The sequence below is a fragment of the Mustela lutreola genome, chromosome 4 (assembly GCF_030435805.1).
Source record: "Mustela lutreola isolate mMusLut2 chromosome 4, mMusLut2.pri, whole genome shotgun sequence".
In the NCBI taxonomy this organism is placed as follows: domain Eukaryota; kingdom Metazoa; phylum Chordata; class Mammalia; order Carnivora; family Mustelidae; genus Mustela; species Mustela lutreola.
The window spans coordinates 109,269,394-109,409,401 of NC_081293.1; the positions used below are offsets into that span (position 1 = coordinate 109,269,394).

The window sequence follows — 140,008 nt, forward strand, 5'->3', positions numbered from 1 at the left end:
AAGTCTGAGGCTGAGGTTGGGCATCTGGTATCTGCACGTGGATGTCCAGGGCTCTGGCACCATCTGGCGACAAGACCATCTTTTCCCTCCCAGATTGCCTTCAAGCCCTTCCTGAGACGTCCGTTGGCTGTTTTTGTGCGGGGCCATTGCTGGGTTCTCTTCTGTTACTCCCTCGCTGTGCCTGTCACCTCGAAAGTACCATCCCGACTCGACCGCCCGGAACTGGGGAGCTGGCGAGAGTCCCCCGACTCTGTTCTCCCCACATTGTTCGGCTTCCTCCTCTCCTGACTCCGCAGCGATTTTAGAGTCCGCTTGTCTGTCTACGAAACACTACTTCGGGACTCGCGAACACAGGTTGTCTCTGCTCCTGTCTGCTTGACTGCGACCCTTCCGTCCGGGTTGTACGGTTTCCAACAGAGACCCTGACGCACTCTGTTGGGTTTGCGCCTGACACCCCCCTGCTTGCTGCTGTGGCAGATGCTCTCGGTTTCCAGTTGGTCACTGCGAGCACTTGCAAACCCGCCGACCCTGGTGCGTCGCTGTTGGCCCCGATACCAGACAGAATCACCTTTAGTGTAGATTTCTGGCCATTCCATCTGTCCACGCCAACAGCCCTGCCGTGTGTGACTGGGAGCGATTTCAGGTCCCCTGCTACTTGCTTGTGTGGCCTTGCTGGCCTGGCCAGAGCCTCCCGGATGCCGCAGGCGGGTTTGGGCCCCTTTGTCCAGCACCCAGTTGTGGGCTTGGCGTTTCCCCACTAAGATGACGTTAGGGGTCTGGCCTCTGTAGGTGCCCTTTGTCTAGTGGAGGAAGTTCAGCTTTATTCCTAGTTTTCTGAGTGTTTTTGTCAGGAAGGGGTGTTGGATTTTGTCAAACACTTTTTTTTTCCATTCAATGAGATGATCGTGAGTCATTTCTATCAAAAAACGTAACGTTCTCCTGATACGGTATATTAACCGGATTTCAGAGTTAACCTCCCAGCATAAATGTTGTGGTGTACAAAGTCCATTTTATTTGCTACTGGAGTCTGTGCTGAAGTTTGTACACAACAGGTCCTGTCTGCAGCTGTCTCTGATGTCTTTGATGAGTGATGGTATCAGGGTCTTTGATACTGTTCACTTTGACCAACGTGCCTTATATTTATGGTGAGTTCCTTGAAGCCAGGAAGGGATTGGGTGATTTTTAAAAGTCCAGAGTATAACGTGTCTTTAATTCACCGTGTTTGCCTGTGATATTGTGATGCACAGGGCACCTGGCTGGCTCAGTCGGTTGGGCGTCCGACTCTTGATTTCAGTTCAGGTCCTGATCTCAGGGTCCAACAAACCGGCCCCGTGTCGGGTGCCTACCTGCTCAGTGTGAAGCCTGCTTCTCCTTCTCCCCACTCCTGCTCTCTCTCTTTCTCTCTCAAACAAATAAAAATCTTTTAAAAAATATATTTATAATATTTATGTTTATATATTTATATCTGCATGTAATATTTATAGAAAAATATTTAAATAGAATAAAAAATATTTATAAAATATACTTGGTCTTCCCATCCACCTCCTGGCCAGAGTCCTGAATCCCATGCAATGTCTCAGGTGAAAAGAGTGTCTTTTTTCCAGTGAGGTGCTCAGGATGTGGCCAAGATTAGAAGCCCAGCCCCAAGCTCAAGGGAGGGGAGAGGTGCTGGAGATGGCCATAATCAGCCACGCCACGGAAGTCCCTGAAGTGCAGGTCCAGAGAGCTGCTTGAGTGGGGACACGTCCTGTGCCAGAGGCTGGAGCACCCCAGTTCTTCAAGGTTGAGGAGCAGGTGCTGATGCAGTCGGGACCCTTCAAGACCTCACCCTACGCACACCGTCATCTTTTTGAACAGGTCTGTTACCATGTTCTTTATTGTATAATAAACTGGTAAATGAAAGAGTTGTCCTGAGTTCTGGGAGTTGCTGAGCAAAGTATCAACCCAGAGAGGGGCTTGTGGGAAGCCCGATCCGTGGCTGACCTGGCAGAGGTATGGGAGAGCAGCTGGGGCTTGCCGTTGGCATCTAAAGCAGGGGGAGTTTTGGGGGACTGAGCCCTTCCCTGTGGGGTTGAAGCAGTCACTAGGGACATGGTGTTAGAGCCAAGAGAGATGGTGGGACCCCCAGTTCTCCTTGGTGGAGAGCTGCCTGGTACGGTGTGGGCAGTCAGCGGTGTGAGGGGTAGAGTCCGAGAGTAGAAACAGCCTCGTTTCCGTTAGCTGCTGTGCAGACAGTGCCCATGTCTAAGGCCAGACCCTTCCCATTTAATGAAACTATTGCATGGTTTGGGGTTAGGTGAGCAGTTGTTCTCTGTTTCTTCTTTCCTGCCCTGCTGCTCTCTCCCTGACTGCATTTCTTTGTAGATACCATTTTTATGGGGCTGCCCACATGGCTGTCAGTGAAATGTCAGCCTTCAGCTCAGGTCTTGATCCCGGGGTCCCAAGATCGAGTCCTGCATCAGACTCCTTACTCAGTGGGGAGCCTGCTTCTCCCTCATTCTTGTGTGCTCTTGCCTGCTCATTCATTCTCTCAAATAAATAAAATCTTCAAAGAAAAGTATTTAGTGGCTCTAGGAATTATAGACACACTTTTCGTAGCCTGTTTAGGATTGACATCTCACCACTTCATGTGGGATGGAGTGCCCGCAGTGCCATGCAGGTCTCCTCTCCCTTCCTGTTGTAGTTCGAGTCCCTCTACATACACTGGAACCCCCAGCAGTGTTAGAATGACAAATTCTAAATTTATAATTTATATATATATGCAGTTATAAATTAAGTTTATATTATACATAAAACTCAAGTGTAGGGGATGCCTGGGTGGCTCAGTTTAAGCATCTGCCTTCAGCTCAGGTCATGATCCCAGGGTCCTGGGATCGAGCCCCATATCGGGCTCCCTGCTCAGCAGGAAGCCTGCTTCTCCCTCTCCCTCTCCCTCTGCTTGTGCTCTCTCTCTCTCACTGTGTCTCTCTCTGTCAAATAAATAAATAAAAATCTTTAAAAAAAAATAAACAAGTGTAGCTATGTGTACATACATATATAGCTAAACTTCACAATGAAAACTGCCAGTTATTTCACCAGGAACAGATGGGCTTATTCAGGAGTAAGAGAATTTCAATCCCAGACAAACACACTGGGCAAAACCCTAAGCAAGTCTGGGAACGAGGAGAAACGGGGTGACTCTGGAGGGGCTGTTATGAGCCCAAAGTGCTTGCGACGAAGGAAGCTGGGAGTGGGAAGTAAGTTGTGGCCCTGGGACGAGGGATGTCTCTCTCCCTCCTGCAGGTGTCGCAGCCTTGGGCATGGTCCAGTCCAGGTGAGGGCCCTGCGGGCTCTTCCTGTCAGGTCAGCGGTGGGCCCAGGGGAAGGCTGTGAGCGCCCTCTGCTGGAGCTCCCCATCTCTGGGGGGTTTCCCGGTACTGATTTTCACTATATATGTGGTTTCTCCCCATTTTTAAAAAGATTTATTTGAGAGAGAATACAAGCAGAAGGGGCAGAGGGAGAAGGAGAGAGAATCCCAAGCCCGATTCGGGGCTCGCTCTCATGACGCTGAGATCACGACCTGAGCTGAAACCAAGAGTGGGCGCCCCCCAGGCGCCCCCGTATGTGTATCTTAACAATTTATGTTGCTCCTTCTGTATTCTTGATGTTCTCAGTTTCCCTACGACCCCGTTTCTCTTCTGTCTGGAGAACTTTGTTACTATTTTCTTCTAGAGCAGCTGCTCTAGGTGTGAATTCTCTTACTTTTTCTTCATCTGGGGATGTCTTTGTTCCACCTTCGTGCTCCAGGGCATTTCTGTTGGGTATAGAATTCTCAGGCTACAATTTTTGCGTTTTGACAGTTTAAAAATATTGTTCTGCTTCCTTCTAGGCGTGCATGGTTTTTGGTCTGGCAAAGAATGGCTCCCGACATGAAGTGAATCATTTTCCTCTGGCTGATTTTGGAATTTTTTCCTGGTCTTTAGCCTTCATACGTCTCATGGTGATGCGTCCGCATGAGTTTCAGTTCTACGACACAGTATTATCAGCCATAATCACCATGCTTTGCACTGGGTCTAGACTTTCTTTATTTTCCAGACTCTCCCTATTTCCCCCACCCCCAGTCCCTGAAAATCACTTTTGTGCTCCGTTGCCTTCTGGATCAGACCTTCTTTTTTTAAAGTTCCCCATGTAAGTCGTACCACACAGTATTTACCTTCATCGGGCTAATGTCCATGAGATAACACACTCGAAGTCCATCCGTGTTGAGGCAGACGGCAGGATTTCCCTTCTCCTGACTGAATAGTATTTAATTGTGTATCACACATACGATACGTGTGTATATGTACGATGATAAGTGTGCATCACACCTTTATCCACTCCTCCATTGATGGACACTCAATTTCCATCTCTCCCTCTTGGCTGTCACAAATGCCACAGTGAACATGGACTGCCGATGTCTCTTTGCAATTCTGTTCTCATTTTCTTCAGCTACATACTCCGAAGTGAGATTTCCAGATCATGGGTATTTTTCATGTTTCGAGGAAACTCTGTACTGTCTTCCAGAGTGGCTGTACCTGCTAGCATTCCCAGCACGGTGCACGGGGGTGTGGATGATTTCAGCAACACTTGTCATCTTTTGTCTTCTCGGTGATGGCCATTTGAACAAGTACAAGGGGATCTCCATTATGGTCTTGATTCACATTTGCCTGGTGATGACTGGCGAGGAGAGTCTCTTCAGCACCTGCCAGGACTTGCTTCCCTGGGGTCAGGATGGGGCCTTGGCTTCCATGTACATGTGGCTGCATGACTTTGCAACTTCTAGGCCCTTCTGTGATGCCCCTGGCATTTCCCAGGCCCACGTTCAGGTCTAAAATCATGATCTAGGAGGCTCCTGAACTCACTTCCTTCTCTAGATACACTAAATCCACAGGCACAGAGAAGCAGTGCCCTCTAAAAAGAAATCCAGAAACCAGTTGAACAATTACTACGAATTGGGCACATGTGAAAGTACACACAGCAATCTGTGTCACCAGTGTCTGCCTGGAAGGAGCTTGTGTGCGTGTTGCCACCCTGGCTCTGACAGCTGCCTTCCAGAGGCCACGTCCCTTGATCACCCATTTCTGGTGGCCCCATGAGGCTCGCATGCACAGGTCCCACAGGACCATTCAAAGAAGACACTGTTCTTAAACAGCTCTCTGTCCAGGGCTCAGCACAGAGTATGCAGACTGAAATCCTATCTCCCAGGTTTTCCATGAAAGAGGACTTTGCTTACTTTAAAAGCTACTGTCTGAGGCTCAGCCTTCTAATTTAGCACACATCCAAGGCTGAGCCTCCCCTTTGGGACACTGGCAGGACCTGGCACACTTTCAACCACTGGGAGCCACTGAGAAGAAAGAAGGTGGCTTGGGCCATTGCGAAGGTTTGAGAGAACCACAAGTTTGGAGTTTGGGCTGGGTTGACTATGACAAGCTTCACCCCCTCATGAGAGCCCTCTGTCAGGGTTCAGAGAGACAGTTGTTGTATCAAAGACACAGAAGCCAACACAGAGAGTCCAGGAAAATGGACAGAAGAATAGGTTCCAAACAAAAGAACAAAACTCCAGAAACAGACCTTCATGAAATGGAGATTAGTGACTTAGCCTGATAAAAAGTTCAAAATAGTGTCATAAAGATGCCCACTGAGCTCAGGAGTATTAGGCATGAACAAATGAGAATTTCATCAAAGACATGGAAACTCTTAAGGAAGTACCACACATAAACCACAGAGATGAAGGCTACAGAAATGGAAACGTATTCAACGGAGGGTTCAGCAACAGACGACGCAGAGCAGACTTGACAGTACAATGGAGCTCATCTGCTCAGAGGAGGAGAAAGTAAAATTGAAAAAGAATAGCTTAAGGGGTTTGTGGGGGCACTCCAAAGAACCAGAATGGGCGTTACAGAGTCCCAGAAAGAGGAAAGAGAGTGAAGCTTCTTCGAAGAGATAGTGGCTGAAAACCCAACTACTCTGGGACAAGAACTGCGTGTCCAATCCAGGAAGCCCACAGAGTCCAAATAAGATGAGTTCAAAAAACCGACACTGAGACCCATTTTTTTTTTAAAGATTTTATTTGACAGAGAGAGATCACAAGTAGGCAGAGAGGCAGGCAGAGAGAGAGGAAGGGAAGCAGGCTCCCTGCTGAGCAGAGAGCCCGATGTGGGACTCGATCCCAGGACCCTGAGATCATGACCTGAGCTGAAGGCAGCGGCTTAACCCACTGAGCCACCCAGGCGCCCCCACTGAGACCCATTTTAATTAAGTTGTCAAGAGTTAAAAATAAGGAGTAGCTTGAAGTGTCTTAGAGTATATTACTATTAAAAGCAGTGAGAGAAAAACAACTTTTTACATGGGAGTGTCATAATACTTTCAAAGTGCTGAAGGAAAAAACAAAAACAAAAAACTGCCAGCCAAGAACACTCCACCTGGCAAAGCTGTCCTTCAGGACTGAAGGAGGGAGAAAGAATTTTCCAGAAAAGCAGAAGTTGATGGAGTTCATCATCACCAGACCAGCCTTATAAGAAATATTGAAAAGGGGCGCCTGAGGGGCGCCTGGGTGGCTCAGTGGGTTAAAGCTTCTGCCTTTGGCTCAGGCCATGATCTCAGGGTCCTGGGATGGAGCCCTGTGTCGGGTTCGGCAGGGAACCTGCTTTCCTCTCTCCCTCTGCCTCTTTCTCTACTTGTGATCTGTTAAAAAAAAAAAAAAAAAAAAGGATAAAGTTCTTGAAGCCATGCCTCAAGCTTCTCCAGAAATCCGAGTCAGGACGCAGGGCCCACCTGCTTGTGTCCCTCTGCCACACTCTCCTGTGGGGACTGGTTCTTCGCTGCCCCTCTGCCTGTAGTGCTGTCCCCCAGAGCTCGTCCTCCAAGGTGCCATCTCTACCCCCTCCCACTGCCCTCCCGGGACACAGGAAGAAACTTGTTGAGTAGCTTGAATCTTCCTCATCCCCCACTGAACAGGAGCTTCCTGCCTGGCTCTCTGCTGGGCCCCCAGGGCATGACTTGCGTAGAGGGGACAAAAAGCAGACCACATAGTGGTGTGGCTCTAACAAGGGTAGAGCCGCAAGGCCTGCCTACATGTGGTGCTGCAAGGAGGAGGGTGGCCTCCACCCTCCCAAATCTGAATGTAGAGGTCCGGTCCCCAACACCCACCCTCGGCCCATGCTCCTGTTGGACATGAACCCGACAGCCCGTGGCTCTGTGGGGCATGCCTCTCAGATTTCTTTCTTTGAAAGGTGGTTTCGGTGGGGAGGGGCAAGCCTGAGCCTGGGTGACAGGCGGGTCGGGTGGGAGAGTGTGGCAGCAGCATCCTTAGCTCCCTTCTGGCCCAACCCCTCCATCTCCCCTGGCTGTCCTGGGAATAGTGCTGGCCGGCTCAGCTCAGCCCCCTGCCCGCACTATGGCCTCGTGCCCCTCCTGCAGGGCCCAACTGCTGGCCCCCACCCACTCCCCTGGCTCTGCCCACAGGGACCTGACCTTTCACTCCCTTCTGTTCCTCGAGAGGACTAGTGGAGGTGAGGTCACCAGGCCCACCCCTCGGCCTGGCCATCGGCCACAGGCCCCCTCGGTACTCATCCTGCGGGCAGGACAGAGGGAGCTGGGGAGGGGGGCCAGAACTCCTGGGGAAAGCAGACCCCATGCCCAGCTGAGCAGAGCAGAGCCACCAGGGGAAGCTCCTGGCCACTCACAGGCTTGCACGTGCACACACATGCAACAAGTGACATGGACACGCATGTGTACACATCACACCCAGGCACACTTGTGCCCACGCACGTGTGCACAGACGTGTACATGGGCAGACACAGACTCCTCTTTACACAAGCCAGCTGCCTTGGCGGAATGCAGGCTCGCTTGATCCCAGTTATGGTGATGAGGACCAGCCACTGGGCTTGTGGCCCCCTCCTGCCTGCAGGGAGGAGCGAGTGCTCAGAAACCAGCTGGGTTCCCACCAGCAGCACCTTCCGGGCGTGTGGGGGACTCTGCCCCTCATGCCCTATCCTGCACGCAGCCCCACCCAGCCCCGGCTGCTAGGGTGGCTGCTGGGGCTATTTTAAGGCTGGCTCTCGGCCTGCCCTCCCCCTAGGCTTTGCTACTGGCCACCTGCTGCCGCCCGTCCAGCCTGGAATGCTGACTGGCAGTTGGTGTGGGGGCGGGGGCTGCGGACAGACTGTTATAAAACCGGGTGCACCGGGGAGGCCGCCGTCCCTGCCTGCGGCCCCGGCGCCACCATGTCCACCCACCACCTTGTGATGGTCCGGCACGGCGAGAGCACCTGGAACCAGGAGAACCGCTTCTGTGGCTGGTTCGATGCGGAGCTGAGCGAGAAGGGGGCCCAGGAGGCCAAGAGGGGTGCCCAGGCCATCAAGGACGCCAAGATGGAGTTTGATGTCTGCTACACGTCAGTGCTGAAGCGGGCCATCCGCACCCTCTGGACCATCCTGGACGGCACAGACCAGATGTGGCTGCCCGTGGTGCGCACCTGGCGCCTCAACGAGAGACACTACGGGGGCCTCACGGGGCTCAACAAGGCTGAGACGGCCGCCAAGCACGGGGAGGAGCAGGTGAAGATCTGGAGACGCTCCTTCGACATCCCACCGCCCCCCATGGATGAGAAGCACCCCTACTACAACTCCATCAGCAAGGTGCGCTGCCTGGGATACCAGGGAAGGGTCTAGGGTGGGCAGGGCCTCAGGGATGGCTCGGGTGGGGATGGGGTGCTGGCCTTCTGAGGAGAGAACAGCAGTGTGGATGACCCCAGGAGCGGCGGTATGCAGGCCTAAAGCCCGGGGAGCTGCCCACTTGCGAGAGCCTCAAGGACACCATTGCCCGGGCCCTACCCTTCTGGAACGAGGAGATCACCCCCCAGATCAAGGCTGGCAAGAGAGTGCTCATCGCGGCCCACGGTAACAGCCTGCGGGGCATCGTCAAGCACCTGGAAGGTGAGGCCCATCCTTGCATGGGGTGTGGGCAGAGGCAGGTTGGGGGGGCCGACGGGGCACATGCCCTTGAATCACTTGGCTCTCAAGTTCTCATCTCAGCTACGTGCCCCCTGCCAGACAGCTCTGCACACGAGCACTCAGGGTCAGGAGTCAAACTGTGAACTAGGAGGACTAAAAAACCACTTAAAAAGACTACTTAGCAAAATGTTTGTTTTACTCATTTGTGTACTGGGACACTATATACAATGACTTTCCTTCTGGAGATTGAGGGTGGAAACGTCTGCTGCTCCAACCCGGGCCCAGAGGCCTGGGGCTGGCTGGGCTTCCTGGACATGAGCCTGGGAAAGATGATAAGGCCATGCCCAAGGACGCCCAGGCCCTACGGCCAAAGCAGGGCTGTCTGGCCCCAGCTCTACTGCTGTGTGGCCCTGGGCAAGTCACTTCACTTGCTGGATCTCCACCACCTTCTCTGGAGTTGGGGGGGAGCTCATTAGGCTCAGGGCAGGGGAACCCAGGCCCTCAGCTCACACCCACGCAGGGAAAAGGTAAGACTAGTCAAGAAGGTGCAGGGGTGCAGCCGTCCTCGAGCCCAGCCTGTAGCTGGGTTCCCAGCAGGGGGCCCGGTGCGCTCCTCCACTGGGCTCTCTCGGACACTCACAGATCTTTGGCCTTTAGGCTTAAGTGTGGAAAGGGAAGAAGGCCAGTAGGGTGGGGAGCCCCAAGCCCCCTGCTCTGGAGGTCAACAGGGAGCTGGCCAGAGCACAGACAGGCACGCCTCTGAGGCCTGGCCAGCCCCAGTCCACCCTCAAGACCACCTCGTGTCCCTGCTCTCCAGGGACTGGGTCTGGGAGAGGAGTACGGAGGCCAGCCTCACTGCAGTCTCCTACTGCCTGGAGAACGGGGAAGTGGGAGCTGGGGTGCCAGAGCCGCAAAGGTCGAGCTGCTATTCCAGGCCAGGGGCTGCAGAGGCCGGCAGGGTCAGGTTTCCCTGGAAAACCTCGCCCTTTCCACCCACAGCCTCCCCTCCGCCCTGGTCACAGGCAGCCCTGCTCGCTGTCCCTCCACCCCTGGTTGTCAGGAGCACCCCTGCTCCTGATGGCTGGAATTTAGAATGTTCTAGAAACCAAACAGAAGAGACCAACAGCACAGCCCCAGGTCTCAGTGGCTTCTGGTTTGGGGCACAAGGTCCTGGTTTACCATGCTATTTCTGCAGGCCACTCAGTCTCGCCGTCTCCAGGGGCATCTGTGTGGGGGGCTTGCTGCGGGGGATGGGAGGGCTGCTGCCTGGCTGACTGGCCAAGAGGATTAAGGACCTGTTCCCCTGGTCCAGGGATGTCGGACCAGGCCATCATGGAGCTGAACCTGCCGACGGGGATCCCCATCGTGTACGAGCTGGACCAGACGCTGAAGCCCACCAAGCCCATGCGGTTCCTGGGGGACGAGGAAACCGTGCGGAAGGCCATGGAGGCTGTGGCCGCCCAGGGCAAGGCCAAATGAAGGGTGGGTTTCTGGCAATAAAGGCACCTGCTCCAACCACCTTGAGTCTGGTGTGGCCCCAGCATGCCCAGCTCCAAGGCCCTGAGCAAAGGGCTCCACAATCCCTGCCCCAGTGCCCTCAGGCCCTGCCGCCCACCCGATTAGGTGGGAGGGGCCCAGAAACCAAGGGCAAGAGTCTCATCCCCGAGCCAGGCTATCAAGTACCTTATAGCAAGCCCTGTATGGTGACGGCCACCTGGTAACCTTGCCCAAGCATTGGGGTGCCTGGGGTAACCCAGCTGTCCCCAGTGAGTGAGTACTGAAGTGAGGACACCACCTCATGGCTAGCTTTCCTCGGGTGGGCTGTCCCTGCCGTCCCTGTAGCCCCAGGCTGGGCAGGGTGAGGTGGTACTGAGCCCCACCCCCTGGGTGTCCCCATAGCTGGGGACATGCCCACCACTGGCCTCTGAGCTGACAACACGGGACTCCTGGTGCCTCCGTAGCTGGGGGCGGAGAATCAGGGCTGGTGAGGCCTGCCTTTGCAGCCTAGGGGACAAGGGGGCCATCTGCCAGCACCCGGGGCCATGGGTCCCACTGCAGCCATCACCCCGGCTGCTCCTCCCTGGCAGCTGCCAGAGCACAAGGGGAACGGCAGCTCCAGACACCTCACTCGACACTTGTGCACGCACTCCGTACGGGCAGGGAGGGCGGCCGCCAGCCCCTTCCAGAACATGGAAATGCAACAGGCTGACGTGAGTCACATCTTGACATTTATGCCTCTCCTAGTGGCCACAGTCGGCACACACACCCGCACACACCCCCACGCACCCCGGAAGGGGTTGATTTTCACACGACGGCATTCAGGCCACAGTAGGGCAGTGCTCACTCTGGAAGCAGACACAGGTGACCTGGGATGGATAGTGTGTGACAGCAGGCATCGGCCCTCTGGTCACTCCCCCGGAACCAGAATCCAGTGACAGCACACACCGGGGAAGGACTTGGGTTTGCTGATCACACAGTCAGATGGGGGTTCGGTCATCCCTGCGCCACTTCGCACAGTCTGCAGCCCCGGGTGGAGGAACGGGGAACGGGGACATAGGGCAGGACCGAGAAAGATGACCTGCTGCCCAAACCGTCACGACCCCCCCAGACTTTGGTCCTAAACGCTAAGGTCACTGTTCCCGAAGATTGCTACCAGCCAAAGCCACCATCCCTTAGGGCCAGGAGGAGAGGAACCACAAGGCAAAGGCCCCTGCTCAGACCGCCCGGCAAGGCCACACCACGGCTTCCTGTCCTCCGCGGGGGTCAAAGGCCAAGCTGCCTGGGAGGGCCCACAGCAGCCAGAGCACGTTTGGGGATCACAGGGTATTGCTGCATCTAGAGTGATAGGCTGAGCACCCTAGTCTGAGAGATCCCAAGGGCTTGTCTTCTTTGCAGGGGGGTCCCATGCCCAGAGGAGTGCCGTGTGGCTCTCGCAGCACGCACGTCACATCCCCGGCAGTAAAAGAAGCACGCGTGGGGGGGAAAGGTAGGATGACCTCGGCGCGGCCAGCAGCAGAGGACCCTCACTCGATGAGCTCCACGTAGTTGGCAGGAAACATGCCAAAGTGGCCGTCCGGACCATAGCCACGCCACCAGCCCTCGTCGATCACCTCGATGCCCGTGATGAGATTCTCGGGGTCGAAGGAGATCTCCGTGTCATCAGCTGCGGAATGGGGAGTTGGAGGGTGCACTGGAGGCTGGGGGCCCTTCCTGATGGCCACTTTCCCCCAACACACCTTCTAGCAGGACCTGACTCCAGGCCCCCTGCCTCCGCACAGCAGCCTGCTTCCTGAGCCTCCAGGCAGGTCCCCGGATTCTGGTGCGCAGGGTCCATCCACCCTCTGTTCACACTCCCGGACTCTAGCACAACGCCGGCAACTGATATTCACGGGCAGCTGCCCAGCATAATGGGAAGGCCCAGGCCGTGCAGGGCATCCACCCCATCCTTCCCCCACCTTCCTTGAGTCCCAAGGGAGCGTCAGAAGCCTGCCTCCTGATGCGGGGCCCTGCAGGATGAGTGGCTGGGCCACTGCACATTACCTGCCTGGTAGTCGTACAGGGCCCGCGCACAGAGCCCTTTGCCACTCAGCCCCGGGTAGTGGTCCACGTGCTCAGAGCCGGCATCTTGCTGTGGCACCTGTTCCTGCACGGGAAGAAGAGAAATCTGGGCCCCACGTTACAGGCCTACAACGGGCCTGGGGGAAGGGCACAGCACACAAAGGGCAAGGATTGCTGCCATCCTACTGCCCCCAAGATGTCCCCCTGCCCCAGGACCTTCCTGGCCAGCAGATGAGTGCTAGACCATGTACTCCCTGGGGCCACTCCAACATTGAACAAGAGAATCCCCATGCAGCGGCCGCCGGAAAGTCAGGCACCCCGTGCCTGGCATGGGTGAAGAGAGTGTTTCTGGGCAGGTGGCCCCTTCACAGCCGTGCCCCGCTGCAGGGAACCCACCATCGGGGGCTCCTCATAGACGGTCTCTTGCTCTGGAGGCTCCTCGTACACAGCCTCCTCTTCTGCCTGCACTGCACACTGCGGAGGGCTAGGCGCCAGGTCCTCAGGGACATCTGCATGGGAGGTTGCGGCCCACGCTGAGCCCGGGGAGGGGTGCAGACGCCTTCCTCCCTCCCACACCCCTACCCCCAGGCCCCCACGGGGTAGCCAAGCGCCTTGCCTGCCCTGGGCCTCGAGGAGGCCTGAGTGGGCTCCGGGCTGCGGAGGGTCTCTGGCTGGGTGAACTGTTTCTGCAGGAAAGGGCTCCTGAGCTTGCCTGCAAACAAAGGTAAACATGCAAGTGCTGGACGCGGGAGAGATGAGCTGGGTATACTGCTTCTGTCCCCTGTGCTGCTTGGAGTAGGGACCTGTCCCGGGACATAGCTGTCACAGGGAGGGGAGAGAGGGTAGGGGAACACACAGCCGCTGTAGAAACACATCACACACACAGTATGCTTCAAGCAGCCCCCCAGTGTGGGAGAGCTGATGGCAGTGCCCATCCCGTGTCCTTGGGGGCAAAGAGGGGAGTGACAGAGGCTCTGGGGCCCGGCCACCATGTGCAAGCTATTCCAAGAGTTAATGGAGTGGGGCTGGCTGGAAAGTCTCCCTCTGAAGCCATACATGGCCCTTCCTTTCTAGGTGGCTGCAGGACGAGGCCATGGGCAGGAAAGGAACACCCAAGGCCCAGCCTCCCCTCCCAGAAGCTACCCTTAGAGAAGTCCAGGCTCTCCTTGCTTCCTTGCCTCTGTCGCTACTTCTGGGGACCCTGCACTGGGACCCCAGCCTCTGCCTCGGCCTGCTCCTGCCTTGTGCCTAGACCCAGAGGAAAGACTCACCTGGCTGGGGGCTTGTGATGGATGTGGTGGACATGGCCCTCTCCTTCTGCCTGAAAATCTCACGTGGGTGTGCTGGCTGGCTGACCGGCTCCTGCAGGGGGGCACATGGGCCCAGCAGTGAAGAGAGGCTCGAGGGCCTCGTCCAGGACCAGGTGGAGGACCATGCTGCCCACATCTTGCCCTTTACTGCCCTCTCCACCACCACCTCTGGTGCACCCACGTGTCCCAGGTTCCACTGTGCCCCAGCTGGCCGCAGGACCATACCCCCTGGCACATCAGGGACAGCCCCGGCATTACTGCCACAGACCCTCGGGGGGTGGGGGGCACGCAAGTCTCACCTGCTCCTCTCGGCTCCTTGAAACCACTTCCTGCTGCTCACTCTTCCTGCTGGGAGGGGCGGAGGCAGGAGCTGCAGCCCAGCCATGGCCCACTCGGGACCCTCCCTCCCTCTTAACTCTGGGGCCTCACCTCTGGGGCCCGGCCTCGCTGCCCTGCTCCTCCCGATAGCGCTGCTCCCGGAGGGCGGCCTCGCGCAGCTCCCGCTCCCGATGCTCCTGCTCCAGCCGCTGCCGCTCCTCTTCCGCCCGCCGCTTCTCCTCCAGCCTGCGGTTCTCCTCCTCCTTCTGCAGGGACAGCGGCCGACCTGCCCCACTGGGCACCTGCACCCTCCCATTCCTGGGCTACCCGGGCATCCGTGCGGCGCCGCCTAGAAGGGCCGCCCACCGGCCCAGCAACCAGAGCCCGCTCGGCCTTCGCCTGGCCACAGGCACAACCAAGGGCGCGTGTACCGCGAGCTTATTGTGAGAGAACCTGAGGAACAGTGAGGATGGCGCTGCAGCACCATCTCTGAGGGGCAGCTGTGCTCCATGCGCCCCACGGCACTCACCTCTGCTTTGGCCCAGAAGCTGTCTTTGCCAACTCTTTTGATCTCAGATATGGCGTTGGTCTTCTGGTACACAGAGCCCTGCACACGACAGAGGGTCCTCTGTGGGGCTGCCCTCAGGAGCCCAGGGCTCAAGCAACAGCTGTGGGGACTGCACCGGGCCTGGTGCCCCCTCCAGAGACCAGCCAACACAAGATGGCCTGAGGGCCCTGAGAGCCACCAGACAACGTCAACGAGGGTCTCTGGCTGCACCAGGCCCCTGTGGATGGAAGCCACAGATATCTTGTTCCCTCAGATAGCCAACCACCGTGGCAGTGGCCAGGGAATCTCCACGGACCCCAGCTGTGCCCCAGGAACTGGGCTCCCCACAGCCACGGTACCTGGCGTCTGCCCCCGATGGGGAGGGGCCTGCCTGCCTACCTCACATCCCTCCATGGAGCCCACCACCCAGGACTGTGCAGGACATGTTGGTGCTGTGGCCTTGTGACTGGACTGTCCCTGGGGTATGAGAGGCTCCAGACCAGCCAGTGGAACCAGCAGGCAGCACAGAGGGCTGCTCCTCATGCCCACTAGCGCCTGCCCCACCAGGGGCAGCTCCAGCTTCCGGCTGGCACGGGGTCACCGTCGGCACCGGAATGGGGCCCAGGGACCAAAAGCCAGGCAGGCAGGAGCCCAGATACATGAGGGAGAAACCAGCCCATCTGCTGGCTCCTGCCTGCCACACTTGGGCCCAGGGAGCACTCACCACCGGGGCCTGAGGGCCCATATCCTGGAAACGGCCGCTCTCCTTGTGGAAGGCATAGTTGGCACCCGAGGCTCTGGCCACCTTCTGCATGATACACTCGGGCTCCACATCCTCCTCGGCCCTCGCGTTGATGGTCACGTGGGCCCCCTGTGGCAGGACAGCACGCAGGCGTTGCAAGTCCAGGAGAGGACAAGATGCACAGCTCAGGGAGCACAGCGAGGACAACTGTCGTCCCGGGCTCTGGGCTGAGGACCTCAGGGCCGACAAAGCTCCTGAGACAAACACACTGCACTTGTCCCAGCACAGGCACGCAGTCTCTGCCCTCCGTGGCCCTGCTGCAGCTTGTTCCCAGGTGCCGGGCACCCCTGCTGCAGGCCCAGGCATGAGAGAGATCCCTTCTAATTCACAAAAGCGAACTTCAAAAAGAATCTGGAAACGCATTTTCCACAAAACGCAATTTCTTCTTCTTTCTACCCATTTCTTTCTTTTCTGAAGTTCTTTAGGTTTTATTTATTCAAGTATCTCTACACCCAACCGGAGGCTTGAACTCTCAGCCCCGAGACTGCGTGTCACGTGCTCCCCTCACTGAGCCAGCCAGCCCCCGCCACCAATTTCTTTTTGACAAGTCAGATCCATGGCGTCACTTGCTGTTAGTAAACACCCAGCAAGCCTGGGATCCTCTCCTGGCTCCTAGATGGATAAACTGAGGCCTATCTGAAGAAGAGTTGGCAGGCCAGAAATCAAAGTCCTGAGCCTCTCAGACAGGAGCCACAGACACGCGAGGTAACCTGCCAAGCAAACGACAAGCGGTTTTGAAACTGAATGATGTGCGCTGGAAAGGAACGCAGCAGGGCCAGGGAAGGGCAACTTCCCGTCTCCTCCAGCTCTTGACAACACGGCTGAACAAACCCTCACAAAACCAGCGGAAGCCAAGGCCTCGCGCCCCAGGACTAGCCGCACATGATGCTCTCTGTGCTCAAGAAGGACACAGTCATCCATCCTTCCTCCCCGGTGGAGGAAGCTCAGCTCACTGGGGGCTCCAGCCGCAGCGCAGCCTCCTGGGCACTCGCCAAGCATGAGTGCAGCAGCCTCTGGTAGCACCTGAGTCTGGAGGAAGCATCAGGTGTGGACCCGCTTCCAGCTCTGGCTGCAACCGCACTCACACCCGCCCAGGCGCCGTGGGAGGCCCCGGTGGGGGGGGGGGCGTCCTCACCTTCAGGAAGCTGGCCATGGTGCTGACGTGGTTGGCGCACGCTCCCTTCCGCACGTCGTTCACACCCTCACCCGTCTGCAACACAACACACCCGGTGTGACTCGCCAGCTCCCTCAGAGCCACCACCCTCCCTGGGGTGCAGCAGAGGATAAGGTGAACCCCACAGCTCCAGGTCAAGGAGGTTCTTGAGGCAGGATGACTGCCTGCTTCCGCTGGGCACGGGCGGCTCCGAGCTTCCCAGTCCTATCCAGGGGTCCCGTTCTCTCTGAGCCTTCTCCAGGCCCAGGCCCCCTGCTCCCTCAGGACGACTCCTCTGATTGGGACAAAGGCAAGGGTGTCATGCGACTGCACTGTGTGCTCTGTTCCGTGGGAATGATTCTGGGCTTGGGGGCAGAGCAGGGGATTCTGCGCTGGTAACACCCTCGCAGTCCTTCAGGCCACACACACTCCAGCCACTCCCGTTCGTTCACTGCCTGTGAGCTGCCCTGAAGGCAAATCCTCCTCTGCTCCCATCACAGAAGGCAGAGGAGGAAAGAAGGCAAAGTTCTCCCAGGTCACACCCAGATGAGAACTTGGGGTCCCCCAGTTCCACATACCCAGTTGATGAGGACAAACTTGGGCAGACCGGAGTTGGGGTCCTTCACCCTGCAGAAGCCGTACATCACCTTCCCGCTGTTGAGCTCCTCCACCATCTCCTCCAGGCCCCCCTCTGCAGCAGGCATAGGGGGTGTCAACGGGCCCTGCGCCCGTGGCTGGCCCTGCACAACGCCCACTGGGAAGGGAAACCCAACCTGCCCCCGAGCCAGGGTTCTCAGGGCCGCCTGCATCAGAATCAGACTCCTGGTCCTTCCCCACTACACGGACTTACAGGAGCTGGCGGGGTGTGGGATCTGCATCTGTGACAAGGACCTCAGGCAATGGTGTACACCCCCCAGTTTTAAAACGATTCCTAGGGGCACCTGGGTGGCTCAGTGGGTTAAGCCTCTGCCTTCAGCTCAGGTCATGATCTCAGGGTCCTGGGATCAAGTCCCTCATCAGGCTCTCTGCTCAGCGGGGAGCCTCCTTCCCCCTCTCTCTCTGCCTGCCTCTCTGCCTACTTGTGATCTCTCTTTCTCTTTCAAATAAATAAATAAAATCTTAAAAAAAAAAAAAAAAAGAAAGAAAAAAAAAACCCATTCCTATAAAACCCACAGGGAGTTCCGGGAAAAAAGGGATGTCATTTCTGCTACAAATTAGGTACCAGGCTTTCTTTTTTCAAAAAATTTTTTAAAGGATTTTATTTATTTATTTGACAAAGATTACAAGTAGGCAGAGAGGCAGAGAGAGAGAGAGAGAGAGAGAGAGAGGAGGAAGCAGGCTCCCTGTGGAGCAGAGAGCAGGATATGGGGCTGGATCCCAGGACTCTGGGATCATGACCTGAGCTGAAGGCAGAGGTTTTAACCCACTGAGCCACCCAGGCGCCCCTAGGCACCAGGCTTTCAAAGGGACAGTCCCTGCAACAGCCTGCCCGCTGTTTGGGGCCCCACGAAGGGCCCTGAGCAGATGGGAATGTCCTGTAGTAACGCTCGGGCTCAGCTCTTAGACCCTCCCCATAAAGAGAGCGGTGAGTGGCTCCCCAGCACTGAGGCTACTGTGGGGACGGTCATGGTAGGCTTGCTACTTGTAGGGGACACCTGCTTGCCTGCGGCTCCCTCCACGCACAGTGAGGGCTGAAATGCCAGCCGCTGGGGACACTGCTGGCTGCGACTCTCTCCCTTCCCCCACACCTGCCTCCTGGGGCATCCAGCCCCCGTCAGCCCACTGGCGTCCTCACTGGGCCATACTCACCCCCAGTGCCGGCCACACGGATGTCATTGCTGTTACCCTCATAGGTGAAGAGAGCCCTGAAACACAACACAAACTAAGCTCTGTGACCGGCGTTCCCGCAGCACCCACCACGAGCGGAGCACGGTGGCCACCGGCCCCACTGGCCCACAAGGCAGGAGCTCGAAAGGCCTCCCAGAGCTGGGGCCTCTCAGGCCTTGGCGCGGCAGCTTCTCCTGAGGGACAAACTTACGCAGGGAGCCCCTGTCTGCCATGAGAAACACCGAGCTGTGAAGGTTGTTTGATCTGAAAGATGCTCCATGTCCAACGTGGGGCTGGAACTCGCCTCTCCAAGATCAAGAGCCGCACGCTTGACTGACTGGCCCGGCACCCAGGGCTGGCGAGCTGTATTGAGGCAACCTTCCACACCTTCCTCAACCCGAGGCACCCAGGGAGAAGTGGGAGCCGGGTGGGCGAATCAGGCACTGGGAAGGTGCCCCATGCCCTTGTGCAGGTCTGCTCTGTCTTCTGAAACCTGAAGATTTTGCACACCAGGTTGCTCTGGGCTTGGGACTCTTCTAGAAAACCCAGAAGCCACATGGGCCATGACTCAGCATGAAGTCAGGCTCCTTACAGGACAGACTCCTTGGCTGGGCAAAATCCTCTTTCTGGGAGCCTTAACTTTCCACAGGTGACCCTAGGCTGCCCCTGCCTTTTCCTGTGAGGCTAACTGTTCCTAAGAACTCTGGGAAAGATGCTTATGAATGTGACCCCCAGAGAAGTTAAGGAAATATGGCAATTTTTTTTACATCTGGGGCATGGAAAGCCCCTTGACCAGAGCAGAGGTTACCCATGGAGAACATTCTGGAAGAGCTGGCTTATCCACAGCCCACATGGAGCCCAAACATCAATACCAGCTCTGCTGCCATTCAGTTCCAGGCAGAGGGGCAGACCATGGGGTACCGGTGCTGACCCAGCAGACAAGTCAAAGGCAGAACCTGGACCAGCAGGCCATCCCCACGCTCTGTGCCCAGACAGGCTTGCCGAAGAGGGCCAGATAGGGGCTGTGGGGTGACAGTGTGACAGGAACCGGGATGCCCTGATGGCTCAGTTGGTGTGTGACTCTTGATCTTGGGGTTGGGGTTTGAGCCCTACAATGGGTGTAGAGCTCACTTAAAAATAAAATCTTGGGGGGAGAAAAAAAAGAATCTGACAGGAACCAAAACAGCCTTCATTCAGCTTCCCCAGGGCCTTGGTATGGCCACCAGGCAGAGCTGCCTAGACTGAGAAGTCGGAAGAAAGGAGACCCAGGCCCTGAAGGTCTAGCTGGCACAGAGGACGCACCTCCGAGGAGAGATACCAAAAGGAACACGCAGACAAACAGCAAAAAGATGTGGGAGTTCGTGGACGTCCAGACGTCCGCCTGGAGGAAAGAAGCCCATACATCTCAAAGCCACCAAGCTCTGAGTGCAGAAGATGGGGACAACAGACAGGCAGCAGGCAGCACAGACTGCTTCCAAGAAGGGACCCAGCAGCTCGTAGGAGCCAAGATCCATGCCTGGCGCCTGCCCTCCCCTCCACCCCGGGCTCTGGCCCACGCCACCTTCTTGAATGTTTGCAGCTCAGAGACTCAATCCCACATTCAACGGACTCCCATCCCTCTTTCAAATCACCATGGAAGAGGCGCGTGCTGGCCCGGCACAGCACACAAGAGTGTGGCGCACAGAGCGCCTGGGAACTCAAGCATCCCTTCCAAACACACATACTGAGGACCTGCTCCTTCCTGCTCCCGTCATGAAGCGTCCAGTAAATCCCCAGAGGCCCTGACCATGGACCTGACCACGGAGCTTCCTTTCTAACGGGAGACCAAAAAGAAACACACCAACACTAATGTCCTGTCAGGTAGTGAAGAGGGAGCAGGAGGGAAACAAACATGCCTCAATCTAGAACAATCAGGGGAACCACAACCGAGGCCGGTGATGGAGAGCTGATGGGCCTGCTCTCCGGCCCACCTGGCTTCAGGGCCCAGCCGGAAGCTGCCCACTCTGCTGGGAAACCTTTCATGACCCACCAAACTGGAGACCACTTCCTCCCACTGGTATCCTCTGCCACATCTTCTGTCCCCTTCTCAGGTCGCTGTGCATGCGGGCACTGACCGCACCGGGGACAGAGACAGGGCCCACTGAAGGTGTCTGGTGCGTGTCTGGGCAAAGTCACACAAGGAGCCAGCAGTTGAGCAAGGCCTCTCCAAGAAAGCGGTGTCAGCACTGAGACGTCTGGGGAGCCCTGGGACCATGGGGAAGGTGCTCTAGAATGGGGAAGCAGCCAGAGCAAGGGCTCTGAGGAGGAAGCAGCTTGCACATCTGAGGAAGAGAAAGAAGGCCACCGTGGTGACAAAGAGGTGTGGCCCCAGTGTGGTAAGTGGGAGGAGTAGAAGGAGGGGGTCAGGAGCTGGCCCCACAGGGCCTCACAGCTGAGGTGAGATGACTGGGCTCTACTTACTGTGAAAGAGGAAGCTGCCGAGTTTAAGCACCGAAGGAGCACGATCTAGATACCTGCTCAGCTCATGAGTGGCGGCCCGCCACACATTATCTGCTGAGGTGCTTAATGGCCGTGACAGGGAGATCAAAAGCCGGGGCTCGCACCACTGGGTGTGGACCTGGAGTGCTGCCAGACTGGTCGGCTCGGGCGGGGGTGGGGGGCAGAGGCTCAGCACCCTCGGGGAGGGGGGGGGGACAGAGAGAAGCTGGGTGGGTGAGTTTCAGACCAAGGTGGTAGCAGACAACTCCGAGAAGCCAAGAAAGAGCCAGAAACTGCCAGCCTGAGCTGCCAGCCTGAGCTGCCAGCAGGACTGTGGGACATCATCCCCAGAGCAGTGGTGATCCCTGAGAATGAAGAGATCGGAAAGAAGGCAGCAGGGGGCCCAGGAGTCTCGCAGGTACATCAGGAAGGGCCAGGCCAGCTACTCAGGAGCACATAAAACAGCAACACCCCAGCCAAGCAGGACCGGAGGGGGCCGACATGCTGCCGGCCCAAAGGCACAAGGCCGCAGGTGGATGTGAAATGGCACGCGCCGCGTGTGAGCCGGTCAGCAGGGTTTGGAGTAACAGCAGAGGTATGACGGCCCTCGGAGAGCAGGAGACAGGTAGGGACGGGGGTGGACATTTAGAAACTCCTGGTAAAGTAAGTGCCTAAAGTGTGGGAGACCCTCCTAAGCATTGAGATGGAGAAGGCAGAGAAATCCCACTGCTCCCAGACGCACTCCCTAACTACATGCATGTGTTCCGGACAGAGGAACCACCTGGCTCCCCAGCAACGCAGCACCCAAGTCCCATCAGGGTCAGCGGTGTCCCAGGCAGGAGAGGCGTCTGCACACCCCAGCAGCAGGTGCTCTGAAGCTCTTCCCCAACAGGCCCAGTGCACGACAGCACAGGGTATGAAGCCGGCAGGGAAAGCCACAAGCCAGGAGCACCAGGGCGTGGCGATCCACCCCGCACAGCATGCCGTCACCCCGAGAGGGCCCTGCCCCTGCCCCGGGAAGAGGCTCCTCACAGCGGGTCACCTTAGTTCACCAAACCCAGTGTATTTCTTGGGGCTGCAAGTGCTCAGAACTGGTCAGTGCAAACAACTGAAGCGAGCGGGAGAGTGACCAGCCGCTGACCCTGCGCGGGGGCTGCCCAGGGCCATCCCAGAGACTTCGGACCCGCTTCCAGAGTTAGAAAGCCGCATCCGGGGCCCGACGGCAGAGTGGAGGGTGTCCCGGGCAGGTGCAGGGATGGTGGGGGCTTCCTCCACACAGCCAGCACCGTTGTGTCACTGGTGTCCGCGCGGCTCGCACAGGAAAGGGAATTCTTGGAGAGAATCCACATTCCCAGAAAACCAGAGACCCAAACCCAGACCTCCTGGCCGTGGGGCAGGGCGCCCGTTGCCGGGCGAGGTCCGGGGCGCCCGCTCAAAGGCCTCTCCCTGAACGCGGCGCTCGGAAGACCCCGGGCCCGGTTCGCGCTCCGTCGGGGAGGGCCGCGGGGAGCCCCGGTGCGCGGGGAAGTCCCGGGGTTGGGAAGGAGAAGCTGGCGGAGCCACCGAGCGACCCCCGCCGCACAATCCGACATGGAGACCAGCCGAGGGGCGGAGCCGCGGCGGTGGTGGGGCCAGCAGCTCGCGGGGCGCCGCTGTGGGGGGAGCGGGGAGCCCCCAGGACCCCCTTCCGCCCTGGCCCGCCCCCCATCCCACCCGGCCCGGCCGGCCCGGCGCCCACCAGTCAGTCGGGGACTTCTCGGTGACCACTCGCACGTAGGCCTCCTGCAGCGCCGGCCCATTCCGGCTCAGGTTCGCAGCCATGACCGGCCCCGCAATCCCCGCTCCGCCACCGCCGCCGCCGCCGCCGCCGCTTCCGGGCCCCGCCCACCCTGCGACCGGAAGCCCCGTCCCTGCAGCCGGAAGCGGAAGCGCGGCGGGCAGGCCCGCGGGGAGAGGGTGCGGCTGGCGGAGAGTGGGCGGGGCCGTCGCGGCTGGCCGCACGGGGGCGTGGAGTGGCGGACGAAGCCGGAGCCGGGCGCTGGGAGCTGAGCTCACGGAGGAGCGCGCGTTTCTCTTTTCTGTCGCCGCAGTCAGCGCACTGGTTCGAGCGTCTGGGGCTCGTGACAGCCTCTGCGCGAACCTTCCACACGCGTCTGAGCGGCGACCGGAGCCTGCACTGAACACGAGCGCTGCGTGCGGGCCGCGCCCGCCCGGGCCAAGGTGCTACCGAGCCTTCTCGCCCGCACCTGCGTTCCCCGCTCTGTTCGTGGAGGACCGGGTGGCGCGGGGAGCCCCGCTCCTTGCCCTGCACGCACGTCCCAGCACAGGTGCATGAGTCCCTGGGATGTCAGAGAGGCGGCCCCGTGCTGACCCTGTGCGCTCCGGGAGCCCTCCCTCAGGGGCCCATCCCTCAGTAGCCCATCCCGCAGGGGCCGTCCCGCAAGGCCCCATCCCGCAGGGCCCGGTCCCGCAGGGCCCCGTCCCGCAGGGGCCCATGTCGCAGTCCGGTGCGCCCACATTTCTGCAGCGACGTCAGTGAGAAATCACCAGGGCGGGCTATGGAAAGACCACAGGGCCTCGGGGCAGGTGGTCAGGGCTTCCCTCCAGATGAGAATGTTGGGTCTGATTGTGCAGATACAGGCTTGGCGGCTCCGTCTGGGCACAGACGTGGCTTACAGGTTATGTGCACGTGTGTGTCATTGCTGTAGGTCTCCGGCAGAAGCCCCGACATCCTCTGGCCAGAGCAGCCACCTCCCCGAACCCGGGAAGTCTAGGGCCTGAACAAAACACTCCTTCCCTTCAGCAGCTTCCGCCTGCGGCCCGTCCCTTCCCCAGTCCTTCCCGGGCCTCTGTGCAAGGTGCAGGTATGTTCTCCGCTCTAATGTCGCTGCTGTGTTTGCATCAGAAAAGTGAGCTCCAGCAACTGCAGGCCTCCTCAGGGCTCTCCCAATCTCTTATCTTTTATTTTCTAATTTAAATTCGCTTAGCCAACATACAGTAGTACATCATCAGTTTCGGATGCAGCACTCAACGATCCATCACTCGACACACAAGGGCCCACATCAGGCGCCCTTCTTAACACTCACCATGCCCTCTTTTTTTCTTCAGTGACTTCTCCTCTGTCCTTGTTTTCCCTCAGACGCCCTCAGACTTTCCTCTCCAGAGTCGGGGAGATTCAGCCTGCCCTCTTACTGTTCTTCAGCCTTCTTTTTGGCCACAGTGCATCTTTGTTTTTTCTCTTTCTCTGGTAATGCCCTCTCTTTGAACACCTCCTGGTCCCCAGTTTCTTCCTTGACCTGGCTGCCACGCGCCAGCTTCTGGTCCCTGGACCCCGAGGAGGTCTGGGAGCACTTTTCCACATTTCAGTCAACTTGGGGAGAAACCACCTTACCTGAATTGGGCTATGCTGCTCTCTCTGTTCTGGAAAAAGATCAACTCTGCGTGGTAGCCAGGTGCATCACACGGATGAGGGAAAGCAGGGAGATCTGGGAGAAGGCTCTTAAGTGGGGGTCCCTGGTGTGGGAAGGTGGGGAGCAGGATTCTGCTTTCTGCTCTAGGGTGTGGGAGTCTGTTTCCACTTGACAGGCTGGGAAAGGCGTCTCCGCAGAGGTAACACTGGAGCAGAGACTGGATGTGGGGTGGGGAGCACGGCTGTGGAAGGTCTGGGCAGACGTGCTCTTGGTGGAGGGAACAAGACGTGTTGGGGTTCTGAAGTGGGGGAGGCAGTCTAGTGACAGACTGACGATTGAGCACAGGGAGAAGGGGAGGGAGGGGAGCTGGATTCTGGAGGACCCTGTAGGTCAGGGAAGGACTTCACACTTTGTTCTAGGTGTAGCCAAATCCCCGAGGGGCTTTAACCAGAGCAGTGTGATCTGCTGATGTTTTCAAATGGTCCTGCTGGTTGCTCTCCAGACGCCTCCATGCCTGTTCCTCCAGCCGCCGCTTGTCTGCTTTCTTGTTTCCTCAAAGCCATCACCCTTTTTGGTCAGCTGCTCCTCCGCTTAAAAGCATGAGATGTGGGGCACCTGGGTGGCTCAGTAGGTTAAAGCCTCTGCCTTTGGCTCAGGTCATGATTTCAGGGTTCTGGGATCAAGCCCCACATTAGACTCTCTGCTCAGCAGGGAGCCTGCTTCTGCCCCCTCTGCCTGCCTCTCTGCCTCCTTGTGATCTTTGTCTAACAAATAAATAAAAATCTTTTAAAAGCATGAGATGTAAAAAACAAACAAACAAACAAACAAAAAACAACAACCCTAAAATAAATAAATAAGTAGGGGCGCCTGGCTGGCTTAGTGGGTTAAGCTGCTGCCTTCCGCTTAGGTCATGATCTCAGAGTCCTGGATCAAGCCCCACATCGGGCTCTCTGCTCGGCAGGGCGCCTGCTTCCTCCTCTCTCTCTGCCTGCCTCTCTGCCTACTTGTGATCTCTCTCTGTCAAATAAATAAATACAATCTTTGAAAACAAATAAATTAATTAAAGCCTGAGATGTCCCCAGAGGTGATGCTAGGACTCCACTGTCTTCTTAACTGACTGACTTCTGTGGCCTTCTTGCAGGAGGGTAAGCACAGAGCTGCTTTTCTCCTGGTGGGTTCAGATTACAGATCTAGGGCACAAAACCAGAGCCAGAGCCAATGTCCTCCACCCCCTGTGGGCAGCTAACCCTGTGCTAAAGGCACCCAAGCCCAAGTGTGGGGGGAGGAGCTTGCCAGCTGACTCCCTCTGGCATGGCCATGCAGGAAGAACTAACAGCATTGAGAAAAATGCCATGACTGCTCAGTTGTGCAAAGGAAGGAAGTCCTGCCATTTGCAAGCACACAGATAGACCTGGAGGGTGCAGGGGTGAGAGGCTGGCTGAGGGGGACAGCCCTATCATTCCCCTCCTGAAGCAGAACCTGGTCCAGCCACCATGTCTGAAAGCAGCTGGGTGGTGGATAGCCTGTGGGCCTCTCTGAAAGGCATCAAGTGAGGGTCTGGGAGAAGTGGGGAGGGCGGGGAAGGAAGGAGACATTTTTTAGGGAACTCAAGAAGTTGTTCTCTGGTCTGAGGGTTTTTACAGATTCTCTATAGCCATTTGATTTTTGTTACTCATCAACTCCGCCAGCAGGGAGAAGCTGCTGTCATGGGCATGATGAGGCTGGCAGAACAGCCAGGGAGAGCGCTAGCTACTTCCTCCCCTCCGCAGCAGATAGCACCACACAGTACTGGGCCACCTTTGTGGGAACAGCAGCCACAGCCTCCACGGTTCAGAGGACCAGCCCTCACCCAGCGCTGCTGGGGTGGAAGAGTGTGTCACAGTGAGAAGGGCCAGCGGTGGAGCAGCAGCACAGGAAGGGGTGGGGGTGAGGGCCCATACTGACCTAGAGGCCCTTTCTCACCACCAGGGACAGACCTCAGGCCCAGAGATCTGCAGAGGAGTCCCCCAAGCACCACTGTGGTCCTTAAAGAGGCTTGCTCCTGGATTGCCGAGACAGAAACCTGCCTGTCCTTGAGCATTTGCAGGGCGGTATGTGGAATCCCACGGCAGGGACATAACACGCAGTAGTGAGCTGCTAGGTCTGCTGGATGTCTACATCCCAGCATTTTAATCCCTTGTCAGGAGATTTTGACCCTGTGCCATATTCCTGGAACTCCTGGGTCTTCCTGGAACCTGACAAAGGACCAAGATCTCAACACCATCCAGCAAACCCAGACACTTCCGGTCAGAGTTAATAGTCATCTGTCCATGGTGGATCAGTTGCTTAAGGTCACGCATCTTCCCAAGCTCTCCGGTCCACAGAGAAGAGTAACACATCACCCCTGCAGTTGGGTTTTTGGATCTGCTCTCCACTTGCTGACCTGGGACTTGCCTTGGAACACGACATCTGAACATAAGTGATACAGGAGTGGCTGGCACCCCGGTGCATCTTGAAAGAAGGTTCTGACCTAAGAAGCCTGTTTTGGGGGCTGACCTGCACCCTGAAAGGCATGTGAGTTCCCTGAGGGAGAGAGTCCGGGGGATGTGTAGAGACAGGCCTGTGGAGCAGCACCGCCGGGACCTGTCCGCGGGGTGTGGCAGGTACAGAGTGGAACTCAGGCTTGCACAGGGTGAGTGATAACGCACAGTGTAGACTCTAAGGGCTGGGTTCACTCTCTCTGCTCCATCTCTCCAGCACAGAGCACAGGCTTGGGGAAATTCTCCCTGGACTCGGGAAGGTCACCAGCTTCCCGGGTCTCAAAGACCCTCCTGATCCCACCTAACGTCTCTGGGTGTGCTGACCATGCAAGTTACCCCCACCTCTCCGGCTGTCCTGTGCTTCTCTCACGCTTCCCTGCAAATATAGTTGGTTACGGTGAGTATTTGCACCACAGAAACTAGCAAGCATGAAAGTCAGGGCTGCATCTCACCCCCGAGGCTGGTTTTCAGACACCCATCACGACACCACCATTGGTTCTCAGTATCTCCTGTGTCTACATGGATCACACGTGGTCAGCACTCAGGAAGCAGAGCAGTGGTCGTGGCAGCGGTGAATTTGGGGAACTAAGGTCATGTGAGGGTACTGGGGACACATGCAGTGAGGTTCCAGACACTTCCGCAGAGCAATTTCTTTCCTGCTCACTCGGGCTCCCAGGGTCGGAAATGCGTCCTCTGCAATGCTGCATGAATGAGTGAGTTCCTTGTTGCAAGTTCCGTTGGGGCAAGTCCTGGAGAGGCAGTGGGAACCATGGGGGAAGGAGAAGCTGGCCGTTCTGCGGGTTTCTTGATGCCCGCGGCCCACCGGGCTTCTCCCCTGCTCCGGTGGTTTCCTGCCCTGAGGACGCGCGTCTCTCTTCAGGGTGGGGAGGTGGTGAATAGACACTAAGAAGGGACATTGCCTGAGAGGCCAGAAGTGGTCTCTGCCGGGACACTCCAACAAACACCAAGGAGTTTCGAAGGTTGACTGGCGTTTCAAGGGAGCACAGAGTGATTTGCCAGAAACGAATCCGCTCATGTATCGCGTTTCTGTGCCGATTGATCGAAGGCGGTTGGAAGACCCAGGTCTGAGCCGCAGCTCTACGACCAGAAACATCGCCGGGACCTCTCTGGGCCTTCACATAATTATCTGGTGCGTCGTGAGGAGGACACTTGCCTGCCGCCTGGCCAGCACCGTCATGTGGCGGCACATTCTGGGGCGTGGGTGACGTACACAGGTGTGTCCAGCACGGAGCCAAGGATGCTGGCATCAGTGCTGCGAAGGGCGGTCTGGGGAGTGTGGCCTGGAGGAGGGAGCCCCGAGCGCGGGTCACCCTCAAGGGCAACTGGGGGACAGGCGTGGATGCCAGACTCTCCCCGGAGACCCCTTTGTACCTTCTGAATTTTGAACCCATGGGAATTTATTACTTACTCAGTATATATGTAAGTATTTATACGATGACTATTGTCATGGACCCCGCCCCAGGCTCCGCCCCACGGCACATCTGACCCCGCCCACCAGGAGCGCAGTAAAGCTGTCCATCAGGCCCCGCCCCGCCCCGTCGGTCCTCTCCCTCAGGCCCTCCACCCTTCAGAGCACTGCCCATTGGACCCCGCCCCCGCCCCATATGGTCCCGCCCCCCGCTCATCGGACCCCGCCCTCAGGCCCCGCCCCGTGCTACGCAAGCCCCACGTGACTCCGGGACTTGGCCCTGCCCTTTTAAGGCCACGCGGCGGCTGTCCCGCCTGGGTTCCTCGCGGCGGTCAGTCTCCGGGTTCGGCGCCTCGCGGAGCGGCCGTCTGCGCGTGCGCGCCGCGGGGTACTGTGGGGCCGGCGCCCACCGGCCGGGCGCTCCCTGTGAGGCGGAGCGGTCGCCCGGTCCAGCGCGTCCGGCCCGTCCCGGCCCTGCGCCCCGGTGTGTGCCCGTCCGCCGGGCTCGCTCCCAGGCCATGGTCCGTGCCCGTCCGCTGGGCTCGCTCCCAGGCCGCGGGGCAGTCCCGAGGGCCGTGGTTCTGTAAGTACCGCCGCCCGCGCGTGTTCTGTGTGGGCGGAGGCGCGCGCGCGGGCGGCCGTGGGCCTCGGAGCCGCTCTCGGGACCCCGCGGGCCCAGCCTCGGTCCTGCCTCCTGCCCGAGCTCGGGCGCGGCGGGGGCGGCGGCGCGGCGCGAGGGCTGCAGCCCACGGCGAGGACCGAGGGAACGCGCCGTGGCAGGACGGACGCGTGGAGGGCGGAGCCGCGCGGAGTCCGGCTCCCCTCCGCACTGGGCGCTTCGCGGGCGCCGCTGGGGTTCAGTCCTGTCCACACCCGCGGCGCGCTCGGACTTGCGCCCGGCCTCCGGAGTTGCGTGCTCGACCACGGCGCCCGCCCGCGCCCTAAACCGAGTTTCGGGTTTAGGACGTGCGGAGCGCTCACCCCGGGACGGGCGTCTCCCTGGTCCCGCAGGACGGGCTCACCCTGCTGGTGTGCGGCGTCAGAACACGGCGTGCCGCAGACCTCGCCCGGCCCCCCAGCTGTGGCTTCCGTTCCTGAACGCGCTCTCCGGTACCGCGCCCGTCTCTCTAAGGCGTGCCTTGCCCGGCCCGCTGCGGGGACCCCGCGAGGCGCACGCCCACTGGCCTCTCAGGTTCTCCAAAATCCGGCATGGTCCCTCTTGGCTCACAGTCGCCAGTTTCCGTCACCGGCCCCGTGCCCTTCCCTACTCCCGGCTGCCCCTATTATTATTCCCATGACCTTTCCTACTCCCGGCCACTTTCTGCTCAGAGAGCTCGCTGCCTCCCCTGAGCAGAGCCATCGCTGACCTTCCAAAGCCCGCTCAGGCTTCACCGCCTGAGCAGCCCTGCTTGAGCCCCTGTCCTTGCTGTCTCTACGTAAAGACTTCGTAGTCCGTAAGTTGTTACGTGGCTCTCCTCCTATAAAACAGATGATCCCAAGTGTTCCGTAAATCGTTTCGTATAGCCATGACAACAGTGACTATCTGAATGGTGATTTCACTAATGATCTCAATTACGAAATTTCCTTAGAGGATTTGTATCAATTGTATAATTGGGAAAAAACTATAGTGTTGCATAGCAGTGAGAACAGTACATTTCTGCTGCGTGTTGGTAGTTAAGTGCATAGTGGTTTAGACCTCCTACATAAACTTTCGTACAGCTTATTTTGATTACTATTTTGTGCATTTCTTATTTTTTATTTTTTAATTTTATTTAAAGATTTTATTTATTTACTTGACAGAGATCACAAGTAGGCAGATAGGCAGGGGTGGGGAAGCAGACTCCCCGCTGAGCAGGGAGCCCGATGCGGGGCTAGATCCCAGGACTCTGGGATCATAACCTGAGCTGAAGGCAGAGGCTTTAACCCCCTGAGCCACCCAGGCGCCCCGTATTTTGTACATCTTTTTATCTTAATCGTTGTTTATTTTGTACCCAGTCTTCCGTATAATTTTCGATGTACAGAAGTGTTGCAAACATAGTAAAAGATTTAAAAATTGATAAATTGGACTGCAGAAAAATTTAAAACTTTGGGGTTGCAAATAGCACCATCAGGAAGCAAAAAGACAACCGACAGAATGAGAGAAAATATTTGCAAATCGTATATTTGATAAGGGTCTGCTGTTCAGAATATATAAGAACTCTTACAACCCAGTAAAAAAGACTAATGAAAAACTGAGCAAAAGCCTTGAATACACGTTTCCTCAAAGGGGATAAAGATATGGCCAATAAGCACATAGAGCACAAAGGCTCAGTGTCCTTAGTCATGAGAGAAATGCAGAGTTGCAGACAGTGCGATGGCCCTTCACACCCTCTGGATGGCTCCAGTCAAAAGGACAAATGGCGACAAATATCAGAGAGGATGTGGAGAAGTTGGAAGCCTCATACAATCCTGGCGGGAATGTAACTGCTTTGGAAAACAGTTTGGCAGTTACTTAAGAAGTTGAACACGGAACTGTATGACCTAGCATTCCATTCTTATGTGTGTACTCAGGAGGAATGAAAAGAAATAGAATGAATGCCCATGCAGAAACTTGTACACAGATGGTTATAGTAGCATTATTTGTACTAGCCAAAAGGTCAAACAGCCCACATGTTGAAGGGATAAAGGCGGTGTGACACATCCACTCCGAGGGATACTTCTGCCGGTAACAAGGACGAAGCACTGATGAATGGTGCCACATGGGTAGATGAGATGCTGAGGTCGCCGTGACAAAGGACCACAAACTGGGTGGCTGGGTAGAGTATATTGGCTCACAGTTTTGGAGCCTAGAAGTCTAAAATCAAGGTATTGGCAGGGTTGTTTCCTTGTCAGGGCTGTGAGGGTTGTGCCTCTCATCCAGCTTCTGATAGCCCCGGGCACTCTTAGCGTGCAGATGGTGTTTTCCTGTGTCTTGATTTTGCTTTAACCTCTCCATGTGTCTGTGTGTCCAAATTGCTCCTTTTTATAAGGAGTCCCCGAGTTTGGGGCCCTCCCGAATGACCTCATCATACCTTGACATTGCAGACACCCAGTTTTCAGAGAAGTCACATTCACAGGCACAGGGGATTAGGACTTCCATCTTTTGGAGGGACACAGTTCAAGACACAACAATGGGTGAGGCTTGGAAATATGGTAAATGAGAGACCATTTACAGAGGCTGCATATCATACGATGCCACTTACCAGTTGTTCAGAATGGGCAGCTCCATAGAGACAGAGCGTCGATCAGTGGTGGCCTCGGGCTGAGGGAGGGCGGAACAGAGAGTGACTGCTAAAATGCATGTGAATTTTCAGTGTAACGTTGATAAGCTGTTTAAAATAGAGTAACAACAACAGTTTGTACTTGTTTACTCATCCAGCCTGCCCTGTTTGCACGTCACAGAAGTGATACAATGAGCTAACCCAGAAAAGTAACATCTGCACAGAACTGTTAGCTGATTGACATACATACAGACTTCAGTCAGATTTTGTCAATTGTCCAATTATTGTCTGATGCTTGTCCTATCTCTTAGCCTTCTGCAGAAATTCTAGTCTTTTTTTTTCATCTCTGATGACCTTGTCATTGTTGGGCAAGTATGGGAAAGTCATTTTGTAGAATGTCCTTCAGTTTAGATTTTCTGATTCATGAGACTCAGGTTATGCATTTTTGGCAAGACAGTTACGGAAGTGCTGCTGTGTCCCCAGTGCGTCATATTGGAGGGTACATGACATTAGTAAGTTTTATTACTAATTAAATTTGATCAGTTAGGTTGATTTTTTTTTTCTTAAATTTCTTAATTTATTTTTAAGAAGTAAAAAATCACTCAGTGGTACCATACAAAATCAAATAATTTTTTTTGAAGGTTTTTTATTTATTTATTTGACAGAGATCACAAGTAGGCAGAGAGGCAGACAGAGAGAGGAGGAAGCAGGCTCCCCACTGAGCAGAGAGCCCGATGCGGGGCTTGATCCCAGGACCCTGAGATCATGACCCGAGCCGAAGGCAGAGGCCTTAACCCACTGAGCCACTCAGGCGCCCCATCATTCAAAATCAAATAATTTTTGCACCTAGTATTTTCACCAAAAGTGATCTCATGGTACAGAAATAAAACATAATGAAAAAAAAAACCGTCATTAACTTCACACCTGGCTTTCAAGCTTAGTAGAACTGAACAGAGAGTTAGGTTGATTTTTTAATTGTAAAGTTAACTTTTTTCTTTTTAAAGTAACAAATAGCTTCTGTGGGGGACTGCTGAGACCATGCACATGCATATTCACTACACTTTCATCCCCAAATTATAGGTTGCAGTCTTGCCTACGGCACTTATTCCTGTGGTGTTTCCCTATGCTTTTATTTCTAGTTCTCTATGCTTATTTTTATTTTCATTTATGTATTTTTTTAAGATTTTATTTATTTATTAGAGAGCATGTGTGAGAGAGCACAAGTGGGGTGCAGGTCAGAAGGAGAAGCAGACTCCCCTTTGAGCAGGGAGCCTGATGCAGGACTCCATCCCAGGACTCCAGGATCATGACCTGAGCCGAAGGCAGATGCCCGACTGAGCCACCCTTGAGGCACCCCTCTTTCAAAATTTGTTAAATGGAATTATGCAGTAAGGAAGAGCTGTCTTTTCTCCCCCACTTTTATTATTTGTTTATGTATTTATTTATTATTTTTTATGTTTTATTTTTTAAAGTAATCTCTGCGCCCAGCTTGGGCCTCAAACTCATGAACCCGGGGGTCATATGCTCCACTGACTGAGCCAGACGGGCACCCTCTTTTTTTTCCTCCAGTTTTTAAATTCATTTTTTCAATTCTTTTGTTTATATTAGTATGGACTCATGGATTTTTATTCTGTTGATTTTAGTCCATTAGTGTTATTATTTATTATGTTGCTCAAATTGTCCCTGATTTGGCCATTGAGAGCTTATTGTAGGGAGCCTCTAAGATGGCGCCCAACAATTCCTACCTCCTAGTATTCAGGCCCTTGTGTAATCTCCTCTCCTTGAGTGTGGGCTAGATTAAGCGATGTTTCTGATGAATAGAAAAGGTGATGGGAAGTCATTTCCGAGATTAGGGTAAGAAAAAGACTGGCTTCCGTCTTGGGCAACTTCTTTTGCTGTCTTCTTCTCTTGCTTCCTTACTCCCTCACTCCCTTGTTCTGATGGAAGCCAGCTACCATACTGTGAGCTGTCCTATGGACAGGCCCCTGTGCCAAGGAACTGAGAGAGGCCTTTTGCCAACAGCTAGTGAAAAACTCAGTCTAGTACCCCTGAAGATCACCCTAAAACCTCACTACTATCCAGTGTTGTACTGGATGTTCTAGCCATTTCTATAAAGAAAGGAAAAGAAGTAAAATCCAGGCAGTGGAAAGAAAAACATTTTTACTCGCAGACAGCATGCTTGTCTGTCCAGAAAATTGGAGATTACAGAAAGCTTCTGGAACTATTAATGCTTTAACTGTTAACAGGTGCAAAATCATCTACAGACATTAATTTTATTTCTGTGTGCTAGCAACAATCAGAAATTGAAAAAAAAATGCCATATATGGTACAATGAAAATATTAAATGCTTCTGAATAAACTTAAGATATGGAAGACCTTCACATTGAAAACTACCAAACATTGCTCAGAGAAATTGAAGATCAAAGTAATTGCAAGATAGCCTGTGTTCATGGGTTGGAATACTCAGTGTTGTTAAGATATCAGTTCTTCCTGAATTAATCAGTATATTCAATGTAATCAAAATAAAAATCCCAGCTGGGGCACCTGGGTGGCTCAGTCAGTTAAACATCTGACTTCAGCTCAGATCATGATCTCAGGATCCTGGGATCCAGCCACACCTCACGCTCCCTGCTCAGTGGTGAGTCTGCCTCCTCAACTCCCCCTCCCCTTGCTTATGCTCTCTCAAATAAATAAATAAAATATTTAAGAAAAAAAAATCCCAGCAAGTTTTTTTGGTAGAAATTTGCAAATTAATTCTAGCCTTTATATGGATATGGTGAGGACTCAGAATGGACAGACTAACTTTGAAGAGAAACAAAGTGGGAGGACTCAAGCCATATGATTACAAAATATAAAGCTATGCAATGAAGAAGATGTGTTGGCATAAAGATAGCCAAGTTATCTTGAAAAAATGAAAGAATAGAAAATGAAATGTGAAAATGAAAAAAGAAGAGAGAATACATAAATAAACCCACATGTTGATTTTAAAAAAGGTGCTGCCATAGACTGAATGTGTCCACCTAAATGTCATATGTTAAATCCTAATCTCTAAGGCATTAGGATGTGGGGCACTTTTCAATTAATTAGGTCATGAGAGCAGAGCCCTCATGAATGTGATTGGTGTCCTTATAAAAAAGAAACCCTAGGGAGTTCCTTTGTCCCTCCTATCATGTCAGTACATAGCAAAAAACAGTCATCTATAAATTAAGAAGAGGACCCTACCAGATACCAAATCTGCTTGTGCCTTGATTTGGGACTTCCCAGCCTCTGGAATTGTGAGAAATAAAATCTCTGTTGTTTATAAGGTCCCCAGTCTATGGTTTTCTGTTATAGCAACCCAGATGGACTACAATGGACGTCAGAGCCATTCAATGGAGAACAGCTCTGGAACAATCAGATGTATAAAAAATAACAGCTTTACACACATAAAAAAGGATCATAGACTTAACTGTTAAGTTAGTTTAGAACTATAAAACTTCTAGAAAAAAAAACCAAAATCTTTGTGACCTTGGGTTGAACAAAGATACTCTAACTATAACTTTGGCATGCGCCATACAAAAATAAAATAAAATAAAATAAATTGGGCTTTATCAAACCATGAGGAAACTCAAGTATGAAAAGATGGCAGACATGGGAAGGGATCATGGGATCTGAAAATGACATGACAGTGAGTTCTCTTTTTGCTCAGTATATCCTGGGTTTGATGCTGGAGAAGCCAACAACCTGGAAATATCAAGGGGAGTTGTGGGGTGGGGAGGAGCCCCAACAGAAGCCTGTTCTTTTTCACCCAGGGACCAGGAAAGGGGCAGTTCAGCAAGACAGAGAACTTACAGGAAATAACTGCTTTACTATAGCCAAACACCATGGAACAAAATAAGGCCCCATCTGCATTATTGAAGGTTCAGTGAGGAGTCTAGACTTTGATGATAGCTGTGTTGTAAAGAGGTCATCCTCCTTCCTTGCTGGGCTGCTGTCAGAGAAGGCCCAGAGGAGATGGGATTGTCATGCCCCCCCCCCCCCCAGTGATGGTACTTTTTCTCTCTCACAGGGAAGGCCACATGGGGAGCAGTTACAAGGTGTTCTTCACCCTCTGTATTGGTGTTCTCTAGAGAAACTAGGGGTGGGAGTGGGGAAAGGGAGATATGTTTATTATAAGATACTGGGTTATGGGAATCCCATAACTGGCTCTGTACAAACGAGACCCAGGAGAGCTCGTGGTGTGGTTTGAAGCCCGAGCGCTGGGGAACTGATGGTGTATCTGCCAGTCTGTATCTGAAAGCCTGAGAACCAGGAGCCCTGAGTACAGAAGATTGATGTCTTAGTTCAAGCATTGAGGCAGAGAGCCAGTTTAACTTTCCTCCACTTTTTTGTTCTGTTCAGGCCCTCAACAGGTTGGGTATTACCATCCACATTGGGGAGGTTCTCTGTTTTATTCAGTCTATCAATTCAAAGAGTAATTTCTGAAAACACCGTTAAGAGATGCATTCAGAAATAATCTTTAACCAGCTACCTGGGCATTTTGTGGCCCAGTCAAGTTGATGTAAAAGTTGACCATCACATTCTTGTAGCCTGGTTGGTGAACTCTCATCTTCACTTGGCAGTAAAAGGTGCTTTTTTGTGCTTGTGTGATGTCAGAGGAGGCCAACAACCTGGAACTGTGAGAAATAAATCTCTGTTGTTTATAAGTTATCCAGTCTATGGTAACCAAATAGGATATACTTCAAAAAAGACCATGCCAAGATGCTTCATAATCAAAATTCTGAAAACCAAAGACAAGATACCTTGAAAAAAGAAACAATACGTGGAAAACAACCCAAATTATAGCAGAATTTTTACTAGAAACCAAGAAGCACAGAAGAAAGTGGCATGGCATTTTCAAGTGTGAAGACAAAGAACTGTAACTCAGAGTTCTCTATCCAGTGAAAATATTTTTTTGGAATAAAGTGAGAATCAAGACATTGTCTGATGAAGGAAAACTAAGAAGATTTGTCAGCAGAAGATCTGTCCATTCAAAAAAAAAAAAAGGCTAAAGGAGTTTCTTCATTTTCAAAGGAAATGATAAAAGAAGGAATCTTGAAACATCAGGAAGGGATATAAAACAGTAGAAAGAGTAAATATGTAAGTTAACACGATGGGTTTTTTTTTTTCTCTTGTTGAGTTTTTTAAATTAAATTTGGTGATTGAGACAAAAATTGTAACATTGTCTGATACGGATCTCAAAGCATGCAGGAGGAATCTTTAGGACAACTGTATTATAAACAACAGAGACATTGTGCACGCCTACAGAAAGTCTCCGGAAGACATTACATTTACACCTCAGGTGATTTCTGGCACAGAGACACTCTACAACAATAAAACAAAGGCACAAACAAAAACAAAACCCAAAAGAAAATCCTAGGGAAAGAGGAGAATCTGATCTCCAGGCTTACTGTATTATTAGATTCAAACATCCAAGTTTCCAAGAAAAAAAAAAATCACAAGACACTTAAGGAAACAGGAAAGTATGACAGTCAAAGAAAAAGACAACATAAAATGTCCAGTGACAAAGGCCAGATGGCAAGGCTACTAGAGAATGACTTTGAAAAAACTGTGTTAAAGATGCTCGAAAAACTAAAGGACACATAGAAAGTCAAGAAAATGATGTATGAGCAAAGTGGAAATATCAACATATCACAAAGAAATTCTGGAGCTGAGAAATAAAAGAACTTAAGTGAGAAACTCACTAGAGAGATTCAAAGGTAGATTGGAGCATGCAGAAGAAAGAATCAGTGAACTGGGAAAGATAATTGAAATGACCGAGTCTGAAAAAAGGAAAGAATGAAGATTGAGGAATAATGAACAAAGCCAAAGGAAACTGTAGGACACCTTCTAGAAGATGATTGTACATTGTGGAAGTCCCAGAAGAAGAGTGAGCGAGAGAGAGAAATTGTTTGAAGAAATAGTGCCTGAAGACTTACCAAATTTGATGAAAGACTTGAATATAAGCATCCAACAACCTTAAACTCAAAATAAGATGAATTCAAGGAGACCCACATGGAGGCACATAAATTGTTGAAAACAAAAACAGAATCTTGGAAGCAGCAAGACAGAAGTGACTTATTACATAAAAAGGATGTTCAGCAAGACTCCCACCAGATTCCTCAGATGAAACTTTGTAGGCCAGAAGTGAGTGGGCTAGCATATTCAAAGTAGCGAAAGGAAAAAAACAAAAACAACCCCCCCCCCAAAAAAAAAACTGTCAGCCAAGAATCCTGTATCCACCAAAACTGTCCTTCAGAAGTGGAGAAATTAAACTAAAGCCAGTAGAGGGAAAGAAATAGTAAAGATGAGAGATGAACAAAATATAGAATAGAAAAGCAAGGTTTTGAAATCATTTCTTATTTTTTTTAAGATTTTACTTATTTATTTGACAGAGAGAAATCACAAGTAGATGGAGAGGTAGGCAGAGAGAAAGAGAGGGAAGCAGGCTCCCTGCTGAGCAGAGAGCCCGATGCTGGACTCGATCCCAGGACTCTGAGATCACGACCTGAGCCGAAGGCAGCGACTTAACCCACTGAGCCACCCAGGCGCCCCTTGAAATCATTTCTTGAAAAGACCACCACCACTAACAACAAAAGACTAATGAGGATTCTATGAATATGGTGGAATCAAAAGCACCAGGAATTTGTTTCTCTGCCTGGACAACAATTGTACTGGCAAAATCATCTGATGTAACTACTTTGGAACTCTGGAAACTGTTGAAGGCTTGCAACTTTCAGGGGAAGGTTTGGATAGGAAATTTCACTTGATTTCAGTTCTAGGATGGCAATAGCTACACATGCCAACCCCTAGCCACTTGGCAGGCAGCCATGTTCCTGGACCAACTTGCACACTGCTTGTGGGAGCCAAGCAAGCAAGAAGATTCTGCCCTCCAAATATCAGGGATCTTTCATCTGATCACTGATTGCTGCTTCTAAACATAGAGATGCAAAAAGGCAGGGAGCCATTATCATTGCACCTTCCCCATCTGGCTCAAGTGTCTTACAGGATATTTAAAGGGCAAGTGTACCCCCTCCTCCAATCATTCATCCCTTCATTTTTTGCTATGTTGTTGTGTGTGTGTGTGTGTATGTGTGTGTGTGGTGGGGAACTAGGCATTAAACACTAACATATTCAGGGGCACCTGGGTGGTTCAGTGGGTTAAGCCTCTGCTTTTGGCTCAGGTCATGATCCCAGCGTCCTGGGATAGAGCCCCACATCGGGCTCTCTGCTCTCCAATGAGCCTGCTTCCCCCTCTCTCCCTGCCTGCCTCTCTCCCTACTTGTGATCTCTCCCTGTCAAGTAAATAAATAAAATCTTAAAAAAAAACAAACAATGAACATATTCAAAAACACCTGCATACACAGGGAAAATTAGAAAGTGATTGTGTATGCATAAGGAAAAAAAGAAAATGTTGTATCTATACCTTGGGCTGATCCTGAGCACAGAATGAATATAATAAAAAATAAAAATAACAAAAAGCATCCAACCATGGAGGGGGGGAGAATCTGATTTTCAGAGTTATCACATTATTAGAAACAAATGTCCAGTGTTCAACAAAATATCACAAGGCAAAATGACAGGAAAGTACTACTCACTCAAAGGAAAAAAAAATACAACAGAATCTGTTCCTGAAAAAGACTTGTTGGAAGATATATTAGGCGAAGACCTTAAAATAATGTTCTTAAAGATGCTAAAAGAACTAAAGGAAGGGGCACCTGTGTGGCTCAGTGGGTTAAAGTCTCTGCTTTCGGCTCAGGTCATGATCTCAGGGTCCTGGGATTGAGCCCTGCATCAGGATCTCTGCTCAGCGAGGAGCCTGCTTCCTCCTCTCTCTCTGCCTGCCTCTCTGCCTACTTGTGATCTCTGTCAAATAAATAAGTAAAAATCTTTCAAAAAATTTAAAAAATACTTTTAAAAAAGAACTAAAGGGAGATGTAGAGAAAGTCAAGAAAACGATGTGAGAAAAAAATGCAATATCAATTAAGAAATGGAAAATCTAAAATGAAACCAAAATGAAATTCTGTAGCTTAAAGTTACAGTAACTGAAATTTTTAAAAAAATCGCAAGGAGTCAAAGGCAGAATTTGAGCTGGCAGAACATAAGTCAGTACTTTAAGAAAAGACAATGGAAATTATTGAGGTTCAGGAATAGATAAAGTTGAAAAATAGCAAACACAACCTGGATGTTTATGGGAAATCACCCAAAGCACCAACATATGCATTATGGGAGTTTCAAAGAAGAAGAAGAAAGAGGCAGAGGGAATATTTAATGAAATGATTGCTGAAAGCTTCCCAGACTTGAAGAAAGACATGAATATGAACATCCAAGAAGCTCAACCATCTCCAACCAAGATGAACTCCAAAAGACCCACTCTAAGACACATTATAATAAGACTTTCAAAAGCTAAATAAAAAGGGCAAACCTTGAAAGCAGCAAGAAAGAAGACAATTGTAAAAAACAAGTGATCATCAGGGATCATCTGCACATTTTTAAAAATCAGAATGTTGGAAGCTAGAAGACAATGGATATCCATTCTAAGTGCTCAAAGGAAAAAAAGAACTCTCAAACAAGAATCCTATATACAGCACTATATCTGGGCACTGTAAAACACATCTTTCAGAAGTGAGGGAGAAATCAAACAAAAATTGAGGGGGTTTGTACCACTAGATGTGCCCTGCAAGAAATGTTTAAGGGAGTCCTGGAAAATGAAAGACACTGGATATTAACCTGAAGCCATGAGGAGAAATAAGATTTCAGTAAAAATAAATACATGGAAAATTATAAATGTAGGACTATTGTAATAGCTTGTAGTTGTACGTTTTCTTTTTCTAGGGGATTTATGGTACTAATGCATTTAAATGGAAAAAAAACCTAGTTACTAGTATAATTATTACTGTAATTTTGACTTACAACTCCGGATTGTATTTTCTACATGATTTAAGAGACTAATGCATTTAAAGCAGTAATTTATATTTTGGAGCATACAGTGTATAAAGATGTGATTTGGTGACACCAACTAAAAGGGTTTGAGACAGTTTAAATTACTGAAGTTAAGCTGCTATAAATTCAATTTAGAATAAATGGGGTGCCTGAGTGGCTCAGTGGGTTAAGCCTCTGCCTTCTGCTCAGGTCATGATCTCAGGGTCCTGGGATCGAGCCCCGCTCTGCTTAGCGGGGCACCTGCTTCCCCCCTCTGCTTGCTGCTCTGCCTACTTATGATTTCTCTCTCTGTCAAATAAATAAATAAAATCTTAAAAAAAAAAGAATGTTACCACTTTAGGATATTAAGTGTCGATCACCATGGCAGCCACAAGAAAATGACTGTAGAGGGTGCCTGGGTGGCTCAGTGGGTTAAGCCATTGCCTTCGGCTCAGGTCATGATCTCAGGGTCCTGGGATTGAGTCCCACATTGGGCTCTCTGCTCAGCAGGGAGCCTGCTTCCCTCTCTCTGCCTGCCTCTCTGTCTACTTGTGATCTCTCTCTCTGTAAAATAAATAAATAAAATCTTAAAAAAAAAAGAAATAATGACTAGAATATACACAAAAGGAAAGTAAGAAGGAACTTAAACATTTTGCTACAAAAAAATCAAATACAAAAAAAGACAGGGATGCAGGAAAAGGGAGAGAAAAGCAATAGGGCATATAGAAAATAAACAGCACAATGACAGTAATATGTCCCTTCATATCAATAATTACTTTAAATGTAAATGGATTAAACTCTCCAGCTAAAAAACAGAGATTGGCAGATCAAACTCTGTGTACAAGAGACTCACTTGAGATTTCAAGATACAGACCACTTGAAAGTGAAAAGAGAGAAAGATATTCCATGCAAATAAGTAGCCAAAAGAGAGCACAAAGGACTATACTAACTTCAGAAAAAAATAGACTTAAAATAGAAAAAAGCTTACAAGAGGAAAAAAAAAAAGACATTACGTGTTAATAAACACTTTAACAGCAGGAAGGTAATTATAAATATTTACGCACCTAATCACAGACAATCAAAATATGTAAAACAAAAAGTGATAGAATTGAACTGAGAAACAGTTTTTTTTTTTTTTAAAGATTTTTATTTATTTGTCACAGAGAGAGTCAGCACAGGCAGACAGAATGGCAGGCAGAGGCAGAGGGAGAAGCAGGCTCGCTGCTGAGCAAGGAGCCCGATGTGGGACTCGATCCCAGGATGCTGGGATCATGACCTGAGCTGAAGGCAGCCGCTTAACCAGCTGAGCCACCCAGGCGTCCCAAACTGAGAAACAGTTTTACAACAACATTTGGAAACTTAAGAAACCCACTCAAAGTAATAGAACAAGACAGAAGATAAAGAAATATGGACTTAAGCAATACAACAAACCAGGTATTTCTAACAGACACAGAGCACTCCACCTAACCACACATCATACACATTCTTCTCAAGTGTATGTGGGAGATTTTCCAAGATTGACCATATGGAGGGCCACAAATTAACTCAATAGATTTTTTTTTTAAGATTTTATTTATTTATTTGACAGAGAGAAATCACAAGTAGATGGATAGGCAGGCAGAGAGAAAGAGAGGGAAGCAGGCTCCCTGCCCCGCTGAGCAGAGAGCCCAATGTGGGACTCGATCCCAGGACCCTGAGATCATGACCTGAGCCGAAGGCAGCGGCTTAACCCACTGAGCCACCCAGGCGCCCAACTCAATAGATTTTAAGAGTTAGTTGTATTCCAAGGCGTATTCTCTAACCACAATGGATAAAGTTAGAAGCCAATAACGAACTAAAATGCACAAAATTTTGGGCACTATAAAACCCACTTAAAAAAAAAAAGTTTTATTTATTTATTTGAGAGAGAGACAGTGAAAGGGAGCCATGAGAGTGGAGAAGCAGACTCCCCATGGAGCTGGGAGCCCTATGCAGGACTCGATCCTGGTACTCTAGGATCATGACCTGAGCCGAAGGCAGTTGTCCAACCAACTGAGCCCCCCAGGCACCCTATAAAACACACTTTTAGGGATGCATGGGTGAATCAGTCCATTGAGCACCTGCCTTTGGCTCAGGTGATGAGCCAAAGGGATTAAGTCGTGCATTAGGTTCCTTCAGTGGAGAAGCCTCAGTGGCGAGCCTGCTTCTCCCTCTCCTTGCCACTTGCCCTGTTTGTGCTTACTTTCTCTCAAATACATAAACAAAATCTTAAAAACAAACAAAAAGAACCCCACACTTATAAACAACCATCAGATTGAAGAAGAAATCACAAGGGAACTTTGAAAATACTTAGACAAATGAAAACAAAAACAATATGTAAAACTCATGAGATGCATTGAAAGTAGTGCTAACAGGGAAATTTTATAGCTATAAATGTCTACATTAGAAACAAGAAAGATCTCAAAACAACAACTTGAGGAACTAGAAAAAGAAGAATATACTAAAGCCACAGCTAGCAAAAGGAAAGAAACAATAAAGATTAGAGCAGAGATCAATGAAATAGTGTAGAAAAATAGTAGAGAAAGTCAACGAAACCAAAAGTTGGTTTTTTAAAAACCTTTAGCTAGATGAAGTAAGAGAAAAGGAAGTCTCAAATTACTAAAATCACAAATAAAAGTGGGGACATTACTATTGATTGTACAGAAATTTAAAAAGATTATAAGAGAGTACATGAACAATTGTATGCTGAAAAGTGAATAATATAGTTGAAACGGACAAATTTATAAGATTTATTTATTTTTATTTATTTGATAGGTAGAGATCACAAGTAGGCAGAGAGGCAGGCAGAGAGAGAAAGGGGGAAGCGGCTCCCTGCTGAGCAGAGAGCCCGATGTGGGGCTCGATCCCAGGACCCTGGGAACATGACCCGAGCCGAAGGCAGAGGCTTTAACCCACTGAGCCATCCAGGCGCCCCAAATCGACAAATTTCTAGATGCACAAAATCTACCAAGACTAAATCGTGAAGAAATAGGCAATCTGATTAGACCTCTTATTAGTAAGGAGATTGAGTAAGTAATAAAAAAAATCTCCCAACGAAGAAAGGTGCTGGTCCTGATGGTTTCACTGGTGAATTCTACCAGACATTTAAAGAAGAATACCTTTTCAAACATGTCTGAAAAATTGAAGTGTATACTTTGTAAATCATTCTATGAGGCTGACTTACTCTGTTGGCCAGACAAAGCTAGACAAAAACTATAAGAACAGAAAACTACAGACCAGTGTTCCTTATGAACATTGATGTAGAAATCCTCGACAAAATGCTAGTAAACAATTTAGCAGCATTTTAAGAGGATTTTGTAATCACAACCAAGTGGGATTTATCCCTGGTACGCACAGATGGTTCAAATTATGCAAATCAATCAATGTGATGCAACACATAAATAAAATGAAGGCAAAACACACATGATCATCTCATTTGATACAGAGAAAACATTTGTCAAATTCAACATCATTTTATGATACGACAAGAAGAGTAGGAAACTATGCAAAAATCTAAAAAATGCCATGTAATAAAAGCCATACATGAAAAACACAACAAACTTAACATTCAATGGTGAAAGACTGAAAACTTCTCTAAGATCAGGAATAAGACAAGGATGCCCACTTTCACTCCTTCTATACAACATAGTAATAGAAGTTCTAATTAGAGCTGTTAGGCAAGACAAAAGGCATCCAAAATGGAAAGGAAAAAGTAAAATCTCTGTTTGCAGATGATATGATCTTATATGAAGATCCTAAAGAGGCTGCAAAACTACTTAAGTGAATTCAGCAAAGCAGCAGGATAAAAAGTTAATACAGAAACCAGCTGCAATTCCTTACACTAACAATGAGCAAACTGAAAAGGAAATTATGAGAGCAATTATTGAGGTGCCTGAATGGCTCAGTCAGTTAAGCATCCAACTCTTGATTTGGGTTCAGGTCATGATCTCAGGGGTCATGAGATGGAACCCCATGTTGGACTTTGTGCTGGGCTTGGATCCTGCTTGGGATTCTTTCTCTCCCTCTCCCTCTGTCCCTCCCCAATACTCCCACACTCTCTATAAATAAATAAATAAATCATACCAAAATAAAAGCAATTCTATTTATAATAGCATAAAAAAGAATGAAATACTTAAGAACTAACTTAACCAAGGAGATGGAAGACTTACACCATGAGAATTTCAGAACGCTGCTGAAAGAAATAAGACATAAATAAATGGAAACCTATCCCCTGTTTGTGGACTGGAAGATGATATCGTTGAGATGTATTACTTACAGTGATCTACGTATTCAGTGTAATCCCTAACAAAATCCCAGTGACTTTTTTTTTTTCCAGTCCATTCTAAAATTTACGTGGAATCTCAAGGGACAGTGAATAGCCGAGACAATCTTGAAAAATACCAAATCTGGAGGACTCAGTGTCTGATTTCAAAACTTACTACAAAGCTACAGTAGTCAAAATGGTGTGGTGTTGGTATATGATAGACATATAGACCAATGGAATAGAATAGCTCAGAAATAAACCTGTATATCTTTGTTGATAAGTGATGATGAGCATCATTTCATGTGTCTGTTGGCCATCTGTCTATGTTCTTTGAAGAAATGTCTGTTTGTGTCTTTTGCTCATTTTGAAAAATTGGATTATTTGTTTTTTGGGTGTTGAGCTGTGTAATTTCTTTATATGTTTTGGATACTAACCCTTTATTGAAATAAGTCAGTGAGGTAAAGACAAATACCAAATGATTTCACTCATATGTTGAATTTAAGAAATAAACAAGGGGAAAATAAGAAAGAGAAAAAACCAAGAAACAGGTTTTTATATAGAGAACAACCTGATGGTTACCAGAGGGGAAGGGGATTAGGGGATGGGTGTTACATGAGCACTTGAAAGAATGTGTATTCTATAGATATGGAGTGTAATATTCTGTATATGTATGTTAGGTCAAGTTCTTTTTTTTTTCATGTATTTATGCTTATGAGTTTTGTTTTTTCTTTTGGTGTTTGTTTCTCAAGTATTGGATGATGGCAAAGAAAAATTAAGGTTGAAGATGGAATTAAGGTTGGTAATTGGTTGACTTTATTATTTTTTTAATAATGGTTGTGATTTTAAAGATTTATTTATTTATTTGACAGAGAGATCACAAGTTGGCAGAGAGGCAGGCAGAGAGAGAGGGGGGATGCAGGCTCCCCGCTGAGCAGAGAGCCCAATGTGGGGCTCGATCCCAGGACCCTGGGACCATGACCCGAACAGAAGGCATTGGCTTAACCCACTGAGCCACCCAGGCACCCCAACTGGCTGACTTTAATATGAAACAATAATCTGCATTAGGGGAAGGGGCATTGTCATTGCCAGAGTTCATGAAGGTAGACAGGAGGCAGAAGAAAATATGAGGAGATGCAAGGTTGCTGAGTTTGAAGAATGAGGAGTGGGTTATGAAATGAGATCAACAGGCCACCTCTAGAAACTGGGAAAGGTCAGGGAATAGAATTTTCCCCAGGGGTCTTTGGCAAGAAACACAGCCTTTCCAACACCTTCTAACCTACAGAACTGGAAGATGATGATTTTTGCTCTTTTGCCATGTTACATGATGTATTCATAGGTGACAGGAATGAGGATGTGGGCATCTTTGGGAGACCATTACTTTCCCTATAATTCTTGCTTTAAAATTTTTAAAAATTTAACCCACAATACACTATTATTGTTTCTAAAGCCAGTGTTTGTTTAGATTTCTATTTTCTAGGGTGCCTGGGTGGCTCAGTGGGTTGAGCCTCTGCCTTCTGCTCGGGTCATAATCTTAGGGTCCTGAGATCGAGCCCTGTGTCGGGCTCTCTGCTTAGCAGGGAGCCTGCTTCACCTCTCTCTCTGCCTGCCTCTCTGCTGCTTGTGATCTGTGTCTGTCAAATAAAAAATAAACAAACAAATAAATAAATTTCTATTTTCTAAGCCTTTATTTCTTCATGCAGCCCAGATCTTCCATCTGCCAATTTCCTCTTGTCTAGAGTACACTCTCTTAGTTTTATGCATTTCTCTCTTATGTAACCAGGAGTTACATAACTAATTTATTTAGGGCTAATTTGTTGCTTCTCCATTTTCCCTATTATCCCATCTGGGTCCATAATTACATATATATTAGACCTTCTGACTTTATCTGCTGATTTTCTTAACCCTTCATATTTTCCTTCTCTTTGAATTTTTGCTCCATTACTGATAATCTTTTCAGTTCTATTTTCCATTTCACTAGTTTCAGGGTGTCTAATTTGCTATGAGACCCATCCATTACACTTGTAATTTCAATTATATTTTATTTAAATTTTGATTGTTTTTAAAATCTCATCCTTTTTTGTATGTATTTCAAGGTTATCTTTATCTGTTTTAAAGTATTAAATATAGTTACTCTAAAACCTGTGTCTAATAATTCCATTTATCTGAAATTCTTTTTTTTTTTTTTTTAAAGATTTTATTTATTTATCGGGGGGCGGGGAGAGCGAGCACAGGCAGACAGAATGGCAGGCAGAGGCAGAGGGAGAAGCAGGCTCCCCGCCGAGCAAGGAGCCCGATGCGGGACTTGATCCCAAGACGCTGGGATCATGACCCGAGCTGAAGGCAGCTGCTTAACCAACTGAGCCACCCAGGCGTCCCAATTTATCTGAAATTCTTAAAGGTCTGTTCTGATTTCTTTTTTTTCTCATCCATGGTGCCTTGTTTCTGTTTGTGTTATTTTTGACTTTCAAAATTTATTTGGAATTATTATTTGGAATTTTATTTTCCTTGGAATTTTATTTCATAAATTCTCTGATGCCCAGGATAATTGTGGATCCTTCCACGATTTGAGGAAATTTGTGTTTGTGTCTGCCAGACTTTAGAAGGACTCCCAACCCAGGATCACTCTAAAGCTGCTTCTCAATTTTCAGGTCACCCAGGTGGTGTGAATTCATGCTGCCCAGCCATGAAAGGGCCACTAGTGGTTCCCATATTCTCGGAGGTAATAATCTCCTAAGCCGAACTGGAGACACTCAACTCTTCTCTGGGGTGGAGGCCAGTAATTTCTATTTCACGGTCAAAACCATGGGTATGACCCTCTGGAATCCCAGCCCAAGGGAGGGAGGCTGCTTTTTTATAGCACCTGCCTTGTTTGAGTCCTGAAGGTTATTTTCTGTTTCTTAAACACCTGTGGCTGTGAAATCCCAAATGCAGGTTCTCTGGTCTGGTGAAGGCCCCCCAAGAGAAAGAAACGACTGTCGTCTCTAAGTTCACCTCTTTGCTCCTGTCACCTGACGAAGATTCCCAGCTTTCTTACCTACTGATTAGACAATTTAATTTTAAAGTAATTATCCAGAGTTTTAAATTGTTTTTAGGATTAGGGTCCATTAGGTATATAGCCTGCATTTTCTGATAATTAAAATGTAGTGAAAAGAAGGGCCATCTGTACCCCAATGTTTATAGCAGCAATGGCCAAAGTCACTAAAGTGTGGAAAGAACCAAGATGCTCTTCAACGGACGAATGGATAAGGAAGATGTGGTCCATATACACTATGGAGTATTATGCCTCCATCAGAAAGGATGAATACCCAACTTTTGTAGCAACATAGACGGGACTGGAAGAGATTATGCTGAGTGAAATAAGTCAAGCAGAGAGAGTCAATTATCATATGGTTTACTTATTTGTGGAGCATAACAAATAACATGGAGGACATAGGGAGATGGAGAGAGGAAGGGAGTTGAGGGAAATTGGAAGAGGAGATGAACTATGAGAGACTATGGACTCTGAAAAACAATCTAAGGTTTTGAAGGGGCGGGGGCTGGAAGGTTGGAGGATCCTTGTGGTGGGTATTATGGAGGGCACGTATTGCATGGAGCACTGGGTGTGGTGCATAAACAATGAATTGTTACGCTGAAAATAAATAAAAAAATTTAAAAAGTTCACTCTTTCAGACCTTTTATTTTGACAATATATTTTTAAAATTTCTGAGATTTCAAAATAGTTTCTTTTTTTTTTTTTAAGATTTTATTTATTTATTTGACAGAGAGAAATCACAAGCAGACGGAGAGGCAGGTAGAGAGAGAGGAAGGGAAGCAGGCTCCCTGCTGAGCAGAAAGCCCAATGCGGGACTCGATCCCAGGACCCTGAGATCATGACCTGAGCCGAAGGCAGCGGCTTAACTCACTGAGCCACCCAGGCGCCCCTCTAAATAGTTTCTTTTCAAATTTTTTTTGTCTTGGCAAATTATTCAAAATAAAACTTACCATTGTAATCATTTTAAGTGTACAATTCTGTGGCATTCATTACATTCCCATGTTGTCCAACCATGACGTCACTATATCTAAAACTTTATCATTCCAGAGACTCTATAACTACTAGGCAGTAACTCCCCACTTCCCCATCTCTGGCCCCTGGTAACCCCTAATTCTCTTTCTGTATCTGTTGGTTTGCCTTCTCTATCTTCCTCATTTAAGTTGAGTCCCAGAATATCCCTTTGTATCTGGGTGATTTCACGTAGTGTGTTTTCTAGGCTTATCTGTGTTGTGGTGTGCGTCAGGACTCCACTTCTTATGAACAAATAATGTTCCATCTTATGTTTATGCATATTTCATTTATCTGTTCAGTTGTTGATGGTCATTTGGGTGGTTTCTGCCTGTTCACTGTTATGAATACCTACTACTGTGAGCCTTGGTGCACAAGTATCTGTATGAGTTCCCGCCTTCACTTCTTTGGGATCTGTATACCCAGAAGCAGAACAGCTGGCTCATATGGTATTTCTAATGTTTAGCATTTCTAGCAACTGTGGAACTGTTTTCCACAGTGGTTGAACCATCCTACATTCCACTAATGATATACAAGGGTCCCAGTTTCTCCACATCATCATCATCAATACTTGATATTTTCTTTTGTTTGGTGATTGCCACTTCAGTATGTGGGAAGAGGTATCTCACTGTGCTTTTTGTTTGCATCTCTTTAATGACTAAGGATGTTGAGCATATTTTCATTTACTACAAGTATATCTTCCTTGGAGAAATGTCTGTTCAAGCCCTTTGCCCATTTTTAAATTGTGTTGTTTGGGGTTTTTTTTGTGTGTGGCTGAGTTGTATGGGTTCCTTATTTTAATCTCCTTATCAGGTATATGATTTGCAAATATCTTCTTCCATTCTGTGGGTTGCCTTTTCACTCTTCTGATAATGGCCTTTGATACAATTAAAAAAAATTTTTTTTGATGAAGTCCAATTGATCAAGTTTTTTCTTTTGTTGCCAGAGCTTTTGGTATCATATCCAAAAGAATCATGGCCAAATACAATGTCATGAAGCTTTTCCCCTGTTTGTTTGTTTGTTTCACAAGAGTTTTATTGTTTTAATGTTTAGGTCTTTGATAATTTTAAGTAATTTTTAAAAAAAGATTTATATATTTATTTTAGAGAGAGAGAGAGAATGCACATGCAGGGAAGAGGGGCAGATGGAGCAGGGAGAGTGTCTCAAACAGATTCCATGCTGAGCACAAAGCCTGAGGCAGGGCTCGATCCTACAACCCTGAGATCATGACATGAGCTGAAACCAAGAGTTGGACACTTAACTGACTGTGCCACCCAGGCACCCCAAGTAATTTTTTTTTAAGATTTTATTTATTTGACACAGAGAGAGGGAGAGCACAAGTAGGCAGAGTGGCAGGCAGAGGGAGAAGGAGAAGCAGGCTCCCTGCCAAACAGAGAATCTCATGTTGGACTCGATTCCAGGACCCTGGGATCATGACCTGAGCCGAAGGCAGACGCTTCACCGACTGAGCCACCAATGTGCCCCCCAAGTAATTTTTGCCTGTGATGCAAGGTATGAGTCCAACCTCACTCTTCTATCCAGTTTTCTCAGCACCGTTTGTTGAAAAGACTATCCTTTTCACATTAACTGGTCTTAGCAATTAAGTAAAAAATATATTGGACCACATATGTGAGAATTTATTTCTGGGACCAATATTCTATTCCATTGGTCTATATGTCTGTCTTTATGTACTACACTATTTTGATTACTATAGTTTTATAGTTAGTTTTGAAATTGAGATGTATGAGTACTCCAACTCTGTTCTTTTTTTTTTTTTTAAGACTTTATTATTTATTTGACAGAGAGACACAGTGAGAGAGGGAACACAAGCAGGGGGCGTGGGAGAGGGAGAAGAAGGCTTCCTACTGAGCAGGGAGCCCGACATGGGGCTCAATCCCAGGACCCCAGGATCATGATCTGAACTGAAGGCAGATGCTTAACAAATGAGCCAGCCAGGTGCCCCTATTCTTTATTTTTAGGAGTATTCTGGTTATTCAGTGTTCTTGAGATTCCATATGAATTTTAGGATGAATTCTTCTATCCTTTAAAAAAATGTCTTGAGATTTTGATCATGATTCCATTGAATTTGTAAATCGCTTTGGGTTGCATTGACATCCTAACAATATTAAGATTTTGAATCTGTGAATATGGAATATCTTTTCACTTATTTCTATCTTCATTAATTTTTTCAACATTGTTTTGTAGTTTTCCATTACATCTTCTGTCCATTTGTATAAATTCTTTTAAAGGATTTATTTATTCATTTTAGAGAGCACACGAACAGGGGAGGGGCAGGAAGAGAGGGAGAGAGGATGTCAAGCAGACTCCTCACTGAGTGTGGGGCCTGATGTGAGGCTCAGTCTCACCACCCTGAGATCATGACCTAAGCCAAGATTAAGAGTGGGCTGCTTCACGGGATGCCTGGGTGGCTCAGTTGATTAAGCGGCTGCCTTTGGCTCAGGTCATGATCCCAGCATCCTGGGATCGAGTCCCACATCCCTCGGCAGGGAGCCTGCTTCTCCCTCTGCCTCTGCCTGTCATTCTGTCTGCTTATGCTCGCTCTCTCTCCCTCTCTCTGACAAATAAATAAATAAAATCTTAAAAAAAAAAAAAAAAAGAGTGGGCTGCTTCAGTGACTGAGCTACCCAGGAGGCCATTATTTCTACATATTTTTTTCTTTCTGGTGCTAATGTCAATAGAACTGGTTCCTCAATTTCTTTTTTTTAATATTTCTTATTGTTAGTGAATGGAAATGCAACTGACTTTTCTTACTCTCTTTCTTATTCTTTTACTCTCTTAATTGAGTATGACTGATATTCAAAAAGCTCTACATATCTAATGTAGACAATTTGATGAGCTTGAAGATCAGAATATCCCTGTGAAGACATTACTACAATGAAGGTCATAAACCCTCTATCACCTGAAAAGTTTCTTCTCACTCTCTTTATGTATTTTATTATTTTTGTTTGTTTAGTTATTATAGGTAGTTTTTCTTTTGTGTTTAAGAGCACTTAACATAAGATCTACCTTCTTGGCATATTTTAAAAAGATTTTATTTATTTATTTGACAGACAGCAATCACAGGTAGGCAGAGAGAGAAAGAAAGGGAAGCAGGCTCCCTGCTGAGCAGAGAGCCCGATGCGGGGCTCTATCCCAGGACCCCGGGATCATGACTTGAGCCGAACGCAGAGGCTTAACCCACTGAGCACCCAGGCACCCCCCTTCTTGGCATATTTTTAAGTGTGCTGTACAGTGTTGTTAACTGTGGGCCCTATGCTGTCCATTAGATCTCTGGAACTTACTCATTTTGCATAACTGGAACTTCGTACCCTTTGACTAGCCAATACCTCTATTCTTCCCTCCTCCCAGCCTCCACAGCCCATGCTGTGGTTCTCAATTTTCCTATTTTAGATTCCTCTTAAAAATGGGGTCACGCAGAATTTGTCCTTTGTCTGGTTTATTTCACTTAGCATGAGTACATTCATGTTGTTGCAAACGTCAGGATTTTCTGCTTTTGAAAGGCTGACCAATATTCTACTGTATTTATACACCACGTTTTTCTCTATCCATTCATGCCTTGATGGACAATTAGTTTGTTTCCATATCTTGATTATTGTGAATAATGCTGCAAGGAACATCAGAGTACAGGTATCTCTTTGAGATACCGGCTTCAGTACTTTGGGGTATATGCTCAGATGTGTGACTTTGGATCATATGGTATTTCTATGTTTAGCTTTTTGAGGAACCTCCATGTTGTTTTCCACAGGAGCTGCCCCAGTTTGCATTCCCAGCATCAGGGTACAAGGCTTTCTGTTTCTCAGCCTTCTCACCAACTTGATAATGGCCGTACTAACCGCTGTGAGCAGGTATCTTATCGTGGTTTCATTCACATTTCCCGGATGATTAGTTATGCTGAGCACCATTCCATATACCTGTTGGCCAATTTATGTCTTCTTTTGAGAAATGTCTCTTGAGGTCTTTTGCCCATTTTTATTTATTTGTTTTTTATTTATTTATTTTTAATTATATATATATATATTTAAAGATTTATTTATTTATTTATTTGACAGACAGAGATCACAAGTAGGCAAAGAGGCAGACGGAGTGGGGGTGGAAAGCAGGCTCCCTGCCGAGCAGGGAGCCCGATGCGGGGCTCGATTCCAGGACCCTGGGACCATGACCTGAGCTGAAGGCAGAGGCTTTAACCCACTGAGCCACCCAGGCGCCCTCTTTGCCCATTTTACAATCAGTTTTTCTAAAATAAATTACTGTTGAGTTGAAGGAGTTCCTTCTGTATTTCGAATATTCACCTCATCAGATTTGTGGTTTGCAAATAACGTCTCCCATTCTGTAGTTTGTCTTTTCATTCAGTTGATTGTTCCTTTGCTGGGGATAGTCCCACTCGTCTGTTTTTTGTTTTTGTTGCCTGTGCTTTTGATGTCTTACCCAAGAATTCATTGCCAAGTGCAATATTTAGCTTTCCCCTATGTTTTCTCCTAAGAGTTTTATAGTTTCAGGTTATAAGATTATGTCTTCTATCCATTTTGAGTCGATGTGTGTAGATGATGTGAGGAAAGTGTCCAGTGTCATCCTTTTGTACGTGGATGTCCAGTTTCCCATAACCATTTGTTGAAGAGACCATCCTTTCCTCATTTAGTGTTCTTGGCACCCTTCTCTGAGATCAGGTGACTGCAGATGCATGGACTGACTTCTGGTCTCTCCAGTCTGTTCCACTGCTGGTCCCCCCTTATCAGTGGGGGATGTGTCCCCCTAGTGGATACCTGAAACGGGAATAATACAGAACTCTATATACACTCTTGTTTCCTGTATGTGCATACCTGTGATAAGGTTTAATTTTTTGAAAAGATTTTATTTGCTTATTTGACAGAGAGATAGAGAAAGAGCACAAGTAGGCAGAGCAGCAGGCAGAGGTAGAGGGAGAAGCAGGCTCTCCAATGAGCAGGGAGCCCAACGCAGGGCTCAATCCCAGGACCGCGGGATCATTGTCCTGAGTGGAAGGCAGACGCTTAATCTACTGAGTCACCCAGGTGCCCTGTATATTTGTTTTCATGCCAGTATCTTGCTGTTTTGATTATTGTAGCTCTATAATATATTTTTAAATCAGGAAGTGTGATGCCTCCAGCTTTTTTCTTGCTCAAAATTTGCTTTGGCCACTCAAGGTCTTTTGTGGTTCCAAATGAATTCTAGGATTGGTTTTTCTACTTCAATAAAGAATGCCATTTGTATTTTTTTGGGGTTGAATTGAAATTGTAGATCACTTTGAGTAATTAACTTTAACAATATTAATTCTTTTGTTCAATGAACATGAAATGTCGTTCCACTTATTCGTGTCTAATTTCTGTCATCACTATTTTATACATTTCTATGTACAAGTCTCTTAACACTTTAGTTTATTCCTAAGTGTTTTATTGTTTTTGACGCTATTGTAAATGAGACTATTTTCTTAAATTCCTGTTTGGAAATATTGTTTGTGTATAGAAATGCAACTGATTTTTGTATGTGGATTTTTACTGCATCCATTTATTTTAATAGGGGTGTATGTGTGTGTGTGTGTGTGTGGTCTTTAGTCTTTCTACGTAGAAGATCATGTCTTCTGTAAACAGAGATAATTTTACTTCTTTCTGATTTGAATATCTTTTATTTATTTATTTTTTCTTACTTAATTATCCTGTCTTGGACTTACAGTACTATGTTGAATAGGAGAAGCAAGAGTGGGCCTTCTTGCCTTGTTTCACACGCTAGAGGCCAAGCTTTTTCATCACTGAGCACAGTGTTACTGTGGGCTTCTTGTCGACAGCTTCTCTAGTGTTGAGGTGACTTCCTTCTGTACTTATTTTGTTGAGAGTTTTTACCATGAAAGGGTGTTGAGTTTTGTAAACTGCTTTTCAGAAGCTATTTCAGTGATCCTGTGATTTTTATCCTCCTGTCTGCTAATAGGGTGAATCACATGGATTGATTTGCACAATTTGAACCATCCTTGCACCCAGGGATGAGTCTTCCCTAGTCATGGTGTACTTTTAATGTGCTGTTTAAACCAGCTCGCTGGAGTTTTGTTGAGGATTTATCATTCAAGTTCATCAGGGATAATTATTTTTGTTCTCTCACTTAGCTTCTTTAAGAAAATTATTTTGAGTTCTTCATTAAGTAGTTCATGGGTTTCTGCTTCCTCAGCTTTATTAGGCTTCTCTGTGGTGAAGCATAATTATTATATCTTCTCATTATTCATGATCTTTCTAGCTTAGTGTTGGTGTCTGCACATTTGAAGCCGTTACCCCTTCCTGTTCTTATTGGCTGCCTCGAGGAGGGAACACCTGTCCGAGAGTGTGGCTGGAGATTCGGAGTGTGCTGGCCGATGGGTCTCTGGACCCACCTACTGCTCAGGTCTTCGGACATGCCAGCTGCAGGCATCTGCAGGAGCATGGCCTGCTGTCGCCGTCCCAACGGGTTTTGCATGGTGACTTTTCACATGCAACTTTTCTGAATTTGCCTATCAGGTATTATAGGGGTTTTATTGTTGGTGCTCTTTTTTTTGGGTGTGGAATTTTGGGGACTTTGTACATATATGATCATGTTACCTACAGAGATAATTTTACTTTTTCTTTTCGTTTGGGAGCCCTTTATTTCTTTTCCTAGCCTAATTGATCTGACTAGGACTTTCGGTACTGTGTTGAACAGAAGTGGCAAAAGTGAGCCTTTTCTTGTTTCTAATTTTTGGGAACAACTTACAGGCTTTCACCATCGAGTATGGTGTTAACTCTGGGGTGTTAAATGTGGTCTTTATTGTGTTGAAGAGTTTTCCAGCTGCTCCTGGTTTGAGTGTTTTTGTCATGAAGGTTGTTGAATTTTGTCAAATGCCTTTTCTACATATAATGAGATAATTATGTACTTTTTCTAAACCCTTCATTGTGTTAATGTAATATATTACACTGATCACATCGTATGTGTGGCATCATCCTTGCATCCCAGGAATAAATCCCGCTCGGTCATTGTATATAGTCCTTTTTCTGGATTCCTTTTGCTAGTATTTTGTTGAGGAATTTCGTATTGGGGGGAACTAAGGGAGACTGGTCTGTCGCCTTCTCGTAGGGTCTTTGGCTTTAGTATCAGGAGTGATGTTGATCTCATGCTCTTTAATGTTTTCGAAGAGTTAGAGAATTAATGTTATTATTTAAATGTTTTGTAGAATTCACCACTGAGGCCGTCTGGTCCATGCTTTTCCTTGCTGGAAGGTTTTTTGTTTACTATGTCAATGTCTAGTTATCAACCTCTTCAGATTTTGCTATTTCTTCATTCTGTAGTTGACTGTGTTTCCAGGAAATCAGTTTTTTCACTTAGGTGATGCAGTTTGTTGGTGTACAATCATCTGTAGTATTCTCTTATAGTTATTTTTATTTCGGTAAAATCAGTAGTAATGTCCCTAATTTCATTTCTGTTTTAGTGATTTAGGTCTTCTGTTCTTTTCTGTGAGTTTAGCTGAAAGTTTGTTAAGTTTGATCTTTTCAAAGAAGCAGCTTTTATTCCATTGTTTTTTTTCTGTTTTGCTCTTCTTCATTTTATTTTTCTCTTTTCTAGTCTTTATTATTTCCTTGCTGTTGCTAGCTTTCGGATGGTGTTCTCTGCATTTTCTCCCCCCTTGGCGCATACTGTTACGTTATTGATTTGAGATTTTTCTTCTTTTATGACAGAGATTTACACGTATACAATTCCCTCTTAGCTCTGTTTTCATTGTATCACATGTTCTACTCTTCCTATTTTTGTTGAAGTATTTCCTAGTTTCCCTTGATTTATTCTTTAATTTGTCAGTTGTTTATGGTGTGTTGCTTAATTTCCACATACTTGTGAATTTTCCTGTTTTATATTTTTGACGTCAGTTTCATTCTGTTGTGATAAGAAAAGATATTTTGAATAATTAATCTAGCATTGTTTAAATTATTTAAGACTTGTTTTGTGGCCTCACACGTGGTCTCTCGGGGAGGATGTTCCGTGCGCACTTGAGAAGGATGTGTGTCCTGCCGCTGCGGAGCGCGGTGTTCTGTGCGTCTGCGGGCATCCGGTCTGCGGGATGGCTCAGGTTCTCTGTTTGCTTCCTGATCTTTTGCCGGCTGTCCTGTCTCCTGCAGGAGGTGACTAGTGAAGTATCCGAGTATTATTACAGAACTAGTTTTCCCCTCAGTTCTGTGAATATCTGCTTCCTATATTTTGGGGCTCTTTATTTGGTGCATGTATGTTTATAATTGCTGTCTTGGTGAATTGACTATTTTAAAAAATATCACGTTTTCATCTCTTGTAACAGTTTAACAAAGTCTGTTTTGTCTTGGTAGCTTGCCCAGCTTTCTTGGTTACTGTGTACACGGAATACCTTTTACCATCCTTCCACTGCCAGTCCTTTTCTGTCTGTAGACTCAAGGTGAGTCTCTTATAAACAGTGTGTATTTGGGTTATTTTAAAAAACCTGTTCTGCCAATCTCTGCCTTTTAATTGGACAACTTAATCCATTCACATTTAAAATAGTTACTGATAAGGAGGAATTTACTACTGCCATTTTGCCTTTGTAAAAAAAATTATTATTTCTTTTTCTTAAAGCATTGTCTCTCTTCTCTTACTGCCTTATTTATGGTTAGCTGACTTTTTGTAATGACATGTTTTGATTCCCTTCAAATATAGACTCTTCTATATATTGTATAGAGATTTTCTTTGTGGATACCAGGGGGGTTACAGATAACACCCTAAAGTTACAACAGTCCAATTTTATAATATTTTAAAAAGCTTTTATTTATTTATTTGTCAGCGAGAGAGAGAGCACGCACAAGCAGGCAGAGGCGGAGAGAGCAGCAGGCTCCCTGAGGAGCAACAAGCCCGATGTGGGACTCGGTCCCAGAACCCTGGGATCATGGCCTGAGCCAAAGGCAGTGGCTTAAGCAACTGAGCCACCCAGGCATCCCACGACAGTCCAATTTTAATGATTTGAACACCTCAACTACATACCAAAACTCTACAGTCATTTCTCCTTCAAGTTATTAATATCACAAATTAAATTTTTATACCTTGGCCCAATAATGTACTTTTTAAAAAAAAATATTTTATTTATTTGTCAGAGAGAGAGAGCACACACAATCAGGCAGAGTGGCAGGCAGAGGTAGAGAGAGAAGCAGGCTCCCTAAGGAGCAATGAGCCCAATGTGGAACTCGATCCCAGGACCCTGGGATCATAACCTGAGCCAAAGGCAGACGATTCACTGACTAAGCCACCCAGGTGCCCCCCAGTAATATATATTTATAACATAATTATTTGTATGCATTTGTCTTTTAAGCCCCATTAAAAATAAAAAGTGGAGTTACTACTAAAATTAAAATTTTGGTTTTTGTATTCACCCATATCTTTATATTTATGATGGATCTTTACACCGTCATCCTGCTGTGAGTTATGGTCTAGAATTACGTCGTTTCAATCTGATGGACTCCCTTATACAGCCTGTCCAAGGCAATAAGTCTGTGTGGCCTGGGAAACAGGGTCCTATCTGCTGAAGGCCAAGACTACCGCTGTCCTGGGGAAGGGGAAGGGCAATGCACATAAAAACGCCAGAAACTTTCCTGCAATCTTGGATACGTCTGTTTCCTGCTGGAGCGTTTTTGGTGTTCAGAGCAGCTACAGAATTAGTTCAGGCAGGTTCAGGCTGTTTTCTTCACTTTTCTGTGGGGAAATGAGAGCTTGGAACTTCCTAGTTTGCCATTTTGCCAAAATACTGGTTTTTAACCTATCAAATTGGCAACAAAAGAAACTGTTAAATTTATAGAACAAGTTTTGGGAAACTGGTACTATCAGTGTTGGAGAGTGTGCTGGGAGAGTAATCTGTGTGTATGAATGTGCGGATACGTGCATGTAGCATTTGCAAGTGTGTGTGTGTGTATGTATGTGTGTATTATATACTATCTGAAAAGACTTAAAATGCTGATGTCATCTGACCTAGAAATTCAACTCCTACAAACGGCCTAAAGAAATAATCATAGATGAATACTGGATGACATCATCACGGATGGGGGTATTTGCTGTCCGCATTTCGTATAATTATGGCTACTGGCAGCAATATTTGTGTCCAACAGTTGGGGCTGGTTAAAACATGATCATCCACCGGGCACAGAATGGCATATATGCACTAAAATTCATGTTGAGGAAGAATATTTCAGTGAACTTACATTTCGTTATTTTTTAGAAATATATTTTAAAATCAATTAAGTTGATTAAAAAAAAATTATCACTCCAGTAGCAATCATTACTGCCTTGAAGCAGGCCATTTAGCAGTTTCCCTTCCCCAAATTTTACCTAACCCTGGTTTCTTGGATTTATTCCCAATTTGGGTCTCACAGCCCTGTGGCTTTACTTAGCAGACTTTACAGAGCTGAGCTTAATGCAGCAATTTCTTTTTTTTTTTCTCAAGCATTTTTTATTTTTATTTATATTTATTTATTTATTTTTTTCAGTGTTCCAAGGTTCATTGTTTATGCACCACACCCAGTGCTCCATGCAATCCCTGTCCTCCTTAACACCCACCACCAGGCTCACCCATCCCCCCACCTCCCTCCCCTCGGAAACCCTCCGTTTGTTTCTCAGAGTCCACAGTCTTCTCATGCTTCATCTCCCTCTGATTTTCCCCAACTCACTTATCCTCTCCATCTCCCCATGTCCTCCGTGTTATTCCTTATACTCCACAAGTAAGTGAAACCCCCTAGGAGCCCCGACTCCTGACTACTGCTGAATAACACAACGTAAGGGGGATCCAAGTGCCACACAGTGCTTGGGGCTGAACAGTATTAATTTTATCTACATTTTACAAGAGGGTGACTGGCTCAGAGAGGCCAGCGACTCGTGCAAGACAGCACAGCAATAGCACGGTTACCGCCGGCTGCGGAGCAGTGACCACGCCTCGCTCTCCTGGACTAAAGGAAAGGCTTTTCTCAGGGAAATCAAACTCCTTCGGTAGGGAGTGTCGACTTCACCCGGTCCCGCCGCGGATCCGTGGCCCCGGGGCAGGTTTTCGGCCGGTTTGGCCCCGTGGCTCCTCTCCCGGAGTCCTGGCCTGCGGGCACCTGGGCAGGTGGGCCGGCGGGCGGGTCCGGGCAGCAGCCCGCCGCGGCCGCCCCCGCTCCCAGGGCCAACGCTGCCCGGCCTGCGCCCCGCCTCCCCTCACTTCGGCCGCTCCGGGCAACGCCGGTTCTTCTCCGCGCCCCAGCCGCCCCGGGCCCCTCCCCGGGCGCCCCCAAGTCCGCGTCCCCGCCCCGCCGGCCCGGGTCCCTCTCCGAGCAAGGCCCCCGCCCCGCGCCCCCGCCGCCCGTAGCGGCCCGGGCGGGTGGCCGTGGCCGGCGCGAGGCCCCTCCCCGGCGGAGGCGCTCGGCGCGGAGGAAGCGGAGGCGGCGGTAGCGCCGAGACCTCGCCGCGCTGATGGCGTCGCCCGGGTGAGTGCGGCTCTCGGGCCGCGCGGGAGAGGGGGCTGCGGGCCGCGCGGCGGGGGCCTTCGGATGCAGGTGCGGCCGCCGTCCCCCGACCCCCGCCGCAGGCCCCCGTCCGGACCCCCGCCCGCCGGGCCCCGCGGCCCTCCCGCCGACCTTGGGCGGGCGCGGCCGGGCGGGGGACGCGGGGGGCGCGGGCCGAGGCGGCGGGGCCGGGGGCGGTTGCGGGGAGCGCGGGCGCGACCCGGGGGCCTGGGAGCCGCTGGGCCGCGAGCGCCCGGTGCCCGGCCGGCGCCCCCGCCCTGCACTGCGCAGCTGTTTTCCACTTGCTCGCAGGGGAGCGGACTCTGGGCTCTCCCCCGGGGGCACAGCCCGAGGGTCCCCGAAGGTCTCGCGCGAGGGCAGGGGGAGGCCGCGCGCCCACCAGGCCGGGGCTGCGGGTCGGGACACGGGCCGGCCCGGCCGCGGGCCGCTAGGGGGGCAGCCCCGGTCTGACATCACCGTCTTCCACAGCCTCGGCCTGGGCGCTAAAATGTGCTTTCTTCAGGAAAACATGCTGACACGCGCCGAGCTTGTCACTTTTGAAAAAATCCTTTCTTGCAAAATAAAACCTCAGCCATTAATTATAATTAGTTTTTGCTTCCATAATCTAACTAGTCATGCGAGCTGGAAACACAGAGGAGGGAAATGCGTCTCAAGGTCATTGCTTCAGCCGGTGAGATTCTTGTGGCACCACTGCCTGTCCGGAGGGTCCCGCAGGTGGTGGCTGTGGGAGCAGGCCCTCTGGGGTGGAGAGGGCCGCAGCCAGGCCTCTGGCTGGGGAGACTCGGCTGGGCCCCCCCCCACCCCCCCACCCCCCAGCTGGCGCTGCCTACGGCCTTCATGACCCCGGCCAAGTCATGGGCATTCCCACCTGCCTGCAGGCTTTCCAGTCTGGGGAGCTCTGGTCACTAAGTACCCAGTACTTTGAGCTCATAAATAGAATAAACACCTGGCCCATCCCTCAGAAGGCTAGACTGACTGAACAGGAGTTCAAGGTCCCACCCTGTCCCTGCCCCTCTTGTCAGGAAAGGGGGAGGGGGGTGGCCCTGCAGCCGCCAGATGTCTGAGCCCGTGTGGGGCTGCCCTGAGGCCTGTCCGATGCGATGGTGCCTTTTGTCCAGACACACGACTTAGTAGACCTGGCTCAGAGGTGGCCTTATGGTGGACTGCTATGAGCCCGCAGGCCTACGCCGCGTCCCCGTAGTAGGTGGCATCCGTGGCAATTTGGTATCGTTCTGTTGTGAGTGACCCCATGTGTCTGCAGGTGGTGGTCAGCTGTGACGCTGTGATGCGTGCTCACAGGAAAGCTGAGGTCACAGAACTTTCAGTGTCCTCTGCTCTGTTTTACAGAGAGAACTGTGCACTGTGGCATATGACCAAGGCACGTATGCATTTGGGGACAGTCCATAGGTCCACGTGTAACCCTGACCTGTCTACACTGCAGGTTTCACCGGTAGGGCAGAGTCCAGCCAGGAAGACCCAACTTCCTGCGACTTTCTGGCCTGTCTCCGATGACCCGCAGATGCTTGGCCTCCCGGACTTGCACTGCGGGAGCAAGGCTGAGCTTCGGGGCGGGGATCGGGTGGGTTCTGTGATTTCTGCGGGGCCGGAGGAGCACGGAGGAGCCTCTAACTCTGGTTTTCTTTCCCCTGTGAATTACTGTGGGGGAGCTGGGACAGGGGAGGCCCTGACTGATTATGCTGGCCATTAGGCACACGGGCCTGGTAAGGAGCGAGGCCTCAAAGGGAAAGATACGGTGCAGGTGACCCACAGTCCAGTGGAGTTTGGGGCTACATAGAGACAAGGCTGCTGGGCCAGACTGTGGACCTGGCCCGCTGTGTGGGCTCCCTGCCCGCCACTCCTGGAGGGGTAGTCCCTATGAGAGCAGCCTGGAGGGGCAGGAGAGACAGAGCTGGGGGACCTGCTTTTGTCAGCCACGTCCTGTGAGTCTCCAGGCTTGTCTCCTGTGCTCTGTGCCTCCATGTTAGGGCTGCGCGGCTTCTGCGGCACGTGTGTGCTCATCCCAGCCCCTGTTCCCTGCCCTATGGCTTTTCCATGGCTTGAAATGTTGTTTGAGTCAGAGGTTCTTAACCCTGAGGGCCATGGCTCACTGGTGGGCTTCTGGGGTTCCTATGTCCCCTGAAATGGTGCACGGTATAGGGGGTTGGCGTGTGTGTTGCTGGGATCGGATCCGCAGCCCATCTGGAGGGGCTCAACCTCAGCGTCCTCACCGCCTCCATCCACACCCTCTTGGAGTATGGGTCGCAAGCCTGGAGTACCTGGGCTCAATAAGTACATTTTTCAGATCGTTTTTTAAGATTTATTTATTTATTTATTTGAGAGAGAGAGAGAGAGAGAGTGCGCGCGCGCGCGTGCGCGCACGTGTGTGCCCATGAACTGGGGTGGGGGGCAGCAGAGGGACAGGGACGAGCAGGCCCCCTGCCCAGCAGGGAACCTGAACGAGGACTCGACCCCGGACACTGGGATCCTGACCTGAGCCGAAGGCAGACACCTGACTGACCAGCTGAGCCACCCAGGTGCCCCCATTTTTCAGATTGTTAATGGTAGGTAATTTAAAAAACAAAAAACCGTAAAACAAAATAAAAACCAAATGTAATCTGATTTCCCACAGATCCCACTTCTGCAGTCGTGGTATATTTCTAGTTGGGCTGTACTCTGACAGAGGGAGCCTTCCAGACACAGCTGGGGTGTCCCCCCCCACCGCCCGTCTCAGCCAGGCAAGCAGTCTGACATTTTCCTTTGCATTTACAGGTTCTGTTTGTTCTTTGCTCTGTCCCGCACCCCAGTTTTTTTCTTTGTTCTGGTCAGATAGACATCGTGAGGTCTGCCATCCGCACAACGTTGTTCGGGTTTTACTGGAATGCTGTCATGCAGCTCCTCAGCTTGCTTGCTTCATGCGGTGGGGCGGTTTCCGTTCTCCCCGTGGCAGAACGAGGACCAGCTCTCCCTAACTTTTGACATTTATGGACTATTGTGTAGCACGGCCCCATTACGTAGCCACAGCGTTTCTAGTTTTCTCTGTGAGATAATGCAGCACGTTGCGCTCTCCCTTTGGACGTGCGCAAGAATTGGATGTTGGGGCTAGGGGCCTGTCTCTTTTAGTTGATCCTACTGAAGTGTCCTCACGGGGGGGTTAGGGGGGTGTCGCACTGCCTCCCCCCCACCAGACTTGAAGGGGTCTCTGTGCCTCCCAACACCCGACGTTAGACTTGAAAAGACTCGCTCGTCTGATGGAATTATTGAGGTAAGAACTAGGAATCCTCACTCCCCTCATCTTTAAAGATGGGCACTTCCTGCCTGACCTCTTGTGTTCCCTCAGCCAAGTCTGTCCTAGGGTCTTTGATCCCTTGGTTGCCGTCAGGGCCTCACCATTGCCATCCCCTCAGGTTTTTGTTTCTGGAAGGAACCCAGTGAGGCCTGCCCTCCAACAAGCCGGGGCTGCCCCCGCCATGCACCAGACATTTACGAGTACTGAGGACCGTCTTTTTTTTTTTTTTTTTAAAGATTTTGTTTATTTATTTGACAGAGAGAGAGATCACAAGCAGGCAGAGGGACAGGCAGAGAGAGAGGAAGGGAAACAGGCTTCCCGCTGAGCAGAGAGCCTGATGCGGGGCTCGATCCCAGGACCTTGAGATCATGACCTGAGCCGAAGGCAGAGGCTTTAACCACTGAGCCACCCAGGCGACCCCCGAGGACAGTCTTAACCGTGTTTGACCTTCCTGCCCATGAGGACGCTCTCCTGACCCTGTCATTTGGTGGCGAAGGAAGGGATCTTGGCCTTTGCCTCCTGGGAAGGGATAGGCTCTCCTGCCAGAGCCTGGCCTGGTCCGAGTGGGCTCCTCACACTGGCTGGAGGCCCAGAGGACGGGAGGGGATGGCTGGGGTGGAGACGCTGGGGTTCTCAGACCAGGGAACCACCCCATCAGCCATGACTGCAGTTGTGTTAAATGTGGTTACTGAGACAGAAATCTTGGTTCTCTGTGTGTGCTGTCATGTGTCCGGGGCGCGCTCCGAGTGGAGCCCACATCAGGACGAGCTCACACGGTTTGCTGGAGGAGGAAGCTGGATTCTCAGGTTGTCTGAGGCTCCGATTAGTGTTTCACAGGGACGCCTGGAGATGGAGCATCGCGGGGCTCCCACCTGGGGTTCCCAGACCTGCTTGCCTGGTTCACTGGGCTCGTTCTGTCAGGATCTCCGCGTTGTGACGTTTTGTGAAATTGTTAGTTGCTGTATTTATTTTTATTTCTTAAAAGGTTGTATTTATTTGAGACATTGAGTGAGAGAGAGAGAGAGCACGAGCAGGCAGAGAGAGAGAGGGGGAAGCAGGCTCGCCGTGGAGCGGAGAGGCCGGTGCAGGGCTTGATCCCAGGACCCTGAGATCGTGACCTGAGCTGAAGGCAGAGGCTTAACCTACTGAGCCACCTAGGTGTCCCCAGTTGCCTATTTTTAAAAACGAGTTATATGCACATGGTACAGATTTCAAAAGGCAGAAAAGGGACTTAGGTGGAGATGCGGGCCGGTCACAGTCTGGGCACGGCAGGGCGCTGTGTCTCCTCGTTTGTTTTAAGCCCAGGAAGTGTTTTGGAGAGGCCTTTTCTTGGCGTTTTCTCATGGATTTGTAGTTCCTTGTATGTGGAAGAAATGAGCCCTTGTCATTTGTGTTATGAATACTTTTCCTCAGCCTTGCGCTTGCCTTGTGATTCTGAAGCCTTCCTGACTCTGAGTTTTAGGCTTTGACAGCTCCTTTCAGGGCATGTTTCCTTTTCCAGTCTGCACTATAAGCCCAGTCGGTACTCATTTTGGAGAAGCGAGTGGCCAGGATCTGCCTTTATTTTCCAGGTTCTTTTTTTTTTTTTTTTTTTTTTTAAGGGTTTTATTTATTTATTTGAGATAGAGAGTGTATAAGTGCGGGGGGGTGGGTGGCAGGCAGAGGGAGAGGGAGAAGCAGGCTCCCCTCTGAGCAGGGAGCCCGATGTGGACTCCATCTGAGGAGACTGAGACCATGACCTGAGCCGAAGGCAGACGCTTCACTGACGGAGGCCCCCAGACGACCCCGTTTTCCCAGGTTCTTATGCCTGAATGACCCTAGACACTGAGCCCCTGGGCTGGAGACGAGGTTCCTGGCTGACAGGGGAGCATGTCTGACTGTGACAGAGCTTCATCTCGTGAGCCAGGCCCATAGCCTTGATTTCTGGCCACCCGTCCTGTGTTCTCTTCTCCACAGGCTTTGTCCTCTTTCTGTTCTGTTTCAGTATTTTCCTGATTGTTGTTATACACATATTTCTCCACAGAGTCATCTTACCTGTTTTTCAGCGTGGATGCATCTGTAAGAGCCTTCCCCGGCCTCTCTAACCTTCTGCTAGTCTACGGGGTGGCAGCAGGGTTTTGATAGTTTTATTTGCAAATAGACCTGGAAAACCACCTGCCATAATGAGGAGAATTTGGGGAGCCGGGGACACACAAGTAGTCCCTTTACGTCGGCTCCCAGCCCAGCCGCGCCAGCCGCGGGGTCGCCCGCCTGCAGCCTTCCTACCTCTCGCTTTCTCACACCTGCCCGCGGCTTCCACACCACGCTGTGTGGGTGCCTCAGGGCTGCCACCCTTCACCCCGGCCCCCCAGGCTGCCATCCCCTGGGGTTGACCCTGCCACCTTCGCTGTCCCAGTGCCAGACAAGCCTGTCATCTGCACTCAGCTCACCCTCAGAGCGGAAGTGAGTCTTGCCTGAGGCCGGGAAGGCTCCATCTTACCCGTCCTGTCTGCTGCCTGGGCCCTGCCTCCCACCGGTGTGGACCCTTGGCCCCCAGCTGTGCCCGTGCTCTCCAGTGGTGTCCCCTGCTCCGGGAGCCCCCCGCCTCATACCCGCAGCAGTCCGTTCCCCTGCGCCCCGGCCCAGGCTCTGGTTAAAACTTGGGTGGTGGTGTGCTTCTCGGAGCTCTCCTGGACTCCTAGGGAGTTTCCTAGCAGGGAGTAACGTGCACGTAAAACCGCGAACACTGGCTGCCTTGTATGAACCCGCTTACCCTGCTCATCATTCCAAACGCTTACGGTGACCCAAGGAGGTGTGCGGGGTGGGGTGGGGAGGGTGGGGGGTGGGGACAGCCAGTCTTGGCCCAGAGATCGTCTGGGTGTGCTCCACGGGTGTGACCAGCTCTAGTGGAGGCTCCCGGAGATCAGGCAGAGTTTTAGGCCGCCTCCCCTTGCTCAGTGGCCCACACAGTGGGAGCCCATGCCCACACAGTGGGCACATGCCATTCCTGTCCTGGGAAGACGCTCAGCTTGCCGTGCTGGGCTGAGGTTGCCCCGGGCCCACAGCGGAGACAGCAGTGTCTGATGCCAGGGGCTGTCCTGGGGGATGTGTGTCTTTCTCAGGGTGCAGGCTCCCCTGTGCTGCGGTGGGGTTCCACTGCAGAAGAGCAGGAGGGCAGCAGGAGGCGCTCTGGCCAGTGATCTCCCTGCATGCTCCAGCACGTGTGTGGGGGCGACACTGCCAGGCTGCAGGGTCCTTGTGTCCTACCTGTGCTGTATCATCTGACCTTCTCTTGTGTCCGCCACCGCTGCCCCGGTGCCTTGTGGGGCAGCCTTGTCGCCGACATGTTTTCTCAGCCAGGCCTGCCACTGTGAAGTCACCCTGCCGCCGCCGTGGGACAGTTTGGGCTTGGCTGTTGTTCCCGGTTGACTCCTGTCCCCTCCCAAACGAATGTTGAAGTCCTAACCCCGGTACCTGTGAATGTGACCATTTCTGGAAGTAGGCCCTTTGCAGATGTGATGAGGTAAAATGAGGCCAAACTGGGTTGGGTGGGCCCTCCCCTTCCCCAGTGCCCGGTGTCCATACCAGAAGCAGAGAAGAGACGCAGACAGAGGCAGGGGCGAATCCCCCTGCCTGGAGCCCACACGCCGTGTCCGTGGCTGGAGATGCGGCTGGACGGTGTGAGGACCCCCTCAGTTCCGGGTACTGGGAGTCGGAGGTGTGGGCCAGTGGTGCCTCCCGGAGCCTCTGAGAGCCAGTGTGCTCCTGCCTCTCTGCTGGCTTCTGGTGGCTGCCGGAGATCCTGGGCGATCCCGGGACTGGAGAGGCCGTGACTCTGCTGTCCTGTGTTTTTCTCCCTGCACATCTGCCCACACTTGCCTCTGCCTGTGATACCAGCAGTTGGATCAGGGGCCCAGCCTGCCCACCATCATCTGATCTTAATTTAACTAATCACATCTACAAAGACCCTATTTCCAAACGAGACTGTGTTCGCTGTACTGGGGTTAGGACTTGGACATATCTTTTCAGGGGTCACGTTTCAACCCGCAGCACACACCAGGCCTGTTTAAAAAGGTCAGTACCGTCTGGTAGGCTTTCTGGGCAGAGCACTTGGCTGCAGGCCTTGTTTTGTTTCGGGGTGGTAATGGGACGGGGGTCCCGCCAGTGCTGAAGGAGGGGTCCCCAGGCTCTCTCGTCGGCTGGCATAGGCGCGGGGCAGGAGGGTAAGTGGTGGGTCTTTGAAGCTGTCGGCATCAAACAGCAAACATCCGGTCAGACCTTTTATTACCCAGAGCAATTCCTCGTCTGTCCCCGGCTGCATGACGGTCAGGGCCAGTGCCCTGTTTGTCCCGCATCCTCCTGTCTGGGGTGCTTTTCTCTGTGTCCTCAGCACCAGCTGCTGAAGGAGCTAGGTCTGTCGCCGGGCATCAGCCCCGCTCACGAGGGTCGGATGGTTTGTTCTGGTCCGGCGGCCCTGAGCTCTGCGGGGGCCGGTGTCTCTGTGGTCCGAGCCTGGAACATCGAGGTCCCTGGAATCGGAATCCCCAGGTGTAGGTGGAAAAGTCCCGCAGGCCGACCTGCTGGGCGAACAGATGAGGACAGGATGCCCGGCCACGCACCCTGGGAGACATGGCCAGTGAGGCCGCCAAGTTGCCCGGGCCCCCCTTGCCCCTGCAGGCCTGAAGGGAGCCTTCGAAGGGTGCAGGCCGTAACGTGCGCTCACTGACTTAGTGAGGAAGAGCTGTTAGACGCTCGGGGCACTTGGGGCTGTGGGCAGGTCACCCCTTGTCCGTGCGCGGAGACCCCCAGGTCTGGTCAGCATCATGGTGGGTCTCTGTGACCCCAGAGTCTGGCAGGACTGAGCTGGGCTCCATGTCTGGCTCCGCACCGTGCTCGCATCGCACGAGAAGACTGACCCCTCCACAGGGCTCCCTTCAGCCTAGGGGATGGAGGGCCTTAGGGAAGCCGGAGGCTAGAGTCAGTGGCCAGAAGGAGTGACAGCAACGTGACTGGACGAGATGGGGAGAGGATTGATTAACATTGTGAGTCATTTTCAAAATGGCAAAGGCATTTTCTTGCTACTTTTCTGTATTTTGTATTTGTCTTATTTGGGGATCAGAAAAGATACTAATGATAGTAGTGGTTCTGCAGGCCTGCTTTGCGGAAAGTCCCCGGGGCTGCGTCCGGGGCTCCGGCGATTGATCGCACTTGGCCCCCCCAGGCTTGGCTGCAGGCTGGGAGCTGGGCTGGGAGCTGGTGGACAGTCTGATTGTCAGGAGTTTTGTGATTACTGGCTACAAGTGCAAGTCCCCTAAAATCTCTCTGAATCTTAGAAGTAACGGGCCTGGAGGGAACCAGAAGACTCACGTGTGGGTCTGGCGGGGCGGTGTCGGACAAAGACTGTTTGGGTTTCACCTTCATCTGCTCAGGGCGCCATCAACAGGCCCGCTGGCCAGTTGTCACTTCAGTGACAGGAGGTGGTTTCCCACTGTTCTGGAGCCTGGATACCCCCATGGCTGTGTGGGCAGCTTTGGGTTCTCCTGAGGCCTCTGTCAGTCCTGTAGGACCCTCTCCCACTGACTCCCACCCCCACTATACATGCTGCCGTGCTGTGGCTGCCGGCGACAGATGGGGGTGGGGGTCCCGTGAGCAGCTCCAGCCTAGCATTCCAGTGGCAAGAGTCTGGGTCACCACCTGCCTGTGGGGCCAACTGGCTGTAAATCACAGGTTCCCGTGACCCCTCCTTGGGTTCCATGAATTTGCTGGCGTGACCCACAGAACTCAGGGAAATATTTTCATTACCAGATGACCCTTCTAACAGGATGTGGTTTGGGAATGGCCCAAGGGGAGCTGTGCATGGGGCCAGTCTGTCGGAAGGGGCAGGGGGCTTCCGAGCCCTCTCAGAGCCCGCTACTCACCGGCTCTCGCGTGCTCCGACCGGAAGCTTCAGAGGCCTGTCCCCCTGGGATCTGATGGGGGCTTCGTGACACGGGCATGCTTTCTTGACTCATTGGCCACCAGTGACTGGTGATTGATGCCCGGACATGGGGGGAGGTGGGACTGAAAATGCCAAGCGCACAGTTGGCTCCCCGGGCAGTGTGCCCCGTCCTTCGGTACTTGCACAACTCACGTTTAAGAGCTGTGTGCCAGAAAGGGGGATGAGGACCCGATGTCACAGGCCCCCTCTCCAGATCCGAGATATCGGGGGCCAGGGTTTCCACACTGGGGTCTGGGCACAGTTCCGGCCGTGCGAGCGTAGCAGGTGGAGTCATCATCAAGCAGACAGCACAGGACAAAGCTGGGCCTCTGCTGTCCACTGCCAGGCTGGGCCCTGCCCGGGGCTCACAGCTCAGGGACGCGATTATGCCTGGCCTTTGCTGCTGCCGGGCAGAATTCTGTGTGCATGTCGATGAGCTCGCGCAAGTTCAGCCCGTCCCTGTGACACTGTCACCTGCGTGCTCTCCTGCGTGGGAAACAGTGGGTTGGGTTTCAGCTCCCGTCCAGGGAGCCCATGTGCTGGGGTGTGGGTGGCTAGTGATGTGTGTGCGGCTGCCAGGCCGGGCAGCTTCTGCTCTGGGGCTAGTTTTAACCTTTTGTCCTGTTGTCTCTTTTTAAGGGTTTTTTTCTTACTACAAAAGCGATGAGTATTTCTCATTTTTTAATCAGCGTCAGGGTCTGAGTGCTGCTTAGTGTTGTGCACTGGACAGGGGCTGAAAGCCCGAGCACAGGGACCGCGGCAGGCGGAGGACGAGGCACCCAGAGAACATGCTGGAAGAGCCAGCGGGGGTTCTGGGGTTTCCCCCCGGGAGGGTGGATTTCTTATGTTTTGCTGCAGAATTAAAGGGGAGCTGGGTCGCTGTGTCCATGTGGGTCCTTGCATGAGGTTCGGAGTCTGCGCGGTGCAAGAGGCCGTGGAGAACCTGGTGTTCTCGGGGCACCTGCATGTTTCTCTCTGACCCAGACCCTGCTCCCTGCATCCTTCTTGTTGCTCTTTGGGTCTTAATCAGTCAACGCTTCCTTCTGCATGAAGAAACGCAAATAGGATAGAATAAGCGCATGTGCCTGCCGCCCACTGTTACACTTCTACAATTTTTATGAAAATAATTGGCACCTAGAGCTGAATTATAAAAACAACAGGCTTCCTATGCAGAGTGCATCTTGCTGGTGCTGTCACTCACAGTCTCACTTCCCGTCCCCCACCTCGCAGTGTTTGTGTTTCTGTGGTGCACGCTCGTGCGTCACGATTCTCTAAACCAGTAGAGGGTATGTGTGCGCGTGAGTGGCCCACACCTATCCGTGTCCTCCTGCCCCGACGGCGGCGCCCATAGCACCTGTGCCTCAGTTCTATCCCTGGACCCCCCTTGCGTTGGGGGACCCAGTGTGGGCTTGGGGACGGCAGCATCCTCAGACGCGGAGTCCGGAGCATCTCCCCCATCCTTGGCTGCTCCTTGGTGACATTTGTCCTTGGGGATCATGTGTAACTTTCCATGTTGAATTTGCCCCCGTGGTCAGAGCAGGGCCGGGGGACGCTGTGTCCGCTCTCCAGGCGGGGCAGCTGGGTCATACAGTGGCCGTCTGCGTCACCCGTCCCTGATCCGGCTCCCCAAGGGCCTGCGTTACCATTGCTAGGGCTCTTCTCCCAGCACCAGAGGAGCTTCCACGAGGGGCCGTGTTGGAACCGGGCAGCACCTTGCTTCCGGTCCACACGGTCTTCTCAGAGTTGGCGTTTGTTGGCGTTTCTGGCTTGAGCCAACCTCCACTGAGGTTGGAAGGGTTGCAGAATGACGCAGTCCTACGGCGGCGCTGCCACACGTCACATGGTCATAAGCCCCCTGCCCCTGCCCCCAGCTTGCCTATTTATCACCCGTGTGGACTCCCTTGTTCCTGTCTCTCGGCGGGTTCTCACTAACTGCTGTATTTATTGTGTCTGACCCGATGGCCCTGGACTTGCCAGCTCCTGTGTTCCTAGGCATGCCCTAGCTTTTTTTTTGGAGCACTTCCTTCTTTTCTTTATTTTTCTTTAAAGATTTTATTTATTTATTTGACAGAGAAGGAAAGATCACAAGTAGGCAGAGAGGCAGAGGGAGAGGGAGAAGCAGGCTCCCCGCTGAGCAGAGAGCCCAATGCTGGGCTTGATCCCAGGACCCTGAGATCATGACCTGAGCCAAAGGCAGAAGCTTTACTTGCTGAGCCCCCAGGTGCCCCGAGCACTTCCTTCTGTTCTAAAATCAGATGCTCAGACCCCTCTTACTCTCTCCCTGCCCCAGGTCTGGCACCTGCCATTTCTCCAAGGAGACCTGGTGTCTCTTAGTGTGCAAGGGGTTAAAGGGCACTTGGTGTGCTCATCGCTCCTCTGTAGTGTCTTTGGTTTTTGGCCCATTCAGTGGGCGGAGCTGGAAGGCATGCGTGTAGACGCCAGTGTGCACACGCATGGGCTTGTACACTAGCACGTGTGTGGAAGTCGTGTGTTCACGCTGCGCCTCTGGTTCCAGCTTGGCCCTGGGAGTCCCCTCTTACTTCTTTCCATATTTGTTTTGCTCTTTTTAAAGATTTTAAAAGATTTTATTTATTTATTTGACAGAGAGACAGACAGAGCGCAAGCAGTGGAGGGGAGTGGGAGAGGGAGAAGCAGGCTTCCCGTTCAGCAGGGAGCCCTATGCTGCAGGACTCTCTCCCAGGACCCTGGGATCGTGACTTGAGCTAAAGTCCGATGCTTCACCGCGTGAGCCCCTGGGTGCCCCACCTTCTCCCACATTCGTAGGTCCTTCTTCAACAGTGATGTGTGGCTCCTGATAAAATCAACACGTTTACTCATTCCTATAATAAACCTAAAATAGTTTATTCTTAAATGGACTACATTTACCAAATCTGCTTAAAAGAATTCAGGATCGCCCCTCCCTGCCCACACTATTAACTTTTGATGAGCCGTCCTTTTAGATCTCCTTAAAAACCTATAGACAAATACATAAATACACGCAATTTCATTAAAACGTCATCATACTGTACATTTTCTCACTGTAAATACTCATGTACTTCTTCCCACTCATATACATGCCATTAACAGCATTCCATAACGTCATCCAGCATCTTTCTGTCCACAAAATGAATCGATATGCTGTTTTCTAATGGCTGCAGGCCGAGACTAGGCCGTACTTCTCCGTAATTGGGCTTTGATTTTAAAAGGCACCCAGTTTTTCGCTATTATGTGTAAAGCTGACATCAACACCTTTGTAACTAAATCTTAATTATTTCCTTAGGGTAGAAGTGGAATTACTGGTCAAAGGGTATGTATATTTTTATATCTCTTTGAATGGCGAGTTGTGCCCAGGCCTGCAGGGGTGGCGGGTGCCGGTCTGTCCAGATTGGCGCTTCTCAGTGGCGGCTGCACATAGGAATGCTTGGGGTGCTCCTCGGAGCCGTTTTTTATGCCCAGGCCTGCCCCCCCCCCCCCCCCGCCGGTGTGGTTTCGGTGGTCTGGGGTGTAGCCAGGATTTGTAGTTTTTAAAGCTCTCCAAGAGATTCTGATATGCAGCTAACTTAATAGGTAGATTCAACTTGTAGCATTACTTCATTATTTTAATTACAACTTTCTTTTGCAATTGTTTCAGACGTGCAGATTTGGGAGAAGTGGCCCCAGAAATAAAAGCATCTGAGAGACGAACAGCAGTGGCCATCGCAGGTAGCGTGGGGCTGCCGCCCATCCTGCAGCTCTAGGGTGGGTTCTGGGTTCTGGAACGCCCGGGGTAGGGGAGCACACGCCACAGACATACAGGACTGAAGGCTGTGGTTTTTCCTAAGAGGATTCATTTCACACCGGTGATTATCCCACAGTTTACCAGGGACATATCGTCCCAATCCGAGCACGTCACAACTGCCACCTCGGGTCTGGCTTAGGGTGACCGTCTAGTTTCTGACCTGGGCACTCCTGAGTGTTGGCTTGGGACAAAGGCTGTGAACTGGGCCTGTCCCGGGCAGGCTGGGGCGTGTGCTCTTCCTGCCTGTGGTTCGTGGGGGCTCAGTGTCCGTGCACCTGGGGGCCGGGTCTGTGGCTGCTCCTCATGACTTCAGCTTTAACGTGTTCTGGGCACACTTCACACATCTTTCCTCTTAGAAACTCGTTTTGGATTTATCATTAATTCGGCACTTTGGAAAATAAGTAAGTCCTATTGGATTTAATAGTGTCTTGCAAAACACAGTCTACAAAAATAGGCAAAGGTGTTTGGATTAACCAAATTTTGTTTTATTTTATTCACTTAAACAAATATTTACTGAACAGTTAATAAGCAGGCGTTGTAGTAGGTGCTATGAGTATAGTAAACAATGGTGAGCAAAGTGGCCCCGATGCCTCATCATCCTGGAACTTAACGTTCTAGAATGTGGGCGCTGGGGGGATTAATGGCTAGGGCAAGCCTCACAGCAAAATTGGGGTCCAGTGGCAGTAATTGGCTAAAGCCCTGCAGTGTCTCAGGATGTGTAGTATAGTAGCCACTGGGCATACGGTGCAAATTTGAGCAGTGCTAACCATTGCACTGCCGAGCCACAATCGCAGTATTTCTGCTGCTGAGGAACAAGGCACACTGTGCTCATTGGCCAGCGCATCAGAGAATGTGTCCTTTCTTACAGGCAGTTCTGTGGGAGTGAGAGTGTTGCTCTAGGGAGACTGGGGGGGACAGCTCGTGTGGCCTTAGGGGACACGGTTGCCTCCCTGGATGCTGCTGTGGGGTTAGTTATTGGGGTCCTTCATTCTACTTGGGGAAACTGAGGCTCAGACACACTCTGGTGCTTCCCCAGGTTCGTCTTCATTATGTCTCCAGTGAAGAAGCCTCCCATAATTGTTATTATTTTTTTAAGAGTTTATTTATTTATTAGACACATAGAGAGAGATCACAAGTAGGCAGAGAGGCAGGCAGAGAGAGAGGGGGAAGCACGCTCCCCGCTGAGCGGAGAGCCCGACGTGGGCTTGATCCCAGGACCCTGGGATCATGACCTGAGCCAAAGGCAGATGCTTAACCCATTGAGCCACCCAGGCGCCCACCCATAATTATTTTTTAAAAATTTTCTTCTTGAGGTAGGTGACTTCCTCTGCGGCGTGTTTTGTTAGTAAGACTGAAAGCAAACCTTTCAAAAAGAAAAGTTATACTGACGCTTGATATGCAAGCGGAAAAGTGCCCATCTTACCAGTGCGTAGCTTGATGCATTTCACAAGCAGGAATGGACCTGTTTGGAGAGCACCTGGACAAGGAAGCCGAGCATGTCATCCCCCAGGCGGCCTCTCTTCACCTGCCTCTGCCGAGGAGAAGCTCGCGTTTCCGGAAAGCATAGATGAGTGGTGCTGTGTATAGTCGTCCTACAGAGTGTATTATCTTCTCTCAAGTCTGAGAATGCCAGTTACCTCATAGCTCATTCTTTCTTTCTTTCTTTCTTTCTTTTTTTTTTTTTTTTAAATATCCTATTAATTTATTTGACAGAGATCCCAAATAGGCAGAGAGACAGGCAGAGACAGAGATGGGGGGAAGCAGGGTCCCTGCTGAGCAGAGAGCCCGAAGTGAGGCTCGATCCCAGGATCCTGAGATCATAACCCGAGCTGAAGGCAGAAGCTTAACCCACTGAGCCACCCAGGCATCCCATAGCTCATTCTTGAAAGGAGGTTTTAGAAAGTTACGATGAGGATTCTGGAGAGATGACAGAATGGGAAGCACCAGGACCCTGGCTCCCAAGCTAGACAGTTGCTCCGGCCGGAAGGTTCTATGAACTGTGCTGTGCCTTTGGAATCGGTTGGAGCTCTGCAGCTTGCAGGGGAAACCGTGGAGAATAAGTTTCCAGCTAATTCAGTCGACTTTATCTTTCAGCATGGTATCAGCGCCCGGTATCCCATTCCTGGATGAGCAGCAGGCAGCCTTGCACACACGGCGGGTGGGAATGAGCCAGAGTGGGCAGAGAGAACCCTGTCCAGGTACCAGGAGCTCTGCTGTGCTGCTTCTGGTCACGGAGGTGCAGACGCAGAGGGCCTCATGGTTGCTAGCCCCTCCCTCTCCAGCTGAAGTGACTTCCAGGGCATTTCCAGGCCAGCATCCTGCCTTCCATGAACTTTTTGCTCTGTGACTGTGTGTTCCCAAAGAAAGTCTCAGAAAAGACCTCGGAGGACCTAACTTGTACACCTCCGTTTGATCCCGGGCACAGAGATAGCCTCCGATGATCCCGCAGACAAAGACAGTAACAAAAAGCAGTAAGCCCTGGGAGAGGTGGGAGGAACCTGGTTTCCAGAGTTACCACACTATTAGATTCAGATGTCCAGTGTGCAGCAGCAGAATCCCAGGAGAAGCACGGGATAGGGAAGTCCAGCCCACTCAGGGAGGGAGCGTAACTGATCCATGGCTGTCTCTGAAGAGATGCAGCGGCAGACGTATCAGACGAAGACTTTACAACAGTCCTGAAGATGTGGCACATCTAGAGGAAGGTGTGCAGGAAGGTAAGAACGCAACGTGTGAACAAAACCGTAGCATCGGTAAAGAGCTGGAAAGCCCAAGAGACCGAAGGAAAGGTACAGTAGCCAGAATGAAAACCTCAGTCGTGGGGTTCGGAGGCAGAAAGAGGCGGTGGGAGAAGGAATCAGTGACCTTAAAGACAGGAAAATGGGGCGTCTGGAGGCTGAGGACCAGAGAGAGGAAAGATTGAAGAAAAGCGAACAGAGCCTCGAGCCCGTTGGATGCCATCAGTAGGTGCTTGTTGTGGGCGTCCCAGAGGGAGAAGAGAGAGACAGGAAGGGGCAAGAGAAAATTGAAGAAATATTATCTGAGAACAACAACTTTTTTAAAAAAAAGATTTTATTTATCTGACAGACATAGAGAGGGAGCACAAGCAGGGGGCGTGGCAGAGGGTGAAGCGGGGAGCCCGATGCGGGGCTGGATCCCAGGACCCTGGGACCATGACCTGAACCGAAGACAGATGCTTAACACTGAACCATCTGGGCGCCCCGCCCCCCGGCTGAGAACTTACACAGAGATGAGTACAAAGTGCAGGAAGCTCAGCAGACCCCAAGTAGGATGAATTTGAAGAGACCTGCACGGAGACGCATCGAAGCTCATCTTCAGAGGACAAAGCATGAGTCTAGAAAGCAGCGGAGCAGCAGGTCATCCACACCCACGGTCCTCTGAGATCATCTCTCGATTTCTCAGTCAGAAACTTTGGAGGCCGCAGACAGCCAGATATATTTAAAGTGCTAAACCAAAGAAGAAATTGTGAGTTAAGAATCCTATATCCAGCAAATATGTCCTTCCAGAATGAGGGAGAAACAAACATTCCCAGGGGAACAAAAGCTGAGGGAGACCCATGTACCCGCTCCAGCAAGACCTGAGGGAGACCCGTGCACCTGCAGGAGGTGCTCCAGTGAGACCCGAGGGCAGAAGGAAAGGGTCCTAGAGAAGGACTTGAAGCCGTTTCAAGAAGCAAAGATCTCAGTAAGGGGAAATTCCTGGCAGTTTTAATAGTTAATTTAACAATTTTAATGATGGCTCATAACTGTGCTTCCTGATTTCTTAATGATTGAAAAGATGAATTCATTTAAAGAAAAATTAAAAAATGTAGATCTAGTATCACTGCAACTTTGGTTTGTAACTCTAGATCTTGTTTTCTCTAACTTCTGAGACTAATGCCTTTGACAGAATTGTTAGCTTATGTTCTGGGCAGTCAGTGTATGAAGCTGTGATTTGTGATGTCAGCACCCAAAGAGGTGGCGACAGAATGTCAGGGGACAGAGTTTTGCATGTAAACAGGGCATAGGAAAACCAATAGCTCAATGACAGAGCAATGCCTCCTTATCAGCGATTACTTCAAATGGAAAGGGATTGCTGTCTCCAGGGCAAAGACAGAGATGGGCAGAACAGATCTCACTATGTGCTGTCTATGGAGACTCACTCGAGAGCTGAAGATACAAATGGGTTAAGAGTGGGAGGATGGAGAAAGGTCCCTCCATGCAGATAGTAACCCTTGGGTAGTAGAGAGCGGCTGTACTAATACCAGACAGAACGGAGTGCACATAAAGACGTTTTCAAGACAGCCAAGGATTTTGTGTATTAATAGAGGTCTCAGTACAGCATGAAGATATAATTAAACATTTGCACATCCAGTGACAGACCATCAAAATATTTGAAGCAAAAAGTGATAGAATTGAAGGGAGTAATAGCTCTACAGCTTTAGTTGGGAACCTTAATACCTACTCACAATAATGGCAGAACAACCAGTTGGAAGACGAGAAAGGAACAGAGGATTGAAACAACACAGTAACCCACCCTCATTGAACAGACACAGCGCTTCACCCTGGCACGCACGTTCTTCTCAAGTGTATACAGGACACTTTCCAGCGTGGATCCACCAGGTCCACAGATGAAGTCTGCATAGATGTCAGGAGACAGATGTCAGACAAAGTGAGCACAGTGGGAAGTAATTAGAAATCAATAGCATAAAACAAAAAATGTTTTTAAATTGTGGACACTAAACACAGATTTCTAACTAGTATATCAAAGAGGAAATCTCAAGAGAGTTAGAAAATAATTAGAGACAAATGAGAACAACAACACAATTTTACAACTTAAGGAACTAGAAGAAGAACAAATGAAACCCACAGCTGGCAAACAGAGGAAATAATAAAGTTTAGAGCAGAGATCAATGAGACAGAGTAGAAAAGCAGTACAGAACATCAACAAAACCAGAAGTGGGTTATTGGACAAGATCAACAACACTGACACACTTTTAGCTATGTTGACAAAAAAGGAGAGAGTACTCAAATCACTAAAATTGGATGTGGACATGGGACATTACTACCAATTCTACAGAAGTAAGAGGGATCATAATAGAGTACTATGAGTAATTGTATGCCAAAATATTGCTTAGCCGGATGGAAAGGACAAATCCCCAGGAACATAAAACCTACTAAGACTCAATCACATAGAAATGAGCAGTCTGAGTAAATCTGTAACTAGTAAGGAGACTGAATCTGTGATAAAGCATTTCCTGACAAGGAGGAACCCTGGTCCTGAAGACTTCACTGGTGACAAATGTTTCTGCTTCTCACACTTCTTCAACAACTGAAGGGAGGGAAAACTTCCTAACTCACTCTTGACGCTAGTACAACCCCGATAACCAAAGTTGGATGAAGGAAAGGAAACTATAGACCAACATCCTTTAGGACCATTGATGCAAAACTCCTCAGTGGTGTCAACGAGATGAAGGGGAAGATAAATGATGATCTCAGTTGACACAGAAAAAGCATTTGATCAAATTCCCTACCCCCTTATTTTGATTAAAAAAAAAAATGCTCTACCAAGTAGGTACCAACTAGGAGTAGATGGAAACCACCTCCACATGATAAAACCACACATGGACAACCCCCAGCAGTGTGAGACTGAGCTTTTCCTCTAAGATCAGGAATGAGAGAGGGAGGCCGCCATCACTGCTCCCATCCAGCCTCATACAGGAAGCCCCAGGCAGAGCAGCTGGGGAAGAAGAATCAATAAAAGTCATCTGAACTAGAAAGGAAGAGTTGAAATGATCTCTGTTGGCAGGTGATGTCATCTTGTGTAGAAAGTCCCAAAGATTTCACAAAAATCTGTTAAAGCTAATAATTAAATTCAGCCAAGGGAGGATACAAAGCCAACACACAAAAATCAGTTACATTTCTATAGACACTGAAGAGGAAATCACAAAAAACGTCCCACTTCCAGTAGCATCAAAAAGAATAAAACACTTAGGAATTAATCAAGGAGCAGAAAGACTCATACGATGAAAGTACAGAAGGTTGCTGCCAGAAATTAAAATAAACAAAAGCAAATGGAAACACATCCCATGTTCATGGATGGGACACCCAACTGTCCCATGTCAGTGACACCCAACGTGATGTGCAGACTGATTGCAGTGCCTGTCAACAAGCCAGTGACATTTTGCAGAAAAGGAAAAGCCCATCCTTCACATGGAATCTTAAGGGCTGGCGAAGAGCCAAGACAGTCTTAAGGAAGGAGAAACGAAACGGAACTCATGCTTGCTTCGGCAGCATGTACTGAACCAGAGGACTTACTGCTCCTGCCATCAAAGCCTACTGCAGAGCGACAGTGGTCAAAACAGTGTGGTGCTGGCATCCAGACACGCATCCAGACCTGTGAAATAGTCCAGAAACTGACCCTCAGGTGTGTGGTCAAGTGATTTTGGACCAGAGCGCCAAGAACACTCACCAGGTACAGGACGGTTTTTTCAGCACATAGTGTTGGGAAAGCTGGATGTTCACATGTGAAATATTGAAGTCAAACCCTTACCCAACACTATGGACAAGAGTTAAGGCAAAAATGGATCAGAGTCATCGTAAATATAAGCCCTAAAACAACAAAACACTTGGAAGAACACACCGGACAGAAGCTCCACGCATTTGGACATGCGGCGACTTCCGGGAGGTGATGCTTCAGAGAAGTCCACAAGAACAGAATGGGACAAACGGGACCATGTGGAAGGTAAACATTTTGGCCACAGAGGGCACTCTCCATGGCACAGAAAGGGCACCTGCAGAATGGGACACAGTGTTTGCCAACCATGTGTCTGACGAGGGATTAATATCCAGAGTATCCAGAGAGCTCCTGAAAGCCTGCCACGAAACCAATGTGATTTACAAATGGGCAAAGTACCTGAATGAACATTTCTCTGGAGGTGGTGTTTGCATGGGCAGTGAGCACCTGCAAGCCACAGTCCCCCCACGGTCCCCCCACCACTCACCCCGCTGCATGGCCACTGTCACGTGGAGTGAGACCAAGAGCATGTACTGGTTGAGGACGCTTCTACTGTGTCCCCACCTGAAATCCTGCTGTGTCCTCTGCTGCCCACCGGTGCCAACCCAGGCTCCCAGCCGTCTCTGCCCATGGACCACGATGCTCTCCTGCCCCTAGGTGATTCCTGCAGTTCAAGAGGCGGAACCTCTGGCCACGGGCCTCCTTGCCATTATCTGTAATCTGTCCGGTCCCATCAGGGCTGTGTCCCATCCCTAACGAGGCCAGGCCTCGACCTCCGTGGGTCTGAGGTTTACTCCCTGACCCCTGCTCACAGCTGCTCTCAGGGTTCCCTGCAGCCCGTTTTGGGCTTTTCTCCCTGTCTTGTCCCCTCCTTTAACTGCTGTATTTTCTTGGAGGGCATTTTGAATTCCTTGAAAAAATTCTTCTGATGTCTTTTCTCCACTTTAGATAAAATAATCTTTTATTGCTCGATGTTGCAGTTTGATGTGTGTGAATCATCTCTTGTGATTTCCTGTTTCTCTCCCTTGTTCCTCCTGTTGGTCTCCAGAGACCCCGTCAAAGGAGACTGTTTGAAACATCTGTTTATCTGCCTGACTATATGGAAATCATGAGAGGAATTAATCTGAAAATATCAGAATCTTTTCTCGATTCATAAGCTTTAAAAATGTAATTTTCATTTTGGATTAGATGATAGTTTTACTTGGATCAGAAGTCAGAACAATATAAAAGTGCACAATGGGGCAGCTGGGTGGCTTGGTCAGCCGAGCATCCAACTCTTTGTGTCAGCTCAGGTCATGATCTCAGGGTCCTGGAATCGAAACCCATGTTGGGCCCCACGCTCAGCACAGAGTCTTGCTTGTCCCCCTCCCTCTGTGCCTCTCTGTGCTCGCTAGCTCTCTGCCCTCAAATAAATAAATAAGTAATTTTTTAAAAAAGTAAAAATTATGTTTTAATTTTGAAACTGAACCAAGGAATTTACATTGACTTATGTTTTAAATAGTTTCTAAAAATCCAAGATTAATCAACATAAGTGTCATGAACTTATTTATATCTTATTTTCAGAAACTTCAGTAAATTCTTACAGGAGTATATTCTGGAGAAAATTGCTGTCCTGCATGTAGCTGTCGCTACTCTGTATTGTGTTTGGGTTTGGAAAACAGAAATTTTTGTAGGAAGAACTGAAGCCAGTCCCCACACTAAAAGTAAACTTGAGACTTTAGGAAGAGAGGTCTTAGCTTGTTGACAAAATCAATGTGTGTGTGCTTTCTTGCAGATTTGGAATGGAGAGACATGGACGCAGATGACTGTGAGTCCTGTGGAGGCAGCAGGACGGGGACCAGCTGGGTCGGGGGCAGGAAGGGGGGCGTGACTGGGGGGGGTGCATATTGTGAGCCGTTGGGAGAAGTTCCTGCCTTAGAAGAAGGAGCTGTGAGTTTAGCCTTCATTGTGTTGACCTCGGGCGCTGACTTGGTTGACTCGTCATATTCCTTTGCTTTTTTCAGATGGTGCAAATGAGGCTCAGGACAGTGACTTCCCAGCAGGTACGCATTTTCTCCGCTCCTGCTCCCTGTCCTGTCACAGGAGGACCAGCCCTGTGAGATTCCCTCTCGTCCCTGGCCCCATGCGCCACCCCGACCCCCCAGGGAGGAGATGGAGACTATCGTCTTTGCAGGGGCACATGCAGGACTCTGATTTTTGACGCATTCCCAGAGCGGGTGGGTTTCGGCAGCCCTGGCCTGTTCCCCGCGGGTCACTCACTGGGTGGGAGCACACGACAGGTTCCTTGGTCTGGCTCTTCCCCTTGTGTGTCACTGCCGCTGCTGAAAGGACGAAACCAGCTGTTCCTGTGTAGGTGGAGGAACCCATCATTCAGGCCACGCCCGTCATCCTGGCCACACCCGGAACTGGAGCAGTGGCGGGAAGGGTTTCCTTCTGCCCCCGGTGTCCCCGCACCGCTCCCATCTCTGCAGCAGGTTCCGCAGCCCTGCGCCGGGTGGCACGCGCTGCCCGCAGGGCCCTTGGGGAGGAGACTCCTGTGCCCAGCACTGGCTCCTGCTCGGGGGCTGTGCCCCACTGCTCATGCACCTGTGCCCCAGGGCCGGGTCCTGCTGTGGGGGGGAGGGCGTCCCGCGACTCCTCTCTGGTTTATGGGAGTGTGCACGCAGCTTCATAATGGAGACGATCCTGAACCTCCATGGGATTTGAATTTTAAACCACTCGTGTAGGTGACAGGGAGAGTGTACTAACTGTGCAGTGTGACCATGGCCAGAACGGGGATCCTGGGCGAAACCTAGTGCCCGTAGGAACTTGTACTGTGTGGACGATGCTGGAAGGCCTCCGATCACGGCTGCCACAACCGTTGCCACAGCAACACTGAAAACCACATGATGGGCTTCCGATTTGTTAAAGGGTTGTGTAGCTATGATTTCTCTGACTGGATTTAATAATAACTTACAGTTCCCTTTTAAAATCCTCCCAACTTATTTATAAAAAAGAAGAGAAGATTATCTAGAAAATCCAAGTGACTCAGGGACCGTGTCCCCTGTGGGACATTCCTGGTGACAGCGTGGGGAAACCCGCTGCCGGGTCTAGGATGTAGGGACAGGCCACGGGGTCACGGGAGGGGCGGGCATCCCACATGAGGGTGAACAGTTGCACACTGCATACGGTTACAATGAGCCTGGTGGAGCTGGTCTCACAGGCTCCAAGAGAACCCAGGCATGTAGACCTTTTCACAGCATCTCCCAATCCTTAAACACAGCCCCTAGGTGTCCTCTGCTCTCTCTTTTCTAACGTCTCCCGGGTCTGGCTGCTTTTGCCTCTGTTGGCCTCAGGCAGGCCCGGGGCACCCACACCCTGCTTTCTGAAGGATGCTGTCTCCTTCCCCACCTCCAGCCGGGGCGCGACGCACAGGGTGAGTGCTGACATCTTCTGTTCTTCCCACAGTGGAGAGGAGCAGGCTGCGGGAGATGTTGTCCCTTCTGGGCCTGGACACCTACCAGGCCCACAAGCTCAGCCTCCAGGACTTCTTGCAGATCAGCAGCGACAGCATGAAGAACCGGGCCCCTCAGGCCCCCAGGGACTTGCCCTGGAATTTCCTCAGGAAGCTGCAGGCTCTCAGCTCCGAAGCCCGGAGCACCACCATGGTGCTGGACGCGCCCCCGGATGCCAGGCCCGCAGAGAAGGAGAGCCAGATGGAGGAGGAGATCATCTACTGGGACGCGGCCGACGACCTCGCCGCCGACATCTACTCCTTCTCTGAGCTGCCAACGCCCGACACGCCTGTGAACCCCTTGGACCTTCTCTGTGCCCTTCTGCTGTCCTCAGACAGTTTCCTGCAACAAGAAATCGTGCACAAGATGTCCCTCTGTCAGTTTGCCCTCCCCCTTGTCCTGCCTGACTCGGAGAACCACTACCACACGTTTCTGCTGTGGGCCCTGAGGGGTGTCGTGCGGACATGGTGGGCGCAGCCCCCACGGGGGGTGGGCAGCCTTCCCGAAGACAGCGCAGTCCTGTCGCGGGCACCTGCTGTCGCCTTCGTGCGCATGGAGGTCAGCAGCAACTCCAAGTCCCAGCTCCTCAACGCTGTGCTGGGCCCAGGCCACAGGCCACGGGACTGCTTCTGGCACCGTGATCTGAACGTGGGCACCAACCCTCGGGAGATCGCAGACGGGCTGGTGGAGGTCTCCTGGTTTCTTCCCAGCGGCCGGGAGGACCTGGACGTTTTCCCGGAGCCCGTGGCCTTCCTGAACCTGCGGGGCGACATCGGGTCTCACTGGCTGCAGTTCAAGCTGTTGACTGAAGTGTCCTCCGCTGTGTTCATCTTGACGGACAACATCAGCAAGAAGGAGTACAAGCTGCTGTACTCCATGAAGGGGTCGGCCACGAAGTACTACTTCATCCTGAGCCCGTACCGCGGGAAGCGCAACGCCAATCTGCGGTTCCTCAACAGGCTCATCCCGGTGCTCAGGATGGACCACTCACACGTGCTGGTGAAGGTCAGCAGCACCGATGGCGCTGGCTTCGTGCGCAGGGTGCGCGCCATCGTGGCTCATGTGGCGCGGGCCCCCTGCCGGAGGCTGTCCGTGGAGGAGATGGCGCACGCGGCGCGCAAGCTTGGCTTGCGCGTGGATGAGGACTGCGAGGAGTGCCAGCGGGCGCGCGGCCGGGCGGAACGCATCACCCGGAGGGTCAAGGACGCGGACGCCTACCGCAGGGATGAGCTACGGCTGCAGGGCGACGCCTGGAGGAAGGCGGCCCAGGTGGAGAAGGAGCTGTGCCGGGCCCAGTGGGCCGGGGACCCCCCGGACAAGGAGCTGAGGCAGCGGCTGCTGGAGCTGCGGGCGCAGCAGCTCGGGCACGAGCCCGCCGGGGGCCTGCAGGAGTTCATCTCGGGCATCAGTGGCCCAGCCCCAGGCGAGAAGCTGTACTTCCTGAGGTGGATGGAGTGGGGGCTGGCCCGGGTGGCCCCGCCGAGGCCGCGGCAGCCACCGGAGACCATCCTTGCGCTGAGACCGAAGCACTGTGGGGCTACGGAGTCCAGCGAGCCCCTGGGCGTGGAGCACTTCCTGCGGGAGATGGGGCAGTTTTACGAGGCGGAGAGCTGCCTGGTGGAGGCGGGGAAGCTGCTGGCCGCGCAGAGGCGCTTCGCCCACTTCCCGGGCTTGGCCTCGGAGCTGCTGCTGAAGGGGCTGCCGGTGGAGCTGATCGATGGGAGCGCGCGGAGCACCCCGCTGCGCTGGGTCTCTGGGCTCCTCCGGGAGCTGCACGCGCGCCTGGAGCGGAGGCCGCGGCTGGTGGTCCTGTCGGCGCTGGGCCTGCCGGGCACGGGCAAGTCCACACTGCTCAACACCATGTTCGGGCTGCGCTTTGCCACGGGGCGGGGCCGGGGGCCTCGAGGGGCCTTCATGCAGCTCGTCTCGGTGGCCGAGAGCTTCAGCCAGGACCTGGGCTGCGACCACATCCTGGTGATAGACTCCGGGGGCCTGATTGGCGGGGCCCTGGCCTCGGCTGGGGAGCGGTTCGAGCAGGAGGCCTCCCTGGCCACGCAGCTCCTGGGGCTGAGCAATGTCACCGTGGTCAGCTTAGCCGAGACTAGGGACATACCGCCAGCCATTGTGCATGCATTTCTGAGGTTGGAGAAGACGGGGCGCGTGCCCAACTGTCAGTTCGTGTGCCAGAACCTTCATGATGCGTGTGCCCCAGGGCCCAGGCTGCGAGAGAGGAGGCCGCTCCTGGATCCGCCCGGTGAGGCGGGCAGGGCCTCGGTGCACATGGAGAGACCGGGTGGCAGCATGCGGACTCTGGCGGGCCTGGCCTTCTGTGACCCCGGAAAGCAGCATATTTGGCACATCCCAGGCCTGTGGCACGGGGTGCCTCCTATGGCCGCAGTAAGCCTGGCATACAGTGAGGCCATTTTTGAGTTAAAGCGATGCCTTCTGGAGAACATCCGGAACGGCCTGTCCAACCCCAACAAAAACATCCAGCAGCTCATTGAGCTTGTCAGGCGGCTCTGAGTGTCCGGGGGGAGGCCTGTTCCAGGGCCGGGGTCCTCATGGGGCCGTGCCCGGAGCCTGAACGGGGCTGGTGGCCCACCTGTGCGAGAAGGGAGAGAAGCAGAAGCTGGGAGCCTGGAGTTTCCTACACAGTGTTGAGGAAAGAGGTGACCTCACAGCCTGGGTCGGAGGTGCTCTCAGGAGCAGAGTGGCCCTTGGCGGGGGGGTGGGGGGGATGACGCAGCAGTGCTCTGTGTCCAGGCTCCCTCTCTGTGCCCCTGGAGCGCAGCCTAGACGTTGTCCCGAGGAAGCGGGGGCAGGCCTTTGGCGACTCCGTCCTGCCAGTTCGACTGCCCTGTCCCCCACGGCCATCTGTTTACACTGTCCCCCTGCAGCCATCTGTTTACACCTCCACCACACACCACACTCAGCCCAGCACTCCCTCCTGCCCAGCTCCTGAGTCTGCACCCCCCAGGCTGTGAGCTCCTTGAGGGGAGGGCTGTGTGTGACTCCACTCTGTCCCCTGGGGCCTGGCAAGGGGCCTGGCACACTGTAGGCACTTAATAAATGTTTGTTAAAAGAATGGAATGAATGAATGTGTAAATGATGGTGACGGGCAGGTTCCTCTCTCTGTTGATTTTCCTGTTTCCTCCAAGAGGATCACAGTGTCCAAGGAGGGGTGCAGGACGGAAGGTTGGGAATGGCAGACGCCTGGGGCTAAGGTCTCACAAATGCCCCACCCCCACCCCACTTCAAGCAGAGCACCGCCCTGCAGGTGTTCCTGGGAGCAGGACTCCGCATCTTCACAGTAATACTGGGCATGGCCTTGGCCATCCCACCGTGCAGACCAGAAGGGAGGCCTAGAGCAGTGAAGCCCCCACCCATATGCCTCTGGGGGCCGGGGGGGCTGATGGGCAGGCTGTGGCCATCAGCCTTGCCTTTGTCTGGCCCATGGCTCACCCCCAGACCCCTACAACTGCCGGGCCAAACCCAGCTGGCCCATGGCGTGCCCTTCAGGGCCAGGCTATCTTCCTGATGGCGTCCATGGCCTCTGGCCACATACGAGCTCCTCCCTGGATGCTGTGACTGAATACTGGCCGGTGCTGGCCTCACAGAGCCTGGGGGGCACCCCGCGGTCCCTGGAGCCCAACCCCAACTCTGCGAGGTCTGGAAACCTGGGGGCTCCTTCCATCTGTATGTTGTGGCTTTGGGGAAACCGGCCCTCCATGGTGATCAGGACCCTCTCCATAGTCCTGTCCCCTCTTTGCCAGACTCGGCGAGGCAGCCCTCTGGATGGGAGCCCTTTCTTGAGCCGTGAGCCCCTGGGCCGCTTTCCTGGAGCCCTGGGTCGCCACAGCTGCTGCTTCCCTGATGTTCAGAGTGTTGTTCCTGAGTCCTGGGAGCCTGGCTCAGGACGGACAAGATGCATGCTGAATGCAGTACGGGGCTCAGAAAACCTGACCTTCCACTGATGAAGCTGGGAAAACCTTCCTTCTGAGACACAGAAAGAATCTCTAACCCTTGGGCACCAGAAACTCCTCTCTTTGGGATCATTAAATCACACAGATTTTAAGATGTTGGTTCACCTGGAAATACCAAAGCCTCTCCTGCCTTCCCCCCTTCCCGCAGAGCCGGGGCTACCCAGTTGCTTCTCCAGCACCATGGGAGCATCGCCTGGGACTCTCACGGGCCCAAGGTTTGGGGAAAGCTCCCTTACGCTTGTTGAATGTCAATTCGCTTACAAACTGATGCAAGCTCTTCTTGAACCTGAACCAGGCAAGTCCTCCCTAGTGGCTCTGTCCGTCACCTGGAGACGAGGGTCAATCACCGAACTCCAGAGAATTATGTGTGGCCTCTTCCCTCCCTCTGTGGAAAAAGTCTGACGCTTTCAGAAGGACGCAGGACCCGGATGGGACTAACTGCCTCACCATCAGGAAAATCACTGTATGCGAAGTTGCATCCAGCATTTGCCGAAAGTGTTTAAACTTTTGGAAACAAACCCATCTAAAGACTGGGTGTAACAGAATCTGACCACGAGGGTGCTCTGGCAGGACAGAGTGGGGGTGGCAGTGGGGGACTTGCCGTCTGACTGAGTGGGAGCAGACCACCGCCGCTCGGGTGCAGGGACTGGAGAGGCTGCCCTGGTGCCTTGGAGAGCGTCCCTCGCGGAGTTCCCCTCACCCTGTTTTAGGCGATGGTCAGTCCCAGGAGGGCTCCTTCAGACCCTGAAGTCAGCGTTGCTCTGTGATTCCAATTTCCAGAAACCCAGGTCTTGCCTGAAGCAGACCCTGAGGTTCCAAACGCTCGGCATGAATTTGCCCTGCCCGTCCCCTCCCTATGGCCTGAGGGCCCTGCCTTGGGCCTGAAGACCTCAGGGGTTGATGATGCTTCTCGGGGGCACTGAGGGAAGAGGCCCAGGCCACCGATAGTGGAGCTGACCCGGGCTTGGACCTGCTGAAACTCCCCCTTCTTGCTGTGCCTCAGCAGAAGGAGAGCAGGGGCGGGGGAATGCAGGAATGGCATCCCTCTGGCTGCCTGTGCAAAAATGAGGGATAATTCAAGACTCAGTTCTAACTGGACTTCTTGGTGGTTTGGCTTAGTTCCCTGAATAGAGCTGATAGCCTCTGGGATTTTTTGGTGAATGGCTGTGGTCATCAGGAGAGAATGAATCACCAGGAGTACGAAGCATCAGATTTAGCAGAGGTTCACGAAATGCAAAACGTCAGCAGTTCTGAGTTAGGAGAATAAGGTTGTCTTGGCTAATCCTGCCTCCAACAGGAAGGCAGCCCTCTCTGGCTAAGGGATCCCTCCCTGAGGCTAGATTCTGGTGAGTTCCAAGGAAATACAGCACAGTCCAGGCTGGACTGCTTTCCGCAAATTCGGCTGGGCCCACAGTGTCCGACTCACGCAGGGTCGCACCCGCAGCCTGGCCAGCACTCCTTCATCTGAGACCGGTGCGCCCTGGAGCCGCGCTGGAACCTACTGGACTGTCTCCAAGAAGTCCAGACGAGCCCATACGTGCCCGCGGGCCCCTCCTCTGCCTTGTGGCCCAAGAGCAGCAGTAATGGACTAAGGCCAGGCCTCTTGGAGGTGGAGCTGCCGCAGTCTTATAGGACCAGTGGTAGAAAAGAGGCGTGAGGAGCAGCCAACAGCCCTCTCCCCAAGAAGGATCGCTACAAGTCAGGTTCTGGGAGTTGCCCACGTAAACCCATCAGTCCTGTCCTTGTGGTGGGGGCCCTCTGACTCTAAATGAGCAGAAGCCAGCATCGTGCAAGCATGAAGGCAACTCCAGCTCCTCCTGGTTATCATGGAGGGCAAAGAGGCTCACGTCAGTGAAGAAACAGGTGTGCTCCTCATCTTCCCACCATTCTGGCGTGGGAACCCCGTGGGCCCTTCATGTGGGTCTCTTGTTCCAACCTGTGGTCGCTCCGTCGCTAAGCCAGTCCTTAGCTTTTTGCATCCACCTCCAGAAACCCAGGCTATTCCCCCATCCCACAAGGTTCTAAATGCTCACCCTGAGACACAGGGGGTCCCCGGACAAGGAACATGCTTTGGAACAAGGAGGCTTGCTACCACTGGCTAGTTCTGTGACTCCAGGTGACTTGCTGAGCCTCCATTTTTTGTTCTGCAAAACTGCCTCCTTTACAGAGTTGAGGGGAGAAGCAAAGTGCATCATACACTAACAGGGCTGCCTGGGGGCTCAGTCGGTGAAGCGTCTGCCCTGGGCTCAGGTCCTGATCTCAGGATCCTGGGATGGGGCCCTGCATCCCGGTTCCTTGCTCAGCAGGGAGCCTGCTTCTCCCTCTGCCTCTGCTGCTCCCTCCCCCATTCTTGCTTTCTCTGTCTCCTTCTCTGGCCAAGCAAACAAAACCATGAACAAATGGAAATGACAGAAAAATGAAACATCCCATTAAACTGTTTCCACTGTGGTTTAAAACAACCTAACAATCCATACTAATGTTTAAGAAACGATTTTTCCTTTATTTTAATCACCGCAAACACACTTACATGCAACCTCCGCTCCCCCACCCCTCATCACAAAGGCACCAGCTGGAACCCCTTTTGCAACAAGGCAGGGCAGAAAGAGAGTTAGGTTAGCAGGCTGTTAGCCACTCGAAAGACCTAGGGCTGTCTGGATTTCCCTGGAGACACCTCAGACCTAAGGGAGAGAGACAGGAATGAAGACAAACCCAAATCTGCTGGTGGCATTTACCAAAGCGTTGAGGGTAGATCTGCTCGCGAGGCCATGCCTCCTGGGGCTCCAACAGAAGTTGAGTCACCTTTGCTGGAATGAGAGGTTCTTCCTTGCTCTCTTGAGGGGTCCTGTGAGTTCTTATATCTCTCCAAGAGGAGGTGCATGTCAGGCATGACAGGCAGGTTTGTTTTGTTTTGTTTTTTTAAACTCTAAACCCAACTTGGGACTCAAGCTCACCATCCTGAGATCAAGAGTCTGACTGGGCAGCCGGGCGCTCCTGGCTTTATTCTTTTTAAAGACACATTTATTAGCTGCTCACTCTGCTCTGCATTTTACAATGTAATTTTCACAACAACTGTCATTGTTCCCATTTTACAGATTAGAAAAACAAGCCTGGGAAGGTCCAGTCACTTGGCCGGAAGCTGTAATTCATATACCAGCTCCCATATTCCTCACCACTTATCTTAGAAAACTTATCAAATTATGAAATTATCAAACTTTAGGGAACCTTTAAAAAGAGAAAATACTATCAGTTTTAAAGGGTCCTTTGGGAAAAGTTGAGAGTTCTTACATTTGGAAACTGTTGTGATCTCACACTCCTTCTGCCCCCTTATCTGATATGCAGAACAGTTGGAGACCGTAAACATTTGGAAGTAAAACATTCTTAGTATTAGGAATATGTCTTACGGCATGAAGGATGCTGTCCCTTTATTAAGGATTTTCTGAGGACCTAGCTTCCAGTGGTCAGAGGAATCTTGACCATGGAAAATACAGTGGCCTGCAGTCAGGATCCGTGTCTTGGTCCCTCTCTGCACCCGCCTCCTGCTCCCTGGGACCTTGGGCAACTCACCAGCACCCCCCCACTTCCCCTCCACATAGATGACAATCCAGTCCTCCCTACCACCGGCAGCACAGACTTTGCAAGCAGTGTTAGGGTAGATGATGTAGGTCAAAACCAGCCCAGCCTTGGCAATTCCGTATCATTCAGCTGAACACAGCGATGAGAGCTATTTATCTGAACAGCCCTAGAGCTAGCAGAACTAATAAACCCATCTTATCGATTATGGAGCTGAGGCTCAGTTGTCCAAAGACTGTGACACCTGGGGCCGACTCCAGAGTCCATGCTTTTTCTGTTTCTGTGATGAGCTGTGAAGTAAGATACCCAGGGCTGGTACTTTTCCCTCCGACAATAATTACTGGATACCGATGACCACGACAAGCTTGGTTTGAGTATGAATTTCCCTATCATCCAGCCCTTTCTCTTACTTAAAAATTTCCTTCCCTAATGACCAGACACTAGGGTATGGTCCCATGGGAAATGAACTATTTCTCTGCCTAAGGCATCCTCAAAGAACTGGATGAAATTTTAACCAAACGAATTTCTTCTTTGTGGATAAAAGCCAGGTTCTGGGGCGCCTGGGGGTTTCAGTGGGTTAAGCCTCTGCCTTGGCTCAGGTCACGATCTCAGGGTCCTGGGATCCAGCCCCGCATTGGCTTCTCTGCTCAGCAGGGAGCCTGCTTCCCCGCCCCCCCCCCGCCCTCCCCCGCGTCTCTCTCTGCCTGCTTCTCTGCCTACTTGTGATCTCTGTCAAATAAACAAATAAAATTAAAAACAAAAAAACCAGGTTCGTTTGTTTTCTTTCCTTCTTAAAGACTTATTTTGAGGCAGAACTCAGCAGCCCGCTTTCTAGATGGTGGGAACGCGGTCCGCTCGCAGCTGAGCACCGAGGGTCCGGGTCCGGGATGGAGCTCAGCGGGCGCACGGAACCCACGCTGATCCGCTGTCTCCGTCGCTGCGAGCTCCCAGACAGCGAGACCTCATCTCTGCACCACCTGCATCCCGGACGTGAACCACCACACACCCCAACCGTGGCAGGTGGAGACGTGCACAGCTGGGGGCCCCGCTGCGCTGCGGGGGGGCGGGAAGGACCCGCTGCCTGCACCGCCTGGACGTGCACTGCACTACCTCTACCCACTGAGCCCACGGACCCACCCCAGCAGGCAAGCCCCGCCCACCCACCGGAGACCCCCGCCCACCCACTCGAGACTCCCGCCCACTGCGGACCCGCCCCGACTGACACTCCGCCCGCCGATGCCTCGCGGGGTTGAGTGGCCTCCTCCCGACAGAGGCTCTGCCCCGGCCTGGAGGCCCCACCCCTCCTCGGCCCCACCCCCGTAAGCGCCCAGCGCACCTGCGCCGGTTCTGATTTCGTCTAATCAGCCGCCGGGGTATCCTGGGGGTTGACCTTTGCCCCGAGGCCGCCCCGCCTCGTTTCCCCTCGCGGCGCCGCGGTACTTACTTCCGGCGCGCGGCGCCGGGCCCAAGATGGCGGCGGCCGTGTCCTGCCGGGTCCTCGGGCCCCGGGTGAGTGAGCGGGCGACGCTGCCGGGGGCCTGCGGTCTGCGGTGGGGGCCTCAGTGCCCTTCTCACGTCCCCTCCTCCCGCAGGTGCTGTCCTGGAGCCGAGAGCTGCCGTGCTTCTCGCGCGCCCTGCACACGTCTGCTGTTTGCGCCAAGGTAAGCGCGACGGGACCCGGGGGCGGGGGGCCTGGGGTCGGGCGGCCGGGGCTGGGGGGCCTGGGGGCGGAGGGTCGGGCGGCCGGGGGTCTGGGGGCGGAGGGTCCGGAGGTCCTGGGTCGGGCGGCCGGGGCCCTGGGGTTGGGGGGCCGGGGGTCGGGGAACCCAGGGACGGAGGGGCGCGGGACCCGAGGGCCCGGCAGCGGAGGGGCCTGAGGGCGGGAAACCGAGGGCCGGGGGCGCAGAGGTCGGAGGGCGCACCGCAGCTTGGGTCGGTGGGCGCGTAGCATCACGGCCCGTCTGTCCTCCTAGAACCGGGCGGCCCGAGTCAGAGTGGGCAAGGGGGACAAGCCGGTGACCTACGAGGAGGCGCACGCGCCGCACTACATAGCCCACCGCAAGGGCTGGCTGTCGCTGCACACAGGTGAGGGGTCGCGGTGCTGGGAGCCCCGCGGATGAAGTTCTGGGTCGTGGCGTCGCAGAGACATCCGGCAAACACGGGCGAGAGGCCCGGTTCAACTCTTGCTCATTTAAGGTTTTCATTCTCAGATTTCATATTCCCGCATCAGCACGCGACCAGGGCGGAGCCGCCGCCCACACGTGCCTCCCCCCTAGGGCACTGCTTCTCAGTTTCTGTCCGGGCTGTGAGTAGGTGTCTCTCCGAGGCGCATTAGTGCCGCTCGTCTGCAGTTTGTGCTCTTGTCATGACTTCTCTGCCTTAATGGAGCCTGCTGCTGACGTGGGACGCACAGGAAAGGTGTGACCTCCGTTGGGGAGAAGATACACATGTTAATAAGCTTCCTTCCCCGCGGGGTCTAATGCCGTGGGCCGAGAGTTCATGGTTAAGCCCTGATGTGTATTAAACAGGGGTCTTTAGGCAGAAACACGCAGGAAACAAGGTTATATACTGATGTGTTGACCAAACTGTCTTAGTCCAGGGCGAGCAGAAACCTAACCCCTTGAGTCCCCTAGGAGCGAGGGTTCAGTGTTCCTAACTCTTTGCTCTTGCTGACTTCATAGAACAGAACTACCGGGAACTAATGGGAATTGGCTGTCTTTCGTCCAGTATGAGGCTTCTCAGCTTGGGCGTTTTGAGATCTGTCTGTCTAGAGAACTCAAAATAATGGGTTCCTGTCCCCCACCCTTTCCAGGTTCTGGTTCTAGGGTCCGGGGCTGGGTGTGGAGACTCCAGAGGCATACTGCAGCAGGTGGAGGGGGGTTTCAGGGTCTGCACTGAGAATCCGCTGGCTGAGGCCATGGCCCTGGCTGGTGACAGAGCTCATGTCCCCAGTCTCAGAAGTAGCTGGTGGCCTCATCTCTCTGGGCCAAGGGGTGGTCAGTGCTTCTATAAATGGCCCAGAAAGAGTGGGAAGGGGCTAGACAGGAAAGGGTCATACGAATTTTATGCCCTGCTAAGGCCTCAGTCTTCCCTTCCCTAAAATCAGGGTAACTATGATAATACCGACTTCACAGGATTTGTGAATGCAGTGAAATAATGTATTTGAACTTTATTTATTTATTTAAAGATTTTTTTTGTTTATTTGACAGCGAGAGGGAGAGCACAAGCAGGGGGAGGAGCAGTAGAGAGAGAGGGAGAAGCAGGCTCTTGCTGAGCAGAGCCTGATGCGGGACTCGTTCCCAGGACCCCGGGATCACGACCTGAGCCAAAGGAAGTCACTCAACCAACTGAGCCACTCAAGTGCTGTGTATTTTGAACTTTACAGTGTATTCCTTTTATTCCACTTGTAGAAGAAGAGAGAAGCCAGGGTTGGGGTGGAATTGAGTAACAGGCTCCTGGAGTTTCTGCTGAGTCTTCGACGTCCCTTCTCCTTTCAGGTAACCTGGATGGGGAGGACCACGCTGCAGAGCGAACGGTGGAGGATGTTTTCCTCCGGAAGTTCATGCTGGGCACCTTCCCAGGGTGCCTGGCTGACCAGCTGGTCCTGAAGCGCCGGGCTAACCAGCTGGAGATCTGTGCCCTGGTCCTGAGGCAGCTGCCTGCACACAAGTTCTACTTCCTGGTCGGCTACAGTGAGACTTTGCTGTCCCACTTTTACAAATGTCCCGTCCGTCTGCACCTCCAGACTGTGCCCTCCAAGGTGGTGTATAAGTACATCTAAGACAGTCACCTTGTCTGCATCAGGCTCCAGCCTGCGAAGGACAGAGGCGTGTGGGAGAGGAGTGAAGCAAAGACGGGGAAGTACATCCCCTCACTGTCTGGAGGATTCCTTTCCGAAGCTGCTATTGAATAAATGGACCTTCCGTGTTGTCTTGCCTCTTCGTTTATCTTCCCTCCTTAGAGAAGAGCGCTAGGGCAGGGTTCCTTTGAGGGTGCTCCAGGGCTTCCCAAAGGCTGCCAGTTGTTTGAGGCTTGGGTAATAGCTATGGTGCAGTGAGTGTCTTGTCACTTTACCAGGAACTTTACCTGGAGCTCTTTTTCTCTCAAAGTGGAAAAATCCATTTTTAGTGATTATAAAATAATCAACATTAATTTTAAGAAATTTTAAACAGCATGGACATGCGTCAAATGAACCATGATGTTTTTTGTAATTCTTCCACAGAGAGAACTACTGTGGACAGTTTATAGCCAGATGCACTTTTCCCTCCAGAAATAAAATACCTTTATGGACACTCATCGCTTATTAAAAGCTTCAGTGAAGCACCTGCCCTGTGCCCCCCGTTCTGAGGGCTTGGAGTCCGTCCATGTACGAAACACTGTTCCGAGACCCCTGCCTTCATGACACTTAAGTCCCCATGGAGGTGGACAGGGAGGGTCAGGCAGGGCTGAGGATTCCAGGCAGGTGAGGGAGGTAGACCCACAGCTCGATGGGAGAGCGTTTCAGGAGGTGGTGTTTGTAAAAGCTGCATGTGGTGCTGGGCAGTGGGGCAGGGATTGGTGGCCAACTTCACTGTGACACTGACCGTGACCCTGTTAGATTTAACCCTGAACCTCAACCTCACACACTCTAATTCCAGCCCTGACCTTGACTTACTACCCTGATTGTACCCTAAGCTTTACCCTCACTCTAACAGACATGCTGTCCCAATTTCTGCCCACAGCTTGATCTTCCCTTGTCCTCACCCTTACCTGACAGTCTCCCCTGGACCCTCCCTGGATCATGTCTGACTGACTACATTCCTCATGTAACCCTGACTTTCACTTAGAACTTTACTCTGGAAATACCCTCATGCTGTCTGACCCGTAGCACGATGGTGACAACCTAATTCTAACATTGACCATGATCCTCCGCCAAAGTCTTATCATGACTTTGTCCATAAAACTGACAGTCCTTTAAATTTGACCCTAGCCCTGATCTTCTCTTACTGATAAACCAGACTCTGACCTTGACCCTTAAACCCAACTGTCACCCAGACTCTGTCCCCCACACAGATCTGAGCCTACTCTAAGATTTCATTTGTTTATTTGACAGTCGCAGTGAAAGGGAACATAAGCGGGGCAGTGGCAGCAGAGGGAGAAGCAGGCTTCCCGCTTACGCAGGGAGCCCAAGGCATGGCTCAATCCCAGGACGCTGGGACCATGACCTGAGCCGAAGGCAGACATTTAACAACTGAACCACCCAGGCACCCACCCTGAGTCAGACACTTAACCAAGTCACCCAGGCACCCCAGATCTGAGCCTCCTCTTATCTCTGATTCCAACACTCGGCAACCCTGGGTTGTTTGGACTGATTGTCATTCAGGCCTTGAGACAACCACACACTTCGCTGACAACACTCAACCTGACCCTGACCCTTCTGACCACTCTGGCAGTGACCCCGACCCTGGACTTATGTGAATTTGACTCTTACCCTCTTCTTGATTCTCACCTTAACACTGACCTTGACCCTTCCACCTGCAGTGATCTGACCGAACCTCAGCTGACTTGATCCTGTTCCTGACCCTCATGACCCTGCTCCAGTTACTGATCATGAAACTTCACCTAACCCCGACCTTAACCCTGAACCTTACTTGAATCCTTAACTGACAGAGGTGCTTCTCCTGTCCCAGACTGTGACCCTCGTGCACAGCCTTGCCTTGATAGTCACCCCATAGTCTCACCGGATCGTGACCTTGACCCATTTTTAAATATATTTGACATACAACATTGTGTAAGTTTCAGGTGTACATGTTGATGCATTTATGTATCTTACTGTGTTATATATCATAATGTGCTTGGACAATTAGCGCCTTTATCATAATTACATAATTCTGTCTTTTTAGTCATTAGAATAATTAAGTTCTAGGTTCCTAGCAAGTTTGTTGATAATAACACAATATTGTTGTCTGTGCTCCCTATTCATTATTAATTTATACCCTCAGGCAACAGCTGCCCTGTCCCTTCTACTCCCTGATACCTGGTAACCACCATTTTAGTCTGTTTGGGGGAGTTTTGCCTTTATAGATTACACATGTAAGTGATTTCATACAGTATTTGTCTTTCTCTGTCTGACTTACTTCACTGAGCATAACTTCCACAAGGTCCATCATGTTGGAAACGGTAGGAGTCCTCTTTTCTCATGGCTGTATCATATTCCGTTGTATTTATATACCACATCTCTATCCTTTCATCTGTTGACGGGCACGGACTGGCTGTTGAGAATGACGTTGCAGTAAATGCCGGAATGCACATCTCTCTTCAAAGTCCTGTTTTTATTTCCTTTGTGTACGAATCCAGAAGTGGAATCACACGGGATCCTTGGTGGGTCTATGTTTAATTTTGTGAGAAGCCTTCATGTTGTTTCCCACTGCGGTTGAGTCAGTGTGCACGCATGTGGGAGGGTTCCTTTTCTCCACACCCTTGCCAGCAATTTTTTTTCTGTTTTTCTCCTAAGCATTGATTTAAAAGATGCACATGAAAGATACCTATCTCACAGCAAAGCTCCCAGTTATGTTGTTACCCAGATTGTCCTCTGTTCTTTTTCATAAGCTAATACAACTCTGAGGGGTTTTTTCATAAGCTAATACAACTCTGAGGGTTTTTTTGGTTTGTTTTGTTTTTTGAGTGCATACGTTTGCCCCACGGTGTGTGTTCTGCTTAATATAAATTCTTTTGTGCTTAAGCATTTGTTTGCATGACTACGAGTGCTTTGAGGTCAATTTTTAAAAATGCACAAGTTATAAATACAGAAGAGAGAGCATCCCTACCGAACCTGACCTAACAAGAACCCCCTCACCCTCCAGTTTTCCTGTCTCTTGTCTTCTTGGTAATCGGCCTTCTGAAAGGTGTGATGTCATATCTCATTGTGGTTTTGATTCGCATTTCTTTGACGGTCAGTGATGTGGAGCATCTTTTCATGTGTCTCCTGGCTGTTGCAATGTGTTCTTTGGAGAAAGGTCTAGTTCTACCCATTTTTCAGTTGTATTGTTTGTTTTTGATTTTGAGTTGTATGACTTCTTTATATGTTTTCAGTATTAACTCCTTACCCAGTTATGGCTTACAAAAATTTTCTTCCATTCTGCAGAGCTTTTTCAGTCTGTTAACGTTTCCCTTTACTGTGCAGAAGGTGCTAAGTTTCGTGGAGCCCTATGTGTTCATTTTCATGTTGGTCTTTGGTGCTGCTGGTGTCATATTGTCATATTCAAGGTTAAGGAGCTTCATCCTGACATTTATTTCTAGGAGTTTTGTTGTTCCAGGTCCTTCTGTCTCAGTCTTTAATCTGTTTGAGTGAATTTTTGTGACTGGTGTAAGACAGGGTCTAATTTCATTGCATGTGCTCATCCAGTTTTCCCCGCTCACTGGTTGGCAAGTCTGTCCTTTCCCCGTTGTGTGTTTGGCTTCCTTGTTGAATATTTTCTTGACTGTATAAGCAGGCGTTCTCACTGCTCTGCCTTCTGTCTTGTTCCATTGGTCTGTGTGTCTGTTTTTGTCTGTCTGTGCAGTAACATACTGTTTTTATTACTAAGGCTTTGTAGTACATTTTGAAGTCAGGAAGTGTGATTTCTCTGGCTTTGTTCTTTTTTTTCCTCAAGAAGGACATTTTAACAATATTAATTCTTCTGACCCATGAACACAAGATATCTTTCCATTTGTTTATCTTTCCATTTCTTTGATCTCTTTCAACGAAGTCTTGTAGTTCATTGTACAGGACTTTTACATCCTTGGTTACATTTATTTCTAGCATTTTGTTGTTTTTGATGCTATTGTGAATGGGATAGTTTTCTATATTTTTTTTTCCCGATGTTTCATTCTTAGTGATTTCTGAGTGATTTCTAAGTGATTTCTGAGTGGATTCTGTATTCTGTATTCTGTATTCTGTATTCTGCAACTTGACTGAAATCTAATAGCCTTTCAGATTTGCTCTATACCACATCCTGTTACATACAAATAATGATGGGACTTCTAATACCAGACTGAGGAAGAGTGCTGTGTGTGGCCACCCGTGTCTTATTCCTGCTCCTCGAGGAAAAGCTTTCAGTGTTGCCACAGTGCATATACTGTGCTGTGGGCTCCTAATGTAGGCCTCTAATATATTGAGATACGTTCCTTCTATACCCGATCTGCTGAGGGTTTTTATGAAGTGATGTATTTTGTTAGATGCTTTTTCTGCATGTCAGGATGATCATGTGATTTTTTCCCTTTCATTTTATTAATGTAATGGATCACATGTATTGATTTATGTGTGTCTAATGATCCTTGCTTCCAGGGATAAAGCCCACTTGCTCACAATGTGCCTTTTTACTTGTTCTTGAGTTCAGTTTGCTAATATGTTGTTGAGAGCGTCTGCATTTGGATTCATCAGAGATACTGGTCTGAAGGTTTCTTTTCTTCTGGTGTCCTTCTCTGGCTTTCATATCCGGGCAATGGCAGCCCCACAAGATGATGTTTAGAAATAGTTCCTCCTCCCCCATTTTTTGGAAGAGTTTGAGAAGAATTGGTGTTAATTCTTTGACTGTCTAGTAGAATCTCCAGTGAAGCTGTATGGCCCTGGAGGAGGTTCTGTGTTGGGAGGTTTTTGAGTCGTGATTCAATCTCTTTAGTCTCTGATCTGTTCAGATTTTCTGTTTCTTCCTCATTCAGTCTGGTAGGTTGCTTGTTTCTAGGAATCAGTCTGTTTCTTCTAAGTTATCTGAGTTTTTGGCTTGTAATTTTTCAGTCTCACAGTCTGTTTCTCTGCAGTCTCAGTTGTAACATCTCCTTTATCTTTTCCTTTTCTAAAGATCTTATTTATTTATTTGAGAGGCAGAGAGAGCACAAACAGGGGAGGAACAGAAGGAGAGGGAGAGAGACAAGCAGACTCCACACTGAGCAAGAGCTCCATGCGGGGCTCGATCCCAGGGCCCCGAGATCCGGACCTGAGCCGAAGGCAGATGCTTTACCGACTGAGCCCGCAGTCGCACTTAATGTCTCCTTTATCACTCTTAATTTTATTTGAGTCTTTTCATGTTTTTTCTTAGTCCAGCTAAAGGTTTGTTGACTTTATCTTTTTCATAGAACCAGTTCTCAGTTTCATCAGTCCTTTCTGTGGTTTTTATTGTTCCTATTTAATTTCTGTCTGCTCCTACCTTTGTTTTTTACTTTGTTCTGCTAACTTTGGGCTTAATTTGTTGTTGTTGTTGTTTTCTAGTTCCTTGAGGTGTAAAGATAGGTTGCTTACATGAGGTCTCCCCATTTTCATTTTTCTTTTTAAAGAAAATTTGTATTTAATAAATACAAATAAAGATTGTATTTATTTATTTGACAGAGGGAGACACAGTGAGGGAGGGAGCACAAGCAGGGGGAGCTGGAAAGGGGGAAGCAGGCTTCCTGCTGAGCAGAGACCCCAATGCGGGGGCTCCATTCCAGGACCCTGGAACCATGACCTGAGCGGAAGGCAGAGCCTCAACCCCCTGAGCCACCCAGGTGCCCTGGAGTGATTATTGATATGTACCAACTAAATGCTGCCACCTTACATCTTGCTTCTGATTGTTTTGTAGCTCCTTTGTTATATCCCCAGTTTCTGTCTACCTTTGTGAAGTTCTGGTTTTCTACAGTGCGTCTGGTCTCGCCCTTTCCTGTTTTGTGACTCTAGGGTTTTGCTTTGCTGTTACCATGTGGATTACAAACAACATCTGTTAGGTAAAATAGTCCTTTTGATGCTGTTAGCACCTTATTTTCATTCCCTGTAAAGTTTCTGAGCTTTTACTCTTCCCCTTTAGTTTCGATGTTAAAATGTACCTCTTTTTATGCTGCAAATTCACTGAGAAGTGGGAGTGACTTCGGTTATTTTTCATGCCCTTTTCCTTTAGTCTCCGAACTGTAATTAAGTGTTAACACAACTTCCTCCTCCTCCTCCTTCTTCTTTTAAAGACTTTATTTATTTGACAGAGAGATAGAGAAAGAGCACAAGCAGGAGGAGTGGGAGGGGGAGAAGCAGACTGCCTGCTGAGCAGGGAGCCCGATGTGGGGCTCAATCCAGGACCCTGGGATCATGAACCCAGCTGAAGGCAGACGCTTAACAACTGACTCACCCAGGCACCTCTTAACACACCCTTCTAATATAGAGTTTCCCGTTGTAATTGTGTTCATCTTTTGCCTTTGCTAGTGTTTTATGTATTTTCATCTGCATTTATGTCACTAATAGTGCCTTTTCATTTCAGCTGAAGAAACTTTGAGCATTTCCTTCAAGGCTGGTCAAGGGGCAATGAGCTCCCTTGGTTTTGGCATGTCTGGCAAAGGCTCTGTTGCGCCTCTGTATCTGAAGGGGAGCTTCATTTCAGGGAGTACTCTGGGCTGGCACTTTCTGTCATTTAACTCTGAGTAGGTCCTTCCACTCTCTCTTGGCCTGTGGCGTTCCTTCTGAGAGATCTGCTGATAGCCAAACAGGGGCTGCATTGTAGCTGACCCTCCTTTGTTCCCTGGTGGCCTTTTCTATGATAGACTGTAGTCAGTGTCATCACAATGTCAAATATGATGAATGACCTTCCTTGAAGAATGTCTTTCTGCTTTGGGGGTGCCCACACCCAGGAGGCATGTCCTGCAATGAGGGGACTCCCGGACTCCCACAGGCTCATCTCTTGCAGAAGTCTTGAAGCGGACAGCAACAACATGTTCCTTGGTTGTTCTTGTCTGCCTCTTTCCCTTTCCTCCAGCTCCCGTCACGCCCTCACTCACTCGCCACTTTGGCTTTCCATCTGCCTTGAAGGGCAGGCTGTCATCAGGGGTGCCCTGGGGAGGGACCAACTCAAATTCTTCCTTCTCCTCTGACTCCAAGCCCATCTCTACCCTACTTCGGTGGTGGGCCTGGTTTCCTCTGCTGGCTGGGCTTCTGCAAACTCTCTGTCTTCAGTGAGTGTCGCCCAGTTGTGCTTCCCCCAGTCCCGGCAAGTCAGGCTGTGGCAGGCTCATCCTCTTCCTGGGATCTGCAGCCCCCTTCACGGCCCTGTCCGCCTCCTTTCTGATGCACAGGTGTGTAGAAATCTGGGTGCCCTGGTGTGATGATCAGAGGCACTTTTGTTTGATTATGAATATCTAAGTAGTTATAAATAAAAGGGGAGAGGAAGAAAGGGAAGACTCTTGCAGCCACCATGCTGATGTCACACTTGACCCTGATCCTGACCCTACATTCACCTTATTGTTGGTCCTGAACATGACCCTCACCTTGGAAATGACCTGACTCTGACCTTGCAGTGTACTGTTAACCTGATTCTGAAACTGGCATTCACCGTGGTGCTGACCCAGAACTGACCCTTACCTTCACTCTGACTCTGATGTTGACTTTGACCTGAAACCTGCTCTCACCCGGAACCTGAATTGGACCCAACTCTCCCAGTAATCTGATGCTGCTGTTCACACTGAGTCATAACTTGACACCCATTCTGACCATTCACCTAAAACTGACCTTAACATTAACCCTGAGGCACTGATTATGACCCAGATCCTGCTCACCCTGATGCTTACTTTCACACTAACTTTGACCTTCGGGTGACCTTGATCCTCATCCCAACCCTGACCCTGCACCTAACCTCAACAGGATTCTGACCCTAATAGCCCTCACCTCCATGCTGAATTCATTCCTGCATTTGACCCTCATCTTCATTCCTGTGTGGATCAGTGTAGTGGCTTAAAGTAATTCAGGTGTATTCATCATAGTTTCGTAGGCTTTAAGACAAAACTGGGTCTTGCTGAGTTAAAAGCAAGGTTTCAGCAGAGCCACAAGCCTTTCTAGAAGCTTTGGAGATGCAGGAAGGGATTGTGAGCCGTGGATTGTAGGAATGTAGGAGTCGTCGTCCTCCACGAGGTGGAAAAGGCTTGAGAAGGGATTCTCCCCTGGAGCCTGCAGAAGGGCTACATCCCTCTTCCCCGCACTAGACCCCTGAGCTGCACAGCTCTGAGATAGTAAGTTTCTGTTGTTTAGGCCATGAAGTTTGTAGAAATTTGTTCAAGCTCCAGTAAAAAACTAATACAGTACTCAGTCTCTAGGTTAGGGTTAAGGGTTAGCTTGGGTTAATTTATTTGCCTCTTAATTAAAGATGTCAATGCTTAAATAAGACATTTTTCTTATACCATTTTATAGTGAGGAAAGGTAAGTGTGTATCCCTAAAAGTTAGAAGAACCAGTGCTCCCAAAGCAACACCTAAATGAAAACATCTCAGCATTTCTCTTTTATCTTTAAAGTTAGTAAGAAATGTCCTTGCTCTGTTGCCCTCTGCACAGATGGATTCGCTCCCCCTTTCATTATGGTCTTGGCTTGAATGCCACCTTTGCAGAGGGGGTTCCTGGAGGGCCTCTGAATGAGAAGGCCCCCTTAGTCTTCACTGTTCTCCTGGCCAGCACTCCTTCCTACCGTTGATCCGTGGATTGTATCCTCTGCTGTTTGTAAGCTCCCAGGAGGGACTAGAGCTATACATTTGCACTAAGGAGATCCTCAATAAATACTTATTAATTGAACCAGTTTACTCTATGACATGTATGGCTTTCTTTTTAATTAAAACTGTTAATGTTTTATTAGTGATTTTTTTTTTTTTTAACATTTCAGGATATATTTGGAGAAAGCTGTTGCTCCATGACTATACATCTGTCAAGGCTGTGGCTTCACTGTGTCCTGTGTCCTGCTGCCCTGAGCTGGCCGGGATGCTCATGACCCGTGTATGAGCTCAACTTCATACCTTAGGGTGAGCTTTGTGAAGGCGCTGGGGAGCATTTGGGGGGCTTGTCCTGCTGGACACCGCTATGACATCTGGGGCCAGATAGGATGTGAGCACCCCCTCTTTCCTAGCTTTTCCATCTTCTATCCTCTGTCAGCCTGTGGGTTTTCCCACCAACTGTATCTTTGCAGATGAACTCTGAGATGGCCCATGGCTTGGGACTCCACTGACATCCCAGATTCTTGTTACAACCAGTGTCAGAGGTTTCTGTGGCCCTGGCGTGACCCTTGTTCCCAGAATAGGCCCCATGAAGAGTCCCACGTGAGTTGGGGAGTGCAGGGAAGATAAGTGTGTGATTGCGGCTCTAGCTGAAGCTGCTCTGGGGTATCCCACTGGAGGCCGTCTCCAGGCTCAGTCAGGCTCTTCTGCTGATGTCCAGTACAACCCAGGAGAGTCATGTCATTGGAGCCTGAGGCCCATGCTTTCTAAAGTGAGGACATGGTTTTAGAGGCATTGATTCATGCGAGACGATGGAATGAACTCCCAGGAAGTTCCGGGCAGTCTCTAAGGTGGATTCCATCTCAGGAGTTCCGACTCCCATCATCCCCGCTCCTACCGAATTCCCCCACTGGACACAATGGCTATTGCATGGAAATTCCCCAGGATGACACTGGACTAGCATGTGTCTTCAGGGCGTGCCCCCATGCCATCCAATGTGTCTGAGGGGCCATGAGCCATTCTGATCCCAAACCCAGGTTTTGGCTGTGCTTTCGTTTTGCACGAAAGCAGCAGTGCCTGGGTCAGGCCTTCACTGCAACTGCTGGGTCGGCTTAGTGAGGACCTCACCCTGGACACTAGCCCCGTGACACTGTGAGGGCATTCGGGGTCCACAGTGGAGTCAGGCAATGCAACAAGGGATTCTACATCAGAGTAGATAATGCAAGGGTTAGTTTTAGAGCAACCATGACAAAAAAAAGATTTAAATGACAGAATAGAAAGTAGTTCAATGTACTCTGTATTATGGCCATGACGGGAAAAGTGAAGGATGGGGTCAGAAAGGGGAATGGGAGTTCCAAGAAGCAGGCTGGAGTCGTCAGAGGGTAGAGGTGTCTCGGGGAGGAAGGGACCAGGAGACTAGTCATGGGTTCCAACAGTGCAGCATCAGGGTGTGCGCTGGGCCTGACCCACGACCCCGGGCTAGACTGGGGGCAGTCTAGCTCCAGAGGCTCTCCAGAAATGCAAACTGGCCTGCACAGAGCCTTCCTGGTCTGTCTTCTTGGTTCCTGGGTGTGGCTCTTTCTCTGCTTCTGGAGGCTGAGGATTCTCCTTTGTTTTCTTCTGAGCTGCACTATTTTGTATGGATTCAGTGCTGTGAACGGACACAGACTCTTCCTGCAAAGAAGTGGAGTAGAAGTCGTCCTTGTGTCCTAGGTAGACCTGAAGATTCAACAGTAATAGACTTTTCCCAGGTCCCTGGGCCTTCCTCTGCTAGCCAACTCTGAGAATTTAGAAAACATCTTCTATTCTGAACAGGTTGAAAGAATTTGTTTGGTTTTAAAAAATTCAGCAAGGTCAGACCTTTCATAATCTCTACCATGATCTGTAAACATTGAATGAACAAAATTTGACAGGATGAAGGGAGAACTGGTTTTGCAGTGGGGTTTGGGGCACTGTGGACTCCCTGTTGCCCCCGTGTGGCCACTCTCCAGAGAGCAGGTGGCCAAAAGTGTTCCCATTTACCAGCTTCTAGGGGGAAGACAGAAGAGGGTTGGTCCCTGAATTCCTTAGCTCCTAAGAACCATCCTCTAATTGGTGAGCAGTTTTCTAAATCGAGTGTCTCTTCACTAGATATTAGGGTCTGGGACGAGTTACATGCATTAACTAGGGATGACTTTGTGTATGTCAGTGTTAATGCCTAAGGCGTTTTTAAAAAATACAATGGGAGAGGATATAGTCACGAAAGCACTGAGCACATGCCCTGTCCCCAGAAATAAGTCATCACACATAATGATGGTTTCATCTTAGCTGAGGACCGGGAGCTGGTCCTACAGGTCCTCAGCAGGTAGCATCTGTAGCCAGTTGGCCATCTTCCCCCAACACCCACACCCAGCTCAGCCCATCCTCTACTCTGCTCCAGGGCAGCAAACAGACAGACCCGGTGCAGGAGGGGCTCCCTCCTGTCAGGCATGGCTCGCTTCCAACAGGTAGAGAAGTGGGCCAGCTAACATGCACATGCCGTGTTCTTTTGGTTCCGTGCTCTCGGCCTCCCCTCTCCATCATCCTGGTCCTGAACCTTTAGCTCCTGTGAGAACTTGGGTTTGCAGATTTCTGTTGACATTTGAAGTGTAGATCTGTGTTGCCTTTGTACCCTGTGCTTCGGTTGGAGATGAAGGCAGGAAGTCATCATACTCTGAAAGCAGGGTATGAAATATCCAGTGTGCTCTGTCCCTAGCACCTCAGGCTTGAAAGCGATGGACAGCTATATACTTGATGTTCCACACAGTCAGCTTTAGGGACTCACAGATGCATGTGATGGGAAATCGTACTGAAATGACTCTCGTTACCGAACTTTTGCCTTGCAGGAGACAGTTTAGGGACACCGCACCTCGCCCCCGATGTCATTTCCGTCTGGCCAATGCCCAGTCACACTGACATGTGTAGCCACACAAGGGCACAGCTGCCACACCTTCCCGGAGCACTCCTGGTCCCCCTGCCACCCCGATCTGGCCAACCCGGCACACCCCCAGTCCTCCTCAGTGTCCCCTGTCATGGCACATGTCACACAAGGCTGTCAGTTGTGTCTCGGTCTGTCCTTCCTGCTTGGAGTAGGTCTCTCTCCTAGATTGCTGGGCTGGATGACGGACCCATGAATAGTTTTGGGATCTTCTGTCCCAGAACAGCAGGCGTCCTTCAAAAAACCCTGGGTAGTGGAATTCTCTGTCCCTCTGAGTGCCCCCAGCCTCAGTGGAACCTAGTGTCCAGGGCAAAGGACTTGGGAGTCCTCCCAGATGAAGTATGTTCTATGAAGGTGGCTTCCTTCCGAGATCACTGTACAACCACAGGCCTGGCCAGCCATTCCGTGGGACAGAAAGCATGTTACTATATTGTATTCTCTGTGCACACTGTGACTAACAAAGAGAAAACACATGCTCACCCTCACACGTTCACACTTACACTTCCGTTTCTGAGCATCACTACCATGAAATCGACAGTGAAGTCCCGTTGGGCTGCGGATCTGTAGATGTGCCATTCCAGCTGTCAGTAGAGGAGGATGGAGATGGACTTCTGGCTAAAAGGATGGAAGTCCTTGCCTCTGGAGGTGAAGCAATTAGATTTTACCAGAAAGCACTAGGTTCTACTCAAAGAAGGGGCATGATCCTGGGATCTTTGAGACCAGGGATCAGCACAGACTTTTCTGTAAAGCATTTGTGAAGATTTTCTGTTAGGTCTTGCAGTCCATGTGGTGTCTCTGACAATGACTCCTTTCTTGCATTGTGGCTTGATGGCAGCCAAAGACCATCCATAACTCACATTCCTGCCACACTTGATTTAGAGAATATGGGGGGAGTTCCATTTGGCCCATGGGTGGTAGTTTCCCATACCCTGGGTCTGCAACATGATGGATGATGGGGGAGAGGGCTCTTCTTTTCCAGTGGCAGAGTGGGAAGACACTGGAATCTATCCTGCCTGACCATGGCTCCTCCTCTTGAAAGTTAAAAAAAATGATAGTGTGATTGACCGAAAATTAAGTCCTCAGGATCTCCTACCTTTCTTTGTAGACCTCGAGCTTCCCCCAACATGTTTGTCTGAGGTTGAATTCCATGTAGGTACTATTTGGCAGTGTAAGGCCCCATTATCAGGCGGGTATATCTTGCGGCTTATATACCACACAGGCAGTCATCTTGTTCAGGCCAAGACCATGAGCACATTGGGGTTTCTCCTGAGATAGCAGAGAATCAATCCTGTGTGGGCTTCAGGATGAGTCTAATCCAGTCATCAGCAATATTAGGGAGCACCTGGCTTCCTGGGCCCTCTGTGACACTGGCACGGGCCTCGCCTGCTGCTTCTGCAGTCCTGATGGAAAAGCCCCTGGCCTGGGTGGCCCACCCCATCCCTCAGTTCTGCAGGCTGAGACCCAAGGTTCCTCCCACCTCATTGGCTGGGACCAGGTCACATGCCCATGAATGAGCCAATCCCTGGAGCCAGGGAGTGGAGCCATGGAGATTGGCAGAGATTGGCAGAGGTTGTTAGGACCTCTGTTGTAATGACTTTTCTAATGGCCGTGGCGGCAAGATCTTCTGGAGCTCATCTGTTAATAAAACAAATCTTAATTTCTGATAGTAAATTCGTCCAAGGTTCTGGTTTAGCACCCAGAACTTCAGTTCCAGAACCTCAGTGCTACTGTACTTCTCTGCAGAGACAATGGCTGGAAATGAACAAGGTGAATGAAAACTCATTTGGAGTGCACAAAGGGAGGATGTGTGTGTGTGTAGAGTGTTGGGGATAATAGCTCTGGCCAAGCTGTATCTCTGATTCACCTAGGTTCAAGAAGGTGCGGGGAATCCATGGTGTTTCACTGTCCATCATTTTGCAGATGAAGAACATTCCTGTGCATGGAGTTTGGCAAGACTCTTTCCAAGTCTTCTCTAGCTGGTGCAGAAGTCGGAGAGAGCAGCGCCCTCCATCTGCTAGGATCATTGTGAGAGGCGGAGTGCTCTCAAGAAGGTGTCTGGCTTTTGCAGGGCTCACTGTGAGCCTGCACACAGGACTGACAAGGACAGTTCGCAGTTTTGCTCTGAGGATGGCGTCTTGGAAGAATGTGGTGCCCTGTGTGATCCCAGGCAGGGGACAGACCTGGAATCCACTGTAGAGCTACTTTGTGGGATGTGGGTAATCTGCAGCCTCCACTTCATGAGGTCTGTCCTTTATTGAGTTCTGGGTGTGGTTTTTGCGACTTTATCCTAATTGCTGGGATTCCAAGGGGAGGGATTTTTTGGTTTCACGGTAAGAGTTGGTCCAGAAGGAGAGGGCAAGTCCCCTTCTGCTGCGGAGAAGTGAGTCTCTAGCGTGGAGTGTGTATTACAAGCCTAGAGGTCAATGGTGAGGTGGTTACAGCGGTCAGCAGGCTATTGTTATTGATGATTTTTATGGGTGAATTCCACAGGATGAGATGTTAGATCTCATGGTTAGGGATCCTCATTAAGTACCCATCAAGGGTGCTTGTTCTGAGGTTCATATTCAATATCTTTTTATTACTCCTAATAGCCCTTCTTGCACTCGGTATTCCAATGAGCAGTGCATTACAATGTTGCCTGCATTTTACCCATGTGTTGATGAGGATTTGAGAGAGGAAAATGTTGTCAGTGCTTCCACAAATTGTACAGTCGAACAGCCAAATAATAAAATTTTATTTTTGACACAAAGTAGGAAATATCCTGCTGTGATTCCTAGTTTAAAGCAGGGAAGGGGGCCCTCTTTCAGTACAGGTAATGAGGACCATAGTACTTCCTAGGGGACATTATCAGATTCTATGGGAAACTTGGTCTTTGCTATTGTGGAAGAATCAGGAGTCGACCAATTATTCGTCTCCTGTTTCATTTTCTACGAACAGGTCCACAATATTTGGATTCGCACCGCTACCATAGTGAAATTATCCAAACTTTGGGAGCCGCTCACCCTTCTCTGCCAAGGATTTGTTTGAACCAAGACAAAAGCGATTTCTGGGTGACTGGGAGACCCTGGTATGTTTGCTGTCGGTACGGAGTTACTGAGATCTTAAATTCTAAACGAGCTCCTGACACCCAGATGAAGTGCATTTCAGATTTAGAAACTTCAGATAGAAATTTTGGGTCCATGATGACAACTGAAGAAAATATTTCATCCCTAAACCTAACCTTAACCCCTAACTTTAATGCTGAAACCTAACCTGACCTTAAAGCCCAGTCTGGAGCTCTCAAACCCAAACCTAAAATTGAACCCAAAGCTTTGACTCTGAACCTGAGCCCTGGATCCAAGCCCTGAATCACGAACCCATACCCTAAACCAGAACGCTGATGCATGAACCTGAACCCAAATCCCAGCATGAATCCAAACCCCAAATTTGACCTTAGACTTTATCCCAGAAGTCCTGAGTCTTAAACTCTAAATCATAAACCTAAAGCCCTAAACTCTAACTGTTCCCTCGCCCCTCACTCTGAATCCTCACCCTGACCCTAAACCCAAACCCTGATCTAGAACTCTGGCTGAAACCTGACCATGAACCCAGACCCAAACCCTTCACCAGAGTTCATTTATGCACGCACCACGGATGGGTATTTGCAGTTTCTACCTTCGGTTCTTGTGAACACTGTTTGGGTTGGGGGCTGGGATTAAGCTCTTGGATTGGGTCAGGCCCAGGCTTGAGTGCAAATTGAGGTCAGAATGTGGGTCTGGTCAGGGCCAGGGTCATGATTGGTGCCACCGTTTGGGTCAGGGACTGTTGTCATTCCACACTGTTTCCAATTCATTGCTCCTTAGGTATTTTTGGAGAAGTCGGGGCATACTGGGCTCCATGCAGCTGCAGTTTCCAGAATGAAATGGCTTCAAGGGGACCCAGGTGGGAGCAGGTGCTTCCAAGGAAGGGTGAGCCCCCCAGTCCTGCACTGCCCTACACCGCCTGCAGAGGGCGCCAGACCGCAGCTCCGCCCCGAGCCTGGCCCGCGCAGCAGCAGCTGGGACGGGTGCCCGCCTCCTCAGGACCAGCTGTGGAGGCTCCTGGAGCACATGCGGCTGCTCCCACGCTGACAGGACCAGCTGTGGGGGACGTGGGTCCGCGTCCACGCCGACAGCCGTCCAGCCCCCTCAGGACCGGCCTCTGGAGCAGGAGGTGAGCAGAAGCCGCCGGAGCGGGCACTGCCGAGGGGGCGAGTGGTCTCAGGACCCCCGGGGGAAGGGCGCGCGGTGTAGACCGTGGGCTTCCGCGGTTTTGTGTGCGGCGCTGGCGGCCTCCCGCGGGGCTGAGCGCGGGGCTGTGGGGTCCCCCCTGTCCGGGCTCGGATGTGTCCCGGGTCGAGGCTGTGTCCGTGCGCCGCGGACGCGGCTCCTGCGGCTCCTCAGACGGTCCGCGGTCCGGGCTCGGCCGCCCTCTCGGGGCTCGCGCTCCCCCCGCCCCGCCCGCCTCGGCCCGGCGCGTCCTTCCTGCGTCCGCACCTGCCGCAGGGCCGGCCGGAGTCCCGGCGTCCGGGAGCGAGGGCGGACTGTGTAGACGGCGGCGGGTACCGTGGGTGTTTCCTGAGCCCCGAGCTTCTCCGTCCCCGCGCGTCCCCGCCGTGTCCGTGGTCAGCGGCAGCGGCTGTGAGAGGACCAGCCTGCACCCCCCGGGTCGGGGCTCCCAGTGTCTCGATCTTGCGGACGCGGTGGCGGACGAGGCTGCCCCGAGGTTCTCCCCGCCGGTCGCTCCGGGCCGCGGACACGCCGCGGGTCGCGGACGCTGAGGCGTGAGTATGTCCGCTCGTCGCCTCGCGCTGCGGCCCCGGCTCCGGGCGGCTCCGCGGGCGCGTCTGGGGGCGGCGGGCGGCGCTGGGAGCGCGGACCGACCGCGACCTCACGGAGGAGACGGCGGCCGGGAAGGCCGGTCCCGGGAGGACGACAGGCCGGGCTCGAGGTCGGGGAGGCTCACCGGCGGCGGGACGGCGACTAGCTGCGGGACGTGAACCGCCGCTTCCCGGCGGACCGGGACGGAGGCGTCTCTCTCGCGGCGGCTCCTGACGCGGGTCCGGGGCGGACGGTCGCTCCCGGGACGGACGCCGAGCGCCAGCCGCCCCCTTCCCGCCGCCGCTCCGGCTCCCCCGGCCGCCGTCCCGAGGCCCGACCAGTTTCCTCACGGCTCCGACCGGGCTATTGGGGCGCCGCGGTGACGTGGGACCCCGAGTCCCGCCGCGTCTGACTCGGGCCCCGACTCAGTCCTCCCGCGAGTCTCGGGCCGGCCGCGGCCTCCTGCAAGGGCGAATGGCCAGTCCACGCGGGGGACCTTGACCCGGCGGGCTCGGCCTCCCTCCCGGAGTCCGACGTCGTTTCTGCTCCTGCGACGTGGTGCCGCGGGGGTGCCAGGAAGCGCCGCGTCCTCTGCGGTGACCTCGGATCTGCGGAACCGGGTCGCCGCCGCACAGACCGCGTCATCCCCACACGGGTCACTTCCGAACCACGTCTGCGCGTCGCAGGGGCTGCTTCGGGGCGTCTGACCCCACACAGGGACACCGTCCCGCGGAACCCCCACGGAACCCCAGGTGAGGAATGGCTGACAGCGCCCGCAGTGGCCCCCAGACCGCAGGCCCACGTCAGCGGCCACCGCCTGCCGCCCCGTCCGCTACGTATTCCTGCTCTCGGCCGGTTTCTCCTTCTGGAGCTACGTCCAGCACGTTCCGTACTTGGGATCCGGACGGACTTGCGGGGCGCGGAGGACGCCGTCCGAGCGTGGTTTCCATATGGCTCAGTCCCCGGGCTGTCTTCAGTGTCCGTCCGCGCTGTGACACGCGTCCGTCCCTCACTCGCTTTCCACGGTGATAAACAGAAGAACATCGGCCCCTTAAGACCCTTCAGGTGCGCAGTTCGCGGCCTTCGCTGAGTGCCCCGGTTGCACCTCGTTCTCCAGAACGTGCCCGGTCCCGCGAGGGGGTCCGCGCGCACGAAACACCCGCTCCCCGCTGTCCTGTCCCCTCAGCCGCAGCCCCGTCCAGCTTTGTGTCCTGGACGCGCCCTCCGAGTGGGATCATCCAGCATCTGTCCTCCGCGACCGGCTAATTTCACTCAGCCCAAAGACTTCCGGTTCTGCCGCGCTGTGGCCCGCGTCAGAACCGGCTTTGCTCTTAGGGCTGAATCGGGTTCCGCGGTGCAGGCGCTGCAGTTCGTTTGTCCGCGGTCTGTCCGTGGTCACTGGGGTGGCTTCCCCCCTTCGGCTGCTGTGGGAAATGCTGCTCTGAACAAGGCAGTTCTACTTTCTGTTTGGGGGCATATAGGCTGCAGTGGAAGTCTGTGTTTAATATTTTAAGGAACCACCATAGTTTTTCCCACAAATGAGGCATTTTACTTCATCCCTTCATAGTGCAGAACAAGATGGCCGTTTATGGATCTACCTCCTTCTGTTTGTCCTTTTCCCCATGGATGGACATTTGCATCGTTTCTGGGTTTTACTGCTTGTGAACACAGCTGCTTGAATATTCCTGCACATTTTTGTTTGTTTGAACCCGTGTTTTCGTATGGGGGGGGGATACATCTAGGAGTGCAGTTGTTGAACCATATGGTAGTTCTGCTTTGATCTCTTTGAGTAAATGACAAACTGTTTTATACCCGGACTGCACCATTTTTCACAAGCGAGGTATAAGGGTTTCCGTTTCTCAACATCCTTTTATTATTTTTAGTTTTCTTGATCATAGTGATTCTGTGTAAAAGGACATCTAACTGGTTTGAATCCTCATTTCCGTAAAGACTAATGATGTTTAACATCTATTCATGTGCTTTTCACCATTTCTATGATTTTTCTGGAAAAGGGTCTACCCAAGTCCTTCGTCCATTTTATTTTTATTTTTTAAAAGATTTTATTTATTTGACAGAGATCACAGGTAGGCAGAGAGGCAGGCAGAGAGAGAGAGAGAAGCAGGCTCCCCACTGAGCAGAGAGCCCGACACAAGGCTCGATCCCAGGACCCCAGGATCATGACCCACGCCAAAGGCAGAGGCTTAACCCACTGAGCCACCCAGGAGCCCCTTGAGTTAATGTGTATATGTGGTGTGAGGTAAGGGTCCAATTCCATTCCTCCATACATGGATAGCCAATTTTCTAGCACCCTTCGTTGAAAAGACCATTCTGTCTCCCCAGTGTAATGTTGTCCCTCCTTGTCAAAATTCAGAGGACCATAAATGAAGGGCTGTATTTCTGGGCTTGCAGTTAAATCCCACTGAACTGTATGCATACTTGAAAAAAATTATTTTATTTATTTAAAAATTTTTGTAAATTTAGTTTCAGGGTGTATACATACCTTTACAACTATATCATAATGTTTTATTTACTGTTGCTTTGTATTAAGATTGAATTTTGGAAGTATGACCTTTCCCCTTTGATTTTCTTTTCCAGAATGGTTTTGGTTATCTTGTGGACCCTTAAAATTCCATTTAACTATTACAATTAGCTTGTGCATTTCTTCCCAAAAGTGAAATTTCTTGGGAGCGCATTCAGTATCCACATTGCATTGTGTACTGTTGCCGTCTTATCAATAGTACATCAGGACACTGGGGGTGTCCTCAGATTGATTTAGGTTTCCCTTGCTTGCTTTCAGCAATGTTTTGTAACTTTTGGTGTACAAGATGTACACCTTGATGACATCTGTTCTTAAGTTTTGGTCAGTGTTGATCCCTAAAACAAAATTGTTTAGTTCATTTTGGACAGTTCACTGCTAGTGTATACAAACAAGAGAGATTTCTGTGTATTGATATTTAGTCCTGTAACTTTGCAGAATTAGGGAACTGGCTGTGATCGTTTTTTGTTGATTCTTAAGGAAGCTCTGTGTATAAGATGCTGCCGTCTCTTGTCTCTGAATAGACCTAGTTCTACTATTTCCTTTCACATGTGGATTCCCTATTTCCTGCTTTACTGTTCTGGGCAGAGCTTTCAGTACAATACTGAGCAAGGAGAGGAAGCGAGCATGATGAACTCGTTAGTGATTTCAGAAATGTCAGTCCTCAAAACTGAGCGTGATGTTTGATTAGGGTTAGGGTTAGGTTTAGGGTTAATGCTTAGGGTTAGGGTCTCCCTGTCCTCCGCTTCTTCTCCCGTAACCAGAATGATCTTTTCAGAACATAACCTTTGATCCTCTCTGTGATCTGCTCCCCAGCTGCCTGTCCTCTCCAGCCTCACCTCTCCCACCGTATTCACCCCTCCCCCATGGGCCTCCCAGGTGTGTGTGATCCCACATGTGCCTTGGGCCTGACTCTGAGCCTTGACCTTCTCTTTGCCCTCTGCCAGGAGCACTCTCCTCTTCCCCTGCTTCATGTCTGGCTTGTTCCCCCATTGGCTGGACCTGGATTTGCCCCCCCCCCCCCCCCCCCCGTCACCTAACTTTTCTCTGCTGGGTGTGTGTGGCCTTGTCCCTTATTTAAATGTAGTGCCCCACTTTCCCTGTGGGAGTGATTTACTAAGATGCCAAGTATGGGGCAGGCACAGGGAAGTAGCCTTAATGCATATGTGAAAAAATCAGTCTCAGGGTGCCTGGGTGGCTCAGTCATTGAGCATCTGCCATCGGCTCAGGCCATGATCCTCCTGTTCTGGTATTGAACCCCACCATGTCAGGCTCCCTGCTCAGTGGGGAGCATGCTTCTTCCTCTCCCACTCCCCCAGCTTGTGTTCCCTCTCTAGCTCTCTCTCTCTCTCCATCAAATAAATAAATAAAACCTTTAAAAAATCAGTCTCAGAGGGGGCTCACCACCTTGCTGAAAATGGGGGACCTGCTGTCCCCACAGGCAGTCCCCTCAGAGAGACAAGACTTCCAACTTCTTGGGGCTGGGGAGATGTACACCTGGACCTGGAAGCTTCCACCCTCGGATTCATGGCTGCGGCCAAAGCAAGCCCCCTCTTCTTCCAGCGGTCCTCCTTCCCCTTCCCTGCCCATGTGCTGGACCTGGTTTCTGATCTGGGGGAGTTTGAGGGTGGCCCTAGGAATAGCAGTGGTTGACTGATGGACCGTGTCAGCAAGAGGCCCTATAGCCTTCATGGGAGGGCCCTATGGGGGTGGAGACAGCTCTGTGACAGCCCACTCCAAGCCAAGTGGGGCAGGAGGCCAGCCGTGCTGATGCTAGCCAGTTTGTAGGCCACAGAAAGGAGGGCTGTGCCCAAAGGTGCTCCTCTCCTGGCAGGGGCTTGGCCAGGGGAGGGCACCTGCAGGGTTTGCCTGGGAACTTGGCATAGGGAGAGTGTTCCTGGCTCCAGCATGCTGACTGTGGGGTTGGTTTCCTGACTCTGAAGCCTCAGGCTACCCTTTGTATGATGGGGTGCCGATGGCCCCCATCTCTGGGAGCAGAAGGTAGGGAGGCCCCATGAGCAGACTTGCTTGGGACAGGCTGGGAGAGTGGCTATTGCTTAAAGCAGCACAGGACCTGCCCCTGTGAAGAAGGTGCACACGTCCATGGGCCCCAGCTCTGGGGTCTTGCCGCCAGCCTCTGACAGTGACCTCTAGCCTTGTCCCTTGTCCCTGAGGGTAGGTGGTCTTCTTGGACCTGTTCCTGCAGAGGGCACAGAAGCCCATCATGGTGGGACACAGGGTCACCTGCTAGGTCTTCACGGACCAGTGGGCTGCCAGGCCCATGTGCCCTCACCCCCTGGGAGGGCTGGAGGGTGGTGGTCCTCGAGGTCCCCGGTGTGCCGCACTACAGGATGTCCGTGCAGTGCATGGTGATGGTCAGCTGCCTCTGTAAGCAGCGCTTCCTCGGTGTGGTGGACGACCTGGTGTGTGCGGATGTGGACATGAAGTTCTGGGACCGTGTGGGTGTGGAGATCCTGTCCCCCTCTTTGGCACCCTGCACCCCAGTTTCCATCGGGTGTCCCGTGAAGACTTCAGCTACCAGTGTTGGCCACTGTCCCAGGCCCATACCCCCAGGGACCAGGACAACATTTACTACATGGGGCCCTTTTGGGGGGGGGGGGTTGGTGGTGGAGGTTTACCAACTGACCTTGGCCTGTCACCAGGCGATGGGGGTCGACCTGGCCGAGGGGATTGAGGTTGTGTGGTGTGACGAGAGCCATTGAACAGGTACCTGCTGGGCCATAAGCCCAGCTATCCCCGGAGGACCTGTGGGACCCACAGCAGCCAGGCTGCCCTCCACGCACCCCACCCCACCATGAAGAAGCTGCGATTCAGGCCATGCCCAAGAATCAGCTGGACATCTGGGACTCATGAGGGGCTGTCCTGTCTCCTTCGTAGGGTGCTGTCTTAAGCAGAGCTGTCAGAGCAGGTTCCTACTCCTGTCCCCTTGAGGGAGACTGTGGAGCCCAGCCCTGCGCACACGGACATGTCCAGGGCACCAGCTGCACCCGCACACAGGAGGCCCGCCTGGGGACACAAGGTCTTCTCTTTGTGGCCACTATGATCTGATAACTTCTGGGTCATTTGCAGCTGTGAACGGCTCAAGTTTATGGCAGATGTTTTTCTGTGTCAAGACTGAGCAACCATCTTTAAAAAGAACAATCGAGGGAAAAGGTTTCCTCCCTGGTTCTAGACAGACACTGCCTGGTGGTTAGGAGTGGTCTTGCAGCAGCCCTGAGCCAGGATGGCCTCTGGCCGGGTCTTCCCTCCCAGTCCCTGCACCTTGCCATGGCCATGGGGCTTGGGGGTGAGGGCTGTGCAGAGCTACCTGTCAGATCCCCAGTCCCTTGACCACCGTGGCCAGTAGCTCAGCCTCCAGGAGCACGGAGCCCTCTGGGTTATGTATGGTTTCTGCCTTGGTTTTATTTTTTATTTTTTAATTTAATTTAATTTTTAAAGTTTAAATTCTTTGCCAATATGTAGTACATCAGTAGATTTTAATGTGTTCAGTGATTCATTAGTTGCCTGTAACACCCAGCGCTCATCACAGCACGTGCCCTCCCTAATACCTGCCAGCCAGCTACCCCATCCCCCAACCCCCTCCCTTCTGTGACCCTCAGTTTGGTTCCCAGAGTCCAGAGTCTCTCATGGTTTGTCTCCCTCTCTGATTTCTTCTCATTCAGTTTTCCCTCCCTTTCCCTATGGTCCTCCACACTATTCTTTATGTTCCATGTATGAGTGAAACCATATGATAATTGTCTTTCTCCGCTTGACTTACTTCATTCAGCCTAATCTCCTCTAGTTCCATCCGTGTCGATGCAAATGGTGGGGATTCATCCCTTCTGATGGCTGAGGAATGTTCCACTGTATATATGGACCGTATTTTCTTTATCCATTCGTTTGTTGAAGGACATCTAAGCTCTTTCCACAGTGTGGCTATTGTGGACATTGCTGCTATGAATATTGGGGTGCAGGTGGCCCTTCTTTTCACTACATCTGTATCACTGGATAATTATCCAGGCGTGCAATTGCTGGGCCATAGGGTAGCTCTATTTTCAATTCATTGAGGAAGATCCACACTGTTTTCCAGAGTGGCTGCTCCAGCTTGCATTCCTGCCAACAACGTAGGAAGGTTCTCTTTTCTCCACAACCTTGCCAACACTTGTTGTTTCCTGTCTTGTTAATTTTAGACATTCTGATGAAGTTCTAGAATCTAGGAGAGGTTCGGTGGGGTGAGGTCCAGAGCCAATGACCAAGAAATAATTCTTGAGACATCTTTGGTGCAAAATGGTGGTTTATTAAAGCACGGGGACAGGACACATGGGCAGAAAGAGCTGCTGCTCCGGGGATGTGATGAGTGGCTGGTTATATACACAGGAGTTGGGTAGGTGAGGACAAAGGGGTATTCAGAAGGGCTATTGGGGTAAAGAAGACTGTCAGGATATTGAAGGCCTGGTTACTATCAAGCCAAGGCCACTTTCCCTCTAATGAGACACTAACATAAAGACAGTTGGGAGTCTCCTGCTGGAATGTCACATTCCTGCTATCAAGCATCCTTGTTAGTGAGATTTAGGTTTAGAAGAAATTTAATTTGATTTACTTTTCCTTCTACCTCAGCCTCCCTCAGTTTTGTTTATGGAGGGGAGGGTGACATTAGGGCTTGAGGAACTGAGTTATGTGCCTCTGGAAATTGGGCTATTGATAAGGTAACTTCTTTGTTGTAAATCTCAAGGACATTTGTAAACCAAGGGAGACTCCTGCCTTGCAAGATTGTGATCTCTACAAGTTAACTATTTGTTTTTCTTTTAGGGCAGTCAGGGGTGCCTGAGGAATGTGATGCATATTACCGAGGGGAACTGATGGAACTTTTGCTTTGTCCTCAGCCAGCCTCCTGCTCCCTTATCAATTCTAACTGGTGTGAGGTGGTACCTCATAGTTTTAACTTGTATTTCCTCATGTTGAGGGCTGATGAGCACGTTTTTATATGTCTGTTGGCCATTTAGATGTCTTCTTTGGAGAAATGTCTGTTCATATCTTCGCCCTATCTCTTGATTGAATTATTTGTTCTGTGGGTGTTGAGTTTGGTAAGTTCTCTCTAGATTTTGGATATGAGCCCTTTATCTGATATGTCATTTGAAAATATCTTCTCTCCTTTTTGTTGTCTTTTGGTTTTGTTGACTGTTTCATTTGCTGTGTTTAAAGCTTGCTATCTTGATGAAATCCCAATAGTTCATTTTTGCTTTTGTTTCCCTTGCCTTGGAGATGTGTCTAGCAAGAAATTGCTGTGGCTGAGGTCAAAGAGGTTCCTGCCTGAGTTCTTCTCAAGGATTTGGATGGATTCCTGTCTCACCTTGAGGTCTTTCATCCATTTGGATTCTATTTTTGTATACAGGGTAAGGAAATGGTCCAGTTTCATTCTTCTGCATGTGGCTGTCCTGTGTTCCCAGCACCATTTACTGAGGAGACAGTCTTTTTTCCATTGGACATTCTTTCCTGCTTTGTTGAAGATTAGTTGACCATAAAGTTGAGGGTCCATTTCTGGGTTCTCTATTCTGTTCCTTTGATCTATGCATCTGTTTTTGTGCTGATACCATACTGTCTTGATGGTCACAGCTTTGTAATACAGCTTATGGTCACCTGCCTTGGTTTTAAATGGCTATTTCTGTGCTGGTGCTTGTGAAATGTGGACACTCACTCAGTCTGGATGCATGTCCCATTGAGATTCCTCAGCGCCCACCGGTGGGTCTGCACTTGTGCCCTCAATCTGCCTGCATGGAGTCTTACCGAGCATTCACTGAGTGCCAGCTGTGAGCTCCAACAAGGCACAGAGTCTGAGTGAGAACTAAGATACAGGATCCCTGCCCTCCTGGGACTTGCGATGGCCCTGTCCTCCTGACTCACGCCATCCTCCTGCCTCACCCTGTCCTCCTGCCTCACTTCTTTCCTATTGTGCTATGACTGATGTACAACTGATATCATTAAGCACATTTCAGGGTCCAATTCAGTGGCGATAAATACACTCACTGTTCTGCACCTGCCACCTCCGTCCATCACCACCACTTCTTCATCATCCCAAGCTGAACCTCTGCCCAGGAGACCCGAATCCCCATTCCCCTCCCCAGCCCCGGCCCCCAGCAGCTCCTTCCACCTCTATGAGCTGGAGCGCTCTCTGTCCCTCACTAGTGGCCTCCTCCAGTATCAGTCGTTTAGGGACTAGCTTATTTCACAGAGCACAGTGGGCCCAAGTTCTGTCCACATGAGCCTGGAACTGACACACTTTCCCCCCAAAGAATTGGCTCAGCTCTTTCCTGTCTAAGCCGAGCCTCCTCAGTCCTCTCTGCTCCCCTCATTTTTCTCCTCAGCCTGAAGATGATCCCAACCAATCTGCAGCTTAGAAGACCAGTTCAGCCCAGATGCAGGAACATACCCTGGGGGGCTCGGCCTTACCTACCCCATCTGTCCTGTCCACACCAGGTGCCTGCACCCCCCCCACCAGCTGGCCACCTGCTCTTCTCACAGATGTCCCCACCTCAGGAGAGGGACACTAGTCCAGACCCTTGGATTCCTCTGTGACTTGTTGCTTTCCACCAACTCTCCCAGTAGTGAGGTGGCTACTGGAGGACATTCGGGGTCCAAACCATTTAAAGGCATATGAGAGTCTCTGCTGCCTAAGGCTATGGATAAGAGTTGGGGCAAAGAGAAACCAAGCAGAATCACTGGAAGAAAGGCTGAGTGATGAGGAGCTTTAGGGAGGAAGGGCCTGGAAGCTCTGACTTATTCCCGAGCCCCTGGGACACTGCATGCGTGGGCTGGGTGTCTGCTCAGGACCGACCTGAGAAGGCCCTAGGCTCTGCCCTCTGGCGATTGTCAGACTTGGCAAGTAGAAAGCGAAGGCCAAGGCAGGGTGCTAGGAGGCCTGGCTGGTGCTGAAGGTGCATCCCGACACCCACGCACCCAGAGCCCTCCTCCCCATCTGCAAGGACCAGAAGGTTTTTTTTTTCTCTCCCAGAAGGAGGGAAGTTTCCAGATGTTTAAGGAAATCTCACCCAGTCAACAGCTGACCACTACATTCACAGACCAGACACTTCCGTGGCCACACATGACGAGGGATACAGATTCGACAAAATCAGTTGAGAACTGTCACTAAGCCACAGCAGAATTGCAGCGAGAGCAGCAGGGGTGGTGAACCCTGGGGAGGGGCAGGACTGGGATTTGATTTGCTACATTGCACTGTCCACAGTGTCCCAGATCCAAAGGCAGAGAGACGAGTGGTGGTGACACGAGAAAGGAATGTATTTTAGTGCAGTGGACACCAGAAGGTAGAGGACTGGCATGGTCTCAAGGTGCTGAAAACACTCCTGGGCTTTTATAAGACAAAAATCTAGGACAAAGGTTGGTGGGCAGGTGTAGGAGGTCAGTAATGTTGCGGTCAATCATTGTCTTTGGATCTTGCTGGTGTCTTGCTGGTGTTAGGCAGTGGCTATTATTTGAGGGGTCGTTTTGGTGCCTGCCAGGTCTTTGACTTGAGTTAACAGATGAGCTGGAAGGAGGGACATCATCAGTTTGGAAGTACAGATGAAGGTCAGAGTGCAGGTGGGTAAAGGCCTTTTTCCCTCCGAGAGTAGGGGAGCTCTGAGCCTCTGCTACACACCTTGCCCTGCTCATTGCTTCCAGCTGCCTGGTCCTGAGTTGTGTCCTCTGAATGAACAGATCGTCTAGTAAGTAACGTGTTTCCCTGAGTTCCGTGAGCCGCTCAAGCAGACTATTTGAACCTGAGGAGGAGGCTGTGGGGCCCTCCAGTCTGTAAACATAACTCGGAAACACGGGTGACCCCTCTGCCCAGCCCCTGGCTGACCACGAAGTTAACAGCTGACCAGAAGTTAACAGGGGGTTCAGTGGCCACACACAGCACAGAACACAGACTAGACAAAGTTAGCTCAGAAAAGCCACTAAGCCAACAGAAGCAGCCACAATGAGCATCAATAATGAAGCCTGGGATGGGGAAGTTCTGATATTCGGGAAGCTTCCATTATAATATTCATCATCACACCCTGGACTTGTCAGTGGGGCCATGTCCCCTGGCTGGGGGTCAGGGAGCTTCCTACATGTTCCACCTGACTCTCCGGGGCTCCCCCAGCCACCCGCAGCCCTGTGCTGTTTCCCAGCAGGGGGTGGCTTTGACCAAGGTCAGGAAGACGGGATGGGTTTTCCTGACTCCCCCTGCCACCACCCCCGGCCCACGGCTACAAGAGAGGAAAGTTTTCTTTGACTCCTCTTAAGGTCTCTGCTGGGTCTGGAAACTGACAAAGACAGATGAACAGGAGAAAAGCTGGCAGAGTGTATTAACTTTTCTGGTGGGAGCCTCCCAGGAACATGGATACCAGCAGAGGCGATTGGAGCAGACAGTTCTATGTTTTAGGCAAAGAAACAATCAATGCATGAAGAATTGAGACACAGGAGTTTGAGCTAGGGCTGGTAAATGGTAAAAAAGTAACTAGGAAGATAAAGGTTAGTTTAACCAGGTTTGTTCCTACAGCCTTTGTGGCCCTAAATTCCTTGACTTAGGTGATCAGCACGTCCTCCCTGCAGTCTGGGGAGAGAAATTCCCCAGGGGAGTAGTATTCCGTCCGACCTGCTTCAGGGAAGGAGGGCTGACTGCTGAGCATCAGAGGGACCTTCCTGCTTCTGCTCTATGCACAGTTCTCTCAGTTTTTATATTTAATTTGCCACAGTGCCATATTTGGGCAGTGTGTCCTGACGCTCACTGGCCTGGTGCTGTACTCCGTCTCCTCCTAGTATCCAGGAAATTGGGTGCGCTGCTGTGGAGACGGCCCAGCCCTGGGGCAGCCCTTTGTCCAGGCAGCCCTTTGTCCCTCCCCCGGAGGCAGGGTTGCCTACGACTTCCCACATGGGTGCCCTGTTGCTAAGGGTGGCCGCCCCTCCTCCAGGACATTGGGTGAGAGTGTGGGGATCTTCCTTTGAGAAACTGACTTCATTTCCCACAAATGTCTACCCAGTAGTGGGATCATACAGGAGTTCTATTTTTAGTATTTGGGCAAAACTCTATATTTTTCCCAGCATGACAGTTGTGCCAACCAAGGTCAATTCTGGATGGTTTTACCTATAAACCAGAGATTTTTCAAGCGCCTCTCCAGCAGAGAACATGAGGAACACATTTTCAAGGCCCCACATAGTACGCTAACCATAGGAACAAACCGGTGACTCAGAAACTATTGAAATGGAGAACTGCTTCTTCTTCCGTTTCTGGCTAGTGTGCTAGTCTGTGCCTCGATCCCACCTCAGGGAGCTGAAGGTGACCTCCCAGGTCGGCTGCCACTGAGATGGCTACTCTTCCCAGAAATTCTGTGGGGTGTGGCTGGGTTTCCCCACCTGTGCACAGATCGAGTTGATGACCTCTGACAGTGGAGCTGCGGGTCCTCCAGGCATGGTCCCTTCCCCATCCCGTGGTGGAGCCATCACAGGTTTTAGGGGGATGGGAGCTGCCCCCAGGCAAAACCACCTGAGATTCCCACTGTCCGTACCTGACCTTCAGATGCTCCTCAGTTTCTCCTGAGCCTCTGATGTCTTCCTGGGACCTGGACCTGGCTGTTTCCAGATAGCTCGTCCAGCAGCACCCTCACTTTCTGGGAGGGGATTAGCTGGAATCTGCAGTGTGTCTTGCTGGCCCACCTGGATCGCTGTTTGAAGGCACATCGTCTGGGCTGTCCGAGGACCAGAGACCATGGGTCTGTGGCCTGGAGGGCTTCTGAGCAGAGCTGATGGGATGAGAGGGTTACAAGGCACAGAGGCAGGTTTCCAGAAAGCTGTCTGGGGTCCCCAGCATTCTACCATTTTTGAATCAAAGCCCTGACATCTTTAAAATGCCAGCAATGTTAGAGCATGGGCCAGAAAAATCACATCTCTGTGCGCCCACCACCACCTCAACAACTGGCCATTTCTTGCACATGAGCTGAGTACAAAGGATTAGCAGTTGGAGTTTGAGGGAAGGTCCCAGGCCAGACTTTGTGTTTGGGGGCACAGGCCATCCAGAGAAGCTTGTACTGAGCCTCAGGAGAAGGCCTGTGTGGAGACCCCAGCTGCAGACACTGCTGTCCACTGATGCCCCCCAACCCTAGTCCACCCCAGTGCACCTGCTGCTGGGGGAGGGCCTGCCCCCTCTTCTCTGCCTGAGGGCTCTCCTCTACACCAGCCGTGCCCCTCCCTGCCAGTCACAGCCAGCCTGCAGCCTGGGAGGGTGGATACCCCAGCGACCTCCAGCCCTGGGGGACAGATCTAGTAGGTGGGATGTGGTCTCCCAGCAGGCCTGAGCACCAGACTTCCACGATGCTCACTCTCCTCCTGGGGGTTCATTGTGCCACGTCCTTCCTCAGGCTCCCTGGGCCCAACTCCTTCTCTGCTCAGGGACCACTCTTGGCCCAGGATCCACACACACACTGGGACTGGGAGCAGGTCGTCTGGAGCTTCTGCACTTGCGCTTCCATGCCAATGACATGGGTGCAGGCAGGCCTCACAGACTCGTCAGAGGAGACCCAGTGCAGGGAGATGCAGGCCGCTGCAAGGGAGATGCCAGGTGACCCCAGAGGGAGCGCACAGGCCTTGCACAAAACATAGGGCTCATGGAGCCCAGTGTGGGATGTGGGCACCGGGCCAGGGGCATGGGAATCCTGACGAGGGTGGCCCTGGTGGGGGAAGGGGAGACTACAGAAGCATCACAGAAAAGGCAGGAGACAAGGAGGACGACAGGACAGAGCTTCCCCAGGAGGTCGATGGAAAAGTTAGAGGATCACAGAGACCCTTGGGAAAATTCGGAGGCCCTGGAGATGTTGGCTGAAATGCTGTCATTTGGACAGAAAAGTTGTCACAAGCCCCCAGTTGACACATTGCATGAAGTCTAGGATATATTTAGATTTCATCACTTTTTTTTTTTTTTTTTTTTTTTTATTATTTTTTTTTTTATTTTTTTTTTTTTTAAAACTTTTTTTTTTTTTTTTTTAAGATTTATTTATTTATTTATTTGACAGAGAGAAATCACAAGTAGGCAGAGAGGCAGGCAGAGAGAGAGAGAGGAGGAAGCAGGCTCCCTGCTGAGCAGAGAGCCCGATGCGGGACTCGATCCCAGGACCCTGAGATCATGACCTGAGCCGAAGGCAACGGCTTAACCACTGAGCCACCCAGGCGCCCAGATTTCATCACTTTTAAGAACTAGATTTTTCTAGAGGAAGTGCTAAGCATGGGTCCCTCCATTCTTTTCTTTGTGCAACTGGCCTCTGTTTTTGGGAGCAGATTCCTGGTGCTCATCACCACTGCTAGCCCCCCTCCCATCACCTCCCACAATGGACATGACCACGTGGCTTGCGGGGTTACTCACTGATGAAGCCCCAATGCTCAGTACAGAGCAGGGACCCCAGACCTTCTGCTGAATGAAGGAAGGCATGAGGGAGGGAGGGAGTGGAGGGAGAGAGGGAAAAGAGGGGAGGAAGGGAGGGGAAGAGGGAGGGATTGGTGTGGGGGAGGGATTGAGGGAGAAAGTGAGGGGAGAGAAGGAGAATGCCAGGGTGGGCGTGAGGGAGGATGAGAGGGAGAGAGGAGGAGGAGGAAGGGGAAGGAGGGGTGGGAGGGAGTCAGGGAGGGTGATGGAGTGGGGGAGGGAAGGGAGGGGCAGAGGGGAAGGAGGGGGTATTGAATGAGAGAGTGAATAAATGAGGTAGGGAGGGAGGCAGTGAAAGCACAGAAGTTGGGTCCCTACATCAGGAGACATTATTTAGGGTGCGGTCCCAGGGCATCACAGCCTGGGCCCTGGATGGTGGCTCAGGGCACATCCATCTGTCCTCCCAGTGCTAACATTCCTTCTTCTTGGCCCTGCTGTCCCCTGGATCCTCTCCATCTCCTCAAACAATTCTGAATGTTCCCAGGAGCAGGGTGGCGGGAAGGGGGGTCTCGGGAGGGGCTTCCCGGATCCTGTGCCTGGACGACACTGGGGCAGTAGCTCCAGGACGTTCTATCATGAGGACTGAGACCATGGATCCCATCCATCTCCTTGGGCATGAGCATGGTTGCATTCCCTGCTCTCTCCACCACCGCTCTGCTGCACACTCCTGACAGTGCATCTGTGAAAAATCATGCCAGAGTTTCTGGGGCTGAGTCTAAGGCCAAGCACTGCTAGGTGATGGGTGCCCCTAAGGCCTGGGATGGGTGCTGTTCACTGTTCTCCCAGACAGCAGTGCCCATCACCCTTCTCTCCAGGGGACCTGCATTGGACCTCTGGTTCTTCACATTCTCCCCAGGGCTGCCGGTCCCCAGACCAGACACCTGCTTCTGAGGGTGACAAGACCTGCCTCCATAGGAATTCCTTTGCCAGAGTCCTTCCCCGGGAGCTCCCGCATCTCTGACACATACTCCCCACGTGCCTAACCTCCCCCTGGACTTGCACATGTTTTGTCTCTGTCCCTGTGGAACCTGGTTTGGAGCACAGTCAGGTGAAACTTTTTCTCTGGCCTTGGGTTGTGAGCGATGCGTTTGCCCTCTGTGGTGTGTCTTCCAGCTTTCTGCTTTTCTCTGGTTTCTGTATGGGCCAGAACAGGCCAGAAACTTCCAGAACAGGTAAAGGAACAGAGAGAGAAAGCAGCTTAGGGGTTGCGGGAGGCCGGGCTGGAGGAGAAATGCGAGGGAGGGCTTTGGGTTCAGGGTCTTCTTTCGGGAAGGAGAGGTTCTCCTGCTGCTGCGATATTCTGTGGTGTGGTGGCATAGTGTTGGGAATGTGCTTAACGCTTGTCACGTGTTCAAGTGAAAATAAGTAATTTTATTGAAAACAAATAATAAACAGTACACAGAACATGGAGAGATAAAATAACAGTTAATATGTATCAGGTAGGGGACGATACATTGCTGCAGGCCGTCGGGTTTGGGGATAGAGTTGTACAAGGAGCAGCAGGGCTGTGGGCTCTAGATGTGGCCCTGGGAGCCCCGCAAGAGCAGGAGTAGGGTCAGGGGTTGAGATGGGGCAGGGACGGGAGCTGGGACAGATGCAAGAGCAGGAGCACAGGTTGTGGCAGGGGAAGGGGGAGCTGCTCTAGCAGGGACAGGGGCAGGGACAGGAGCAGGAATTGCAGCAGGAGCTGGGGCAGGGGCAGTGCCAGCTCTTCCGGGACAGCGTCAGGCTTTCCGTGGGCAGGTCACCTGATGGCTCCTGGTCTCCTGCTGAAGTCTTTCCAGGCACCATCCCCCCGTCTGTAACTGTGGATGAAGTTGGGGCCCACTCTGGCTCTTCAGAGTTAGACCCAGGTATCCAGGCCCCCACACTCCAGAGACAGCCCCCCACCCAGCTCATTTTTTTGGAGATCCTGGAGCAAAGAACATGTTTACGTGCCTTTGCAGAGATAGAGCTCAGCCCAGGGCCTCCCAGAGAAGCTACAGCCAGGAAGGAGCCCTTACGGGACATCTCCCCAGCAGTCCACCTGCTGGGTGCTCTGAGCCCAGTCCTTGCTCCTGGCCCTATACCTGCCTCTGGGGTCTTCTGCCTGTAGGGCCTAGCTCTGTCCCATCCCCAGACCCCCACATACACCCAGCCCTGGCCTTCTCATGCTTGGGCTTGGCCTTCCACGTGCTGGACCACAGTCCGGTGTGGTACCAGCAGGGACAGTGGTCTGGGCAGTGTCAGAGGCCTTCCCAGGCAGTCCCCAGTCCCAGCTCCTGGAAAGACCCCCTACGGTCACTCCCTGTGTCAGGGAGATGGAGCCGGTGTCCACCAGCCTCCTCCCTGTTTCATCATCCCTGGTGTTTTGCAAAGCCAGGGACCGGTAACCAGCCTGGATACATCACAGCCCTGCCTGGCCATCCTCACTGTCCTCCTGCCCAGTCCCCCTGCTGCTCCAAGATCACACAGACCTGTGCGTGCACAGGCCCACACCTGGGAGAGGAACCCATACCGGCAGGACACAGGATAAACCCCGCAGTGAAGCTTGCAGCCCCCCACACCCTGTCCCACCCAGCCAGCCTTGACCTGGGGTGTGAACATGACCTGCCCACCAGGCATCTGACCCCTGCTCTTGAATGGGGTGGGTGCACCCCACATGACCCTTCTTTACACACACACGCGCGTGCGCATGGGAAGGGGACCTGGGGTTGCATAGGTCAGATCAGAGCATATGGCCTCACAGACTCGTCAGAGGAGACCCAGTGCAGGGAGGGGCAGGCCGCTGGGGCTGGGGGCTGGCTCTGAGCCTCATGGTGTCACCTTTCTGTACTTTTGGCCAAACCAGAGATGTGGGGAGTGCTGCTATGACATCCCCAGCGAGGGAAAGTGTTTACAGGGTGTGCTTTCCTTGGCCTGCAGCCTCCGGACTTTGGGATGCAACACACAAACATGTTCTCCTTTAGAAGATACCCAACAAAATGAGCTGGGCAGGGGACTGTGTCTGGAATGTGGGTGCCTGGTTACCTGGCTTCCAAATTCTTTTGGGCTCTGTTGTCAGGGAAGTGAGGTCACTGCTTCCTAGGGACCACTTACCTGACTTCCTCCTCACACCAGGGCCCCTTCAGGGCTCCCTTCCCCCAGCTGCTCAATGCTCACCCTCTACCCCATGCCCTGTCCATACAGCGACACCCACTCAGCCTACCCACAGCCCCTGCAAGGCCTGCGTGTGGATGGTGTCCCCGCTGTGAGGACACAGAGCTGGTTTCAGACTGGGCTCCTGCTCCTGCCCAGGACTGTGACCCTGGACAGACCCTGTGTCTCTCAGGGCCTCCCTAGGCTCCCCATCTGCATAGTGGGGTCTTCTGGCTGCTACTTCTAGGAACACTATCAGGGATAGGACCTCTACATACGTTCCTGTTATCATAGGAGGCTGGGACATGCACGTGGCAATGCAAGGATGAATGGGGGGCTGGGTGGGGCATAGGACACTGCTCAGAGGGGCCTGGGCCTGCTCTGGGGTCAGGCAAAGCCACCCTCCTCCTGCTGGGAAGGTTACAGTGAACTGATTGCAAACTTGTCCCCTGGCGACACAGACTTCCAGGGGCTCCCATTAGGTTTAGGCCCAATCCCAGGGCCGCCTCGGCGCCCATGCGCTGGCGCTGGGCAGTCCCCACAGCGGTTCCTGGCATTCCCGAATCCTGGTCACACATCCCTGTGGAATTCTGTCCCCTCCAGGGTGGATGGCCTGTGTGACTGTGCTCTAAGGAATAGAATGGAGCAAAATGTTGGGAAGTTGTTTCCAGCTCTATTGAAGAAAGTCTGTAACTTCTTCTGGTTCCCTCTCTTGTGTTTATTCTCTGTCTCTGTCTTCTCTGTGTGTCCCCCAGGAGCAGGACCTGGGAGTTCTGGGGGCGATATGAGAAACCTCAGAAGCCCGCCTTCTCCCCGTTTCCCTCTCCTGTGCTGGTGCTTGGTTCTTTTCTAAGTCCTCCTCACCCTGACAAGAGCACTGACTCTGGAACCTCTTCCAAATGGGGACCTTGGGGCTGCAACAAGGAGGGTCCTGACCTTGTTCCCTAGATCAGTGGTCCAGTGCTCTGCCATGTTCTGCAAACCCAGGTCATCAGGCCCCCAAGCCCACAGGCTGTCCTCTGCTCAGAAGGACCTCGAGGGAGTACAAAGCATTTTCCCAGGACTGGGAGCACAGTAGGTCAGGGGTGAAGATCCAAGGTCAACAGACTTTTCCACAAGCTTGTGGGACCCTAGGGACACCCCATCTCTATGGCCCCATTGACAGAAGAGTAAGCTGAGGCCTTTTGTGATGTAACCCCATCTGGACTTCAGGGGTTATCTCTTTCTACTTCCAGTAGCCCAGGATTGTGATAGACACCAGACCCCAGACCCTGTCCTCTCCCAGTGCCCTGGCAATCCCCTCTGGTCTCCCTTGGGGACCACCTATCAGCCTGGCCTGTCTCCTGACCCCATGCTATGGAGCTGGGTTCTTGCCAGGGGTCCTGATGCCCCTGCCCCATGGCCCAGCTGTCTCCACCTCTTTCTTCTTTCCCCTTTGTCACCCAACTGGCTCCCAGGGTGTCTTCCCCTTCAGACCCCAAGCTAGGCAGTCATAGTGGTGTGTGTGTGTGTGGTGTGTGTGTGTGTGTGTGTGTGTAAGCACACACACGCCTCTACTTGTCTGGGGATGCCCAAGGTCATGTCCCCACATGGGATGGGGTGGGTAAGCTATCCCCGAGGATCTGAGGGGCTCTCACCCCCAAAGCGAACCTCACGGGAGGGTTGGGGCTGGCCTGGGACTAGAGAGCAGCCCCACTTCTTGGACTCTGTAGCCCTCATTTGTCCTGGGTGAGTCCCTGCCTTTCTTGACCCTAAGTTCCCAACTGTCCCTGAGGGTTGGACATGGAAATGTTTGAATTTGGCTACTCCTCCCTCCTGAGAGGGCCCGGTGTGCACAGGGGACCTGCACACAGCACCTGTACCATGACCCAGTCCCATGGCGGACGTGCATGACACCCATGACTCCGCACCTGACCAGACTCCCGTGTTTCCTTAATACCGCCAAGGGCTCTGTGGCCCCAAAGTCCACTTAGCCCTGGAACCATTATCATCCTGGGCAGCAAGCCTCAGGGTGCAAGGCCAGGTGGGTTGGACATCTGGGGACACAAAGGTCACTGAATACCCCCCACCCAGCTGGCTGGGAATGCAGACTGCCTCCCAGGATCCAGCTAAATGCAGGGCTGGTCCAGAGGACCTGGAGGCATCAGTGGAGGCCGACTCAAGTCAGGGGGAAGAGCAGTCCACCCCATACCCCTTCTCCTCTCCTCCTTCTTCATCTTCCTGCTAGGACCCTGGGACAGAGGTGTGGGAAGGAGGCTGGGGAGGAGGGGCCCACCACCAGGTTGCCCTAGCGTGAGGGTGTTGTTACGGTAATGAGAGACCCCATGGGTATTCAGGGATTTCAGCTCCTTTTAGACATGAGCAGTGGCCCCAGGGCTCAGCCCCTGCCCCATCCTTCACCTTCTACGAGGTCCAACATCCCTCAGCCCAGTCCTTGTCTGCAGCCAGTCCTCCTTCCAGCCCCAGGAAATCCAGCTGCTCCAGGGGCGGCAAGCTCATTACAAGATGCAGCTGAGTCAGCCCTATGGGGCCTGGTTCAGGGCCTAGAGCCCCACAGTGGGGAGAGGTTATGTGGGACAGGGGCTGGGAGAGCAGAATGAACTCTCCCTGGATGCCATGGCTCCCTGGTCAGCACAGACCCTGTTGTGTGCCGACCCCTGGGCACCCAGACTCCAGCTCCCTGCCAGGCTCTAGGAGGGAGACCAGAGTGTGGCTCCTGCTAGCTCAGACATGTCACTCTGTCCTGTAGCTACAGCTTGTCCCGCCAGTTGGACTCCCTCTCCTAGTCAGCCAGCAACACCCTCAGAGCCACGCAGAACAGTCTGTCATCCAGCTCAGGGGCCAGTGTGTGACTGGGCAGGCAGGGGAGGGCTCGCTCTGGGCTCAGGGAGTCCCTGGCTGGGCTAATGGTGGCTCAGGAGGGCTGTCCTCCCAGCCCCTCTGCTGACCAGTCCTGTGACTGGAGCCGTTTGCCTCCCCTCTCTGGGCCTCGCTCTTTGCTTCTGCACAATGAGAAGTTCCTTATAGATCTGGGATACCAGCCCTTTATGTGACATGTCATTTCCAAACACCTCCCATTCCATGGGTTGCCTCTTTGTTTTGATGACTGTTTCCTTTGATGTGCAGAGTGTTTTATCTTGATGAAGTCCCGATAGCTCATTTTTGATTTTGCTTCCCTGGCCTTTGCTGATGTGTCTAGAAGTTGCTGTGGCTGATGTCAAAGAGGTGACTGCCTATGTTCTTCTCTAGGATTCTGATGGATTCCTGGCTCACACTGAGGTCTCCATCCATTTTGAGTTTATCTTTGTGTGTGATGTAAGAGAATGGTTGAGTTTCAATCTTCTGCATGTGGCTCTCCAATTTTCCCAGCACCATTAATTGGAGAGACTGCCTTTTTTCCACTGGACATTCATTCCTGCTTTGTCAAAGATGAGTTGACCATAGAGTTGAGGATTGGCGTCTGGGCTCTCTATTTGGTTCCATTGATCTATGTGTCTGTTTTTGTGTGAATACCCTGCTGTCACAGCTGTGGAATATAGCTTGAAGTCAGGCATTGTGATGCGCCCAGCTTTGGTTTTCTTTTTCAACATTTCCCTGGCTGTGTGGGTCTTTTCTGGTTCCATACAAGCTTTAGGATGGTTTATTCCAGCTCGATGAGAAATGCCAATGGTATTTTAATAGGGATGGTGTTGAAAGTGTAAATTGCTCTGGGCAGCATAGACATTTTAGCCATGTTTGTTCTGATCCATGAGCATGGAATGGTTTTCCATCTTTTTGTGTCTTCCTCCATGTCTTTTGTAAGTGTTCTGTAGTTTCTAGAGTATAGATTCTTTACCTCTTTGGTTAGGTATATTCCAAGGTATCTTACAGTTTTTGGTACTACTGTAAATGGAATCAATTCCCTAATTTCTTTTCCTATAGTTACAGTGTTAGTGTATAGAGAAGCAACAGATTTCTGTGCATTGATTTTGTATCCTGCCACATGACAGAGTTGCTGTATGACTTCTAGTAATTTGGGAGTGGAGTCTTTTAGGTTTTCCACATAAAGTATCATGTCATCTGGGAAGAGAGAGTTTGACTTCTTTGCCAATTTGAATGCCTTTTCTTTTTGTAATCGCTGAGGCTAGGACGTCTAGTCCTATGTTGAACAACAGTGGTGAGAGTGGCCACCCCTGTTGTATTCCTGATCTTAAGGAAAAGCCCTCAGCTTGTCCCCAATGAGAATCGTATTCGCTGTGGGATGTTCATAGATGGATTTTATGAAAGTGAGGAATGTCTCATCTATGCCTACCCTCCGAAGAGTTTGAATCAGGAAAGGGTGCTGTATTTTGTCAAATGCTTTTACTGCATTAATTGAGAGGCTCCTATGGCTCTTGTCTTTTCTTTTATAAATGCACCCTATCATGTTGATTGATTTGCGAATGTTGAACCACACACTTGCATCCCAGGAATAAATTCCAGCCAGTCATGATGGATAATCCTTTTAACGTACTGTTGGATCCTATCGGCTAGGATCTTGTTGAGTATTTTGGCACCCATGTTCATCAGGGATATCGCTCTGTAATTCTCCTTTTTGATGGGGTCTTTGCCTGGTTTTAGGATCAAGGTAATGCCTCATAGAATGAATTTTGAAGTATTTCTTCTGTTTCTATTTTTTGAACCAGCTTCAGAAGAATAGGTATTATTTCTTCTTTGAATGCCAGCCTTGCTGGATAAGGGATCCTTGGCTGCATGTTCTTCTCATTTAGTTTCCTCAGTATGGCTTGCCAGGTCTCTGTGGACAGGTCTGACATTATTATGATGTTCCTCCCTCCCTCTATAAGAAATCTCATTCCCCAGGCTGCTTTCTTGGTTCTAAGATTTGCAGATTTTCCATTTTTAAAATTCTAATAGCGTATTTATAGACTATTTCATATTTTCTATGTGCACCCTCATATTATCTGTGAATAGTCACAATTATCCCCTCAGTTTTTATTCTTTTAGTTTCTCTTGCCTTATAACAGTTGATAGATTTTCCAATGCAATGTTGACTAGAGTAGCATTGTTTGAAGATTTTAATATATCTTTCTCAATATCTGATAGAAAAAGCAGATGAAACATTGGTAACAAATGTGACTTATTGACATGTATGGGACATTACACATTAAGTACAGAATACATTATTACTAAGTGTTCCTAGGATATTTCCCCAAGTAGATGAAATGTTGGGCCAAGAAGCAAGTCTACACATTTTAAAGCCTGAAATTAACTAGATTATATTCTTAGACCACAGGGAAATTGAGTCATAGTCATAATGCAAAGAAAACTGGGAAGTCCCTCAATGTTTAAAAATTAAATGTAATTTAATCCTACATATCCTATGGGTCAGAGAGGGAGTCACAAGGGAAATTCTCATCCTTTCCTACATCAGAGCTTGCAGACAATGGCACTCTGTCTGTGAAAAGCAGTGTAATTAACCAGATAGGAGTTGAACCTTAAGTCAGAGTTCTGCCTGCCGCAGCCACACCTGGCAGCCTTGGTTTGCCCCCCTCCCCCCACATCTGCCCTTTTTGGTAGCCTCGAGCTAAGAGGGACAACATGGCTGTATGGAAATGGGAAGCTTCCCACTCCTAGTGATGATGGTGCCCCCCGCCCAGGCTGCCCTTTCTGGTGGCCCTGAGCTAAGGGGGACAACATGGCCATATGGAAATGGGAAGCTGCACAGCACTAATGATGATGGTGCTATTGTATTGTCCTCACCAGTCCAACAGCACACTTTCTGAGTGAAATATGACACGATAACAGGTTCTCGACCTTCCTTAAGGCTTGGAAACCATCTTGGGAGTCATCTCTTAGAAATATGGATTCAACATGTGTTCTTTGTTCTGGGAAAGAAACAGACCCCAATAGTAATCATGGCTTCCTGAGCACCTGTCTGGAGAGCCAGCACACAGCCTCTTTATGGAATTCTCTCTCTTAAATGTCTTTACTTGGATGTAGATATTATCAGTCACATTTTCTAGATGCTTAGACAGGGGCTCAGAGATGATTTGAGTCATAGAAGAATTGAGTGTCAGAAACCTAAGTGGGATCCCCAAACTGACTCCAGATCCCTGTTATTCCATACATGGTACTGTTTCTCTCTTATCTCTGGTCTTCTTAATCTGGAAACATCTCAGGTCTCAGGATTTTACTGTTGTGTGGTCAACTGGAATGAATTCAGCTGTCCTATTCACCTCTGCCCATCATGATCATGAAGTGTGGAGGATCTCTGAGTAAGATACTCAAAAGATCCCAAGAACAGAGACATAATATTTTTCTGATATTAAAGTTACTGAAAGGACTATCTTTTTAAAATTGACTTCTTCTTTGTTGATTTGGATGCCTTTAATTTCCTTTTGTTGTCTGATTGCTGAGGCTAGGACTTCTAGTACTATGTTGAATAGCAGTGGTGATAACAGACATCCCTGCCGTGTTCCAGACCTTAGCAGAAAAGCTTTTAGTTTTTCTCCATTGAGAATGATATTTGCAGTGGGTTTTTCATAGATGGCTTTGATAATATTGAGGTATGTACGCCGGCCTGGGGGTCTCTGGGGTAGGGTCCTTGAAGGGCCCATGAAGTGAGTTCATCGTGGGGACTTAGAAGGGTTTTCTTTTTCCCTTGAAAGTCTCTTCTGCCTGATGTCCATCAACTGGCCCTCTCCCCCAGTCCCCTGAGCTCCAGGGCGCTGGGCTCACCCAAGCTTTTGTGGGATGGGTTGTGGACATTTCAGAGTTTCCTGTGTTCCCCAGGAAGATTGCATGTAAAGACAGCCCACAGCTTCATTGAGGTGCCTTCTGTCTCCTGGTACAGTGTAGGTAATGGACCTTGAGCAGCACACTGAGTTCAGCAGGGTGTTCCCTGTTCCCCACCCCCCACAGGTGTGGCGCTAACAAGCCCCAGAACATTCCCCAGCTTCAATATTTTGTGCCCTGTCTGCCGGGTTGGTGGTAATGGGCTGTCAGTGTTGTTCACCAGGGTCCTTCAGGTTCCTGTTGCCTCCCCCCACCCAGGCACAGGTGTGGTGCTAACAAGCCCCAGAGTCATCCCCCACCTTCAGCATTGTCCCCTGTGTTCCCCAGGGATGGTGGTAATGGGCTGTCAGGATCCCACTGGAGGGTCCTCCAGGTTCCTGTCTCCCCCGGCACATGTGTGGTAGTAACAGCTCCAGAGCCATCCCCCAATTTTAGCATTGTGCCCCGTGTCCCAGGGGATGGTGGTAATGGGCTGTCAGGATCCTGCAGGAGCGTCCTCCAGGTGGGGGCCTGGAAGCTGGGGGAAACCAGACCCCACTCAAGTTGCATGAGGAACAGGTGAGTTGAGGTGTTCCTTTGGAAGGATAATTTCACTTTTCCAAAAAAGAAAGTCATTGGTCTACTTTAGAATGTTAATAATTACTACTTAAAAAACAAGTATGTGTTTCCAAAAAAGAGAAACAAAAGAATGAAAGAAAGAGAAAAACAAACACGTATGTGTCTCCCCCTCTCGAAGGAATGGAAGCAGGTGTGGCGGCCTTAGGTCAGAGGCGCCTTCTCATCCCCACCTGACAACACTTCTACACTCTGGCTCCATGAGACCCGAAGGTTAGAACAACAGTGTCTGAGTCAGTCAGGCAGCTCGTTACAGGACATCAGAGTTCCGAGTAGGCAGCAGGTACATTGGGCGCAATGTCACTTACATGTTAGAACTGGAGGTAAAACTTCTTTTTAACCAAAAACCTCCTGGGCTTTTCTCTTTTCTCTAGTTGAGCCACGAAGTCAAACTGAAGCAGCTGTCCGCATTCTGGGTTCAGTGCGAGAGTTCCTTAGTGTCCCTGCAGGTGGGACAGCACAGGAAATGCCATCTTCTCATTCATTTACTGCGTACAAAATGTCATCTGCACACCTGCTTCCTAGGAAGTCACTTGTACTGGAGAAGGAAGATGAGATTTGCTCTTTGTGTGTTTTTAGCATAGAATTGGATCCTTCATCTTATAGGGTTTATTCACTTGGGCCGGGGGCATGGTCGAACGCCACCATCTAGAGTTTGGTGGCTTTCTGCAGCCAGATAGAGACATGGATGATGTCTTGTCATTTGTCAAAGGTGATGTTTCATAACTGATTCTTGTTTTCATCTAAAGAGTTACAATTAAGGAAGAGGGAAAATTCAAAATTATTCAAAGTAGGCTTTTACCATTTAAAAGGAAAGCATGACTTTCTAGCTTGACTCAGTGTGTCATCTAGATATTTTGACGTGCCGCACTTTCTCTATCGTTCCTTTGGTGGTGGAGTCAGAAGGAGGCCATCTGGGAATTCTCCTGGATAGAGGCACGCTGGTGGCAGCAAGGGGCTTGGCGGACTTCACCCCGGGGTGAGTTCTGGAACTGCTTGCCTGATGCTGGGTCAGTCAGCTTATCCCACAGAGTTTGTTTCTCCTCATAAAACTTCTGGAAGGTAATATCTGTGGAAAGGCTGTTTACACAGAGACTTTTGGCCTAATGAAGAGCAACTCACAATGAGGTGATTCGGGCTGTATTATTCTGTAAATACTAGTTTCATGACCCCCGTCGTAGGCGATGTATTTACTGCAGGAGGAATGCTCAGAGGGCTGCAGCGAAAGACCCAGATCTCAGAGCAGGTTCATGTTCTATCCATACGTGACTGACAGTTTGCCCAGGTAGGAAGGTGAGTGGAGAGAAATACGACACATTTATGAAAGCCTTGGGCCAGTGTCACTCTGACAAGAGGGGGGAATCCTGGAGCTTTGCAGCAGGTGGGGGCAGTTCCTGGTCTGGGTGGAGCTGTCAGGGGTCCTGAAGGAGAGTGGAGTGCGTTCAACAGGAGGGTGTGGGCAGGGCTGGCTCCAGGGGTGACCATGTGTCCCTCGTGTGACAGCTGTGACAGGTCAGGGCTATGAGCAGCTTCCTGGCTGAGGACAGGTAAGGCCCAGGTGGCGAGCTGGCAGAGCACCTTCTTCTGTGCCACCAGCCTCAGCAACACTCTATTCCTGTTCCACGAGCTCTCCATCTGTCCCTGTCACTCCAGTTCAGACTGCTCCACGTCATCAGGCCAGGACGCTGGCTTGGGCTTCTTTCTTTGAGTGTGTGGAGTTTCAAAACCTCAATGATGAAATGACAGGACATCAGAACCTCTGTTCCTTTTGTGTTTCCTGCTCTCCTCTAAGTCACCGCTGTGAATCGTACAAGGGAGTGGAATGGGCGAGATGTGCATTTTTATTTCCTGTTTTAATTAAACAATGGGAAGCAAATCTTCTGAAATATTAAAAGAATCCTTTGTGGGTGTTCATGTTTTTCTCTTCGGTGAACCACATTCCAATATTAGAAAATCTTTTTTAAAGAAAAACACAGGCCTAGGGCTCTAACAGGGTGAGGAGGGCAAATGGAGACAGAGTGTAGGTTGTTGAGTAGCTCGGGAAGTGGCTTGTTGTGCTCCCAGAGAAAATCTACCCTCCCTGGGTGGGGTGTGTGTGTGTGGCTGTTCATCTGGTGGTCCATTCTGGGCTCTGAAACCTGACCCTCTGAGTCCCTTGTGACTTGACCTGGAATTGATGAAAACAGAATGAACCCTGGAGGGCGCCAGCATCCTTTGCACTTGGACAACTCCATGGAGCAAAGGAACCCATCGCCTGTGAGGCGTGTAGGGAATCCCTGAGGGTCTGGGCTTTGCTTCCTGTGAAGAGATTGTGTCTTCATCCTTATCTGAACCAGAGCCATGTTGTCTGGTTGTGGAGAGCCCGACCTTTACGTGACCATGTCATTATCATCATTATTATTTTAAGCAATGTAGACATTGACTTCAAGATCCAAATACCAAAAGGAAAAACACAAGGTCAGATATATATATGAGGACTGAACTTGTGGCCCCTCTCATTAGTATGGGCGATGTTGGGCTGCCCGTATGAGAAAGAACACAGAGTTCTATTTGGATAGAAGTGAGCTGTGCACACTGAGCGCCTTGTTCTCTCTTCTCCCTTACTTCTCTGAAGGGAAAATGGAGTGGTGCCTGGAGCTTGGCTTCTGATTTGAAGGAACGGGAGACTAGAGATTTGAAAGAGCTGTGTTCATGCTAACATGGCTTTCCATGCCCAGTGAGGGTTTGAAGCCTGAACTTGGAAGCTTTGGTGTTCAGGGAGGATGTGGTCTGAGTATCCCCTGCACAGAGGCTCTCGGCTGGTCTGCCTAAATGGACGGGTTCCTGCCTTTTGAACACTGAACACTCTTCTGAGGCTGGAGTTGGCTTCTCTGTGAGTAGCACTGCGCTGGGGAGGAAAGCCATCTCCGGGTGTTGGGAGTCACCATGGCGGCAGGTGTGGGCCTGGCAGGGGAGTCAGATCAGAGCTGGGAGACTGTGAGTCATGGTGGTGGCCTTCGGTCTGGACGCACAGTCCAGCTTGCTCCAGGGACGGGGCCCTGCTCCCCAGCCAGCCCTCCTGCTGCAGATGTGATAGGAAACTTGCTTCCTGTTGGGTTCTCAAGCCCTTGTCTCAGCAGGGGGCTTGGTGGGTGCCCACCAGCAACATTCTGGATTCTTGCCCAGTGTGCCCCTTGCTTCCTCAGATGTGGCATCGCAGGTGTCCTCTGCCTGGTGCCTGTGAATTCCGCCGGCAGAAGCGCTTCTTCCAGAGCCGCACCCCTGAGAAATCCTCCACTTTCCTGTGCTGTGTGGAAGAGGCCGGTTTTCATTTGGAACTGAAATGTCAGCTCCTGCCATTAGGTTTCAAGGCCACATGACTCATCAGTGTCTTTGAAGCTCTAGTTCCACATGAGGCCTGATGTGCAAGACTGAGACTGATCCTGGGTGGTGGCTGCTGCTGCAGGTTCCTTCCTGAAAACTGTGCAGCAAAGCTTGGTTTGTCATGACGTCCCAGGAAAGAGGACAGGTGCACCATTCTGCCCCAGCACGGTGGATGCCGGACCTCAATCACAGGTGGCTGGTGCAGGGAAGAGAGCTCTGTTTCCCACGACCTTGACCAGAGGGAGGTGTGGACCCTGGGATGCTTCTCTGCTCAGCTTTTTCAGGTGAGCACATCAGGCGAAGGGAGGAAGTGTATGTGCTCCCCTGGAATCGAGGAAGTTGTCTGGTTCCAGGTTTTGTGTGCAAGTGGATTCCTCTTATGGCTCATTTCCCTGATGGTCTTCAGGGTGTTGTAAGGGGACCCATTGTCCCAGGCATCGTGGCTGTGCCAGAGCTCTGGTGGCATTTCCCCCCAGGGCTCTGGACTAGGAAATCAGAGGGAGTCCGGGGTGAAACCATCTGAGTAGGGCTCCATTTTCCCCTTGGTGAGATGGCCTGATGACTGGGATAACTGCTCTGGAAATATAAAGCAAGAGACAGGGCTGGGGTACTGAAGGGGGGGTGGTGACAGTGGTGCTTGCTATTCATATAGCGGCCACTTGGAACTTCACTGGGAAGGTGATGCTCGAGCCAAGTTCTAAAGAAGGTAAGTGATATCACACCAAGAGCCTTCTAAACAGAAGGGAACACATATGCAAAGGCCCTGGGGCAGGAGCATGCCACGTATATCCAGGAGCAGAATTAGCAAGCCTTATGGCCACAGGAGACAGCTTAAGACATGACTTCAGTGAGGTGACAGGGTGACAGAAAGCCATTGCAAGGCTGTGACTCCATGGGACCCTGTTTTACTGGGCCATCCTGGCTACAGTGTTGAGAACTGATGACACAGGTTGAGGATAGGGAAGGAAGGTCAATGATGAAGTTTTTCCAGGAAGTTAGGCAAG

General features: G+C 51.0%; 4 protein-coding genes, 1 long non-coding RNA gene and 1 pseudogene across 14 annotated transcripts; 5 read left to right on the top strand and 1 right to left on the bottom strand.

Annotated features, from left to right (window-relative positions):
- The first annotated feature begins 8,133 nt into the window (after nucleotides 1-8,133).
- On the top strand, nucleotides 8,134-10,496 carry PGAM2 (phosphoglycerate mutase 2). Its single transcript, XM_059170734.1, has 3 exons — nucleotides 8,134-8,657; nucleotides 8,774-8,954; nucleotides 10,285-10,496. Exons 1-3 carry the CDS (start codon nucleotides 8,244-8,246, stop codon nucleotides 10,449-10,451), a joined length of 762 nt encoding a protein of 253 aa, XP_059026717.1. The 5' UTR covers nucleotides 8,134-8,243; the 3' UTR covers nucleotides 10,452-10,496.
- A 687-nt stretch (nucleotides 10,497-11,183) lies between these two features.
- On the bottom strand, nucleotides 11,184-22,861 carry DBNL (drebrin like). 3 transcript variants are annotated; one of them, XM_059170732.1, is made up of 13 exons: nucleotides 22,704-22,861; nucleotides 18,470-18,525; nucleotides 17,239-17,351; nucleotides 16,643-16,717; nucleotides 15,430-15,576; nucleotides 14,688-14,765; nucleotides 14,270-14,424; nucleotides 14,140-14,185; nucleotides 13,802-13,892; nucleotides 13,147-13,242; nucleotides 12,927-13,039; nucleotides 12,513-12,615; nucleotides 11,184-12,135 (listed from the first exon to the last, which is right to left on the bottom strand). In XM_059170732.1, the coding sequence occupies exons 1-13, from the start codon at nucleotides 22,784-22,786 to the stop codon at nucleotides 11,996-11,998; spliced, it is 1,296 nt and encodes a 431-aa protein (XP_059026715.1). In that variant the 5' UTR covers nucleotides 22,787-22,861; the 3' UTR covers nucleotides 11,184-11,995. The 3 variants fall into 3 exon arrangements, with proteins under 3 accessions (XP_059026715.1, XP_059026714.1, XP_059026716.1); XM_059170731.1 differs by having other exon boundaries at nucleotides 14,140-14,188; XM_059170733.1 differs by lacking the exon at nucleotides 14,140-14,185 and having other exon boundaries at nucleotides 11,997-12,135.
- A 311-nt stretch (nucleotides 22,862-23,172) lies between these two features.
- Nucleotides 23,173-28,303, top strand: LOC131829212 (uncharacterized). Its single transcript, XR_009352772.1, has 3 exons — nucleotides 23,173-23,292; nucleotides 23,674-23,829; nucleotides 26,064-28,303. It is a non-coding gene; the product is annotated as an uncharacterized LOC131829212 (long non-coding RNA).
- A 420-nt stretch (nucleotides 28,304-28,723) lies between these two features.
- Nucleotides 28,724-86,445, top strand: URGCP (upregulator of cell proliferation). 8 transcript variants are annotated; one of them, XM_059170743.1, is made up of 7 exons: nucleotides 28,828-28,906; nucleotides 57,166-57,251; nucleotides 72,856-72,882; nucleotides 73,207-73,277; nucleotides 81,641-81,673; nucleotides 81,870-81,908; nucleotides 83,314-86,445. In XM_059170743.1, the coding sequence occupies exons 5-7, from the start codon at nucleotides 81,658-81,660 to the stop codon at nucleotides 85,881-85,883; spliced, it is 2,625 nt and encodes an 874-aa protein (XP_059026726.1). In that variant the 5' UTR covers nucleotides 28,828-28,906; nucleotides 57,166-57,251; nucleotides 72,856-72,882; nucleotides 73,207-73,277; nucleotides 81,641-81,657; the 3' UTR covers nucleotides 85,884-86,445. The 8 variants fall into 8 exon arrangements, with proteins under 8 accessions (XP_059026719.1, XP_059026726.1, XP_059026721.1 ...); XM_059170741.1 differs by lacking the exons at nucleotides 28,828-28,906; nucleotides 57,166-57,251 and adding exons at nucleotides 59,966-60,294; nucleotides 62,778-62,894; XM_059170736.1 differs by lacking the exon at nucleotides 57,166-57,251 and having other exon boundaries at nucleotides 28,724-28,906.
- A 5,829-nt stretch (nucleotides 86,446-92,274) lies between these two features.
- On the top strand, nucleotides 92,275-94,842 carry MRPS24 (mitochondrial ribosomal protein S24). The gene is made up of 4 exons (XM_059170744.1): nucleotides 92,275-92,422; nucleotides 92,506-92,574; nucleotides 92,887-92,998; nucleotides 94,411-94,842. The coding sequence occupies exons 1-4, from the start codon at nucleotides 92,384-92,386 to the stop codon at nucleotides 94,692-94,694; spliced, it is 504 nt and encodes a 167-aa protein (XP_059026727.1). The 5' UTR covers nucleotides 92,275-92,383; the 3' UTR covers nucleotides 94,695-94,842.
- A 20,371-nt stretch (nucleotides 94,843-115,213) lies between these two features.
- On the top strand, nucleotides 115,214-116,560 carry LOC131830161 (histo-blood group ABO system transferase-like; annotated as a pseudogene).
- Nucleotides 116,561-140,008: the final 23,448 nt, after the last annotated feature.

Coding starts and splice junctions, on each gene's coding strand:
- PGAM2 (XM_059170734.1), top strand. CDS start 8,244: ATGTCCACCCACCACCTTGTGATGGTCCGGCACGGCGAGAGCACCTGG. Junction 8,658..8,773: donor ACTACAACTCCATCAGCAAG/GTGCGCTGCCTG, acceptor GGATGACCCCAG/GAGCGGCGGTATGCAGGCCT. Junction 8,955..10,284: donor CATCGTCAAGCACCTGGAAG/GTGAGGCCCATC, acceptor CCCCTGGTCCAG/GGATGTCGGACCAGGCCATC.
- DBNL (XM_059170731.1), bottom strand. CDS start 22,786: ATGGCTGCGAACCTGAGCCGGAATGGGCCGGCGCTGCAGGAGGCCTAC. Junction 18,526..22,703: donor GAGAAGTCCCCGACTGACTG/GTGGGCGCCGGG, acceptor GTTGTGTTTCAG/GGCTCTCTTCACCTATGAGG. Junction 14,425..14,687: donor GCTTCTGGGCCAAAGCAGAG/GTGAGTGCCGTG, acceptor CTGTCCCTGCAG/AAGGAGGAGGAGAACCGCAG.
- URGCP (XM_059170736.1), top strand. CDS start 28,842: ATGGTCCGTGCCCGTCCGCTGGGCTCGCTCCCAGGCCGCGGGGCAGTC. Junction 28,907..72,855: donor GTCCCGAGGGCCGTGGTTCT/GTAAGTACCGCC, acceptor TTATTTCCTTAG/GGTAGAAGTGGAATTACTGG. Junction 81,674..81,869: donor AGACATGGACGCAGATGACT/GTGAGTCCTGTG, acceptor TGCTTTTTTCAG/ATGGTGCAAATGAGGCTCAG.
- MRPS24 (XM_059170744.1), top strand. CDS start 92,384: ATGGCGGCGGCCGTGTCCTGCCGGGTCCTCGGGCCCCGG. Junction 92,423..92,505: donor GCCGGGTCCTCGGGCCCCGG/GTGAGTGAGCGG, acceptor CTCCTCCCGCAG/GTGCTGTCCTGGAGCCGAGA. Junction 92,575..92,886: donor CGTCTGCTGTTTGCGCCAAG/GTAAGCGCGACG, acceptor CTGTCCTCCTAG/AACCGGGCGGCCCGAGTCAG.